The following is a 100,937-nucleotide window of genomic DNA, read 5'->3' on the forward strand; positions in this document are numbered from 1 at the left end:
TCAGCTCCCTCCACAGATTTTCTATGGGATTAAGGTCTGGAGACTGGCTAGGCCACTCCAGGACCTTAATGTGCTTCTTCTTGAGCCACTCCTTTGTTGCCTTGGCCGTGTGTTTTGGGTCATTGTCATGCTGGAATACCCATCCACGACCCATTTTCAATGCCCTGGCTGAGGGAAGGAGGTTCTCACCCAAGATTTGACGGTACATGGCCCCGTCCATCGTCCCTTTGATGCGGTGAAGTTGTCCTGTCCCCTTAGCAGAAAAACACCCCCAAAGCATAATGTTTCCACTTCCATGTTTGACGGTGGGGATGGTGTTCTTGGGGTCATAGGCAGCATTCTTCCTCCTCCAAACACGGCAAGTTGAGTTGATGCCAAAGAGCTCCATTTTGGTCTCATCTGACCACAACACTTTCACCCAGTTGTCCTCTGAATCATTCAGATGTTCATTGGCAAACTTCAGACGGGCATGTATATGTGCTTTCTTGAGCAGGGGGACCTTGCGGGCGCTGCAGGATTTCAGTCCTTCACGGCGTAGTGTGTTTTCTTGGTGACTATTGTCCCAGCTGCCTTGAGATCATTGACAAGATCCTCCCGTGTAGTTCTGGGCTGATTCCTCACCGTTGCCATGATCATTGCAACTCCACGAGGTGAGATCTTGCATGGAGCCCCAGGCCGAGGGAGATTGACAGTTCTTTTGTGTTTCTTCCATTTGCGAATAATCGCACCAACTGTTGTCACCTTCTCGCCAAGCTGCTTGGCAATGGTCTTGTAGCCCATTCCAGCCTTGGTGTAGGTCTACAATCTTGTCCCTGACATCCTTGGAGAGCTCTTTGGTCTTGGCCATGGTGGAGAGTTTGGAATCTGATTGATTGATTGCTTCTGTGAACAGGTGTCTTTTATACAGGTAAAAAGATGAGATTAGGAGCACTCCCTTTAAGAGTGTGCTCCTAATCTCAGCTCGTTACCTGTATAAAAGACACCTGGGAGCCAGAAATCTTTCTGTTTGAGAGGGGGTCAAATACTTATTTCCCTCATTAAAATGCAAATCAATTTATAACATTTTTGACATGCGTTTTTCTGGATTTTTTGTTGTTGTTATTCTGTCTCTCACCGTTCAAATAAACCTACCATTAAAATTATAGACTGATCATTTCTTTCTCAGTGTAACAACTGCCATGAGAGAGAGTGGACCAAAACGCAGCGGAGTTAGTGTTCATCATATTTAATTCTTTAACGGAACACTATACAATTACAAAACAAGAAACTGCCAGCCAAACAGTCCTGTCAGGTGAAACACAATGACAGAAACAATTACGGAAAAACATGCACTTATGTGTGACTCCCAATCAACAACAACGAACTTCAGCTGTGCCTGATTGGGAGCCACACACGGCCCAACACAAAAAAATACAAAAACATAGAAAAAGAACATAGAACGCCCACCCAATGTAACACCCTGGCCTAACCAAAATAAAGAACAAAAACCCCTCTCTATGGCCAGGGTGTTACAGTCAGTGGGCAAACGTACAAATTCAGCAGGGGATCAAATACTTTTTTCCCTCACTGTATGTATGTTAAAAGCACTGTGTGTGTGAGTATCCCTAACCTTGCATCAGACAAAAAGAGCTGTGATTGGATCAGTGGTTCACCTTGATGGGCTTGGCAACAGTAATAAGTTGTAAGGAATCTTCTCTTTTGGAGCATGTTTCTTTTGGACCATCAGGCAACGTCCTGATACACAGAAATGTTTTTGCAACGTTCCCATGAAACGTGTCTAGAGCATTAATATAGTATATTCTGAGAACACGGCAACCATGTTCTGTGAATATTTGGTGGGCAATGATGGAATATTCTCTTAACTCTCAGAAAACTGTACACATGAATGTTCTTGCAACGTCCCGTGAACTGTGTCTAGAACATTAATATTGTATATCCTGAGAACATTGTAACCACGTTCTAGATACAATAGGTTCTGCTTGGCATTAAGGGAATGTTCTCCTAACTTTAACACCAAAACACTCTAAAAAGGTTCACAGAAAGTTTTTGCTAACATACAGTAGATTGTGTTCCCCTAACAAAAACTGGACATTCAAACATTAGAAGAACATTACTGGTAACATTACAAAAATGTTCTCTCCCTACAATTGTTAGCTGGGGATTGCCAGTAACTATCCAAGTTTTAGAATCAAAATCTCAATGAAGCACTAGATGGAGAAGTGTAGTAATTGTGGGAGAGGTCTCTCAGTAATACAAACGATCCATTTAAATTACATGAGAGAGCAAACATTGTGCCTAAATATTACAGTGATTCATGTACGCTTTTCACATATCTCAGCAGGCAACCAAAGTCTGCCCTGAAATTTCAAGAATCTGAACCACCATTCTCCAGTCAGAACAGAGTTTGCTTCATACTGTGCATACCAAACCTGAGTGTCTTTCAGGTGCATAGAGCAGCGGTTCACGAAAACGCTTTTGGCTGCGTGACCCAGCTAAAGACTTTTGGGGTTTTCTTGTGTAACCCACTATGTAGACAAGCCAAAATCTAGCTAGTAAGTCCTGTGACCCTACACTTGGAAACACTAGTTCAGATATTTTGGCCATGAAATGAACTTCCTTGTCAGTTATAACTAAGTTACCGCTTTAACCTTTACTTAGGTACTAATCATCCTGCCAACAACTAAAATAGTCCAATACGATTTGAATAAGATAAATGATATGTATGTACTATTCAGTAGGGTACCTAACCTTTAAAAATTAAAGCCGCCCATCATCACACATAAATTAGGGCTCACTATCTCTCTTTCCCAGACGTGTCTGTCTGCAGATTGCTGAGGGAGCAATGTTAAAGGTGAACGCAACACCTTATCCATATTAATGAGGTCATCACCGGTTCCTGATGTGCTTTATTCTAAATGGCAACAGGAAGAAAGCAACACCTAACTGTTCCAAACCATCATACCAGTCCAGACATCTCCTGTAAAAGGAAATCCAGATTTATAATTCTATACATACCAGTTTGAAAATATGACACTTATATACAAACATAAGTTGTATGCTATGGGAAGGAGTTTACGCTGTATTTCATGCTTTGGGGTCTGATGAAGCTATGAGCACTTTGTAATTCCCTCAGGATCAGAGGGGACCGTTGGAAGCTCCATGTGCAATTAGGTCACACTTTCATCAAGCACTAACCACACTGTTAGGGTTATCATGCAGAAGTAACAGATGAAGATGCTGGCAATTCAATGCAACTCATCTTACTCCAAACATGTCAACGGCCGTGGGAGAGTAATGGAACTGTTATGACATGACCCCATTCCAACGAATCAGTTGCATTAGCCTCACTTGTCTTTTTCTTCATGGCACATTAGTGTAACTGGCAGTCAGTTACTGTAGCCTATAGTAGTAAATATGACAAAGGCATTGATTGCATTCATCTTTTATCTCTCAGATCTGCTGCCCAAGTATTGTAGGCGTACACACAATGTATGGAACAATGACTTCCTATTGAAGATGACAAGTGTAGTTTTTGCCAAACTGAAAGAAAGGCGCAACCTTCTTTGAGAGAGAAAATAGGGAGAGGCACGTGTCTGAATTACAGGCAGATAATATGTAAGTGTCAAAGTATGAAAAGAGGAAAGGACATCAAATTTGAGATTAGAATCTACTGAATGAAGTATACCTGAGGAAAAAAGACAGACAAACAAAATGACTCTCCAGCTCTGCCCCTCTCGGTCCCCCCAGATCCACGTGATGCTCCTGGCCAGCAGATGTCTAGCAGACCATTGTGGTCCTGCAGGAGATGATTCAACAGTGGGAGTCACTGATCTAATGAACACAGTCCTTCTCCTGGTGTCATGAACACTCCCACAGACGGTGTGGGACTATCCAGAGAGCAATAATGACCATCTTCACTCCTGGATTAATGTTGGGCTGAATGTAGTAATTAAAGGGCAATGGGATGTAACTCCAGATGAATAAAGCAAACAGAAAGGAACCTGTGTAGAGTGCTGGGTAAACCAGTTCACTTGCTTTGGCAATGTAAACATACGGGGCGGCAGGTAGCCTAGTGGTTAAAGCATTGGGCCAGTAACAGAAAGGTTGCTAGATTGAATCCCTGAGCTGACAAGGTAAAAATATGTTGTTCTGCCCCTGAACAAGGCAGTTAACCAACTGTTCCTAGGCTGTCATTGTAAATAAGAATTTGTTTTTAACTGACTTGCCTAGTCAAATATAAATTGAGAGAGGCTGAGCAGCAAATGAGCACACACATGCAGTTTTAGTTTTGCCTCTGGAAGGCAATTAATTGGCGTTACAGATAGTTCTGCTTATTGTTTCATCTGCCACACATATCACCTAGGGGCCCTTTAACCCTTGTCTTTCTGGCATGCTTATTATATTTAGACTATTCCCCCAATTACCATGGCAGTCTATGGATCCTTGGCCACCCACAAACACTATACAATACCTTGCATTGGAAAAGCTCCCTGGTCTTTATGGTTGAATCTGTTTGAAATTCACTGCTCAACTGTGGGGTTGAATAGGTATTGACTCAAGACAGCTTTAAATGTTTTATTAATTTGTAAACATTTCTAAAAACATAATTCCACTTTGACATTATAGGGTATTGTGTGTAGACCAGTGACACAAAATCTCAATTTAATTCATTTTAAATTCAGGCTGTAACACGCCAAAATGTGAAAAAAGTCAAGAGGTGTGAATGCTTTCTGAAGGCACTTTAGAGATAGGCATCTGGATTCACTGAAGTGAATTACCCCTCATATACCAGTAGGAGTCACTGTTAAGGCAGAAATCATTGGGACAGTGGCTTCAAAAATGTTTACCTCTTTATTTAGGTTGATAGCATGACGTTGAAACAATTATGTTGATTCAAACATACCTTTTTACTATTAACATAAAATATTTCTAATCAAATATGAAATTCAAAATAATTTCAAACCACTCAATTGAATATATGATGAAAAAGTTGTTACAATTCTATGTGGAATTTTCAAAACAATTTTAACATATACATAGTTCTAAAGATTATGTTGAAATTAGATTGACGTAACAACCTGTTAGAAAGGTTAAGTCAATGTATTTAAGTTGTAGTTTTACCCTAATTTCAATGTTTACAACGCTGGTTGAAATGAAGACAGTACTGGTTGATTACTTTATTTTTAATCCAATGTATTTTCCACGTTGACTCCACGTCACAATACGTTGACAAATTACATTGAAACAACGTTGTTTGCAAATGAAGCACAATTATTGCCAGGTGTTGTGAATGATGAGGCAGCTCTTCTAAAATTAGCTATCTAAGCCATGTATTTTCTTTGTGTTTCATCTTCAGAGGAGATTCAGAAATCAGATAACAAAATAAATCCTCAGTAAACCCACAATGGCATCGGCAACGGCCCTGGCAAAACAGCCCTGGTAATACACAACACACTTGAATGCCAAAATCCGCACATTTCCTGTTTGATTATTGAATAATCTGCCATATTTTATTGCTGATCGTAACATATACGGCAACCAATCATCTGTGTGCATGGGTGTGTGTGTGTTTGCACGTGCATGTGTGTGCCTCCTGACAGGTCTTGTGGGTAATTCTCAGACATCCCCTGACTGCAGAGGGAGGTGATCCAAAGCCCACAGAGGGATTTAGGACAGGTGAAAAGAATGAACTACGATGCTAATTTGACAGAAAAATCCTGCCCTTGACGCTCTCTGAACTCCATAATATGAGTAATATAATCTAGGTAATGATGCCACATCAAAACTTGAGCCTTGGTCACCTTGGTATTGGACATACTATCCTTTAACACTCACAAACCCTTACAGTCAAGAAAAGGTGGTTCTTTACTCTGTTAAATTACATCTATGGGGTTTATTCTATTGGGGTTTAAGGTCTGACAGTGGTACACAATGATTCCTTTCATTCACAATACATACATATTGTACTGTTCCCGTTAATTATTTTAACCTTAAACAGATTCACGTGTCCATTGATGTGGTCATCAATTGACATTGTCCGTTGGACAATCAGAGCAATCTGTAAAATGTTTTAGGATAAACTGCCAAATATTCTTGCATCTCAAGATTCCCTAAATACACAGTGGTGGAAAATGTACCTAATTGTCATACTTGAGTAGAGGTAAGGATACCTTTATAGAAAATGACTCAAGTAAAGGTGAAAGTCACCCATGAAAATACTTGAGTAAAAGTACAAAATAATTTCAAATGCCTTATATTAAGCAAACCCTATGGCACAATGTTCATTTTTTATTTATTTACGGATAGCCAGGGGCACACTCCAACACTCAAATATCATATACAAACCAAGCATGTGTTTAGTGAGTCTGCCAGATCAGAGGCAGTAGGGATGACCAGGGATGTTTTCTTGATAAGGCTATGAATCGTACCATTTTTCTGTCCTGCTAAGCATTCAAAATACAATGAGTACTTTTGGGTGTCAGGAAAAATGTATGGAGCAAAAAGTACATTATTTTCTTTAGGAATGTAGTGAAGTAAAAGTTGTCAAAAATATAAGTAGTAAAGTACAGATGTGCCCAAAAACAAATTTAAGTAATTGTCACATCCTGCCAAGTAATAGGGGTTATTTGTTATTGTAGTTTGGTCAGGACGTGGCAGAGGGTATTTGTTTTATGTGGTTCGGGGTGGTGGTTTGTTTAGAAGGGTGTTTGATTTATTATTTCCGGGTTTTGGATTATGTTCTATGTTCTTTCTAGTTTAGTATTTCTATGTTTAGGTATTGGGTGTTGGACTCTCAATTGGAGGCAGGTGTTTTCTAGTTGCCTCTGATTGAGAGTCCTATAATTAGGTATGTGTTTGTGTTTGGAGTTTGTGGGAGATTGTGCTAGGTATAGCTTAGTTGCCTTACCAGCCTGTTATGCGTCATTGTGTTTTGTGTACGTTTTTGTTTTTTTCCTTCTTTGTAATAAAGAAGATGAGTGCACATGATCCCGCTGCGTTTTGGTCCGACAATGATTTCTCTTTATCGTCTGGCGAAGAAGAGTGTGACAGTAGTACTTTTTTTACTTAAGTACTTTACACCACTGTGAATACATTGGTGCGGTTACATTGGCTTCTTTGTCACATAGATCAATCTGGAAATATCTCCCTGTAACTGTAGTTTTTTTTAGGAGATTTCCATCAACCCCAGCCCTCATGGAAAGCATGAAACAAAGGATAATGAGAGAAGGCAGAGAGGTAGATGACATGTCAATCACAACACACCATCAGCACCTTTCAACTTCAAGACCAAAGAGATCCCATACCCAAATCATTTCTACAGAGACCAGGAAATGGCATTGGGAGTCCTATTCCTATTCTATACCTGGTTGTATAAAGAGGTGGAAATGTAATATTTAACCCTCTAGTTCAACCCCCCCCCCCCCCCCCCCATTTCTCTCTCTTAACAAATAGTTTTATACAAATTGTAATCTATATGCAAACAGGTGAGCATACACATTTTATTATTGCATGGGATACATGCAATCATTTAACATGTTAAGTGATATGCTGATGTAAAGCAATCCATGAATATGACTGTAAAAATGATTAAATCCCCTTGGATTGATGAGGAATTGAAAAATTGTATGGTAGAGAAGGATGAGGCAAACGTACTGCAGCCCAACTGATTGGCAAACGTACTGCAAATTAAGAAATCATGTGACTAAGCTAAATAAAAGGTAATAAACTATACTATGAAACAAAGATAAATGATATAAAGAATGATAGTAAAAAGCTTTGGAGCACCCTAAATTACATTTTTGGGAAAAAAGCCAACTCAGCTCCATCATTCATTGAATCAGATGGCTCATTTATCACAAAACCCACTGATATTGCGAACTACTTTAATGACTTTTTCATTGGCAAGATAAACAAATTTAGGGATGACATGCCAGCATCAAACGCTGACACTACACATCCAAGTATATCGGACCAAATTAGGAAAGGCAAAAATTGTACTTTTGAATTCCATAAAGTCAGTGTGGAAGAGGTGAAAAGATTATTGTTGTTTATCAACAATGACAAGCCACCGGGGTCTGACAATTTGGATGGAAAATTACTGAGCATAATAGCGGACGATATTGCCACATCTTCAATTTAAGCCTACTAGAAAGCTGTGTGCCTTCAGGCCTGGATCAGGCCTTCAGGCCGACTTTCAGCACGGATATAGGGAAGGACACTCAACAGGTAGAGCACTTACACAAATGACTGAGGATTGGCTGAGTGAAATTTATGATAAAATGATTGTGGGGGCTGTCTTGTTAGACTTCAGTGCAGCTTTTGACATTATTGATCATAGTCTGATGCTGGAAAAACGTATGTTATGGCTTTACACCCCCTGCTATAATGTGGATAAAGAGTTACTTGTCTAACAAAACACAGAGGGTGTTATTTAATGGAAGCCTATCAAACATAATCCAGATAGAATCAGGAATTCCCCAGTGTAGCTGTTTAGGCCCCTTGCTTTTTTCAATCTTTACTAACGACATGCCACTGGCTTTGAGTAGGCCAGTGTGTCTATGTATGCGGATGACTCAACACTATACACGTCACCTACTACAGCAACTGAAATTACTGAAACACTTAACAAAGAGTTGCAGTTAGTTTCACAGTGGGTGGCAAGGAATAAGTTAGCCCTAAATATTTCCAAAACTTAAAGCCTTGTACTTGGGACAAATCCTTCACTAAACCCTAAATCTCAACTACATCTCGTAATGAATAATGTGGAAATTGAGCAAGCTGAGGTGACTAAACTGCTTGGAGTAACCCTGGACTGTAAACTGTCATGGTCAAAACATATTGATAGCTAAAATGGGGAGAAGTCTGTCCATAATAAAGCGCTGCTCTGCCTTCTTAACAGCACTATCAATGGGGCAGGTCCTACAGGCCTTGGTTTTGTCGCACCTGGACTACTGTTCAGTCGTGTGGTCAGGTGCCACAAAGAGGGACTTGGGAAAATTACAATTTGCTCAGAACAGGGCAGCACGGAGTACACAGATTGTGACTCAATCTCTCATAGCTCAAAGTGGAAGAGAGATTGACTTCCTCATTACTTGTTTTTGTAAGAGGTGTTAACAAGCTGAAGGTACCGAGCTGTCTGTTTAAAATACTAGCACACAGCTCGGACACCCATGCATACCCCACAAGACATGCCACCAGAGGACTCTTCAGTCTCCAAGTCCAGAACAGACAATGGGAGGCGCACAATTGTCTGGGTTAGGAGAGGGTTTGGCCGGCAGGGATGTCGTTGTCCCATTGTGCAGTAGCGACTCCTGTGGTGGGCTGGGTGCAGTGCACGCTGACACGGTCAACGGGTGTACAGTGTTTCCTCTGACACATTGGTGTGGCTGGCTTCTGGGTTAAGTGGGCATTGTGTCAAGAAGCAGTGCGGCTTGGTTGTGTTTTGGGGGACGCACGGCTCTCGACCTTCGCCTCTCCCGAGTCTGTATGGGAGTCGCAGTGATGAGACAAGACTAACTTCCAATTGGGTAAAAAAAAAAGAAGATATATAACATTTCCCTGTTGATCCCGAGTTTAAAGGTCACCATGTCCACCAAAAGGTGTTCTAATGCTTTAGATGTTTGATTTGTCTTTGCTGTAAATACTGTTCAGTCTGCCTGGTTAGAAATGATATTAGGCTGCCTAGCTGGCTCTGGCGTAGTAAATCTAAATGTGCCAGTGAGCCTGAGAAATGACAATGTTGGAAGAATTATTCTGCCGAGTGAAATGTAATAAAGCAATTTGAAGGACAGTAAACCACAGCGGACAACCCCTGGCATCTGGCACTGCATGTATTCTTCATGTTACATTTTATTGCTATCAATTCATCATAAACTTGTATTTATATGAATGTTGTTATTCTGAGCTGTCTCAGCTACCAAGTGTTTTTTTTTTTTACATTTATTTAACTAGGCAAGTCAAATAAGAACAAATTCTTATTTTACAATGACGTCCTACCCCGGCCAAACCCTCCCCTAACCTGGACGAATTGTGCGCCGCACTATGGGACTCCCGATCACGGCCGATTGTGATACAGCCCAGGATTGAACCAGTGTCTGTAGTGACACCTCTAGCACTGAGATGCATTGCCTTAGACCACTGCGCCACTCGGGAGCATTACCCTTGACTTACCAGTCATGTATTGATGTAATGGAACACTAAATCAGAGTTGCTCCTTAGTGGTCAGAAGGGGATGAGATGCTACAATAGATCTACATTTGGATGGCTTCCATCCATCTAAACCGGAATAAGACAAGATAATCTATAAGACAAACTATAAACCCAACCGTTTTGAGTGTGTTTGTTGTGTGTTTCACCTCCTTCCTATAGAACTTTGCAAAAGAAAGACAAATTATACTAGCAATCCCTCTTTGCCTTAATCAGTCGTTAATGCATTCTATTTAATTATTTGGGATTTGGAAGCTCTGAGAGTGGCTCCATCCCGTTAATGAGAGAAGAAGTCGTATCTAATGGGAGAGAAGGCGGCCATAGGGCAGACTGTAACAGGAAGGGGAAATGAGGCAGTTGGATGTGTCTGTGTGGCTGTCAAACGCCCCTAATTTGCTCCTGTGTGAATCTTGTGGAAAAGTCTCTTTCCCCACTCTTTAATTAAGAGTAAGTGGCCTTGCAGTGCTCTGTATTCACACTCCATGATTATGTAGTCTCTCAGAGTACAAACATCAACTCATGTTGCTCTGACCAGCTTTATTTAATCATGGGATTTTCACTGGTCTGCTTGACACTTATCCTGTGCGTTCAACTGTTGCACTGAAATCTCCACAAGTGAAGGGCTGCTGCTGGGACTTAGCTGAACAAAAATGGGAAATGTAATTATTTTTATTTCAGTAAGTTGGACCATATTTGTCCTTAGGGGGTTGAAGAGCCTACAGGCACACAGTCAGATAGCAAAATTGGGATTAACAAAGATTGTCTATAGATTTTCCAGGCCAGCCAAGAGGATGACTCTGTCCAAGGACTTCTAGATTGTATCTCCAGAATGAGAAGGACTACTTTTAGTTAAAGACGAGGACACCTGACAAGGCCTCTCCCTACGCAAGTCTAGTCCTGTTCAATATATCTTGTCAGAGCACTGCATCAAAATCCCTCTACATGTTTGCGTACATCCGATGCTCAGCCCATGTTGGACAGCACGATGAATGCAATGAATGGAAACTAACAGCGGAACTCCTTCGCAGTCTGGTTCAAGAAATCAACCTTTTAGAAAATGCATGTGTAAAAACAAACAATCAGATTATGCTATGGCTTGAATTTACTACCCTGCTTTCAGTCTCACATTCACTTGTGTCTGCCCATACTTCACTAAGCACTAGAGTTCCCATGATATATTGACTTTGACAGGCTAACTTCCTTTAATACGGCTAACTAATTAGAAAAACAAGAAGAGTGGTGGAATAATTTTAGCTCGAAATGGTGGGAATTACCTCTGGGAGAAAATTGTGATGGTCAGGTTATTACAAGGGGTTTTATATACTGTGTAGCCATGGCAACAGTGTTTTGAAACCAGAGTATGCTTGATGGATGTGAGATTGGATGCAGGATTTGACATGTTGAGAGCCTGGACACAGCTAGTTGCTATAGTACTTTTGACCACAAATGCAGTAACAATGCTGAGGAAAGGAAAAACACAATACTTAATATGTCAATCGACCAGGTCTAGAGAAACCCTTACTTTTCTATAACAGCAGTGGGGTTAGTAGAATTTACATTCTTTTTCATACATATAATAGTGTTCAGATGATTAAGGATAAAATTGTCATTGTGCAAAACAGTATGGAATTTTCCTAAAGTGCATCACTAATACATCAACGCCTCTGTACACATTAGGGCAGTTGATGAGTTTTGTATTGTTAAATGGGAGGATTATTTTCTAAAATAGAATATAAAAAGTCAAAATAGTCCTTTTCCTTGTTATATTTTGTCTGTAAGCCTCCAACTACAACTCGGGCATTTTAGACAATGGGATTCAAATTTAGGATGAATAATACAGATCCACACACAGACAGCAGATTCATCAAATAAGTCCTCACAGTAGATGGTGTGGTGTTCAAAAGGTTTCCCAACTGAGACACAGTTCACCTTGGGTAAGAGTTTATGAGTACCATAAGTAACGTGAAGTAAGGTTAGCACAGCATCCCACTGGGAAAAACTGGTTGAATCAACATTATTTCAACAACAACAAAATATATGTGATGACATTGAATCAATGTGGAAAAAATGATTGAATTTGCAAAAAGTCATAAACTTAAGGGATTTTGTCTTTTTTTCACCCAACTTTTAACCTAAATCCAGTGACATGGTGAAATGTTTTGTTGATTTCATATTAAATTCATGTTAATTGAAAACGGAATTAAATGTAAATCAAAACTAGACGTTGAACTGATGTCTGTGCCCAGTGTGATGTCACCAGCTTCATGAGGTAGTCACCTGGAATGCATTTCAATTAACAGGTGTGCCTGTATGTGTTTGAGCCAATCAGTTGTGTTGTGACAAGGTAGGAGTGGTATACAGAAGATAGCACTATTTGGTGACTACCTCATGAAGCTGGTTGAGAGAATGCCAAGAGTGTGCAAAGCTGTCATCAAGGCAAATGGTGGCTACTTTGAAGAATCTAAAATAAAATAAAAATATTTTGATTTGTTTAACACATTTTTGGATACTACGTGATTCCATATGTGTTATTTCACAGTTTTGATGTCTTCACTATGATTTTACAATGTAAAAACAAAGAAACCCTTGAATATATATATATAGCCCATTGGGGAGTTGCAGCAATGAGATATATATATTTTCTACCCCCTTTTTCGATCTTGTCTCATCGCTGCAACTCCCCAATGGGCTCGGGAGGCAATGGTCGAGTCACGAGTCCTCCGAAACATGACCGGCCAATTAACGCTTCTTAACACCCGCCCGCTTAACCCGGAAGCCAACCGCACCAATGTGTCGGAGGAAACACCATTCAACTGACGACCAAGGTCATCCTGCAGGCACTAGAGCGCAATGAGCAAAATAAAGCCCCCCTGGGCAAACCCTCTGCCAATTGTGCACTGCCCTATGGAACGAACCCGGGTCTGTAGTGACACCTCTAGCACTGCGATGCAGTATCTTAGAACACTGTGCCACACAGGAGGCCCATGTTTATATTTTTGGTCAGTATATTTAGGCTTGCCATAACAAAGGGGTTGAATACTTATTGATTCAAGACATTTCAGCTTTTCATTTTTAATTAATTGGTAAAAATGTCTAAACATAATTCCACTTTGGCCTTATGGGGTATTGTGTGTAGGCCAGTGACAAAAAGGCTCAATTTAATCAATTTTAAATTCAGGCTGTTGCACAACAAAATGTGGACAAAGTCAAGGGTTGTGAATACTTTCCGACGCCACTATCATTATAAGCTGAGATTCACAGATATGGGCTATATCTAAACAATAGTTGTAGTTGGTGCTTTCAAAGTTGGTTATATTATAAATCATTTAAAATGTAATTTCATGACCTTTCAAAAACACTTGTCAAACAAAGATTAAAATGTATCAAGGTTTGATTTTTTTTAATGCAATTTATACAGGTAAATATTTGTACCCTAGAGGTCAAAGGTCAAGGTTACTTTTACCTGAACATTCCAAAAATGTGCCTGAATTAAGCTTTCCAGTGATATATGATTAAAGTGTATACGTGAGCAATAACTTGTTGTATACTGACATAGAAAATGAATGGGATGGAGGATGAAAGAAAGAGTGATAACACAGAGAAAGCTGCCATTGCTACACTGCTGTCACACATTTACCAACTCTAGGGACTAGAGGTCGACCGATTATGATTTTTCAACACTGATACCGATTTTTGGAGGCACACAAAAAAAGCCGATACCGATTAATCAGGCGATTTATTTCTTTATTTTTTTGTTGTTGTAATAATGACAATTACAACAATACTGAATGAACACTTATTTTAACTTAATATAATACATGAATACTATCAATTTAGCCTCAAATAAATAATGAAACATGTTCGATTTGGTTTAAATAATGCAAAAACAAAGTGTTGGAGAAGAAAGTAAAAGTGCAATATGTGCCATGTAAAAAAGCTAACGTTTAAGTTCCTTGCTCAGAACATGAGAACATATGAAAGCTGGTGGTTCCTTTTAATATGAGTCTTCAATATTCCCAGGTAAGAAGTTTTAGGTTGTATTTATTATAGCAATTATAGGACTATTTCTCTCTATACGATTTGTATTTCATATACCTTTGACTATTGGATGTTCTTATAGGCACTTTAGTATTGCCAGTGTAACAGTATAGCTTCCGTCCCTCTCCTCGCTCGAACCAGGAACACATCGACAACAACCACCCTCGAAGCAGCGTTACCCATGTAGAGCAAGGGGAACAACTACTCCAAGTCTCAGAGCGAGTGACGTTTGAAACGCTATTAGCGTGCACCCGCTAACTAGCTAGCCATTTCACATCGGTTACACCAGCCTAATCTTGGGAGTTGATAGGCTTGAAGTCATAAACAGCGCAATGCTTGAAGAATTGTGAAGAGCTGCTGGCAAAACGCACGAAGGTGCTGTTTGAATGAATGCTTACGAGCCTGCTGCTGCCTACCATCACTCAGTCAGACTGCTCTATCAAATATCAAATCATAGACTTAATTATAACATAACACACAGAAATACGAGCCTTTGGTCATTAATATGGTCGAATACAGAAACTATCATTTCGAAAACGAAACGTTTATTATTTCAGTGAAATACGGAACCGTTCCGTATTTTATCTAACGGGTGGCATCCCTAAATCTAAATATTCCTGTTACATTGCACAACCTTCAATGTTATGTCATAATTATGTACAATTCTGGCAAATTAATTACGGCCTTCGTCAGGAATAAATGGACTTCTCACAGTCCGCAATGAGCCAGGCGGCCCAAACTGCTGTATATACCCTGACTGCTTGCACGGAACGCTAGAGAAGTGACACAAATTCATGTTAGCAGGCAATATTAACTAAATATGCAGGTTTAAAAATATATACTTGTGTATTGATTTTAAAGAAAGGCATTGATGTTTATGGTTAGGTACATTGGTGCAACGACAATGCTTTTTTCGCAAATGCGCTTGTTAAATCATCACCTGTTTGTCGAAGTAGGCTGTGATTCGATGAGAAATTAACAGGCACCACATCGATTATATGCAACGCAGGACACGTTAGATAAACTAGTAATATCATCAACCATGTGTAGTTAACTAGTGATTATGTTAAGATTGATAGTTTTTTATAAGATAAGTTTAATGCTAGCTAGCAACTTACCTTGGCTTCTTGCTGCCCTCGCGTAACAGGTCGTCAGCCTGCCATGCAGGCTCCTCGTGGAGTGCAATGTAAGGCAGGTGGTTAGAGCGTTGGACTAGTAACCGGAAGGTTGCAAAAACGAATTCCCGAATCGCCCCGAGACAAGGCAGTTAACCCCTGTTCCTAGGCCGTCATTGAAAATAAGAATGTGTTCTTAATCTGACTTGCCTAGTTAAATAAAGGTGTACAATTATTTAAAAAATGTAATCGCCAAATCGGTGGCCAAAAATACCGATTACCGATTGTTATGAAAACTTGAAATCGGCCCTGATTAAATCGGCCATTCCGATTAATCGGTCGACCTCTACTAGGGGCCTAGACCTTCATGAAAATCCCTATGAGACAACGTCGGCCCAAGTGAGCCCGACAGCCCCCCTGGCTCATGGACTAATAGATACCTTACTGGTCAAAGACAGCTCTGCTGGAGCATTGCTCCTATGTGTCCTTTGTGCTATCAGGCAACCAAGACCATGGATACATCCATGTCTATGTAAGGGAAGGGAAAGTCATAAAGCAGACAGGAACAGGTAGTAGGCAGCATGGACTTCAATGTTAATTTACTCTGTTCACCTGCCTCTCCAACTGAGGAATGGAATGACAGGTCGCACTTAACCCACACTCAGCCAATTGCTCTCGCAGCATGGAAATGATAACTGAGTACAGGGCATGCTACTGTCGGCAAGGTGTGTGAGTTCATCAATAAGTTGAGGTACTACATGTTGCACAAGCAGGAACCGTTGCAACCCCCATCATGCGACACTAGTCATTTGAAAGTGAAAATAAATGACTTTTTGTGCCTTCCAGGTCCCATTATCTCATTCCAAATCAAATGGGCAACAGATGTTTTCAGGGAAAGAGATATTTTTTGTCATGTTGTCAGTGGCCAATTAATAAATTCTAAATTGCAGTACCCATTGCTCAAGTTTACTCCGTGTCAAGTCCTTCACTCGAAGGAGTCGTATTAGCATCGACGAGTCATTTCCCACAGAGATGTTACTTGAGAGGGAGCAGAGAGCAAGTGTCTGCGGGGGAAAAAAGACTAAGAAATAACTTTTCCATAAAAGCCCCTCTGATCTGCTTTTCTTTTCTCTCAGATGGTTGGGGTTTATTTTTGGTCTCAATGTTTCTACTAGATATTTCCTTTGTACTTTATAGAATGATTGGGATCCAGAGTTTGGATCTCTGTGAGCTGAGGTTTTCTTGTTCTGTCTACTCAGTACATCCCCCTGGTATGTCTTTGTTTGACACAGGGAAGGAAGTGCTACATTACAGGGTGGAGGCTAGCTCATAGCCAGCTTTGGCTCTACTCTGACCCACAGGCAGCGGATGGACTGACAGTGACATGATAAGGAGGAAGGTATGTTTTAAGCCACAGAAGGGGGATGAAAGCAGATCATAGAACAAATAAGTCAGTTTGGCATGAGGCTAGTAAGAAGTGACTAAAAATGTGACTAGGTCAGTTTTACAGATATATTGATATGATCATAATAAGATATATCATAGCTAATGTGGAACTGACCATTGTGTGAAGTGCCCTTAAACATGTTTGCCATGTAAGTAAACTACAGTTTTCAGTACACCTTGTAGTTTTCTCAAGTCATTCAAGGTAAAGTATCTGCTCCAAAAGATTTAAAAAAATCATTCAATAAAATACCCTTCGGCCGACCTCAGACACAAAGGCTTTTTCTCTCTGCAATGCAAAGGAACTGTCTAGAACAAAACGTCTATAGATGGATTTCAGCACTAGTTGCTTTCAAGGGGACATTTTCCCATTACTACAATACAAAAGCCTGCTGTGACATGTCTGCTTTCATTTAAGTTTCTCTGTGAAGCATAATGCACTGGAGGGACTGAATGCTTTGGCTGCAGCAAATAGTTGTTCTATAGAGGAAATACATTGGTATACAGTTGACTTATATCACAGTTTCAGAGTTAATCCATCTACTGACTGACAGGAGAACCAGGAGGTAAGAGGGATGTACTGTATGTAGTATGTACACTGTGTATCATAAGTATTCACTCCCCCTTGGATTTCTTTACATTTTATTGTGTTAAAGTGGCACTAAAATGGATTTAAATGCTCTGTAATGTCAAAGTGGAAGAAAAATGCTAAACCTGTAATATACAGTTACATACACCAAATACATTTAAACTCAGTTTCACAATTCCTGACATTTAATCCTAGTAAAAATGCCCTGTCTTAGGTCAGTTAGGATCACCACTTTATTTTAAGAATGTGAAATTTCAGAATAATAGTAGAGAGAATGATTTATTTCAGCTTTTATTTCTTTCATCTCATTCCCAGTGGGTCAGAAGTTTACATGCACTCAATTAGTATTTGGTAGCATTGCCTTCAAATTGTTTAACTTGGGTCAAATGTTTTAGGTAGCCTTCCACAAGCTTCTCACAATAAGTTGGGTGAATTTTGGCCCATTCCTCCTGACAGAGCTGGTGTAACTGAGTCAGGTTTGTAGGCCTCCTTGCTCACACACGCTTTTCAGTTCTGCCCACAAATGTTCCATAGGATTGAGGTCAGGGCTTTGTGATGGCCACTCCAGTACCATGACTTTGTCCTTAAGCCATTTTGCCACAACTTTGGAAGTATACTTGGGGTCATTGTCCATTTGGAAGACCCATTTGCGACCAAGCTTTAACTTCCTGACTGATGTCTTGGGATGTTGCTTCAATATATCCACATAATTTTCCATCCTCATGATGCCATCTATTTTGTGAAGTGCACCAGTCCCTCCTGCAGCAAAGCACCGCCCACAAGATGATGCTGCCACCCCCGTGCTTCACTGTTGGGATGGTGTTCTTTGGCTTGCAAGCCTCCCCCTTTCCTCCAAACATAACGATGGTAATTTTTTCAGATTTTATTTTGATTTTCCCATGATGTCAAGCAAAGAGGGACTGTGTTTGAAGGTAGGCCTTGAAATACATCCACAGGAACACCTCCAATTGACTGCAATGATGTCAATTAGCCTATCAGAAGCTTCTAAAGCCATGGCATAATTTTATGGAATTTTCCAAGCTGTTTAAAGGCGCAGTCAACTTAGTGTATGTAAACTTCTGACCCACTGGAATTGTGATACAGTGAAATAATCTGTCTGTAAACAATTGTTGGAAAGATTACTTGTGTCATGCACAAAGTAGATGTCCTAACCGACTTGACAAAACTATAGTTTGCTAACAAGAAATTTGTGGAGTTGTTGAAAAACGATGTTTAATGACTCCAACCTAAGTGTATGCAAACTTCTGACTTCAACTGTACCTTGATTAGATAAGTTTTCACCCCCGAGTCAATACGTGTCGAAGATGTGGATGTCAATTTTAAGGCAGCCCCCCCGCACCTCTGATTCAGAGGGGTTGGGTTAAATGTGTTAGACACATTTCAGTTCAATGCATTCAGTTGTACAACTGACTAGATACTCCCTTTCCCGAGAAACACCTTTGGCAGCTGTTATTCTTCTTGGGTAAGTCTCTTTGCACACCTGGATTGTGCAATATTTGCATTATTATTTAAAAAATTCTTCAAGCTCTGTCAAGGTGTTGGGGATCATGGCTAGACAGCGGTTTTCAAGTCTTTCCATAGATTTAAAGGTCGACTCAGCAGAATGACATTGCTACGAGCAGCACCATATAACTTGTGATTTCTTAAGCCAAATTTAACACCTTAACTAATTTAGGCTTGCACAAAGGGGGTGAGTACTTATGCAACAATTATATCATTTGTAGAATTTTCTTTTCACTTTGACATTATGGAGTTTTGTATAGATACATTACAATACAATCTATTATAAATCCCATTTTGTAACTCTGTTATGATGTGCTGTCAATCCGATTCATAATTGGGCAAGTACCACGCACACACAACCAAGATTTAAATGATGTATGTTTTATTGGATGTCCTGTGGTTCTCCATTAAGGAGTATTCCTAGAGTGCAATATAATGAACAAATGGTGTGTTCTCTGCAAAATACTGTGCAGCTGATGAGGATAAACACCGCGCCATGAGTCACAGGGAACTGCTTCACAGCCAGAGCCACCTGAAAATTAAACAAAATGGTTGCCATCAAAGCCTATACGATCATTGATCTCCACCGGCTGCACGAAGGGGATCAATCTCAGACAGAACACTGGCGAAGCAAATGACTGCTTGTTTGTCAACACCAAAGTGGAAAGTGATGAGATGTGTTGAAGCTGCGGTGGACAAACTAGACTGCATCTGTGGTTTGTTGTCTTGTATTCTACTCAATTGTTATTAGACCAGGGTCACAATGAGCTGCTCCTGCTGGGGTAGTGACACTCCCCAGCTAGCACGTAACGTTCTGAGAACCATATGTTCCCTTTCAGTCAACTTCGGTACAACATACTATCGGGAGTCGCACTCCTCTGACTTCGGTAGAAGGAGCTACAATCACGCCTGAAAAGGCAAATGACGAACGTGCGGCTCGGATTAATTCCTTCAATTATTCCGAGGAACAATTCACGCTATGAAAACACACCATTGGAACATGAGACTGTTACGTTGCGCCAACTAAACTGTCCCTTAGTGGTAAAGCGTGCTCACCCCCTGGACGTTGTGGGCTGAATTTTGTATGGTACTCATAAGTTTCTTAATCACAAACAATTAGCTATTCTTAAATTGCTTGACCTTGCTATAGCAATTAGTTAGATGGCTATCAAATTGTATTTGTCACATGCATCATAAACAACTGGTTTAAACTAACAGTCAAATGCTTACTTACGGGCCCTTCCCAACAATGCAGAGAAATAAGACAAAGAATAAATACATGAGTAACAATAACTTGGCTATATACACGGGGTACAAGTACCAAGTCGATGTGCAGGGGTAAGAGGTAATTGAGGTAGGTATGTACATATAGGTAGGGGTATAGTGACTAGGCAACAGTATAGATAATAAACAGTAGCAGCAGTGTATGTGATGAGTCAATAGTTAGTGCAAAAGGAGGTCAATATAGATAGTCTGGGTAGCTATCTAGTTAGCTATCTAGTTAACTATATAGAAGTCTTATGGCTTGAGGGTAGAAGCTGTTCAGGGTCCTTGGTTTCAGACGGTGCATCGGTACCACTTGCCATGCGGTAGCAGAGAGAACAGTTTATGACTTGGGTGGCTGGAGTCTGACAATTTTTAGGGCCTTCCTCTGAAACCGCATGGTATAGTGGTACTGGATAGCATGGCGCGTGGCCGTATGCGCTACCCTCTGTAGTTCCTTGCATTCGGATGCCAAGCCGTTGCAATACCAAGCGGTGATGCAGCCAGTCAAGATGCTCTCAATGGTTCAGCTGTAGAACCTTTTGAGGATCAGAGGGCCCATGCCAAAAAAAATGTCAGCCTCCTGAGGGGGAAGAGGTGTTGTCGTGCCTTCTTCATAACTGTGGGGGTGTTTGTGTGTGTGGACCATTATATTTACATTTACGTCATTTAGCAGACGCTCTTATCCAGAGCGACTTACAAATTGGTGCATTCACCTTATGATATCCAGTGGAACAACCACTTGTTGGGAGGGTAGGGGGGAGGGTTAGAAGGATTACTTAATCCTATCCCAGGTATTCCTTAAAAGAGGTGGGGTTTCAGGTGTCTCCAGAAGGTGGTGATTGACTCCGCTGTCCTGGCATCGTGAGGGAGCTTGTTCCACCATTGGGGTGCCAGAGCAGCAAACAGTTTTGACTGGGCTGAGCGGGAACTGTGCTGAAGGGAACTTGGCGTTGTGACTATAACTACTGTTCCCTGAAGGAGGGAAACTGAGTACAACAGCTGTTTAGCCACGTGTCATCTGTTCATGGGCTCTGTAAAGAGCAGTATTGAATAGAGGGAATGAATCCGAGCCTCACGCTTATCACCTGTGAAAGGGGGGGCTTCCAGCGAGGCACGGATTTCATTGGCCTTGTCAGGCATGTTGTAGATCCTTCAACCAAAGTTGCGAGAGTGTGACTCCCCATAGTACGATGTACCTTGTTTCCCTCCTCCAGGGAATAGAGGTTGGGTGACAGCGGGGTTGTCCTATGGTTATTTTGCATGCTACCTTCCCACAATTTTCTGAGAATGGTACAGGATAGTTGCTTTGCTTTGGAACATTCTCTTAAGGAACTTGACGACAATTTTTTTTTTGTTGCCAAGTTCAAACATATTTTGATTTTGGTAATTTTCTAGGAACATTTTTGACATTGGGAATATTCTCATAGTTAAGAGAACGTTAAATAACATTCTTCTGTGGAAATGTCAGTACTTCAGCATAACGTTTCCTACAGGTTCCTCATGGTTCTATATAAAGTCATGTTCTCCAGTTGTTCCAAGAATGTTAAGAAACAACATGCAGTTGCTATTTCCTGGTTGGTACTAGAAGCCATTTTGATTTTCAGACAATTAGCCTGGTTTTGGAGGAGTACCTTGCCAGCAAGTTAACTTAGCTTGCTACTTTTTTAATCAAAGGAATTAGCTAAGTACTTCGATTTTTCAGAGCAAGAGGAGATTTACTTTGACGAATCCATGATGAATCCTGATTGACTATTTATTCAAGCTGCTCCTGATCGGTGACTCTGGCATCGGAAAGTCATGTCTTCTACTCCGATTCGCAGATGACACATGCACAATCGGAGTAATACGAACTACAGAATTAGACGGAAACACCATTCAACTTCAAATCTGGGACACAGCTGGGCAGGAGGTTTCGTACTATCACATCCAGCTACTACAGAGGAGGCCACGGCATCATCGTAGTCTAGACCAGGAGTCCTTCAACAATGTCAAGCAGTGGCTACAGGAAATCGACCGCTATGCCAGTGAAAATGTCAACAAGGTGGGGAACAAGTGACTTAACCACAAAGAAAGTGGTGGATTACACAACAGCAAAGGAGTTTGCAGATTCCCTGGGCATCCCGTTCTTGGAAACGAGTGCCAAGAGCGCCACCAATGTGGAGCAGGCCTTCATGACCATGGCTGCTGAGATCAAGAAGAGGATGGGCCACGTACTCAAGATCCAGGGCTGCAGCTGAGAGAGAACCCCACCAACACCTCTAGCCCCACCTCAAGCACCCCCTACTGGCCTGTCAGCCCCCTCCACCATGCCCCACCTACCTAGCCTAACAGAAACCTAACAGAGGGGGGAAAGTCTGAGAGATTGTGTGTGAGGGAAAACAAAATTAAGTTGCCTGAATTTGTACTGCAGCCGCACTACCAAAAAAAAAAATATCATTATCTCCCCTCCCTTATTGCTCTGGTAATTGATGATTAGTAGTACTGTCTAGGCCATCTGTTTGCAGTCAGATGGACTGCCCATCACTGGTCCCCTCCTAGAGGCTTTACCCCACACCTTTCCCTGGACCTCAGAGACAACTGATTTTGTTTGCTCTCTCACGCCTGCACTTAAATGCCCCCTCTGTGTACAGGTTTATGAGAATAATGTGTGTGTTTATGAGAATGATGTGTGTGTGTATCTCACTGCATTCCTACTTCAGGGTTGGTCTGTGGTCAAATTCAATTATGTTTTCTTTTCTTCTGTCCCCCTCTTTTTTTTCTCTTTGCTTTCCTTTCCTGTTGGTTTTATATGCAATTTTTTATCGGCATGTCTCTTTAAGGTGTTTATTCGCTCATATGTGTGTCAGCCAACTGCACAAGTCTCAGTCTTGCGAAAAAGGACTGAAAAATATACAGTACCAGTCAAGTACCAGTGGGAATTTCAGTACCTCAACATAACGTTTCCTACAGGTTTCCTCATGGTTCTATTTCAAGTCATGTTTTGAAATTGTTCAGAGAACATAAACAGAACTTTTGTCACTTTTTCAGAGAAAGTTAAACATATACATTCCATTCTCAGCATCAACAAAACTCTCTATCCTCTATCTTGTTAAGTGGGTTCAGGTGTGTTGGCCACACCTCATCTTAATGAGTGCTTGTTTCCTTTGAAATGGGGTCTGTTTGAATAGAATAAAATGAACAGATTTTTATGCATAAAAAACATGGCATGCAAGCTCCATCCCGGAACAGTGGACTAATTCCCTAGATAGAGAACGAACGATTAGTGTTTCTATGATTAATGCCTAAGTAAATTAATATAAATGTGTTCGGTGCTTGGAGTTCTAAAAAGTTAAACTGAGTGGTCTTACTGCTGGCAATGTAATAAGAATCCCCCCATAAAGGCCATAAATCATGCACTATGATTATAGTCCGAGTATGCAATGTAGGTCAAGTCACAAAAAGTGCAAACATTTGGTATGCATGGAAAGGATACACAACCTGATGGTCATTGTAAAGCAATGCATTTCCTTCTCCATCCGCATTACCTTGTATGCATCCTTCACATACGCCGTTGAATGGCATTCAATGAATGGCACCGGAGCTCCTGACCAGCTCCTGACCAATTGTGCTAATTTGTGTGGTTTATTTTTTGCACAATTGTAACTTTCTTTTTTCTACATGTTAGTGACATTGTTTCAAAAGAGCCTGTGGACATCAAGCTGCCCAGTGACGCAAGCCTACCAGACGAGCTAAATGCCTTCTATGCTCGCTTCGATGCAGGCAACACTGAACCATACATGAGAGCACCAGCTGTTCCAGACGGCAGTGTGATCACGCCCTCTGTAGCTGATATGAGTAAGACCTTTAAACAGGTTAACAAAGCCGCAGGGCCAGATGGATTACCGGGACACGTACTCCGAGCATGCGCTGACCAGCTGGCAAGTGTCTTCACTGACATTTTCAACCTCCTGACCCAGTCTGTAATACCTACATGTTTCAAGCAGACCACCATAGTCCCTGTTAGGGATGGATATTACTACTCTTACCGATACTGCTTATCAATCCGGCACTTTAACAGCATTCTTATCCGTTCTTTTTGTTTTTTAAGAAGAAAAACTAAAATTAAGAACAGAATTAACATTGCTTTATTTTATGAAATGTAAAATAAATACAATTTACAGCAAAAGAAACAGCAATGTTTTGAACAAATCACTATAGACTAATGTTGTGATGATGGAAATGTAAAACAAATTTAAATAACATTTCCTGCAAAAGAAAATAGTGGTGTAGAGCAAAACGAGTGGGGCATGCACGTAGGCTGCAAAAGGACTAGCAGTTCTTCTGGAAAAATATCAACATATTTGACTTCTCTGCCAGAAGTTGGGACCTCTCCTGGCTTATTGTGTTCCGTGCAGTCAAATACCCTCTCGCTAGGGGTGGAGGTTTGAGCGCAGAGGTAGCTTGTTGCAATGTTTGTAAGGGGCACTCTTCTCCCACCACCACATCACAGGATCTTTAGCCATGGGGATGGGAGGCAGGCCTTTGTAGAGCTCGACCTCTGGGCCAACACACTCGCTGAGGGTGAGGGACGAGGTGTCCTGTTGTATCGTCAACCTCAACTCCCTGTCCTCCTCTGAGAACAGCTCTTCCAAGGCACTCCTTGTTTTGTACAATGGAGGGACTGTCTCCTCCATTTCCTCTCCTTCAGACTCCTCCTCCTGTTACTGGTGCGCTGTGTCTGTCTGCTCCAGCTCCTCTGACAGCCCTGGTGTTGCTCCTGTTACATTGGCCTCAACAGTTGCCTTCCTCAGCCTGTCCCAGGTGGCGTCACTCACTGGCCTCTCTATAAATCTGGGGTCCATTGTGGCCTCATGCAGGAAGGCTTGAATGTCCTCATCCTGATAGCGCTCAGAGGTTCTCCCACACCTTCTCTTTGATGGTTGCCACAAACATATCTTCATGCATCACAGTGAAGTGCTCTTCCAGTTTTTGGAGAACGGGTATGATCTGTCCACAGGTGGCATTCTTTTCACATGACACACACAGTTTGGATGTATAGAGGATTCTCATGAGCTGGACAAACTCCTCAGCCTAATGAAAGTCCTTGTCCTTCAGACGGTCCAGGTTGTCCTTGGTCATTGCTTTTCGCTGCTGCTTGGATCGCTGGATTCTGCTCCATGAATCTCTCTATCATTAAGAGTGAGTTCCATTTGATATACGACCACTGCTCTGATTTGGGCTGCCCATTTATCAATGGAAGTAATTTTGCAGATTTTCTGCGCTGCCAGATTCAATGTGGTAGGGCACCACAATGCCTCAGGAGGCTGAAAAGATTTGGCATGGGACCTCAGATCTTAAAATTTCTGCAGCTGCACCATCGAGAGCATCCTGACTGGTTGGCTTAACCTGTTACATTAACTCATGGTATGGCAACTGCTTGGCATTCGACCGCAAGGCGCTACAGAGGGTAATGCGTACGGCCCAGTACGTCACTGGGGCCGAGCTTCCTGCCATCCAGGACTTCTATACCAGGCTGTGTCAGAAAGGCCCTGAAAATTATCAGACTGTTCTCACTGCTACCACATGGGTATCGGTACTCTGCATTGTTGGTTAAGGGCTCACGAGTAAGCATTTCACGGTAAGGTCTTCCTACACCTGTTGTATTCGATACATGTGGCATTTGATTTCATCACTCACTCATTTACAATAGGAAAAGTAGTTTGAAGTTTCTTCACCTGTCTGTGTCTTATTTTAATTAACAAATGTGATAACTTGAAAGGCCTGAGTACTATATTAAGATGTCAGGCTTGAAAATACTGTCAAAGATTTTCACCCAGTTACTCACTACCCAATCCAGACGCAACTGGTTTCAAGTGGTCTTGTGATCTGCTACTGCCATCTAGTGGACGAACTGGGAATCAGACAGGGGATATTTACATCAATGGATAGGTAGACTTCAGCTTTCTCATCATATGTATATCCTTTCTGTAAGAGGAAAAAATATTCCTGTAAGACAAAGTATTACGTTGCACAAGCCCTGCACTTTTAAAATGGAAAGACCTTTATCAGAATTCCACAGTTACCTTTCTAACAGTACTAATCATGTGTTTGTAGGACTTATAGGTAATTTGAGGACAGTATACAATATTATGCATTGTTTAAAAAATGCCACCAGAGGGTGTCAGAGTTGAACAGTTTAACCTAAAATAAACTAGATGTGTTATTAAAAGTCTTATTGAATCAGTTGAAGTTATTCAAAAACCTATAATTTAGGCTCGGAGACTGTTAAAACCTCCCAGGAAAACTTTCAAGGAACCAGAGTAAAACATTTTCAGAAACTCCCTGCAACCTAAAAATAAACATTCCCAGAAGAGGCAAAGTTTTCACTTCTGTTCAGAACATTTAAAAAAACATTCAGTTTAGGGCCTCCCGAGTGGCGCAGCGGTCTAAGGCACTGCATCGTAGTGCTAGAGGCATCACTACAGACCCAGGTTTGTTCCCAGGCTGTGTCCCATAGGGCGGCGCACAATTGGCCCAGCGTTGTCCGGGTTAGGGGAGGGTTTGGCCGGGGGGGCTTTACTTGGCTCATCGTGCTCTAGCGACTCCTTGTGGCAGGCCGGGCGCCTGCAGGCTGACACCGCTCATCAGTTGAACAGTGTTTCCTTCAACATATTGGTGCGGCTGGCTTCCAGGTTAAGCAGGCAGGTGTGAAGAAGCAGTTTGGTGAGTCATGTTTTGGAGGACGCACGACTCGACCATCGCCTCCGAGCTGCAGCGATGAGACAAGATCAAAATTGGGGAGAAAAAGGGGGTAAAATACCAACAACAAAAAAACATTCATTTTTTACCTGTTAGGAAACTTATGGCGTCATTCCCACAACCAACATGAAACCAAAAATATATGTTCCAAGGAACCAAATGTGATTGCTGGGTCACTGTTCACTGGACTGTTGCCTCCTTAGAGAACCCATCTTCCTCCCACCGTCTGGGAGTACACAGATAAACATCCTGAGAAGATTGGTCATTACTCCCCAACTACATCAGCTCACCTCGGTGAGACCAAGACCAACAAAAGTTAACTTAGATTTTGAGAAAGTAATTGATCACTCTGAACTACATGAGCACTGAGCAGATGTTAGTGTACTGCAACACTGAATTTGTAATGCATGTGTTCAAAACAATATCAGGCTGTTCAAGATTACAATGGACCAGTGACTGGTTAGTATTTGGCTAGTAGTGAATGATTCATTATCCTAACCATAAGGACTTTCATATCATTTTTGGAGGTATTGTTGTAGGGCAATATCCTGGATCAAACAGCAGCCGTTTGTTGTAATTTGATGTCTCATAACTTTCTATATTAGTGTATTGATTCAAAAAAATATCTATGGGAAAATAAATGTTTATCTATAACAGGCTGTCAAGTGGGACAAATACTTTACTTGTGATCTGTTGATTCACTTCTGAACTGGTTGGGAAAGCCAAGTTAAGCAAGATGTTATTGTCTAATTTTACTTGTACAGAAACTATCTGAGTAATGTGTTCTGTGTGCAATAGCTGCAGGGGGTAAATAATGTGTGACAAAGGTGAGAATTGAAATCCCATTCAGTTTTGGGTAAAGTACAGAATAAAAACTGCATCCTCTATCTCTAAGGGGGGTTCAGATAATGACATGTTGTATGTCCGTGTACTGGCAGTGAACCAACAATAATTCCTGGGAGGTTTTAAGGCTCTGAGAACATAAATTACACGTTATTTTAATGTAACTAAATAAACATTTTAGAACATTCTCTAAATGTTGTGAACATTTTGTTATGGTCATTATTGAAAGTTTTCTTAACTGTTCTTAGTGTTGAGGTTTTTCAATAACTTAACTTTTACTGAATAATTTTTTTTACCGTTATTTAACTAGGCAAGTCAGTTAAGAACAAATTCTTATTTTCAACAATGGCCTAAGAACAGTGCTTGTTCAGGGGCAGAACGACAGATTTTTACCTTGTCAGCTCAGGGATTCGATCTTACAACCTTTCGGTTACAAGTCCAAAGCTCTAACCACTAGGCTGCCTGCCGCCCCACTGAATGTTTCAGTAAGACTTTGAATAGCACCTCCAGAGCACCTTTACTCTGATAAGCTGGCTTTGTTTTCTTGGAAATGGATCATACAGTATAAATTGCCTTACATGACATGTGAATTGAAGCCCAAGTCAAAAAATCTCTGAGCCGGACCACATACCCTCTCGGCAATGGGGGTCGAGCCCCAGGTGTCTGTGCCCTTAAACGGGGGCTTAATTTCCTGATTTAGCCACGGTTTCAATTCTCCTCATTAGGAAATGTGACTGAACGAGATTTGGGCCTTGGAGGCGTGCTTTGATGTGGGTGTCTTTTGTGTGTGTTCAAACGTGGGAAGCGTTTGTACTTTCACTCTGCCAAAACAGTACACAGTTACAGTACAGTCACTCACCCTTCTAGATAACTTGAAATAGTCTAACCCGGTCTTGTGTCTGGAAATAGCCTAGCCTAGCTAGCAAGCTAGACAACTTATTTTGGCAATTAGCTTCAGCGAGCCAGTGTGCGACCGTGGCAAAGTTGGTTTGACTTTGGACTGTGGGGCTAGTGGTGACCGTCAATGCATTACACAATGTAAATTGATTGTCTCATTAAAGCTGCAATATGTAACCTTTTGGCTGATCCAAAATATGTCTAAGAAGCAGTAGACCTCTTCTATGTGCGCTATTTCTATGCTTCCCTTCTTAAGTTCAGTTTACTACTTTTACGCTTTTGTACACCAGATTCAAACAGCTGAAAATACAATATGTTTTGTTAAGGAAAATATATTTCAGTGGTTTAGATGGCACAATGATTCTCAACACTATACTTGTTTTGTAAAAATTAAATTAGGTGAATTATTAGAATTTTTGCAAATGTTGGAGAGATTTCTGCATAGTGCATCTTTTAAATGCTTTCAATATGTGTATATGCATTTGTAGATGGTTTGAGGTTAATTAATTGAAATTTGGAGCTATGGACATTTGTATTACCCCATGTAGATTGTGTAATTTTACTGATGGTCCCTAACAAGCCCTATAAGTATATAAAATATACTTTTTATATTGACAAGATGGTCAACTGACCATTAACAATGGAAATGCATGTCCTCAAATATGGAAGGCAGGCGAGGAGGCGAGCTCAAGTGAGACCATTCTAGCTAATGAGTGGGCAGATACGCGTGTGAACAGGCATAACTCCGATATAAAGTCATTTTTTTTCCAAAGTTCCTGAAATGATACGTGTCCACTTACAGTACCAGTCAAGTTTGGACACCTACTCATTCAAGAGAATGCCAAGAGTGTGCAAAGCTGTCATCAAGTGGCTACTTTGAAGAATCTCAAATATAAAACTTAATTTGTTTAACACTTTTTTGGGTTACTACATGATTCCATGTGTTATTTCATAGTTTTGATGTCTTCACTATTCTACAATGTATAAAATAGTAAAAATAAAGAAAAACCCTAAAATGAGTAGGTTTGTCCAAACTCTGGACTGGTACTAGATAGATATATGGTCACATGATCTGGATTTTCAGGGCTTGAACAGGCCTACAACTTGCCATCTACGACTGGACAGGTTATGGTACTACTTCTACACTGTCATAGGGAAACAGATGAGTAAACTGCATAAAAGGTACAAGGATAAAGAACCTTTATATCACTAAGTACACACATTTGACACTTCTCAATATAACTGACCACATACAATGCAATCAATTTAACATAATGAACCTTTGGTTTTCAGACATAAGAACATTTGAAATGCCTTGCTTGTAGTGCCTTTCACCTTTGTAAATCCACCCTTCTGCCTGCCTGCTCAAGATTATCCATATTTTCATAAAAACCAGGGTCAAAACTATCCTAAATCACCTTTTCAAAAACGCAAGACATTTAATCCTGATTTTAAAGTCTTACTCGTCTCCTTTTCACTTAATTTCTCATGATTTACTTAAGGCCAAGTGCAGTGAAACTTGACTTTCCTGTGCTTTATGAAGTTGGAATAATACTGTGAAATTTTGAAAATGATAATGCCCTTTTAGTGCAAGAGCTGTTTGAAAATGCTGCATGAAATTTCAGCCCGTTTTGGTGGGATTGAGTTAAACGTAAGCGTTCCAAACCTCTGCCAATAACATTCCCCACTCAGACCACTCCCAGACAGTCCTTTGCTAAGCTATTTTTTTTTTTTTTGACAATTTTAATTTCAAACAATCACAGTATGGTACTTAATTTTAACCCAGAAATTGATGTTAAGATAAAAACGGCTGCATTGGACCTTTTAAAAGACGAGATATGAGCATTCACCGCCATCTAGTGGAGTTGTTGGGAACTTGAATTATTCATATTTACCACCGCTCAAACGAGTCTGCCTGTCTATTCAGATGTTTGCAGTGGAAATCAACAATGAGCACATCAACCCTTGAAATCCCAAGCCTATTTTTCTGGGTTTTAAAGTCAATAGGAGAGCATCTTAAAGTCACACTCCAGTCCCCTTTTCACCTAATTTACTTAAGGCACATCTCAATAGGTGGTCCAGGTATCCTCATGACATGAGGGGTGGGCCTTTCCTCTTTTGTTCTCTATTCCTCCTCTATAGACAGGATGGCTGACATCACGAAAAATATGTGCACGCTTTGATGGGTCTGGAAGCTATGCTTTGTTATGATTCTAAATGGTCAGATAGCTAGCAACAATGACAAGAAGCTGCCATGTGGGGAATCGTAGGTGGCTCGTTTCAGTTTTATCTTGTTCTTGGATCCATGCATCTTGTTTTGATTTCATGTCAATGCTAATATGTCATTTGCTAGATAAACTACTAACAATGTATTTGAGGGAAGTGCTCATTGTGCAAATTAATTTGTTTTCAATAAACATTGAGATTAAATATAATTTACATGTCAACCCCTTCCGTTTTGCCCCATAGTTGCGCATGTGTTGGTTTTGTTGTTAAACCAACCGGTCTATTGTTCACGCAAGCAAAGGAGGACGCCGAAGGCAGAGGGCACCATCAGACCAACTCCTTGAATGGCTTACTACTTGAAGTTTGCAGTCTAAAAATACACTATTTTTCTCAAAACATTACTGTATTTATATGTGTAATGTTTTCAACAGGGAAACGTTTTTTTTTTTTTAAATAGCTGGAGTGCATCTTTAAAGGTGAGATTAGATTACCGAATCCCTATCCAGAGGATCAGAACAAAACATCTCAGTTTTGAAATACCCAATTGAGATTTAATCTGATCAGAACTTTTGAAAAACTGTGCCCAGGGCCAAGTTTTACAAAAACTTTCGACAATTGGATTGGAATAAATCTTAGAATTTGGTATAAAAAAAATACGATTCAAATCCTTCGGCATTTGGATTTGGTAATCCAGTTTGACTTTTAAATCAGGATTAAATGTTTTTACGTTTTCAAAACTCAAAAGGTAGTGATTACAATAGTTCCAAATCATAATAATCTTGATACCACTAGAAGGGTGGATTTATATTGAACAAAAATAAAACGCAACAATTTCAGGTTTGAGTTAGTTCATATAAGGAAATCAGTCAATTGAGAAATGAATTAGGCCCTAATCTATGGATTTCACATGAATGGGAATACAGATATCTTAAAAAAAGGTTGGGGCATGGATCAGAAAACCAGTCAGTATCTGGTGTGGTGAGTATACAGGCCATGGAAGAACTGGGACATTTTCAGCATCCAGGAATTGAGTACAGATCCTTGCGACATGGGGCCGTGCATTATTATGCTGAAACATGAGGTGATGGCGGCAGATGAATGGCACGACAATGGGCGTCAGGATCTCGTCACGGTGTCTCTGTGCATTCAAATTGCCATCGATAAAATGCAATTGTGTTTGTTGTCCATAGCTTATGCCTGCCCATACCATAACCCCACCATTACTGATTTTATTTTATTTATTTAACCTTCACAACAATGACATCCGCAAACCGCTCGCCCACACGACTCCATACACAAGCATGGTCTGCGTTTGTGAGGCAGGTTGGACAAACTGCCAAATTCTCTATAAACGAAGGAGGCGGCTTATGGTAGAGAAATGAACATTAAATTCTCTGGCAACAGCTCTGGTGGACATTCCTGCAGTCAGCATGGCAATTGCACACTCAAAACAAGGCCACTAAAATGTGCAGTTGTCACAACACAATGCCACAGATGTCTCAAGTTGGGGGAGTGTGCTATTGGCATGCTGACTGCAGGAATGTCCACCAGAGCTGTTGCCAGAGAATTTAATGTTCATTTATTTCTCTACCATAAGCCACCTCCGTCCTTTTAGAGTATTTGGCAGTCCAACTGGCCTCACAACCGCAGACCATGTGTAACCATGCCAGCCCATGACCTCCACATCCGGCTTCTTCACCTGCGGGATCGTCTGCGAACAGCCACCTGGGCAGCTGATGAAACTGAGGAGCATTTCTGTCTGTAATAAAGCACTTTTGTTGGGAAAAACTTGTACTGATTGGCTGGGCCTGGCGCACAAGTTGGTGGGCCTATGAATTTACAGGCCCACCCATGTGAAATCCATATATTAGGGCCTAATGAATTAATTTAAATTGATTGATTTCCTTAGATGAACAGTAACTCAGTAAAATCATTGAAATTGTTGCATGTTTATATTTCCAGTATAGTTTACTCCTCTCTGTTATCATGAGTGTAGAAGTAGTACCATAACCTGTCCAGTAGATGGCAAGGTGTAGACCTGTTCAAAACCCTGAAAATCCAGATTCTATGACCTTGAGATTGGGCAATCAGGATCAGAGTGATTTTTTTTTTTAAAAGCCAGATCGATCCAATCCTGGATTGCAAAAAAATACTATTACAGGATCCGGATAATTCTGATACAGATTAAAAACATTGACTACTTAGCATTGAGCTTCCTCCATTTTAAGGTCCATGCTAAAATGGGTTATATCCATCTAGAGCCCTCACTCTACCTCTATGGTCTATCCGCCTGTAATTCTGGGCCTATTCATAAAGGGTCTCAAACGTAGAAGTGCGATCTGGAATTCGTTTTGGATTTTAGATTAAAATGAATGGACAAGGGGGACCTCATCCTGGATCAGCACTCCTACTCAGATATACTTTATGAATATGAACCCTGGTGTTTGTTCTAAAAGGTACACCCACTCCAGTGTATGCTATATCTTGTGTAGTACACAGGGATGCAAACTGGTGAGGGCCCAAAAAGGTGACTTTTTTTTTTTACACTGAAACATGCAGAAAATCCCTGCTAGGGGGAAATGCAGGTTAACTAATTAAACAACAAAAGAATATGATCTACATGATCAGTCTCTGTGTGTAAAATGAAGTGGTTAATGTGAACCTAACTCGCAGCTAAAAAAATAAAGTAACCCAATGTTATTTGTTGCCTAGACTTTACTGCAAATGACACTCAAGTCTTGAGAAAAAAACACACTAATATTGCAGTTAGCCATGGCAGCCTTTATAATAGAATGCCTGTGACCACACACACCCCTAAATAATGCACTTGGGGGAGAAAAAACATCTTAAATAGAATGAAACAGGCATTCTATTTTTGCTCTATTATAGTGGCCACTATAGCAGACATCGATCAAGTGCACAAGAATGTGCGCAAAAATAATTCACTGAGTAAAAAAAATGTAATAACCCCCCCTCACACGTGTCAACACAACAAAAGCAATATCTTTTGGGCTACACTGCACATTATTCCTGTGGACATCTGTTCTACAATGTGCCAGCAGAGCATGATAGCTTTTGTTGGCATAACTGAACTCTTTCAGGCAGAGAGTACACCTGGCATACACCTTTTTATCCACTGTATAAACAAAAAGTGAGAGAGGGAAAGTGTGGTGTTCCTTTCACCTCTATAGTGGCATATAGTTTAAGCCAGGCCCAGCTCCAGCTCCACTTAACGGTTTAACAAGCAACGCCTCATTTTCACCTAATTCTCTCATTCTGAAAATTAACCACATACTGTGGAGGGAAAACATTAGTTCACATATAGTAGTTAGTTCGTTAGATAGTTAACTAGTTAACATTTCATTAAGATTGCCAGGGTCCAGTAAGCAACTAAAGCGTTATAACTTAAGGAACGGCAAGGAGTCGTATAACGTTACCAGTTAATACTATAGCGAATTGGTTAGGTTACTAACGTTAAGTTAGCTCATCTGATGTTTTAACGTTAGCTGTCTGACTTCATTAGCCAGCTAATTTTCACACCATAAACTAAATTATTTGATCAGTTAACTAGGCTAATGTTGCTCAACATTTCTCTGGCTAGCTAACGCGGATAATTCGACCCAGCTAGCAAGATACTTAACAATACTCGTTCCACCACACTTTCTCCCTCACCTCAAACTTTTCAAAATGCCAGTTTTTCGGATTCATGTCATTAAGTACACTTCATCACCTCACCTGGTCTCCGTGGTCAGGCTTCTCACCTACCTCTTCGTTATCGTTCAGGGGACACGCTGCTGTAAATGACCTGGTAAACTAGTTATTAGTCTTTGAGACACCCCAGTAAACTGCCTTTCCAGTCTTTCCAGAGCGTGCGCTGATGCTGTAACTAGCAAGTTGACTATCTTTTCTCTTCAGTCACGTGTTGCATTCTGTTATGTGAACGGTTGGCTGAGCCTTGGAAACAGCCAGCACTGCGCCAAATGCTCATCACTCGTTCGCATACAGCCAGTAGTCATCCAAAGCCCCCCGGCATTCGGAGCCTCTTTACTGTGTTGCCACCATGCTCGATGCTAGTGACAAGGACCGCTACTTCAATGCAGACAAGAAACAGGGTTTACGTGAAATGTTAGACACAGCTGGACAAGATGGAAACCGTTACAGGACGCACGGAGGAAATCCTGGTTGAGACTGAACAAATTATCAACGAAACAGCAAGTAAGTGAAAAATGTTTTGATTATGTTTTACTGGTAATGGGGACATATGTAAATGCAAACAAAATAACTTTTTGGTGTGTGTCTCAACTATTTAACTCTACTAGAACCCTTAAAAAAGGCCGCTACAATATCTGATATCGGTATCGCCAAAAAAAAGTGTCATATCGGTGCATCCCTACTAATAACAAGTTAGATCACTCTTTTCGTGTTTACAATGGGTCTGAGCAGCATCACCGAAGCGCATCAGCTGTAAACAAAACTGAAACATTGCATATTCATGGTAACTGACAAGTACCATACCACCAGCCTTGTCTAAAATGAGTCCACACCTGCCCCACTGTTACTGCCCAGCTGCTACAGTAGCTACTGTATGCCAAAACATTACTCCGCTAGCTACATCTGCTGAGAGTATTACCTTGATCAAGATGAAGTACTAACAATTTGTGGCATGCCAATGCTTTAAAAATGAAATCTGAAATGATTTCTGAAAGAAAAAAAAGCAGCCTTCGCAAATGGAGGATGGCTTTCACTTCAGCAGTAATACATTTATGAACTACTTTGAGGAAAAGATCATGATCATTAGAAAGCAAATTACAGACTCCTCTTTAAATCTGGGTATTCCTCCAAAGCTCCATTGTCCTGAGTCTACACAACTCTGCCAGGACCTAGGATCAAGGAAGATACTAAAGTGTTTTAGTACTATATCTCTTGACACAATGATGAAAATAATCATGGCCTCCAAACCCTCAAGCTGCATACTGGACCCTATTCCAACTAAACTACTGAAAGAGCTGCTTCCTGTGCTTGGCCCTCCTATGTTGAACATAATAAACGGCTCTCTATCCACCGGATGTGTACCAAGCTCACTAAAAGTGGCAGTAATAAAGCCTCTCTTGAAAAAGCCGAATCTTGATCCAGAAATTATAAAAAACTATCGGCCTATATCGAATCTTCCATTCCTCTCAAAAATTTTAGAAAAAGCTGTTGCACAGCAACTCACTGCCTTCCTGAAGACAAACAATGTATACGAAACGCTTCAGTCTGGTTTTAGACCCTATCATAGCACTGAGACTGCACTTGTGAAGGTGGTAAATGACCTTTTAATGACGTCAGACCGAGGCTCTGCATCTGTCCTCGTGCTCCTAGATCTTAGTGCCACTTTTGATACCATCGATCACCACATTCTTTTGGAGAGATTGGAAACCCAAATTGGTCTACATGGACAAGTTCTGGCCTGGTTTAGATCTTATCTGTCGGAAAGATATCAGTTTGTCTCTGTGAATGGTTTGTCCTCTGACAAATCAATTGTAAATTTCGGTGTTCCTCAAGGTTCCGTTTTAGGACCACTATTGTTTTCACTATATATTTTACCTCTTGGGGATGTCATTCGAAAACATAATGTTAAATTTCACTGCTATACGGACGACACACAGCTGTACATTTCAATGAAACATGGTGAAGCCCCAAAATTGCCCTCGCTAGAAGCCTGTGTTTCAGACATAAAGAAGTGGATGGCTGCAAACTTTCTACTTTTAAACTCGGACAAAACAGAGATGCTTGTTCTAGGTCCCAAGAAACAAAGAGATCTTCTGTTGAATCTGACAATTAATCTGGATGGTTGTACAGTCGTCTCAAATAAAACTGTGAAGGACCTCGGCGTTACTCTGGACCCTGATCTCTCTTTTGAAGAACATATCAAGACTGTTTCAAGGACCGCTTTTTTCCATCTACGTAACATTGCAAAAATCAGAAACTTTCTGTCCAAAAATGACGCAGAAAAATTAATCCATGCTTTTGTTACTTCTAGGCTGGACTACTGCAATGCTCTACTTTCCGGCTACCCGGATAAAGCACTAAATAAACTTCAGTTAGTGCTAAATACGGCTGCTAGAATCCTGACTAGAACCCAAAAATGTGATCATATTACTCCAGTGCTAGCCTCCCTACACTGGCTTCCTGTTAAGGCAAGGGCTGATTTCAAGGTTTTACTGCTAACCTACAAAGCATTACATGGGCTTGCTCTTACCTATCTTTCCGATTTGGTCCTGCCGTACATACCTACACGTACGCTACGGTCACAAGACGCAGGCCTCCTAATTGTCCCTAGAATTTCTAAGCAAACGGCTGGAGGTAGGGCTTTCTCCTATAGAGCTCCATTTTTATGGAATGGTCTGCCTACCAATGTGAGACTCAGACTCAGTCTCAACCTTTAAGTCTTTACTGAAGACTTATCTCTTCAGTAGGTCCTATGATTAAGTATAGTCTGGCCCAGGAGTGTGAAGGTGAACGGAAAGGCTGGAGCAACGAACCGCCCTTGCTGTCTCTGCCTTGCCGGTTCCCCTCTTTCCACTGGGATTCTCTGCCTCTAACCCATTTACAGGGGCTGAGTCACTGGCTTACTGGTGTTCTTCCATGCCGTCCATGGGAGGGGTGCGTCACTTGAGTGGGTTGAGTCACTGACGTGGTCTTCCTGTCTGGGTTGGCGACCCCCCCCCCCTTGGGTTGTGCCATGGCGGAGATCGTTGTGGGCTATACTCGGCCTTGTCTTAGGACGGTAAGTTGGTGGTTGGAGACATCCCTCTAGTGGTGTGGGGGCTGTGCTTTGGCAAAGTGGGTGGGGTTATATCCTGCCTGTTTGGCCCTGTCCGGGGGTATCATCGGATGGGGCCACAGTGTCTTCTGATCCCTCCTGTCTCAGCCTCCAGTATTTATGCTGCAGTAGTTTATGTGTCGGGGGGCTAGGGTCAGTCTGTTACATCTGGAGTATTTCTCTTGTCTTATCCGGTGTCCTGTGTGAATTTAAATATGCTCTCTCTAATTCTCTCTTTCTGTCTTTCTCTCAGAGGACCTGAGCCCTAGGACCATGCCTCAGGACTACCTGGTATGATGACTCCTTGCTGTCCCCAGTCCACCTGGCCGTGCTGCTGCTCCAGTTTCAACTGTTCTGCCTGCGGCTATGGAACCCTGACCTGTTCACCGGACGTGCTTGTTGCACCCTCGACAACTACTATGATTATTATTATTTGACCATGCTGGTCATTTATGAACATTTTAACATCTTGATCATGTTCTGTTATAATATCCACCCTGCACAGCCAGAAGAGGACTGGCCACCCCTCATAGCCTGGTTCCTCTCTAGGTTTCTTCCTAGGTTTTTGGCCTTTCTAGGGAGTTTTTCCTAGGGAGTTTTTCCTAGCCACCGTGCTTCTTTCACATGCTTTGCTTGCTGTTTGGGGTTTTAGGCTGGGTTTCTGTACAGCACTTTGAGATATCAGCTGATGTACGAAGGGCTATATAAAAATAAATTTGATTTGATTTGATATTGTGAATCCAACACAGGACCCACAGATCAATCACCAGCCATAAAAGCATGACTGACATCACCTGCTGTTTACATACGCATGCATAGACTATATGAGCTGATGAAAAGAAAGTCATTATTATTATTATAATACATGGTCCACTTTATTTTATACGTTTCACTTGATAACACAAGGTCAGTCTGTCTACAGAAGGCCTGGCCAGGAAGCAGGTATGGTAGCAATAAGAAAATAAAGTAAATGACAACAGTTCAAAAGAGAAAAGGGGTGCAGAGCAGTCAGTTAGGGGAAAAAACTCGTTGTAGAGAAATGAGAAGGGAAGGATGGAGAAGAGTTCAGTGGTCAAGAGAGAGATATTTAACACTGTTCAACAAGCATGACACAAGCATGACTTGAATTCAGGTGAGGGAGTGTCCAGTTGTTTAGCTTTGGGGAACAAGAGCCTAAAACTAGAGTCGGAAGAACATGTATATTGTACAGGTCTTTTGGGACAACTGTGGAATATCGGCCTGCCAAGTAACATCAAGCAGTTTAAATAGTGAGAACAAAGATGGTGTTCATTATTTTAAAAACTAAACATAACATGCAAGCGGTTTCCCCTGACCTAATTTCAAGCTTTGATTGTCCTCCAGTCAAAATAAGGTAGTGTCACTTCTTACAATAGGATTAGGTGGGCCTAAACAAATTGTCCATGCATCTGGAGAAAGCAGGGTGAAATACAAATGTATGGTCTGTGTGTGTGTGTGTGTGTGTGTGTATGCAACTCAACACTTCCAGCACCTGAACAAAAAAAATACTGTTTAAAAAAAGAAAAATCTGAATTGATGTCCTTTATTCCTACAGAACGTTCAATGGCTAAAAAATGTATTAGTACAAGGGTGCTCCTAAACAAGAGATGAGCAGTCTTCATTCAGTTTGGTTCCTTTAAGTTACAGGTTGGGGTGTTTAGCGTCGCCGTGTGTGGGCATGCGTGGGTGAAGGCTTGACGCAGTGCCCTGCCTCAGGGGTCAAAGATGGTCCCAATGCGTCACAGCACCAGCTTCCGGTCTGGGTGGTCAGCGCGGCCTGAGCGCTGGTGGCGCACCTCCAGGTGTTTGCTCTGGACCCGGTCAAAGTGCTGCAGCAGGTCATTGTAGTCCATGTGGGTGTAGGCCGGACGCTTGGTGCCAACAGGCTTAGACTCAATGTACTTTGACTCATCCCTGCAACATAAAAACATGCTTCCAGATAAATTATAACAATACATATGCATGGGGCACATCCGATGAGAAGTGTTAGGATGAATATTATAATGGCCATGGGAATAGAATTCTGCACTGTGGGCACACCACAAGAACACAGTGTTTAGTTCTACTCACACTGTCCTCATAAGCTCTGGGTTAGGCACACAGCGCAGGCGGTGGGAGAGAAGCTGGAAGGCCTGGCTCTGGGGCAGCAGCATCAGCAGGCCGTACAGGGCCTTGATCAGGTATGGATTGTTCTCCACATCCAGCAGTTGGAGACGCAAGTCTATAAAAACAAACAGTTGAGAGACCGGTAGGTTGGCTAGTGTGTATGTTTGTAGTGCGGTGCAATGTGTGGCTGAATCCCAAATCACTACCTTCCCCTTCCCCCTCCATTTGCACATTCATGCGTACATCTGCCATATGCACCAGTGTCCCAAAGCTGAGGGAGTGAAAATTGAGGTTGTAGGGGCTAATTACACCTTCCGATAGCCACTCGGCCAAGCCAACAAGGCTGCAGGCTCCAGGGCGAAGTGCTTTACCGATACACACAGCGATATGTTTGGAGAGGCGCGTTACGTCTGAGGCTTGACACGTAACAACAAATAATGGCCAAATTAAATGTTAACTGTTACTGAGGTTTATCTTGTAAAACGACAGAGGGAATTTGTTAATTTGAACTTCATGCTTGTTTTATTATTGAAATGTGGAACATGAATTGCATCATTCAAGTCACAAGTGTGTCCCAAAGTTGAAGGGTTGATCCCCCTCGCAACTCTAAGTTGCCCTCAAAAGTTCCATCAGAAACACGTGAAAACGGAGGGCCATCCGTTTGAGTTGGTAGGGGCGAGTGGGTGGTTTGGGATCCACTGTGTGTGTTCTGATCCAATATTGAGCTGTGGGACTCACAGGTAAAGATGGGGCTCTCGATCAACTGTACCAGCTTGTCAACTTCCATGAGGAAGTCTACAGTCACCTCCAAATCACCGCTAAATGGCTAACATTAAGGAAATATGGTATGCCATAATATACCAATAGGCATACACTACGAGGTGCAACAATGCTGATATGCAAAATGTATATCAAAGACAACCAGAAAGGATACAACTTCTGGATGAGGTCATAGGCATGGCGGTAGTTCTGGGTCAGGAAGCAGAGAGACACAGTGGCCACAGGGTTGTGACACCAGGAACGATACAGGCAGCAGAACAGGGCACAGCTCTCCTGCAGGGGGCACCAAACACAATTAACGTGAGGATACACACAGCAGGGAAAACTATACCTCATTGGGTCAACAGGGTTAGGTTCAATTCCATTACAATTCTGCCCGTTCAAGAAGTGAATTAAAATTCATGTTTAGCACATTTTTCAAAATTCTTTCATTTTTTTTATTGGAAATTTCATATATTCAAATGGAATTGGTGGTCAGCCATACAGAGGAATCCCATTTCTCAGGCATTACCTGTGTGCGCAGGTCCTTGAGCTGGTTGCGCAGCTGAAAGAGCTCTGCGGAGGTGAGCAGGATGGTGTTGAGCGTCTGCACCATGGTGGATGCAAACTTCAGGTCCTCTTCCTTCAACAGGATGTCTGCCATGGAGTGGAATATGTTCTCCGCGTGCAGAAGCAGACACAGCTGCCTGGGTGGGATGAGTGTAAGGAGAGTGAGGTGATGGGTAACTGAAACTACAAACAATCCCAGAGGGGCGGAGTAGGTTGAAAAATAAACAAATCCATGGTCTCTTGAGAAACTTGGGAGTTTCAGCAAAAAAAATTCACAGGAGCCTGTGAGTCTAACTCAATGTCGCAGCTCGTTGATGCACATATGTCACTACCTGATAATGAAGGCTCCTCTGTTCTCCAGCAGCTTTCTCTCCAGGCAGAAGCGCTTCAGCAGGTTGATCATGAACTTGTAGAAGTAAGAGTTCATGCTGGGGGTGGAGGGCGACGCGTCGCCTATTTTGGAACCAGGGTTACAGGACATTAGGTGGGTGAGAATTAATGCTCAATGCATCATTTACTTTTATGCATTATACTACTGTTCCGGAGCCATTTTCTACTCACCCACGACTGTCTGTGGGCCTGCCTTGGCCCCATCAGGAACCTGAAGCTCCAGTTTACTGTCAGAATTATCACAGGAGCCTGAGGAATCGGTCTGTCCTGCTGGGGAAGACGCAATCTCAGCCAGAACCTCCAGGTCCTTAAGAATGACCTGGATAATAGATGGGGTGAGGTTGGTTACTTTTGTAAAAACTTGTATTAAAAAGATAGTTCAGCCAAATTACAAATTGCTTACATCGTAAGGAAACCAGTCTATGGACAAGGCAAGTCGGCAATCAATGCTTTGGTTGTTAACATGGCCAATTGGATTTGCCACAAATGCTCAAAAGTAAGCAGTTGAAACAGTGGCCAAGTAAACAAAACCAAAAGCATGGATTGCTGTTCAACCTTGTCCATAGACTGCTTGGATTAAGTATACCTTTAACATTAGTGAGATACTGAACTGGGGGTGCATGTAGTACTCACCTCATCAGACTCATCTGAGAGCGTCTTCAGCAGCATGGGGAACAGACTGTCTGTGTGCCGGAACATCTACACGTCACATAGGCACACAAATAGACACAACAGATCAGTGTGCTGATATACATACTGTAAAACACTCTAAAGAAAGGAGCAGCATTGGTAATACGACCCACTTTGCGAGGTGTCTTGATGTAGAGGTGGTACAGCCACTTGAGCACGGCGATGCGGGTCATCATGCCGGTGGAGGAGTCATGCAGGTGGCGGTCCAGCACCTGAACTATCCCATCAAGGTCAAGGGTCACCTGTGACCGGTCAGCACTATCCAGGAGAGAGAAAACAGGTAAGAATGGAAGTACGCAAGACAAAGATATGGAAACACATACTCCAAAATATGTAACAGCAGATACTAAAAAGCCACAGGGGGAAACAGAAACAATACAGAGGAAGATCAAACACTGTAGAGGCCTTTGAGGCATGGTCGAGTATAACAGAAAACAGTAGACCCACATAAATGAGACATATGTGTCGGACTGCACGACAGATCTGGGCAATTCAGCAGCTTAGCAAGTTAACACTGCTCTAGACTCTAGAGGACACAATGCACAAGCTTTCAGATCTACTGCACAGCTAGGCCAGCAGGAACTATGGGAAATCTGGAGTTTATCTACAGTGCATTGAGAAAGTATTCAGACCCACTTTCCACTTGCTCTTCGCCACATTGTGTGCCCCCCCCCCTACCCCATTGCAGCGGGAGGCCCTTTTTAAAGTGTATTCAGACCCTGCACTCAGTACTTTGTTGAAGCACCTTTGGCAGCGATTACAGCCTCAAGTCTTCTTGGGTATGACGCTACAAGCTTGGCACACCTGTATTTGGAGAGTTTCTCCCATTCTTCTCTGCAGATCCTCTCAAGCTCTGTCAGGTTGGATGGGGAGCGTTGCTTCACAACTATTTTCAGGTCTCTCCAAAGATATTCGATCGGGTTCTGTCTGGGCTCTGGCTGGGCTGGGCCACTCATGGACATTCAGAGACTTGTCCAGAAGCCACTCCTGCGTTGTCTTGTCTGTGTGCGTAGGGTCATTGTCCTGTTGGAAGGTGAACCTTCGCCCCAGTCTGAGGTCCTGAGTACTCTGGAACAGGTTTTCATCAAGAATCTCTGTACTTTGCTCCGTTCATCTTTCCCTTGATCCTGACTAGTCTCCCTGTCCCTGCCACTGAATAACAAACCCCACAGCATGATGCTGCCACCACCATGCTTCACCGTAGGGATGGTGTGAGGTTTCCTCCAGATGTGATGGTTGGCATTCAGGTCAAAGAGTTCAATCTTGGTTTCATCAGAGCAGAGAATCTTGTTTCTCATGGTCAGAGTCCTTTAGGTGCCTTTTGACAAACTCCAAGTGGACTGTCATGTGCCTTTTACTAAAGAGTGGCTTCTGTCTGGCCACTCTACCACGAAGGCCTGATATCTAGAGTGCTGCAGAGATGGTTGTCCTTCTGGAAGGTTCTCCCATCTCCACAGAGGAACTCTGGAGCTCTGTCATTGACCATCGGGTTCGTGGTCTCCTCCCTGACCAAGACCCTTCTCCCCCGATTGCCCAGTTTTGCCAGATGGAACGCCCTATGAAGTGTCTTGGTGGTTCCAAACTTCTTCCATTTAAGAATGATGGAGGCCACTGTGTAATTGGGTACCTTCAATGCTGCAGAAATATTTTGGTACCCTTCCCCAGATCTATGCCTTGACACAATCCTGTCTCGGAGCTCTACGGACAATTCCTTCAACCTCATGGCTTGGTTTTTGCTCTGACATTCACTGTCAACTGTGGGACCTTATATAGACAGGTGTGTGCCTTTTGAAACGCATGTTGAATCAATTGAATTTACCACAGGTGGACTCCAATCAAGTTGTAGAAACATCTCAAGGATGATCAATGTTAACAGAATGCACCTGAGCTCAATTTCAGGTCTCATAGCAAAGGGTCTGAAAACGTATTTAAATAAGAGATTTAAATTAGATATATATATATATATATACACACACACACACACACACACATATAGTTGAAGTAGGAAGTTTACATAAACTAGTTTTAATGACTCCAACCTAAGTGTTTCAACCACTCCACAAATTTCTTGTTAACAAACTATAGTGTTGGCAAGTCAGTTAGGACATCTACTTTGCGCATAACACAAGTAATCTTTCCAACAATTGTTTACAGACAGATTATTTCACTGTATCACAATTCCAGTGGGTCAGAAGTTTACATACACTAAGTTGACTGTGCCTTTAAACAGCTTGGAAAATTCCAGAAAATGATGTCATGGCTTTAGAAGCTTCTGATAAATGATGTCAATTAGCCTGAGTCAATTGGAGGTGTACCTGTGGATGTATTTCAAGGCCTACCTTCAAACTCGGTGTCTCTTTGCTTGACATCATGGGAAAATCAAAAGAAATCAGCCAAGATCTCAGAAAAAAAGTTGTAGACCTCCACAAGTCTGGTTCATCCTTGGGCGCAATTTCCAAACGCCTGAAGATACCACTTTATCTGTACAAACAATAGTGCGCAAGTATAAACACCATGGGACCACACAGCCGTCATACCGCTCAGGAAAGAGACGCGTTCTGTCTCCTAGAGATGAACGTAATTTGGTGCAAAAAGTGCAAATCAATCCCAGAACAACAGCAAAGGACCTTGTGAAGATGCTGGAGGAAACAGGTACAAAAGTATCTATGTCCACAGTAAAACGAGTCCTATATCGACATAACCTGAAAGGCCGCTCAGCAAGGAAGAAGCCACTGCTCCAAAACCGCCATAAAAAAGCCAGACTACGGTTTGCAATTGCACATGGGGACAAAGATCATACTTTTTGCAGAAATGTCTTCTGGTCTGATGAAACAAAAATAGAACTGTTTGGCCATAATGACCGTTCCTATGTTTGGAGGAAAAAGGAGGATGCTTGCAAGCTGAAGAACACCATCCCAAACGTGAAGCACAGGGGAGGCAGCATCATGTTGTGGGGGTGCTTTGCTGCAGGAGGGACTGGTGCACTTCACAAAATAGATGGCATCATGAGGGAAGAAAATGATGTGGATATATTGAAGCAACATCTCAAGACATCAGTCAGGAAGTTAAAGCTTGGTCGCAAATTGGTCTTCCAAATGGACAATGACCCCAAGCATACTTCCAAAGTTGTGGCAAAATGGCAACAAAGTCAAGGTATTGGAGTGGCCATCACAAAGCCCTGACCTCAATCCTATAGAAAATTTGTGGGCAGAACTGAAAAAGTGTGTGCGAGCAAGGAGGCCTACAAACCTGACTCAGTTACAACAGCTCTGTCAGGAGGAATGGGTCAAAATTCACACAACTTATTGTGGGAAGCTTGTGGAAGGCTACCCGAAACGTTTGACCCAAGTTAAACAATTTAAAGGCAATGCTACCAAATACTAATTGAGTGTATGTAAACTTCTGACCCACTGGGAATAAGATTAAATAAATAAAAGCTGAAATAAATCACTCTCTCTACTTCTACATTCTATTCTGACATTTCACATTCTTAAAATAAAGTGGTGATCCTAACTGACCAAAGACAGGGAATTGTTACTAGGATTAAATGTCAAGAATTGTGAAAAACTGAGTTTAAATGCATTTGGCTAAATCTGTTTGCACTTTGTCATTATGCGTGTAGAAGGGAAAAGGGAAAAATACTTAAAATAAGGCTAATGTAACAAAATGTGGAGAAAGGGAAGGGGTCTGAACACTTTCCGAATGCACTGTATGTGTGTTCGAACTGGCTCCATGTAAATGAATGAGCAAACATTTATCGTGACAGATCCTCCTCAGTTCCCAACATTTATCTGAGCACAGACAAACATCTTCTAGCTTCTTTGCAGGTCTATTCGTTCATTCCACCAAACTTACGACTGCAGCTTTTCCACAATCCCTCCCCCCCTTCCAACCCTGCTGTGCCGTGGCATTCTTCTCTCCTTCAGAAACAGAGGGACCCTTTTCTTCACTGCTAAGCATTGGTGGTTGAGTGGTAGAATTCTCACGCTGCCAGGCCCGGGTTCGATTCCCAGCCAATGCATGCACAACCTTTTTGGAGCTTCTATACTGAACAAAAATATAAAACGCAACATGTAGTGTTGGTGCCATTTTTCATGCACTGAAATAAAAGATCCAAGAAATGTTCCATATGCAGAAATTCGTTTACATCCCTGTTAGTGAGCTTTTCTCTGTTGCCAAGATAATCCATCCAGGTGTACCCTGTGCTGGGGAAAATAAAAGGCCACTCTAAAATGTACAGTTTTGTCAAACAATACAATGCCACAGATGTCTCAAGTTGAAGGAGCGTGCAGTTGGCATGGTGACTGCTGGAATGTCCAACAGAGCTGTTACCAGAAAAATGTTATGTTTATTTCTCTACCATAAGCCGTCTGTCATTTTTAGACAATTTGGCAGCACGTCCAACCAGCCTCACAACCGCAGACGAATCACAAAAGCTTGAAGATTTTGCGAATACATGGCACCAGTCATGAGGCATGGCACAAGCATGACATGTCGTCTCCATGCAAAACAGAGACATCAGGTCTAATTAAAAACAAGGCTTCACTGTAAGTCCTGTGTGGCTCAGTTGGTAGAGCATGGTGTTTGCAACGTCAGGGTTGTGGGTTCGATTCCCACGGGGGACCAGTACGGGAAAAAAAATGTTTTATGAAATGTATGCATTCACTACTGTAAGTCGCTCTGGATAAGAGCGTCTGCTAAATGACTAAAATGTAAATGTAAGTAATCCAATAGCTTAGACAAACAGGTAGGGTTGAGTGGCTCAAAGTAAAGTTGTTGGCTACTGACTAGCATTGCGATTCTACAAGTAGAAACAGCAGGTTCATTGTGCAGCAGGTACAGCTTTTGTTCAAGCAAGAGAAGGAAAGCCTCCCACTGTGATAAGTACCTATCAGCAGTGAGATTCTCAATGCGTTTCATGCATAATAAGGGTTGCAAGGAGCAGTACGTCACTAAAGGTTGTACTCAGGGCTTTGCTGTAATCTAAGCATTGTATGGAGTAGGACACCACATTTTTAGAGGTTGAATGGGTTATACCACTAATCTAAAGGGTTATAATACAATAATATTCATAATAATAAATACAGTCAGGTCCATAATTATTGGCGCCCTTGAGAAAATAATTAAGACTTGGGACATTTTATAATTACATCAATGCTCAGACAAAGATATTTGGTTTAACAAGTAGTAATACATCTAAAAAAGATGGGGCAAAATTCTCACCATGATTTAATCCTCTAGCACCCTCCCCTTCTAAAATCTTTAATGAGATTGGAGAACACGTTGGGAGGGATCTTAGACCATTCCTCCATACAGAATCTTTCCAGATCCTTGATATCCTTCGTCTGCTCTTATGGACTTCCCTCTTCAATTCAAACCACTGGTTTTCAATGGGGTTCAAGTCCGGAGACAGATGGCCATTGCAAAATATTGATTGTGGTCAATTAACAATTTCTTTGAATTTTGATTAGGAGTTTGGGATTATTGTCTTGCTGGAAGATCCACAAGTGTCATCCTCCTGGCAGAGGCAACCAAGTTTTTGCCTAAAATGTCCTGATACTTGTTAAAGTTAATGATGTTGTTGACCTTAACAAGGGCCCCAGTACCAGTGAAAGTAAAATAGCCCAATAACAAAGATCCATCATCATATTTTACCGCTATAATGAGGTACTTTCTGCACATGCGAACGCCCGGTTCAATTCAGTCTTATGTAGCAAAATAAGATGTCATTTTTTTTAAAGTAGGTTCCTTTTCATACAGTTAAAGCAATCATTTAAAGAATTAATGCAGCAAAATGGACAATCAGTATGAGTTACCATTGAGAGCATTCTTTTCACGAAAGGCTGTTCCCAATATGTATAAGAAAGTGAGGGGAGAAATTCCCCAAGAACTCAAGACATATCCAATTTCTCTCACAACAGATATTTGGTCTAGCGTAAACATGACCCCATACATGAGCCTGACTGTTCACTACATATCCAGTGATTGGTCTCATGCCCCATTGTCTTGAGACAACCTATATGCCAGAGAACCATACTGCGGACAACCTGAGTGAAGCTCTCCAGTCCGTGTTGGCAGAATGGGCATTGGATGAGAAGAAAGTGTCCTGTGGCACAACTGACAACAGCGCAAACATTGTAGCCGCTGTGAGGCAGTTGGGTTGGCCATGGCTTAACTGCTTTGAACACAAACTGCATCTGGCAGTCACAGAAGGTGTTGCAAGTCAGAAAAAACACGCAACCCGGGCATTCGACAATGTAGAAAATGATAAAAATAAAGAATCCCTGAAATGAGTAGGTGTGTCCAAACTTTCGACTGGTACTGTATATGAAATTATGCCTATTGCATTCCATAAATGTTTGGCTATTTAAATCAAATAAAATTAGTCCTATTAATTGAATGATGTGCACATTTCATTCTATTAATTTTAGACTATTTAAATCAAATACATGCTACAATTTTTTGTTATCAAGATGTTGGTCCTTGATTAATAAATTGAATAAATCAAATTATATGAAATGCAAGGGAATAAATATTTTAATCCTGCAGGATTGTAAAACACATTGGGGGACCAAACAACAAATGGTCTAAAGAGTTATGGAGAAGGTCCTGGCCCTTCTTTGGACACTGTGTTAACTACCCTCCAGACGAGCTTCAATGCCATACAACTCTCCTTCTGTGGCCTCCAACTGCGCTTAAATACAAGTAAAACTAAATGCATGCTCTTCAACCGATCGCTGCCTGCACCTGCCCGCCTGTCCAGCATCACTACTCTGGACGGTTCTGACTTAGAATATGTGGACAACTACAAATACCTAGGTGTCTGGTTAGACTGTGAACTCTCCTTCCAGACTCACATTCAAACATCTCCAATCCAAAGTTAAATCTAGAATTGGCTTCCTATTTCGCAACAAAGCATCTTTTACTCATGCTGCCAAACATACCCTCGTAAAACTGACCATCCTACCGATCCTCGACGATGTCATTTACAAAATAGCCTCCAATACCCAACTCAAAAATTGGATGCAGTCTATCACAGTGCCATCTGTTTTGTCACCAAAGCCACATATACTACCCACCACTGCGACCTGTAAGCTCTCGTTGGCTGGCCCTCGCTTCATACTCGTCGCCAAACCCACTGGCTCCAGGTCATCTACAAAACCCTGCTAGGTAAAGTTCCCCCTTATCTCAGCTTGCTGGTCACCATAGCAGCACCCACCTGTAGCACGCGCTCCAGCAGGTATATCCCTCTGGTCACCCCCAAAGCCAATTCCTCCTTCGGCCGCCTCTCCTTCCAGTTCTCTGCTGCCAATGACTGGAACGAACTACAAAAATCTCTACAACTGGAAACACTTATCTCCCTCACTACCTTTAAGCACCAGCTGTCAGAGCAGCTCACAGACTACTGCACCTGTACATAGCCCATCTATAATTTAGCCCAAACAACCACCTCTTCCCCTACTGTATTTATTTAGCTCATTTGCACTCCATTATTTCTATTTTGCACTTTCTTCCACTGCAAATCTACCATTCCAGTGTTTTACTTGCTATATTGTATTTACTTCGCCACCATGGCCTTTTTTGCCTTTACCTCCCTTCTCACCTCATTTGCTCACTTTGTATATAGACTTATTTTTCTATATTATTGACTGTATGTTTGTTTTACTCCATGTGTAACTCTGTGTTGTTGTATGTGTCAAACTGCTTGCTTTATCTTGGCCAGGTCGCAATTGTAAATGAGAACTTGTTCTCAACTTGCCTACCTGGTTAACCTCTTATGGCTAGGGGGCAGTATTTTCACGGCTGGATAAAAAACGTACCCGATTTAATCTGGTTTCTAATCCTACCCAGTAACTAGAATATGCATATACTTATTATATATGGATAGAAAACACCCTAACGTTTCTAAAACTGTTTGAATGGTGTCTGTGAGTATAACAGAACTCAAATGGCAGGTCAAAACCTGAGAGATTCCTTTACAGGAAGTGGCCTGTCTGACCATTTCTGGAACTTCTTTGCCATCTCTATCTTTTACAAAGGATCTCTGCTCTAACGTGACACTTCCTACGTCGTCCATAGGCGCTCAGAGCCCGGGAAAAAACAGAATGTCGTCATCCCAGCCCCAGGCTGAAACACATTATCGCCTTTCTCAAGTGGCCGATCAAGGGACTGTGGGCTTAGGCGCGTGACCTGGCTGCCCCCGTCTTTGTGATTTTTTCCTCTGTTTGCCGAAAAGGAGATTCCCGGTCGGAATATTATCGCTTTTCTACGAGAAAAATGGCATAAAAATTGATTTTAAACATCGGTTTACATGCTTCGAAGTACGGTAATGGAATATTTAGAATTTTTTTGTCACGAATTGCGCCATGCGCACGACCCTTCGTTACCATTCGGATAGTGTCTGGGACGCACGAACAAAACGTCGCTATTCGGATATAACGATGGATTATTTTGGACCAAACCAACATTTGTTATTGAAGTGGCAGTCCTGGGAGTGCATTCTGACGAAGACAACAAAAGGTAATCAAACTTTTATAATAGTAAATCTGATATTGGTGAGTGCTAAACTTGCCGGGTGTCTAAATAGCTAGCCCGTGATGCCTGGGCTATGTACTTAGAATATTGCAAAATGTGCTTTCACCAAAAAGCTATTTTAAAATCGGACATATCGAGTGCATAGAGGAGTTCTGTATCTATAATTCTTAAAATAATTGTTATGCTTTTTGTGAACGTTTATCGTGAGTAATTTAGTAAATTGTTAGCAAATTCCTCCGGAAGTTTGCGGGGGGTATGCTAGTTCTGAACGTCACATGCTAATGTAAAAAGCTGTTTTTTGATATAAATATGAACTTGATTGAACAAAACATGCATGTATTGTATAACATAATGTCCTAGGTGTGTCATCTGATGAAGATCATCAAAAGTTAGTGCTGCATTTAGCTGTCTTCTGGGTTTTTGTGACATTATATGCTAGCTTGAAAAATGGGTGTCTGATTATTTCTGGCTTGGTACTCTGCTGACATAATCTAATGTTTTGCTTTCGCTGTAAAGCCTTTTTGAAATCGGACAGTGTGGTTAGATAAAGGAGAGTCTTGTCTTTAAAATGCTGTGAAATAGTCATATGTTTGAAAAATTGAAGTTTTTGTATTTTTGAGGAATTTGTAATTCGCGCCACGCCCATCATTGGATATTGGAGCAGGTGTTCCGCTAGCGGAACGTCTAGATGTAAGAGGTTAAATAAAAAGGTGAAATAAAAATAAAATAAAAAATATGACGGGTATTGATTGACGATCGAGACCACAAGCATTTAGATCAGTCATGGCAGGTCAATGTTCTGCAAACGGTCAATACAGCACTGTAGCCTGTGCCCAACTTCAATGATATCCAATCTGGGGAGAACTGTGTGACAGTGTCAGTCAAGCCCATTTTACAACTTTTAACAGGACACACGCAACGACTCAGAGCTATATAACATTTTTTAAAAGATGGGCAGTGTATTACAGGACAGTTAAGCTGCCCGTTGTCTATAACTGCTATTGTTTCAGTCCACTATCATAGGCTATAGCACTCGCCAAAGTTAAGCTATAAGGTTTTGAATAAGAAACACCATGTTTCTTAACCTCCCTGGGCAAGGTGGGACGCTTGCGTCCCACCTAGTCAACAGCCAGTGGAATTGCGTGGCGCGAAATACAAATACACCATAAATGCTATAACTTCAGTTTCTCAAACATATTACTATTTTACACCATTTTAAAGATAAGACTCTCGTTAATCTAACCACATTGTCCGATTTCAAAAAGGCTTTACAGCTGTGAGTGTGACAAAATAAAAGCAGGGCATTCTACTGGAGTATTTCAGAACTTGGACACTGTCTCGTTGGCATAACGTGATATCCTAATTTGAATTTGGTGCAGGTCATGTTCTTCACATTACAGTCTCTGGTAAACACACACTATAGCAAATAATATCTAAATTTGTCACATGCACAGGATACAGAAGGTGTAAACGGTACAGTGAAATGGTTAGTTGTGTAGTGGAGTCTTTGCTAGCTAGCTAAACAATTACCCATTATCCCAACTCATGTTACTACCATGCATTAATCTGCAGGTAGGTGAAGCTAACCAATTAGGTTCAATGTTAGCTAGCTAACATTGGGCTATATCTAGTAATGCAAATGGCTTTCTGAGATACGAACAATATTACTACACAGATCATACACGTAACGTTAGCTAGTGAGCCAGCCAGCTAACATTAGCTAGCTAACAGTACGCTTTAACTTCCAATGTTCGCTAGCTACTCTCTTACCCGTATACATGATGAACGCTTCTCCCTCTGTCACGGATGCCATGGTTGCCCTTAGTTTGAAGATGTAATCCAGTGTTTTTATGCAACAGCCTTCTGTGTGTTCTCCCTCATATTTGCAATCAAAACGCCAGAATTTTCTCCATCTCTACATATCATACTCTGCTTCCACTGGGCATTTCACCGATTTCAAAACTCGGTCCTCCAGAAAGTGGAGATTTGTAACACTTTTACAGTTCTTCGTGATATCTTTCAAAAAAGCATAATTAGAAAGGTTTACCTACACATACTGAGCAGCTAAATGTTAGACAGAAGCATGCTACATGGCACATGAAAAGTTAATGAAAGCCACCACTGGTGTGTGTGATCAAAAAGCTCATGTCATCTGACTTAATGTTCCACATGTTTTTAAGCATACAATATAGCTCAGTATTTCTATCATTTATTTTGTACAGCATTTTTTTTTCTCATCTTTATCAAGGGTGCCAATAATTATGGACCTGACTGAATATGTGATGGGTTGTATGGGATACATCCTAACGGTTTTATAGACTACATCCTAAGGGTTGTCTAAGTACTTGGATAGTTGGAGGTGGACTGTGGTACTCTTCAGGCCAAGGCGGTGTGTCACCGTGGACACAGTGGAGCAGAACAAGGGTCTTTGGAACTTCTTACGAGGTCTCATAGGGAAGAGAAAGCTAACTTGTGGTTAATCACATATGAATGCTAAATGCAGGCCAAGTGAGGGCACACCGAGCAAAGGGAAATCATTCCAGACGGTTGCCATGGCCACCAATACGTAAAATGCATGAATGCATGACAAAATCACTTCAGATTAAAGTGTCTGCTAAATGGCATATATTTCTATTAAGACCAGTCTGGATATATTTTATTTTCTAGGACATCTGCATTAATTCTGAACATGCGTCCAGTGAATATTGGGATGCCCACAGGGAAGATGTACATTTGAAATACAAATACATATTGTTAATTAAAATCTCACCATTTACAACTAATACAGCTGCGGAGGGCAGTCTGACAATCAAACAGCACTTTGAAATATAAATTGATGAAACTGATCAAATGTCTAATTACCAGAGGTGGGACTAAGTCACTATTATTCCAGTCACAAGCAAGTCTCAAGGTCCGAGTCTCCAGTCGAGTTCCAAGAAGAACAGGCTCGAGTCAAGTGCAAGTCGTGCATTCTAACAGCAAGTCAAGTAAAAAAAAAAAAACGATACATGCCATGACAAGTTCAACTACCAATCTTTATTTGAGGCTACCAGACAGAACTTTATGACTTTGTCTATAACACATTGATTGTAATAATTACATTTTAACAAATTCAAAAATGTCAGCTTCATAAGTGAATTTTCAATTTCGACATACCAAAAGACCAGTAGCTAAGCCTCTGCTAGTAATTGTTGCCTGATGCCCCATTGCTGGTAAGTTTGCAAAGTAAAGAGTTCATTTTTTGATTACCAAAATGTTTTGCCGCTGGATATTTATAGGAAATCAACTATCCCTACAATTTAACGTTGGCGCTGCACCTGATCCTATTGCTGTACAGCAAATCAGCACTCTGTTTGCTAGCTCAGTGGTTCTCAAACTTTGACCCGCGACCCCCAAAAAAAGCAGTGGTTCAAAGCTTGCGACCCCCCCCCCCCCCCCATATGCGCACACAATCACTTCTCAAAATGTAGCTGATCATTACAGCCATAAACGGTGAGGGATTTTCTAAACGTAAGATGCAGAAATAAACTGCGTTTTACACCTGCATTTGCAGTTGAAAGTCATTCATGTTAGCAGCCAACATCAACCATATGTCACTTCTCTGGAGTCCAGAGCAAGCAGAATCATGTGGCCTACCTGTATGCAGTGAAGGTGGCAGGATCAGATGGTAAGCATGGTCTGACTGAGCGCTATCACTTTGGAGGGCCACCTCCCTGCAGAATGCGTTTTGCAAACTGGGGAGCCCTTTTCTTCCTAGCTAATTCCGTAATTAGCCAGAATGTTATTCATCCCATAATATTGAAGGCAGCGCAATGTTACAGCCATCTTTACACATATTACTAGTAGTCACAAACTAGTCCCATCAGAAATATGAAAATGATCAACGAAATCACCAGGTAGCCTATTATTGTTCTGGCAAAGATGCCCCAGTAGTATAATATAAACGTAGGCCTACTCAGTTTTTGTCAGGCAAAACAGAGGAAATGAAGCAAGTGCTTTCTGGTCACTAATCTCTGGATATGCAAGCCCACCTTTGCTCACCAATGCTGATTACCTCTCATTGGTTAACAATCAAGATGCACAATTTTTGGATTCTGAAGCACAGGCATGCTTGAGACAAATTAGTACAATACTGAGAGGCTTATATTACAAACCCGATCAAATAAAATGTTGTGTCACATGCTTCTGCCTAGAAGGCAAGCATACCGGGGTCTCCTCTTCAATGTTGAGACTAGTGTTCTGCGGGTACTATTTAATGAAGCTGCCAGTTGAGGACTTGTGAGGAGTCTTTCTCAAACTAGACACTAATGTACTTGTCCTCTTGCTCAGTTGTGCACCAGGGCCTCCCACTCCTCTTTCTATTCTGGTTAGGGCCAGTTTGCACTGTTCTGTGGAGTAGTACACAGCGTTGTACAAGATCTTCAGTTTCTTGGCAATTTCTCGCATGGGATAGCCTTCATTTCTCAGAACATGAATAGACTGACGAGTTTCAGAAGAAAGTTCTTTGTTTCTGGCAATTTTGAGCCTGTAATCAAACCCACAAATGCTGATGTTACAGATACTCAACTAGTCTAAAGAAATTGTATTGCTTCTTTAAATCAGGACAACAGTTTTCAGCTGTGCTAACATAATTGCAAAAGGGTTTTCTAATGATCAATTTGCCTTTTAAAATGATAAACTTCCCTCTGTACGGCTATGTAGATATCCCATTCAAAACCAGCTGTTTCCAGCTACAATAGTCATTTACGACATTAACAATGTATACACTGTATCTCTGATCAATTTGATATTTTAAGTGCTTTTCTTTGAAAAACAAGGGAATTTCTAAGTGACCCCAAACTTTTGAACGGTAGTGTGTGTGTGTATAAACTCAGCAATAAAAGAAAACGTCCTCTCACGGTCAACTGCGTTTATTTTCAGCAAAAAGTAACAGTCAGTAAAAGTAACAGTCAGTAAAAGTAACAGTCAGTAAAAGTAACAGTCAGTATCTGGTGGCCACCAGCTGCATTAAGTACTGCAGTTTATCTCCTCCTTATGGACTGCACCAGATTTGCTAGTTCTTGCTGTGAGATGTTACCCCACTCTTCCACCAAGGCACCTGCAAGTTCCCGGAAATTTCTGGGGGGGGAATGGCCCTAGCCCTCACCCTCCGATCCAACAGGTCCCAGACGCGCTCAATGGGATTGAGAGCCGGGCTCTTCGCTGGCCATGGCAGAACACTGACATTCCTGTCTTGCAGGAAATCACGCACAGAACAAGCAGTATGGCTGGTGGCATTGTCATGCTGGAGGGTCATGTCAGAATGAGCCTGCAGGAAGGGTACCACATGAGGGAGGATGATGTCTTCCCTGTAATGCACAGCATTGCGATTGCCTGCAATGACAATAAGCTCAGTCCGATGATGCTGTGACACACCGCCCCAGACCATGACGGACCCTCCACCTCCAAATCGATCCCGCTCCAGAGTACAGGCCTCAGTGTAACACTCATTCCTTGGACGATAAACGCAAATCCGAAGATCACCCCTGGTGAGACAAAACCGCAACTCGTCAGTGAAGAGCACTTTTTGCCAGTCCTGTCTGGTCCAGCGACGGTGGGTTTGTGCCCATAGGCGACATTGTTGCCGGTGATGTCTGAGGACCTGCCTTACAACAGGCCTACAAGCCCTCAGTCCAGCCTCTCTCAGCCTATTGCGGACAGTCTGAGCACTGATGGAGGGATTGTGCATTCCTGGTGTAACTCGGGCAGTTGTTGTTGCCATCCTGTACCTGTCCCGCACGGTGTGATGTTTGGATGTACCAATCCCGTGCAGGTGTTGTTACATGTGGTCTGCCACTTGGAGGACGATCAGCTGTCCGTCCTGTCTCCCTGTAGCGCTGTCTTAGGCGTCTCACAGTACGGACATTGCAATTTATTGTCCTGGCCACATCTGCAGTCCTCATGCCTCCTTGCAGCATGCCTAAGGCACATTCACGCAGATGAGCAGGGCATCTTTCTTTTGGTATTTTTCAGAGTCAGTAGAAAGGCCTCTTTAGTGTCCTAAGTTTTCATAACTGTGACCTTAATTGCCTACCGTCTGTAAGCTGTTAGTGTCTTAACGACTGTTCCACAGGTGCATGTTCATTAATTGTTTATGGTTCATTGAACAAGCATGGGAAACAGTGTTTAAACCCTTTACAATGAAGATCTGTGAAGTTATTTGGATTTTTACAAATCATCTTTGAAAGGCAGGGTCCTGAAAAAGGGACGTTTCTTTTTTTGCTGAGTTTACACACACACACACGCGCAGGGGTACAAGGTATTTGAGGTAGATATGTACATAAAGGCAAGGTAAAGTGACTAGGCATTAGAACTTGGAGGGAAGTATAGAGTTGAACGCTGAGCTATAGTCTATGAACATTAGGACCGGGACCAGTATCGTGATACTCATTAGTATCATGGCAAGGAAACAAAACACGAAGCGGTTTTACCTTTAGGGAAAAAGCCTGAATGTTGGACAAACATTATGTTGCCATCCAGAGTCAGTTATTTATTTTCCATGCTATAGCACACAATATTTTACATACAGTAGGTTTTTAAAGGAGCCAAGAGTGTGGTTGCTTTGTGTTCACATTTTTTGAGGAAAAAAATATTGCGATACTGGTATTGTCCCAGCTCGAATGAACAGCACTCACAACTATTTCCCTTCTTGTCCAGGTGGGCGACGGCAGTGTGAAACGCAATTGAGATTGCATCATCTGTGGATTGTTGAGGTGGTATGCAAATTAGAGCGGGTCCAGGGTGTCTGGGATGATGATTGTGTGTGTGTGATGACCAGCCTTTCAAAGCACTTTATAATTATAGATGTAAGTGCTGCAGGGCAATAGTCATTTGCTCCCGAGTGGCGCAGCGGTCTAAGGCAATGCATCTCAGTGCAAGAGGCATCACTGCAGTCCCTGGTTCGAATCCAGGGTATATCACATCCGGCCATGATTGGTAGTCCCATAGGGTGGCGCACAATTGACCCAGCGTCGTCCGGATTTGGCCGGGGTAGGCCGTCATTGTAATTAAGAATTTGTTCTTAACTGACTTGAATAGTTAAATAAATAAGATTGAAAATGTCCGTGAAGACACTTACCAGCTGGTCTACGCATGCTCTGAGAGCGAGCCCTGGTATTCCGTCTGGCCCGGCGGCCTTGCGAGTGTTAACCTGTTTAAAAGCTTTACTCACATCGGGAACGGAGAGAGATCACACAGTCATCAGAACAGGGACTTTCATGCAGGACTGTTTTCCTTGAAGCGAGTATAAAAAGGCATTTAGCTCATTTGGGAGTTCTGAGTCACTGGGCATCTCACGGCTGGGTATCCCTTTGTAATCCATTATCTTCTGCAAGCCCTGACACAGAGGAGCGTAGGAGCCCGGTGTAATAGAATTCCACCTTGGCAGGTAGCCTAGCGGTTAAGAGAGTCGGGCCACTAACTGGAAGGTCGTTGGTTTGAATCTCCGAGCAGACTAGGTGAACAATCTGTCGATGTGCCATTGAGCAAGACACAGAGTGACTTACAGGAGCAATTAACCTGTTATGGATAGGGGGCAGTATTTTCACGGCCGGATAAAAAACGTACCCGATTTAATCTGATTATTACTCCTGCCCAGAAACTAGAATATGCATATAATTATTAGCTTTGGATAGAAAACACTCCAAAGTTTCTAAAACTGTTTGAATGGTGTCTGTGAGTATAACATAACTCATTTAGCAGGCCAAAACCTGAGAAGATTCCTTACAGGAAGTGCCCTCTCTGACCATTTCTTGGCCTTCTACACTCTCTTTATTGAAAACTGAGGATCTCTGCTGTAACGTGACACTTCCTACGGCTCCCATAGGCTCTCAGAAGGCGGCAAAACGGTGAATGAAGCCTTTGGAGCCCCTGGCTGAAAAACAGTAGCGCATTTGTATAGTGGTCGATCAGAGAACAATGAGACTGGAGGCGCGTGCACGAGCCGACACCATGTTTTTATTTTCTGTCTTTGAACGGAAACGACGACTCCCGGTCGGAATATTATCGCTTTTTTACGAGAAAAATCGCATAAAAATTGATTTTAAACAGCGGTTGACATGCTTCGAAGTACGGTAATGGAAAATTTTGAATTTTTTTGTCACGAAACGCGTCGGGCGCGTAACCCTTCGTCACCCTTCGGATAGTGTCTTGAACGCACAACAAAACGCCGCTATTTGGATATAACTATGGATTATTTGGAACCAAACCAACATTTGTTATTGAAGTAGAAGTCCCGGGAGTGCATGCTGACAGAGAACAGAAACGGTAATCCAATTTTTCTTATAGTAAATCTGACTTTGGTGAGGGCTAAACTTGGTGGGTGTCTAAATAGGTAGCCCGTGATGGCGAGCTATCTACTCAGAATATTGCAAAATGTGCTTTCACACATAAAATAATTATTATGTTTTTTGTGAACGTTTATCGTGAGTAATTTAGTAAATTCACCGGAAGTGTTCGGTGGGTATGCTAGTTCTGAACGTCACATGCTAATGTAAAAAGCTGTTTTTTGATATAAATATGAACTTGATTGAACAAAACATGCATGTATTGTATAACATAATGTCCTAGGAGTGTCATCTGATGAAGATCATCAAAGGTTAGTGCTGCATTTAGCTGTGGTTTTGTTTTTTTGACATAATATGCTACCTTGAAAAAATGGGTGTCTGATTATTTCTGGCTGGGTACTCTGCTGACATAATCTAATGTTTTGCTTTCGTTGTAAAGCCTTTTTGAAATCGGACAGTGTGGTTAGATAAAGGAGAGTCTTGTCTTTAAAATGGTGTAAAATAGTCATATGTTTGAAAAATTGAAGTTTTCGGATTTTCGAGGACTTTGTATTTCGCGCCACGCCCATCATTGGATATTGGAGCAGGTGTTCCGCTAGCGGAACGTCTAGATGTAAGAGGTTAAGGTTAACCTCTCTAGGGTCAGTGGGACGAAATCGTCGTAACAGCCAGTGGAATCCTGTGGCGCGTTATTCAAATACCTTAGAAATGCTATTACTTCAATTTCTCAAACATATGACTATTTTACAGCATTTTAAAGACAAGACTCTCGTTAATCTAACCACACTGTCCGATTTCAAAAAGGCTTTACAACGAAAGCAAAACATTAGATTATGTCAGCAGAGTACCCAGCCAGAAATAATCAGACACCCATTTTTCAAGCTAGCATATAATGTCACATAAACCCAAACCACAGCTAAATGCAGCACTAACCTTTGATGATCTTCATCAGATGACACACCTAAGACATTATGTTATACAATACATGCATGTTTTGTTCAATCAAGTTCATATTTATATCAAAAACCAGCTTTTTACATTAGCATGTGACATTCAGAACTAGTATACCCCCCCGCAAACTTCCGGTGAATTTACTAAATTATTCACGATAAACGTTCACAAAAAACATAAATTATTTTAAGAATTATAGATACAGAACTCCTCTATGCACTCGCTATGTCCGATTTTAAAATAGCTTTTCGGTGAAAGCACATTTTGCAATATTCTAAGTAGATAGCCCGGCATCACAGGGCTAGCTATTTAGACACCCACCAAGTTTAGCCCTCACCAAAGTCAGATTTACTATAAGAAAAATGTTATTACCTTTGCTGTTCTTTGTCAGAATGCACTCCCAGGACTTCTACTTAAATAACAAAATGTTGGTTTGGTTCAAAATAATCCATAGTTATGTTCAAATATCCTCTGTTTTGTTCGTGCGTTCAAGACACTATCCGAAGTGTAAAGAAGGGTGACGCGCACGACGCGTTTCGTGACAAAAAAATTCTAAATATTCCATTACCGTACTTCGAAGCATGTCAACCGCTGTTTAAAATACATTTTTATACCATTTTTCTCGTAAAAAAGCAATAATATTCCGACCGGGAAAGCGTGTTTACGTTCAAAGAGAGAGAAAATAAAAACATGGGATCCCCTCGTGCACGAGCCTCAGTCTGATGGTCCTCTGATCGACCACTTACCAAAGGCGCTAATGTGTTTCAGCCTGGGGCTGGAATTACATCATTCAGCTTTTTCCCGGGTTCTGAGAGCCTATGGGAGCCGTAGGAAGTGTCACGTTACAGCAAAGATCCTCAGTTTTCAATAAAGAGAGCCAAGAAGCCCAAGGAATGGTCAGAGGGCACTTCCTGTACAGAATCTTCAGGTTTTTGCCTGCCATATGAGTTCTGTTATACTCACAGACACCATTCAAACAGTTTTAGAAACTTTAGGGTGTTTTCTATCCAAAGCCAATAATTATATGCATATTCTAGTTACTGGGCAGGAGTAGTAACCAGATTAAATCGGGTACGTTTTTTATCCGGCCGTGCAAATACTGCCCCCTATCCCCAACAGGTTATAGAGTGTCTGCTAAATTACTAAAATGTATAGCGTCCTTTTGCATGTTTGATGTCTCGGAGGTCGTAAATAAATAGGCAAATATATAAAATACAAAATGGTAGGCTATATGTAGACTATTAAAAAAATACTTTTTCCCCCATTCAGTTTAAACCTCACTTTGAAAACTAGCTTGCACAATTTTGCACAATTGTTTTTTTGCAAGTCGATGCTGCGGCTGTCTCTGGCTGTGTGAGAGCCAAAATGAGTGACAAAACCTGGCCAGATAATTTCAAGTTGAGTCTTGAGGCTCCAAGTCAAGCCATTTTATTTATCAAGTCGAGCCTGAAGTCAAATTTGTGACCTTGAGTCCAAGTCATGTGACGAGTCCACACCTCTGCTAATTATTAACTGCACAATTCAAAATCACTTAGCACATACCTTGTGGGAGTGAAGAAGCAGATGTTGCTGAAACCCACAGACTCCTGTGACGCGTTGAGCATATCTGAAATCAGAGGTTGTTTAGAGTCAGAGCCATCAAAAAGCCCTTTCAAGCTAATGTGAATACTGGGTGCACCACTACGTGTAAATTATACATTGATTCTTGGCAGTGATCGCATTGAATGACCGAGAGCAATGTATTTACTGTAGCCTATAAATACTGTGCACTGGAAAACCATCAGAGGACAAGCTAAAAATAGACAATTCTGTGTGGAAATGCATTGTAACTTTAATTGAATATGTTCACGGTACAAGTCATAGCAATGCCAAATGTGTAACCCATTTATACAAATCCACTACCAGCGCAAAAGGAAATGCATGCATTGGCCGGGAATCGAACCCGGGCCTCCCGCGTGGCAGGCGAGAATTCTACCACTGAACCACCAATGCTTTACATGCTAGAGTTTCCCTGCGTATGGCTTAAAAAGGAACTGCATCCCACAAAATAATCCAGCCAGAGAGTGGCCACCAACCAGAGTGAAGGGGAGGAGCACAGCAAACAAGTGACTGAGCGCGTCTCAAAGCAGGACGGAGGACTTTCTCAACACAGAGACTCAGACTGAATGAGCATGTATAACAAAAGGTACATTGAGAACAGGCCGCTGGAGTCTCACGGACTTTATGAGTACCTTAAATACTCCTGCTGTTGAGCTGCTATTGGTCAGGGAGAGGGGTGAGTTACCAGTAGCCTAACGTGATAACCGGCTGATGGCTGCTCATGGCACATTCTTCATGTGCCACTCACCATAGCTGGCGGGCAGACCAACATGTGCAGGCGGGGGAGGGTACAGCTCAGAGCGCATTAGGAGAAGAATGACTCATCACCCTCCTTCCCTCACTGTTTCCCCTCGAGGCAGTACTCCCCTCTCCGGCCAACCCCTTAGTGACGTGGCTCTCGGCCTCGTTCAAAAGAGCAGGATACACCCTACCCCCATCTAAACATGGGTGGTTCAGTGGTAGAACTCTTGCCTGCTGTGCAGGAGCCGGGCGGTCCGGGTTCGTTTCCCAGCCAATGCATAATACCTTTTTTAAGAGCTTCCTCCTTCCGATAATACTGTATAAACCAAACATTGAAAAGGCACAGTTGTGAAATATTACATATTTATAAAAGCTATATTCTCTCCAAATGCTGTCAGTGATTTGTCAAATACAATTCTTATCAGGCTAAACAGAGGCACAATTTCGATAGCATAGCTCTGTACTACAGCTACGAGCAAGGATCCACTTGAGCCACAGATGTGGATATTATTGGGTGTATGTCTGAATATGATTAGCTCCAATCTATACAAAAAGCACTTTCAACCATTAACAGTTGGGCAAATAAATACAGAAAGACAGATATTGGTATGTATGTAAAGACACCAAATAACCAATATACCCAGATAAATAGGACAGGATATGTGACAGTATGTATGAGAGTCAGGCATACATAGAAATGCACATGGATAGTATTGGACTAGAGTTTGCTAGCTAATGCTGGCTAGCTAGCAAATGACGATACATCAGTCACGGGTCCACAAAATCATGCAAATGGTACTGAACTCAGTACCAAAATCATGTTTTGACATTGTAGTGGCTATTGGTGTTTTGCTTGTTTTTTTTGTTTTTTTAACTTAGCGACATTGCGAATATCATCGTTTTGGCATTTAACTCTGATCTAACTAGCTGCATCTAATCTGGTTTCGGCATGTTGACTGACGTCCCAAATTCCCACGAGATACCGCGAGAATTTGCACACTCACGGATACGGAGCCTCAAAAATAAAAGAAATCCGGGCATGGATTAGGAGCCACTCCCAATTTAAAACTAGATATTTCTTTCACTGGCCCACACACAACCATGTCAAAATGAAAAAAAGTCAATAAGTACTCAACCCCTTTGTAATGGCAAGGCACATGACTACCTCATCTCTGTACCACACACATACAACTATCTTGAAGGCCCTTCAGTCGAGCAGTGAATTTCAAAACAGATTCAACCAAAGACCAGGGAGGTTTTTCAATTACTTGCAAAGGGCACCTACTGGTAAATGGGAGAAAAAATAAATATATAATAAAAACAGACACTGAATATCCCTTTGAGCATGGTGAAGTTATTATATTTTGGATGGTGTATCAATACACGCAGTCACTACAATGACACAGGCATCCTTCCCAATTCAGTCGCCAGAGAGGAAGGAAACCGCACAGGGATTTCACTATGAGGCCAATGGTGACTATAAAACAGAATTTAATGGCTGTGATAGGAGAAAAATGAGGATGGCTCAACAATGTAGTTACTCCTCAATACTAACCTAAAATGACAGGGGGGAAAGGAAGCCTGTGCATAATATTCCAAAACATGCATCCTGTTTGCAATAAGGCAATAAAGTCAAACTGCAAATAAAGTGGCAAATATTTTTGAATACAAAGTGTTATGTTTGGGACAAATCCAACAAAACACATCACCGAGTACCACTCTTCATATTTTCAAGCGTGTGGTGGCTGCATCATGTTGTGTGTAAGCTTGTCATCAGTAAGGACTATGGAAGTTTTTTTAGGATAAACATTTTTCATAAAAATGAAGCGCTAAGCACAGGCAAAATCCTGGAAAACCTTGTTCAGTCTACTTAACAAATACTGGGAGACAAATGTACCCTTCAGCAGGACAATAACCTAAAACACAAGGCCAAATATACACTGGAGATCCTTACCAAGACAACACTGAATGCTGATGAAAGGCCTAGTTAAAGTTATTACTTAAATTGTCTTGAAAATCTATGGCAAGACTTAAATGGCTGTCTAGCAATGATCAACAATCCACTTGACAGAGCTTGAAGAATCTCAAAAAAAGAATAATGTGCAAATATTGAACAATCCAGGTGTGCAAAGCTCTTAGAGACTTACCCAGAAAAAATAAATCAACTGCAATCACTGCCAAAGTTAATTCTAACATGTATGGACTCAGGGGTGTGAATACTTAAGTAAATGAGAACTGTATTTAATTTTCAAAAATTTCTAAAAACATGGCATTAACTTTATCATTATGGCGTATTGTGTGGAGATGGGTGAGGAAAAACAATTTAATCCATTTTGAAACCAGGCTGTAACAAATTGTGGAATAAGGGGTATGAAAACTTTCTGAAAGCACTAAATGTCCCACAGCCCTCTGAGGTCAGAGCAAGGGACTACAATACTACGGGGTCTGGGGAGCAGTTGTAGTAGAGGGTTAAATGCCTTGCTCGAGGGAAAAACGGCAGAAGGCATCTAAGATTTTACAACAGGACCGTCACAACCCTAGTCAGTTCTCCTCCGGGTCTTTCTCACTTACAACCCCCGAGCGCCACCCCCTGCTATTAAAACAGCAGGGGGCGGCTCAACCACGCAGGAAAAAACCCCAGAACCAATCAACGCGTCGGCTCAATGTCTGAGTGAATACTGCATTTAAAAAAAAATATATTGTTGCACGGTATTTGAAACTTCAATACTTTTTCAATACTAGAACAATGACTACAAAATTGACAATGAGCAGGGTGATCAGAAGAGAAAAAGGTCAACATTTTGACACTGGCCCAGACCTAAGGCAAAAAAAAAACATCCCCTTTTTCGAATTGAGTCACAGCAAACTGCTGTAAACAATAACAGGATTTGGGAATAAAATTGCCTTGATTCAATTCTCCTCCCTGTTCACCTTGGACTTAACAACCATTCTTGTCATGCAGGCCAATTTGGACACAACTTAAAACGAAGCATCAAGTGGTAACTTACCGTTAGTGTCCCCCTCGGTCTTTGGCGGGCTGTCTTCTCTGGGTTGGCTGTCACTGCTTCCAGTTTCCTCTTCATCCTCATCATCTTCAGGGGTCACCAGCTTCATCAGGCTGTGGTTACAGGCACTGGCAGCTTCTTTGGTGCCTGGACAGGATCGGTGAAGGATACAAACCTCCCGAAACAGAGCTATGGTGCCATCTGGTGACCAGATTTGATATAAGCGAGCACTTGCTCATGCTACTCCTAGCATACAGTACAATACACAACCACGTTGATCTGTGATAAATGCCTAATAGTTACCATTCTTTGCTAACGCATCAAGTTACACATTCCATCTGACACCGTGGTGTTTCTATACTAAGCTTATGATGAAGGATACTCTTTTTGCGGTCGTCATAGGACAGGCAGGGCAGGACAGCAGTCAGGATGCCGGAGGAGTAGGGCAGGACCACCCTCCCTGCCAGCTGGATAAACTCCCTCATCCACGTCATGGCTGTCAACTGGATTAGGTCATTGGCTAGAAGGACAGAAAGAGAAAGTCATTCTGGGGTCAGGTGGGGACTTTGATAAGATAGAGAGAACTTGGAAATGGTTCTGTGATAACTTGTTAAACATTCAGGTGGATTTCAAATCATTCCTGAACTTTCAACCTTCATTCTGTTAGGGATAACTGTGACTAAGTCATATTGTTGTCTAATGGATAGGGAAAACAAGTTAACAGTCAATTTAAAAAGAGAAGATAGTTAAAGCAATGCAAGCTCTCCCTGCCATTGATATCAGATGTCATTGCAGCATTAGAGCAGATCAGTTCTCATTTCTTCATTGGCGAATGAGTCACACTATCCCTGTGATGGTTATAGTGTGATGAAAGCTCAATGCTGGGTTCCTCTTACACACACTAAGCCCAGCTACCATCTATGGTCCTGTTTATCGGTTTTCTGTAAAAACGCTAAGAAACAATTATAAAATTCCATGTCAATTTACAAAGCAGAATAATGGTCCTATTACGTATGCATGACGGCTTGGGGAGGGCAATTAAGTTAAGTTATCTACCGCAACCCTTTACAGACATAGAACACAGCTACAGTAACATGTCAATAGAGACAATTGATAACTTTTCAGACATAAGTGCCATATCAGGTCTGTAACTTTTCAGACAGTATAATTCTGCTCCAGCATAAAATGTTCTGTATTTTTTCCCTAACAATAAACATTGCTAATTGATTTGCTGCTGTGTTGTTTTATGGTATTGTAGCTAGATGTGTTTTATTTTACTAAAATGTCTTAGTAAGTCACGATATTTAAACATTAAAGTACTTTTTTTTAGTAGAGTGGTCAATGCTCAGGCAAGCAGGCTGCACGCAATAGCTCCCGATTATTTGATTGACAGCTCTGGTTGCCTAATGATCAATTGTACCATTTTGAAAACAGCATTCCTTTACAGACAAGTAAAATGTCAGTTCACATCACCAGATAAGGTTGTGTTTCTGCATTTTTTTTTAAAAACAACCTAGTACAGCCTACACTAACAGAAAAACATGCGGTTGGGCTTTCAAGGGGCCACATTCCATTATGTCTGAAAAGCATTATCGATACAGGCTACCGGTAGCCTGCTGTAATTTAATATTTGGCAAAAAAGAAGAGTAGGCTACGCCATGCTCGCAAGACTGGCCCGAAGACATCCGTGCAATGAATAGGCTAGGATATTCTACACGCAACAGACCAAAGACACACTTGAGTCATTAGCGAAGAGAGAGCAGGCAGAGCAGGCAGGCCAGTTAGGGAGAGGGGCAGAAGCATGCTCATATGCAGATTACCAAAACATCGAACAATGTCTCATCTTGCATGCCTTGCAAATTCACCAAGTAGCCCAAAGTGCAACTCTTCCTCTGGTTTTATTTGAATTACACAAATTCCCCAGGCCTTTATAGCCTATAACACAGAAAATATTATTTTGTGGTAACTGAACTGTGATTTTAATTAAGTGGGGGGGGGGACTAAAATAGTTTTTAGTTTAGGGATTTTTCTTAACATTAAGGATCCCAACTTCATTTTAACGTTTAAAAGTTCACACCCCTAGTTAGGCTACTGAAGTTGTCATCACTTGACCGCCTGTCTTGCTGACAGTGTGCCTTTGTGGCTGGGCTATTTTACTGTTATAAAAAGAAGCTGTTACCGTGTTCCAACACACATGCTTTCTGTTTCACGGTTGTAACAAAGGCACTCCACAAATAAGTGATTGAACACTTGAATTTGTGGTTGACATACAGCCTACAGTAACAAACTAATTAAAATGCTATTGTGTTATCTGAAATAAAAATCGTATTTTAATAATACCTAAGACCTTCATAAAAAACCCCAAATTGTTTTTTTTGCAATAGCATATATGAAATCTATTTATTATACTGTTAGAATGTCGTAGTCAGAATGACTGCTCATTAACTTGAAGTCCCTCGAGGCCCAGCAGTTATAGTGTTAAACCCTAACAATTGCTTACAGATCAATCTAATGACCTATTCCTGAAATTCCACTTTACCAGTTTAACTAAAAGATTTAATGGATAGATCCCAATGTGAAACTTACTGAGTTTGGACTCATCAGAAACCTGGCAATGGATGACCAGGATGTTGGCCATCTCTGCAAACTTGACACTAGAGGGAGTCTTCTTGATCTCCTTCAGGAACTCTCCCAAGACAACCTCACACCTGAAAGACAAGAAACAGTCACAGTTTCCTTCCTAGAGTACAGCAGACTGAGGAGGGGAGAACAGAGGGTTTGGACATGGGAAGAGGAATAAAGGGTTCTTACGTCCTTCGGATCTCTTTGCTGCTGTCCCCTAAGATCTGGAAGAGTCCATCAAGGATTTCTGGCAGGTAGTCCAGGAGGTTGATGTCCGGAACAGATTCCAGAACTAGTATCTGTAGCAGGGGAGAACCAGATTAACAACCACAGCTGCTATTAATACAACTACCAGTGTATAACATTTTTCATAACCCACTTTTAGGTGGACTATAGGATAGCCCAAAAAAAATCATTTTTAACAACCTTTAAATGGCTATTAAAGAATGGATATTAATTAACCTCTCTTGGGTTGGTGGCAGTATTTTCACGTCCGGATGAAAAGCGTGCCCAGAGTAAACTGCCTGCTACTCAGGCCCAGAAGCTAGGATATGCATATTATTAGTAGATTTGGATAGAAAACACTCTGAAGTTTCTAAAACTGTTTGAATGATGTCTGTGAGTATTACAGAACTCATATGGCAGGCAAAACCTGAGAAAAATCCAACCAGGAAGTGGGAAATCTGAGGTTTGTCGTTTTTCAAGGGATTGCCTATCCACTATACAGTGTCTGTGGGGTCATATTGCACTTCCTAAGGCTTCCACTAGATGTCAAAAGTCTTTAGAACCTTGTTTCGTGCTTCTACTGTGAATGGGGAGAGAATAAGAGCTCTAGGAGTCAGGTGTCCCAAAATAAGGCATGAGCTCAGTCACGCGCGGCCGAGCGAGCCGAGTTCCTTTTCATTTATGAAGACAATGGAATTGTCCGGTTGGAATATTAATGCAGATTTATGATTAAAAAAAACATCCTAAAGATTGATTCTATACATCGCTTGACATGTTTCTACAAACTGTAATGCAACTTTTTTGACTTTGTCTGGACCCAGTGCATCCGCTTACTGCATTTGGAATAGTGAACTGAACGCGCTAACAAAAAGGAGGCATTTGGACATAAATATGGACTTTATCGAAACAAAACGAACATTTATTGTGGAACTGGGATTCCTGGGAGTGCATTCCGATGAAGATCATCAAAGGTAAGTGAATATTTATAATGCTATTTGTGACTTCTGTTGACTCCAAAATGGCAGGTATCTGTATGGCTTGTTTTGATGTCTGAGCGCTGTACTCAGATTATTGCAAAGTTTGCTTTCGCCGTAAAGCTTTTTTGAAATCTGACACAGCTGTTGCATCAAGGAGAAGTGTATCTATAATTCTGTGCATAACACTTGTATCTTTTATCAAAGTTTATAATGAGTATTTCTGTAAATTGATGTGCTCATTCACCGGGAGTTTGAGGCAAAACATTTTTGAACATTACACACCAATGTAAAATGGGTTTTTTGGATATAAATACAAACTTTATCGAGCAAAACATACATGTATTGTGTAACATGAAGTCCTATGAGTGCCATCTGATGAAGATCATCAAAGGTTAGTGATTCATTTTAGCTGTATTTCTGTTTTTTGTGACGCCTCTCCGTGCTTGGAAAATGGCTGTGTGGTTTTTCTTGTCTAGGTGCTGTCCTAACATAATCTAATGCTATGCTTTCGCAGTAAAGCCTTTTTGAAATCGGACACTGTGGTTGGATTAACGAGAAGATTATCTTTGAAATGGTGTATAATACTTGTATGTGTGATAAATTTGAATTATGAGATTTGTTGTTTTTAATTTGGCGCTCTGCTATTTCACTGGCTGTTGGCGAGGTGGGACGCTACCGTCCCACATACCCCAGAGAGGTTAATAAAGAGTGATGAATAATGATATTGCTGTAAAAGTATAGAAACAGGTCTTATTCTGCTCATCAATAACGTAAGTTTTAATGTGACATGGCAATCGGTTGTAAAAGCCCTACTCACCCAGGATATGATGAATTGACGGGCATACTGGTTATTGGAGTAGATTCTCTCACGCAGCAGGGGGACAAACGCCACCAGGTCAAACTTGTTACTCTCCGTCACAATGTCCTGTGAAAGCAGAGAGGGGTCATTGTTTTATGAGTTCATGATCGAACTCGTCTCGTACCTTAGTTATACATGAACGGCAGCTGTTTGTTCCGTTTGTCACTTCAGCTATACTGAAAGCACAATCAATCATTAACCACCTCATCTAGTCAATGCCCATTCTAAACTGACATTAAACTTCCAGGAGACGTCTCAACATGTTTTTTTACTGGAATCTCACCTTCAACAGTCTGTCAAGGAGTTCAGAGCCACTCTTCACATTGGGGTCAGGATCTGCAGCAAGCTGGAGTAGAGAGCACACAACATCAGAGGTAGCCTAAAGACATGTCTTCTGAGAATTAAGACTCTGGTTACCTTGCTGAGGCCATCGAAGAGCACGTTGAAGTGGGGTAAGACAGCTCCCCTGGCCACTTTTACTATGTTGTAGAGCGCCTCACAGGCATAGTACCGCAGTCTGCTGTCTGAATCATTAAAGCAGGTGAGTACGGGCTCGATAAGCTCCTTCAGGTACAGCCCGGAGTCCTACAAGACACAACACACATTAGGGATGCAATCTCAACTTTAAAAAAATTACTTAAATGCAGTCTTCTCAAACATGTATATTAAGTAGATGCATTTACATGACATGTTGGCACGCTTACAAACGTGTAACTTGCTGGAATGGGGTTAACAAAAGCATTTAAAAAAATAAGGATGATATGCAAACAGCAAAACAACCCTGCGTAATGTACAATGTATTACAGATCTGTGTATGAGTGCCCAGAGGCTTTACCTTTCCCAGGGCAATGGAGCATGCTGCCAGGCCGATGAGGCCTCCTTTGCGGCTGTGAGGGTGCTGGGACAGGGCGAACTCCGAGGCCAGGATCTGGATAACATGTCTGATCTGGGTAGAGTTGTTCTGAGCCACAAACTCCCTCACCAGTCTGTGGATTAAGGCAACAGAGAAAGGTTATGTTCATGAACATACAGAAACAAATGTCTGGCAAGATAGGACACACGAAAATCAGAGTAGTGGTCAATCCTGGGGATACACATGGTGTACAATGCAGGCTTTGGCCCAACACATTAGCCTCCACTGACCAACTAGGCTTAATCATAAAAAAAGACATTGATGAGTTTAATCAAGAGTGTTATTACTTGGCTAGAACAAAGCCTGCCCACTGTCTGTCTCCAGCCATCAACTTATCATACAATGCAGCAACATAACCCAATCAGGGGCCTGTGGGAGGACCACCTAATGCTCCATAATCCTTTCCCATTTTAACTTTAGTGTCACGTGATGCATTTTACACGTCCCAATAATGGAAATACAAGAACAAGCCAGTATCATGTGCCTGAAAGAAAGTTGATTTCCTAATTTAATTTCACTTCAAGGCCTCAACTTTCAAAATCCAGAGTATTTGAAATGATAATTTGATGGCAGTGGGTCACATTTCACATGGTTTCTCAGGAGGTTACTTACCATGTGCAAACCCAGCTTACTTGAAATTATATGGCGTGTGTGAAGTGATGGTCACAATACCGTACAAACCCTTCCCACTAGCTGACTCGTACAAACTCTGCCAGTCTTGAGACAGACGAGTAGTCATTTTGGAAGGCAATATATTAACTCCTACAAATACAAAACAAAATACTTTCACCCGAATTATGTGCAAGAAGAACGACTCACTTTTCAATCTCTAGAGCAGCAACCTTCCTCTTCTCGTACAGTTTGTCGTTGAGTGCTCTGACAATATTTGGGGTCAAAGGCGAGAAGTCTTTCTCGGTGTTCATTTTCAGAGGCTTTAGCGGGGAACTTGACAGTTCGGTTAATGATAAGGGGAACGTTGTTTCATAAACTCGCCCTAAACTATTCCAATAACGACGCAAATCAATTGAAAAAAACAACCCCCGATACCAAACCTGGGAATAGCAGGCTTCGAAGCCTGGGATAACCTGGCACGACGGAGCGTGACAAGATGATCGTCGCAAAGATACCTATTGACAATATGCAGCGATCGATCCTAATAGACTTGTTCAATGTAGCCAAATTTCCTGGCTCACATGACTTCCTTGAAGGGCGGTTAGTCAAGCACCGATCTGAAGATCTGTTTTGAACGTCACGTGCAAATGAACGCGAGAGGTGGGGAGCTATAACATCAGGGCTGGGCTCAGCACGAAAAAACCGTAGTGGAACGTTCAATAAAACGGAAACGTGCTAAAGATCAGCTGAAAAACGGGGAAGGGTTGGGTTTGATTTAAAAGTGCACCGCTGCCATTTAAAAATGTCATTAGTTGCTTCAAGCTACACCCAAACGGAACAAAACGCACAATGTCTGTCAAGAACGTACAGAAGCGTTGTGGGGGAAATGTGTGGTTCAGTACAAACCTTTCGGGAACGTAGCAAACGTTCAACCGCAATGAATGCATCGCCAGAATGACGTCTACATAACGCACACGGTAATAAAAAAATGTCAATTTTTATATTTGAAATGGGACATCACTTGTGGGAAATAAATTATCACTGTTGCAGAAATGCGTAGGCTAGCTACTTTTAGCAATGCTAGTATTACATGCGCCGAATACAACAGGTGTAACCCTTACAGTGAACTGCTTACTGACAAGCCCTTAACCAACAATGCAGGTAAGAAAAAGTATTTACTAAAATCAACTGAAAATGAGAAAAAAAGTCAGTTCCTTTCTGCTTACCTCATGTTAAAATAAGTCCCCCACAAGTTCTTGCTTTTTTGTGCCGGTACGGCCCACATGCATAACTTTTTTGACATGAGGTATGCCGAGAGAAAAGTGTAATTGACGTTCTCAATTTGCCCCCTGCATAAGGAAACCTACGGACAAAACGATACAACCCTAATGTGCATAACGTTGATGCTCGCTTTTTTTTTTAAAACACACACAAACTGCAGAGAAAATGGTAATAAGGCACTTACAGTTTGAAGCGCAATTTACGATGGACAACAGCGTTTCAATACAAAAATAATGAGTTCTGCAGGAGGTTGGCTAACACCTTAAATGTTCATCAAAATGGAGGAAGGCATATGTCTGGGAAAGAGCCACTAGGGGGTGCTAGGAGGTAGGCCTATTCGCTCAGGTGACATTTAAACAGGTGTTTTTTCATCCAGGTGATCAGCTATAGGTCTGGTAATCACCGGTCTAGTCCTTTCCTTTAGTTGAGCATGTGATTGTTGACGATGCTACGTTTTCTTTGGTCTTCTTCAGACAGGAAAATGTTACTTTGACCTTTTTTTTTATAGTTAATTAAAACGAGATTGCAATAACCAATGGCTCTCAAATTCAACTTGTTGTGTTGACAATGTTATGCTTGTATTAACAAAATGACTAACTTTTACAACATACAACACTTGTGAATTAAATATGTTTAATGAACATTGTAAATGTTCTGAAGGTTAATGGATGTTACATTTTACTAGATATTTTTGGTCCTCATGGTCATTTTCTGCTGAGTGTACGATGGTGTCCTTGGGAAGATTATTATTTGCCTGAATTTTAACATGGGATTGTTATAGATGGGATCGTTGACAGTATTTACTCGATTGATGTCACACAGTGCAAGTGTTTGATATCCAGTGGTGTAAAGTACTTAAATAAAAATACTTTCCCTGACACCCTAAAGTAGTCATTACATTTTAAATGCTTAGTAGGACAGGAAAATGGTCCAATTCACACACTTATCAAGAGAACATCCCTGGTCATCTCTACTGCCTCTGATCTGGCTGATCGTGATCCCTGATCACAAACGATTTGTTTGTAAATGATGTCTGTTGGAATGTGCACCTGGGTATCCATAAAATAACAAGAAAATGGTGTCTGGTTAGCTTAATATAAGGAATTTTAAATAATTTATACTTTTGATACTTATATTGTAGCAATTACGTTTACTTTTGATACCCAAGTATATTTAAAACCAAATACTTTTATACTTTAACTCAATTGTATTTTACTGGGTGACTTTCACTTGAATCATTTTCTATTAAGGTATCTTTACTTTTACTCAAGTGTGACAATTGTGTACTTTATCCACCACTGTTGATATCCCCAGACAAACGCAGCTTCAAATGTGCTGTGGGCTACTATGGAGACCTGTGTGACAAATGTATGTTTTTTGCTGTCAGTAGACCAATAGAACTAGAATAGTTCTGTGTTGGAATTAATGTTCTTAATTGTATTAACCTATTTTTCTTTTAAAGCTGCAACCATATGTCATGTGTGGCAAAGCCATTACTATCATGTTGATTGACTACTATTAAGTACCTGTGGAATCTGTGCAATTGAAAAATGGGTCTTGCATTGGCCACAAGGATGCACCGTCTGGCCTCCTATACTAAGTGCATATATTAAAGGATCGGTACATTACCAGTGGCGGTAAACCCCCAGGAGGCAATGTTCCCTCTAAACTATCTTCCCCGGGACTGCCGTGCAGAAGAAATATCAATCCCACGTAGAGAAGCACGAGATTGAACTTCACTCAATTTTCTAGAATACTAACTATCAACGTTTCCCTTTACTGTTGGAATTGTGATCGAATCAACACGATATTAGCCGCTTTCAATGCAACATACAGAAACAAAACGAACTATGCAAGATTTAGTAGGCAAAACTAACTATGCAATAGGTTGTGTTGTAAGCATTACGCATCGTAGTATGATTCTAGTGCATTGACAGGCACGCACGACTCAGGCCCCGTACTCTACACAGACCACTGCGCCATAACCAATGCCTAAAAATATGCCTATATGCAAATAGACCATTGCCATACATGGATCAGAGACATTTATTTTGAACTGGACTGTTTACAGCATGAGCAGTTGTGAATAGATGTGCTTGTTTTGAGATCAAAGCCGTAGCGACGTGCACATTTGTACATATCCTTTGCTAATTAGTTACTTATTAACCTAGTTACATATCATTTGTAGTCAGCAATGGTGGATTCATTGCTTCCTGCAAGAACACAAAACAGGTGCATTTCTAGACATCTTTGAAAAGACAGTTAGATTAAGGTTTTTTTTGTCTTAAAGGGGCAGCATTGCGTTATGAGACTTGTGTTATGAGGCTTGAATAAGCTAAGTAGCCAATAGGCAGAGGGTAGCATAATTTGTCTGATTCTCTGTAATAATGGTATGGGAATAATTAGCATTTTATTTTGTAAAGTGGTTTCTTGAATCAAACATTTTCAGTCACCTTGTCTGAAGGACAAGTGGATAAATAAGTTAATGTCAAGCCCTACATGTTGTTGTTCTTTCAAAAGTCTCATGAAATGGTAAGATGGCGCCGACACAAGGCAGCTCTGCTTCTAGCTCCTAAGCAACTTTGCAATATTGAGTTTTTTTGTGTGTTATTTCTTACATTATTAGCCCAGAACGTTTTTTGTGTTATTACATACAGCCAGAAATAACTTTTGGATATCAGAGCGGCGGTAACTCACCAGCATTACGACCAAGAATACGACTTTCCCGAATTGGATACTTTGTTTGAACCCCCAGGGCAATTGAACTTATCCCAGAGGCTGCTCCAAGACGCCGCCGGCGGAGAAAAGGTATTCGGACTGGACTTCTAGTCCGACTGAGGAGGTGGGCACACCATCCACCACTTCGGAGTATATTACTCGCTAATGTTCAATCTCTGGACAATTAAAGTAGATGAGCTCAGGGCGAGGATCATATGGTCACCTGCTGTAAGCTACATATTATACATTACGTGTGAAACATTATATAAGAATTATATAGAGATTCAATCAATGTGGTGTGGGGGGAGATTCTCCATATAGTCAATAAAAGGTTGCCAAATTCTGTAAAATGTCTTTAACTTATTCCTCAAGCAGTAAGTGATTTTCTCCAGTGGGATACAACTATTAACTTCCGATAGCCACATTGCCACTGGTAGGGGGGAATCCGATTTCCATTTCAAGGCAATACATTTCTTGGCAATCGCCTACGAACCTGACTCCGTTACACCATCTTTGTCAGGAGGAATGGGCCAAAATTCTGTAAAATGTCTTTAACTTATTCCTCAAGCAGTAAGTGATTTTCTCCAGTGGGATACAACTATTAACTTCTGATAGCCACATTGCCACTGGTAGGGGGGAATCCGATTTCCATTTCAAGGCAATACATTTCTTGGCAATCGCTAGCAATATTTCTGTTAGCTTTATAGTATGACTTTGCCTAAGATTGGTGTTAGTATAGTTACCCAGTAGGCAGACCTCGGGGTCTAAAGGGAATGCAACCCCGTGGATTGAGGATATGGTATCGCATACCCCCTGCCAGAAACCATGTAGTTTTGAACACTGCCAAGTGGAATGGAGGAATGTTCCTTCATCTGAGCCACATCTAAAACATAGGGAGGAGATATCAGGATTGAACTTGTGCAGTCTAGATGGGGTGATATAGAGCCGATGGAGGAAATTAAACTGGATCAATCTGTATCTGGAGTTCAATGTGGATGTAACACCATCTCTGCATAGGTCACTCCATAGGCCCTCATCAAGATCAATACCCAGATCTTTTTCCCATCTAAGTCGGGGTTTATCTAGCTCAGGCAGTGTTAGTACTGACATTAGAGCATCGTAAACACGGGAAATGGTCTTGAGTAGTGGTTGGTCTGCATGGCAGAATTGTTCAATAGGTGACATCTTAGGTAGGTTCCATTGTCCCTTGAGAGTCACCCTAATAAAATCTCGTAGTTGTAGGTTGCTAAAGAAGTCCCTGTTAGACAAGTGGTATTTCTGTTTCAGCTGTTCAAAAGACATAAGAACTCCCTCCTCATAACAGTGTTCCAGAAGAGTGATCCCCTTATCAGACCATGGTCTAAAGTTACTATTCTGGAAAAACATAGGGATCAATCTATTGTTCCATAAAGGGGTTTTAGGGGAGAGAAATCCCCCTCGTCCGAACAGCTCATGCAGTTTACACCATGCCAGGACAGAATGTATGATTAAAGGGTTGTCTGTGATGGTTTTTATAGATTTTCTGTCCCATTTGTAAAACAATTCTGCCCCCGTGTCATCATTCATCTCAAGCTTTTCAATGTTCAACCATGAGGGGGAGGGACCATTGTCAAACCTCTGAGCCAGAAACCTAGACTGAGCAGCCCAGTAGTACATTCTAAAATTGGGGAGGTTTAAGCCCCCTTGACCGTAATCCAGGGTCAGTTTGTCCAGGCTAACCCTCGGGGTTTTGCCATGCCAGATAAACCGTCTGGTCAGCTTGTCAAGAGAGGAAAAGAATGCTGCGGGGATAGGGAGAGATTGAAACAAATATAGAAATCTGGGCAGGATATTCATTTTAATCACATTGATTCTACCCAGTAGGGTGAGAGGCAAGTCCATCCACCTACACAGGTCACCCTCCACCTTCTGCAACAAGCCGGCCAGATTGAGTTTATAGAGGTTGTTCAGGTTACCATCCACCATTATGCCCAAATATGTGAAGCCCAGAGGCGACCATCGAAAAGGAAACTTGTGCTTGATGGTATGATGGTCAAAGACAGACAGCGGTAAGATTTCGCTTTTATCGAAGTTAACCTTATATCCAGAGAAAGAGCTATAACACTGTAGTAGGATCTGCAAGTGAGAGAGGGAGTGTTCTGGGTTTGTTAGAAATAAGATAAGGTCGTCCGCAAAGAGTGATAGTTTATGGGTATGGGGGCCCACCTCAAAGCCATGTATGTCAGGGCACGATCTAATAGCCTCAGCCAACGGTTCGATGGCGAGGGCAAAGAGTTGGGGGCTAATTGGGCAACCTTGTCTGTTCCCCCTATAGAGAGGGAAAGAGGAGGAAGTAATCCCATTTGTAGCAATCCTAGCTTTAGGAGATTTGTAGAGTGATTTTATCAAATTTACAAAAACGGTACCTAAACCAAACTTTTCCAAGACGCGAAAGAGGTATGGCCATTCAACCCTATCAAAGCCCTTTTCAGCGTCGAGGGAGACTTGTTTTTGTTAGCAAGGTGAATTATATCAAAGAACCTTCTGAGATTATTGGAGGACAGTCTATTAATTATGAAGCCAGTCTGATCTGGGTTGACCAACAGGGGAAGACATGACTCCAGTCTCTTAGATAGCATCTTGGTGACCAGTTTACAATCTGTGTTAAGGAGAGAGATTGGTCTATAGGAGGCGCACTTTAGCGGGTTTTTCCCTTTCTCGTGGATTACAGTAATCACTGCTTGAGAGAGAGACTCTGGAAAGCAGTTGTCTTCCCCGGCTTTTTTAAGTACCTCCATGAGGTAGGGGACCAACAGCTCCCTAAATTCTTTATAGAACTCTGGAGGGAAGCCATCCTCCCCAGGAGATTTATTAGAAGGTAAGGATTTAATGGCTTCCACCAATTCAGGAACTGAGAAGTTTTCACTCAGGCGCTCTCTGTCTTCCTCTGACAGGCATGGGAGGTTGAGAGAGGAGAGAAAGGAGTCGATCTCCGACAGATCATCGCTTGATTGGGAAGTGTAGAGGTCTTCATAGTATTTCTTAAAGGTATAATTAATTTCGGTAGGGTCGAAAGATATCTCATTAGTAAGGGTTTCTATAGCATTAATTGTCCTCTTACTTTCCTCTGCTTTCAGTTGCCATGCCAGTACTTTGTGAGCTTTCTCTCCAAGCTCGTAATAACGCTGTTTTGATTTAGTGATGGCCCTCTCAGCTTGATATGTGTTCAGAATATTATATTTCAGTTTTTTATTTACCAAAAGCCTATATAGATCTTTAGTCGGGCCTCTTTGGTAGGTTTTCTCCAGCTCAGAGATTTCAGATTCAAGGACATTCAGTTCCACACCGTATTTTCTCTTCAACCCTTTAGTATAGGAAATGATCTGTCCCCTCAGATAGGCTTTCAATGTGTCCCAAAGAATGAAACTGTCAGGAGCGGAGGGTTTGTTTGTCAAAGTAAAAATATTGATCTGCTCTTTGATAAATGCAACATTTCACATTCTTAAAATTAAGTGGTGATCCTTAATTAACCTCTCTAGCGTAGGTGGGACGAAATCATCCCGCACTATTCAACAGCCAGTGACGCATCAGAGCGCCAAATTTAAAACCACAAAATGTCATAATTCAAAGTTCTCAAACATAGTACTATTTTACACCATTTGAAAGACAAGACTCTCGTTAATCTAACCACATTGTCCGATTTCAAAAAGGCTTTACAGCGAAAGCAAAACATTAGATTATGTTAGGAGAGTACATAGCCAGAAATAACCACACAGCCATTTTTCAAGCAAGCATATGTGTCACAAAAACCAAAAACACAGCTAAATGCAGCACTAACCTTTGATCTACATCAGATGACACTCCTAGGACATTATGTTATACAATACATGCATGTTTTGTTCAATAAAGTTCATATTTATATCAAAAACCAGCTTTTTACATTAGCATGTGATGTTCAAGAACTAGCAACTAGCATACACACCGCAAACTTCCGGTGAATTTACTTAATTACTCAGCATAAAACGTTCACAAAAAACATAACAATTATTTTAAGAATTATAGATACAGAACTCCTTTATGCAATCTCGGTGTCAGATTTTAAAATAGCTTTTCGGCAAAAGCACATTTTGCAATATTCTGAGTAGATATCACGGCTAGCTAATTTGACATCCACCAAATTCGGCCCTCACCAAACTCAGATTTACTATAAGAAAAATTGGATTACCTTTGCTGTTCCTCGTCAGAATGGACTCCCAGGACTTCTACTTCAACAACAAATGTTGTTTTGGTTAGAAATAATCCATAGTTATATTGAAATGGCTCCGTTTTGTTCGTGCGTTCAGGTCACAATCCGAAGGGTGATGCGCGAGCGCATTTCGTGACAAAAAATTCAAAATATTCCATTACCGTACTTCGAAGCATGTCAAACGCTGTTTAAAATCAATTTTTATGTGATTTTTCTCGTAAAATAGCGATAATATTCCAACCGGGCGACGTTGTATTCATTCAAAGACTTAAAGAACAAAATGGAGAATTCATATGAACGCACATCTCCAGTGTCACTGTCCCCAGGCAGGCCAGTAACAAACAGAGCTGCTGTACTTAGCCCAGAGACTGCAGACATCTCATTACACTTTCTGGCGCCTACTGAGAGCCAATGGAAGCCTTAGAAAATGTCACGTTACAGCCCAGATGCTGTATTTTCGATAGAGAGGCTACAGAAGGACAATAAATTGACAGACAGGGCACTTCCTGTATGGAATCTTATCAGGTTTTGGCCTGCCATATGAGTTCTGTTATACTCACAGACACCATTCAAACAGTTTTAGAAACTTTTGAGTGTTTTCTATCCAAATCTACTAATTATATGCATATTCTCATTTCTGGGAAAGAGTAGTAACCAGTTTAAATCGGGTACGTTTTTTATCCGGCCGTGCAAATACTGCCCCCTAGCCCCAACAGGTTAACAAGACAGGGAATTTTTACTAGGATTAAATGTTAGGAATTGTGAAACTGAGTTTACATACACCTTAGCCAAATACATTTAAACTTCCAACTTCAACTGTGTCCTGAGGCCGCATTTATTGTAGCTGGGGATTTTAACAAAGCAAATTTGAGGAAAACACTACCAAGTTCTATCAACACATTGACTGTAGTACCCCCGCTGGAAAACGTTCAACCACTGCTACGTCCCCTTCCGGGATGCCTACAAGGCCCTCCCCCGCCCTCCCTTCGGCAAATCGGATCACGACTCCATTTAATCTCTCCCTTTCTATAGGCAGAAACTCAAACAGGAAGTACCCATGCTAAGGTCTATTCAACGCTGGTCTGATCAATTGGAATCCATGCTTCAAGATTGTTTTGATCACCCGGACTGGGATATGTTCTGGGTAGCATCTAAGAATAACATTGACATGTGCACGGACACTGTGACTGAATTAATCAGGAAGTGTATAGGGGATGTTGTTCCCATTGTGACTATTAAAACCTACCCAAACCAGAAACTGTAGCTAGATGGCAGCATTCCCGCAAAACTGAAAGCGCAAACCACCACATTTAACCATGGCAAGGTGACTGGGAATATGGTTGAATACAAACAGCGTAGTTATTCCCTCCGTAAGGCAATCAAACAGACAAAAACTTCAGTAAAGCGACAAAGTGGAGTCGCAATTCAACGGCTCAGACATGAGACGTATGTGGCAGGGTCTACAGACAATCACGGATTACAAAGAGAAAACCAGCCAAGTCGCGGACACCAACGTCTTGCTCCCGGCCAAGCTGAACACCACCTTCGCCCGCTTTGAGGTTAACACAGTGCCACCAATGCAGTGCGCTCACAAGGACTGTGGGCTCTTGTTCTCCGTGGCCGACTAAGACATTTAAGCGTGTTAACCCTCGCAGGGCTGCCGGCCCAGATGACATCCCTAGCCGCGTCCTGGCTGGAGTGTTTATGGACATATTCAATCTCTCCCTATCCCAGTCTGCTGTCTCCACTTGCTTCAAGATGTCCACCATTGTTCCTGTACCCAAGAAAGCAAAGGTAACTCAACTAAATTACTTTTGCCCCGTAGCACTCACTTCTGTCATCATGAAGTGCTTTGATAGGCTTGTTAAGGATCATATCACCTCTACCTTAACCTGACACCTTAGACCCACTTCAATTTGCATACCAAATTGAGCCCCACCCTGTGCAACTGGGTCCTGGACTTCCTGACGGGCTGCTGCCAGGTGGTGAAGGTAGGAAGCAACTCCTCCACTTCACTGATCCTCAACACAGGGGCTCCACAAGGGTGTGCTCAGCCCCCTCCTGTACTCCCTGTTCACCCATGACTGCGTGGCCATGCACGCCTCCAGTTTGTGGACGACACAACAGTAGTAGGCTTGATTAACAACAATGGCAAGACAGCCTATAGGGAGGAGGTGAGGGCCCTGGCGGAGTGGTGCCAGGAAAATAACCTCTCCCTCAACATCAACACAACGAAGGAGCTGATCATGGACTTCAGGAAACAGCAGAGGGAGCACATCTCTATCCACATCAACTGGACTGCAGTGGAGAAGGTAGAAAGCTTCAAGTTCCTCGGTGTACACATCACTGACAATCTGAAATGGTCCAACCACACAGACAGTGTGGTGAAGAAGGCGCAACAGCGCCTCTTCAACCTTAGGAGGCTAAAGAAATTCGTCTTGGCCCCTAAGACCCTCACAAACTTTTGCAGATGCACAATTGAGAGCATCCTGTTAGGCTGTCGGGCTGGTACAGCAACTGCACCGCCGCAACTGCATGGCTCTCCAGAGGGTGGTGCATGCTATTTATATATTTCTTAATTCCATTATTTTACTTTTATATTTGTTGTGAATTGTTAGATACTACTGCACTGTTGGAATTAGGAACATAAGCATTTTGCTACACTCCAATAACATCTGCCAAATATGTGTATGTGACCAATAACATTTGATTTGATTTGAAATGTAGACCTACATTGAACACCACACATTGGCTGCTACTGTAGGCTGAACAATAACATATTTTTCCATGTTAAAATGTTATGGAATGCATTTTATCCATTGTTTTGATGGTAGGCCACTCTGGTAGGTCTACATTATGATCAAATAGCCACTGTTAAAACTAACTTAAAGTGGGTAAAGCCTCAGTGTTCACAGTAAACGAGTGCCAGAAGTTGCACAGAATTTTCACAACTTTTCAAGTTTGTGCTCAGCAGATCTGAAATTTGCTCAGTGACCCCAAAAGATTTGAGGGAACATTGCCTGGAGGTCACTGTAAGATTCATCCCATACTTCAAAACTTTGATCATCCTCTCACTCATCAAAAGCACGCTATCTCAACACTCAATACCCCTAGCCTAAATGTTTCGACTAGAGGCTCATTCTTCTTCCAAATCGAAATGATGCTAAGCCATAATGTTTGCACCGCGGAGCCGGAGCGGGATATAGTTAAACGTACCTCAATCCAGGGATTGAGGGGTCCTAACGATCCCATTATCTGAAATAACAAATCGAGATGATTTGAAATACTGCTAGTTTTTATTAAGCTGCCTTTTTCATCCTCATGCTAGGCTGAAATATCCTTTTGTTGTTCAGCGTGATATTCTACATGTCATTTCATTTCCTCCCTCTCTGCGGATGACTTCGTCAACCATTTTGAAAAGAAGGTTGACGATATCCGATCCTCGTTTGCTAAGTCAAACGACACCGCTGGTCCTGCTCACACTGCCCTACCCTGTGCTTTGACTTCTTTCTCCCCTCTCTCTCCAGATGAAATCTCGCGGCCGGCCGCCCAACAACCTGCCCACTTGACCCTATCCCCTCCTCTCTTCTCCAGACCATTTCCGGAGACCTTCTCCCCTTCCTCACCTCGCTCATCAACTCATCCTTGACCGCTGGCTACGTCCCTTCCGTCTTCAAGAGAGCGAGAGTTGCACCCCTTCTGAAAAAACCTACACTCGATCCCTCCGATGTCAACAACTACAGACCAGTATCCCTTCTTTCTTTTCTCTCCAAAACTCTTGAACGTGCCGTCCTTGGCCAGCTCTCCTGCTATCTCTCTCAGAATGACCTTCTTGATCCTAATCAGTCAGGTTTCAAGACTGGGCATTCAACTGAGACTGCTCTTCTCTGTGTCACGGAGGCTCTCCGCACTGCTAAAGCTAACTCTCTCTCCTCTGCTCTCATCCTTCTAGACCTATCTGCTGCCTTTGATACTGTGAACCATCAGATCCTCCTCTCCACCCTCTCTGAGTTGGGCATCTCCGGCGCGGCCCACGCTTGGATTGCGTCCTACCTGACAGGTCGCTCCTACCAGGTGGCGTGGCGAGAATCTGTCTCCGCACCATGCGCTCTCACCACTGGTGTCCCCCAGGGCTCTATTCTAGGCCCTCTCCTATTCTCGCTATACACCAAGTCACTTGGCTCTGTCATATCCTCACATGGTCTCTCCTATCATTGCTATGCAGACGACACACAATTAATCTTCTCCTTTCCCCCTTCTGATAACCAGGCGGCGAATCGCATCTCTGCATGTCTGTCAGACATATCAGTGTGGATGACGGATCACCAGCTCAAGCTGAACCTCGGCAAGACGGAGCTGCTCTTCCTCCCGGGGAAGGACTGCCCGTTCCATGATCTCGCCATCACGGTTGACAACTCCCTTGTGTCCTCCTCCCAGAGTGCTAAGAACCTTGGCGTGATCCTGGACAACACCCTGTCGTTCTCCACTAACATCAAGGCGGTGACCCGATCCTGTAGGTTCATGCTCTACAACATTCGCAGAGTACGACCCTGCCTCACACAGGAAGCGGCGCAGGTCCTAATCCAGGCACTTGTCATCTCCCGTCTGGATTACTGCAACTCGCTGTTGGCTTTGCTCCCTGCCTGTGCCATTAAACCCCTACAACTCATCCAGAACGCCGCAGCCCGTCTGGTGTTCAACCTTCCCAAGTTCTCTCACGTCACCCCGCTCCTCCGCTCTCTCCACTGGCTTCCAGTTGAAGCTCGCATCCGCTACAAGACCATGGTGATTGCCTACGGAGCTGTGAAGGGAACGGCACCTCCATACCTTCAGGCTCTGATCAGGCCCTACACCCAAACAAGGGCACTGCGTTCATCCACCACTGGCCTGCTGGCCCCCCTACCTCTGAGGAAGCACAGTTCCCGCTCAGCCCAGTCAAAACTGTTCGCTGCTCTGGCACCCCAATGGTGGAACAAGCTCCCTCACGACGCCAGGACAGCAGAGTCAATCACCACCTTCCGGAGACACCTGAAACCCCACCTCTTTAAGGAATACCTAGGATAGGATAAAGTAATCCTTCTAACCCCCCCCTCCCCTTAAAAGATTTAGATGCACTATTGTAAAGTGGTTGTTCCACTGGATATCATAAGGTGAATGCACCAATTTGTAAGTCGCTCTGGATAAGAGCGTCTGCTAAATGACTTAAATGTAATGTAATTTCACAGTGGCTGCTGTGACTTCTGCTACTTAGCATAACGAGAAAGGCAGTTTTATAAAAATAATTGAAATACTGCTCTTTTTTAAATCATCCCAATTTGTCAGTTCGGATAATGGAATAATTAGGAGTACAGCCACATCTTCCATCCCTGGATTGAGGTACAAATTGAGCTACTTTGAAAATGATGTAGCGGGTGAAAAATTGGTCACGTTTTTGGGATACTTCTAAGTTGCACTGTGGCCGCCATGGCGTTTCTCTTAAAAAATGATTTATATACAGTACTAGTCAAACGTTTGGACACCTACTCATTCGAGGGTCTTTCTCTTTTTTTTACTATTTTCTACATTGTAGAATAATAGTGAAGACAAACTATGAAGTAACACATATGGAGTGATGTAGTAACCAAAAAAAGTGTTAAATATATTTTAGATTCATCAAATTAGCCACCCTTTGCCTTGACAGCTTTGCACACTCTTGGCATTCTCTCAACCAGCTTCATGAGGTAGTCACATGGAATGCATTTCAATTAACAGGTGTGCTTTGTTAAAAGTCAATTTGTGGAATTTCTTACCTTAATGTGTTTGAGCCAATCAGTTGTGTTGTGACAAGGTACGGGTGGAATCCAGAAGATGGCCCTATTTGGTAAAATACCAAGTCCATATTATGGCAAGAACAGCTCAAATAAGCAAAGAGAGAAATCTATAAACGCAAAATATAAACGCAACATGCCACAATTTCAAAGATTTTACTAAGTGACAGTTCATATGAGGAAATCGGTCAATTTAAATAAATTATTAGGCCCTAATCTATGGATTTCACATGATTGGGAATACAGATATGCATCTGTTGGTCACAGATACTTTTTTTTTTAAATGGGCCTCAGGATCTCGTCACAATATTTTTGTGCATTCAAATTGCCAATCGATAAAATGCAATTGTGTTCATTGGTCGTAGCTTATGTCTGCCCATACCATAACCCCACCGCCATCATGGAGCACTCTGTTTACAACGTTGACATCAGCAAACTGCTCACCCACACAACGCCATACACATGGTCTGCGGTTGTGAGGCTGGTTGGAAGTACTGCCAAATGTTCTAAAATGACGTTGGAGACTGCATATCGTAGAGAAATTAACATTTAATTCTCTAGCAACAACTCTGGTGGACATTTCTGCAGTCAGCATGCCAATTGCACACTCCCTCAACTTGATGCATCTGTGGCATTGTGTTGTGTGACAAATGTACATTCATGGGTGGCCTTTTAGGTGCTCCTGTGTAATGATCATGCTGTTAAATCATCTTCTTGATATACCACACCTGTCAGGGGGATGGATTATCTTGGCAAAGAAGAAATGCTCACTAACAGGGATGTAAACAAATTCGTGCACAGAATTTGAGAGAAATCAGCTTTTTTGTGCATATGGAAAATTTCTGGGATCTTTTATTTCAGCTCATGAAACATGGGACCAGCACTTTACATGTTGTTTATATTTTTGTTCAGTGTTTATATTTTTGTTCAGTGTATTTACAGTTTATAAACCGAGTTTGAGCCCTGAATACTGATTGGCTGAAAGCCGTGGTATATCAGACCTTGTACCACGGTATGACAAAAAAAAAACATGTTTTAATGTTCTAATTATGTTAACCAGTATATAATAGCAGTAAGGCACCCCGGGGGGTTATGGTATATGGCCAATATATCCCCTGTATATAGCCTTGTTACTCTTATTTTATTGTTGCTCTTTAATTTGTTTTCGGTTTTCTTTTTTACTTCAGTTTATTTCAGGAAATACTTTCTTAACTGCATTGTTGGTTAAGGGCTTGTAAGTAAGCATTTCACTGTAAGGTCCACACCTGTTGTATCCGGCGCATGTGACAAAATAGGATTTTGATTTCACTAAACATCACGCCAACACAGAGCAGGGTAAGAAATGATAGGCTATATGTAATAAAGGCCGACCTGCACCTCTCCACCTAATTTTCCCCTCACAGTCCCTTCAGTATCCCTTAAATCCTGTTACTTTGGCAGCTCAGTCTACCTAATATATCGTGTGTGTGTGTGTGTGTGTGGTGACTATCAAGAGTACCGTGGTGGGCCTCAACATCATGTTCTAACCGGACAGCACTGTAGTGGGCAGAACCAAACCAAACCAATCAGTTACAAGTATATAGTGAGTGAGGGCATTCACAGCCAACCGTTTTTACATGGTCCTTCTAGCCGGATTTAGTGACCAATAGTTTTTTTTACATGGTCTACCATTTCTCCGGATTTAGCGACCAATAGTTTTACACTATAACATGAAACTGTATCTTAGGCCTATCAAACATGAAACCGAAATGTCTACATGTTGCAATAAACGGTACAGGATGAAATGATAGAAATGATTGTAGTATTAGATGGAATATAGATTTACCACATAAACGTGTGAAAGCAGCCGCAAACATTTCAATAAGAGAAAAAAAGCACTCCACTCTTAAGGTCAGTCTTCGCCACAGTAATAATTCATTTGAACAAATTCCAAATGCAAGCTTTATAAGTTAAATGATCAATTTCAATCCATTGTTACATACCAAAAGACCAGTAGGCCTACGATAGTAATTGTTGCCCTATTGCTGGTGAGCTTGAAAAGTAAACCGTTAAAATTCTTGATCACCAAACAATTTTTGGAGCTGCATATTTATTTATTATGGTAATCCTCTCTGCCTACAATTTGATGTTTGTGCTGCACCCGATCCTATGGCTGAAAATCAGCAATCTGTTCGATAGCTCACCCGACCTATGTTGACTGACAGTTTGTTGGTCCAATCAGAGTGCCGAGTGTGCGTTTCACTAAACAATCTGTTGCAGGTTTCTTTTTTTGCAAGGGCGATGCTGCAGCTACTGTCTCTGGATGCTTGTAAAGTGATAATCCTAGTAGACTCTGTGCCACAAAATGAGTGACAAAACATTTCAAACCTGGCCAGATAATTTGAAGTCAAAGTCGAGTCCCGAGTTTTGAAGCTCCAAGTCGTGTGTTAAGTTATTTTATTTTCTATCAAGTTTAGTCAAGTCATGAAATTTGTGACAGGACATGTTGACTAGACCAGGTGCGTACGTGATTTCATCCACCCACACCAGAGGGGATCAGGACACGTAGGTTGAAATATTAAAACGAACTCTGAAGCAACTATATTAATTTGGGGACAGGCCAAAAAGCATTAAACATTTGACGCCTTTTCACATGGAGATTTTATTTTTCAAAGGTCCGCAGTTTAAACTATATGATTGATGTTGGAGACAGATTTATAGCAGTGAATATAATCTATTAATTTACTGTTTTATAGTATTTGTAATAAGCAGCCATATCTACCAGGGAAACTAATTATTCTCACTTTATGATAGAACATTCAGATTTGTCTGCCTGACTGTGGCTCTCTTTACTTGAATTTTATGCTTTTTTTTGTGATCACACCAAAACTACTTATTTTGGTCAAATGGAGATTATATTGTGCTTTCTTAGAAAAAAATGGACCTGGCTGAGAATAGAACAATTTTTTTGAATATCTTGTGACCAGAACTCCACTAGAGATTTAAAAAGATGGGCCTGGCTGACGGACTTTTTCCTCACCTTATTCTCATTGTGGTTATCCATGGTTGTTGGTTATTTCCCAGGTAAAGAAGTGAAAACTATTGCTTCAGTCCTTGTTTAGACTCCTTATTTTACTCAAATACAGATTTAATTAAATGTTGTTTCTTTGAAAAGATGGACCTGGCTGACTTAAATACATTAAGGGGAAATGTTCCACAGACAGGCTGATTATCTTGCTGCTCATCTCTTTATTTACAATGCTGGCCACCATGGTTAACACATTGAATGCTACCTGAATTGACTCAGAAAAGTAACATAAGTAGGCCTACAGTATCACAGTGAGGTCAAGCAGGTGTGTGTGTGTTAGTCAGATTATCCATCGTCCACAGCAACACTTGATAACTCTCTACCCCCAGTGCATGTGGTGTACTATGGTCTTAGCCATGCTCTCACTAGCCCTCATCTTCTCTCTGTCTCCCTTTTCCCAGAGGGCCTGAGGCTCTTGGACCGTGACACCCTGGCCTGACCCCTGTACATGCCTGGCCCAATCCCACCTGGCCCCCCATCTACCTGCCTGTTACTTTAGTCTATAATTAACCTATACAGCTCTGGATCAATTGTCTTGCCTACAGTACTACTACATACCCTTTTTTACTAATGACTCAAAGATGTGTGGCCGTTAACATTGGCTGCATAACCATTGTCTTTCTCCCAAAGTGTGGACCTACACAATTCTTCTCATCTCAGGGATTTAACAATGGTGTAAAGTAGCTCAAGCCATTGCTTCCACCTATCCATTGCTTGCATATCCATGAGGAGAGGGATGGACAATTGGTATTCAGCCATTGATTTCAGGTGGCTTCACCAACAGATGTAATGTGTCCCAAATGGCACCCAATTCTGTATATTTAGTGCACTAATGCTGACCAGGGCCCATCGGGCTCTGGTCAAAAGTAGTGCATTATACAGGGAACAGTTATAGGGTATAGGGTGCCCTTTGGGACGCATTCCGCCTGTTGAGCCCTACTGCCTATTGTAAACCATTTCTACATCCCATTCCCCCAGTTAAGCAAACAGAGGATGGAAGCTGTGACTATAATTGATGTTGTAAATTACTTTCCCTGTCAATTGCTTTATTTTTTTTACTTGCTTTATTGTTTAGGAGTGTGTGCCTTTTTTTTTTTTTTGAAGGTTTAATAAAACCTTCACTCAGCCAATAAATCCATCTTTTCATTAATGGAATATTCAGACTGAACAGTCATCTACCAATGAGATTAATTAGTTGCATTGCAAAAGTGTGTGGTGTTGCCATTCAGCCATATCTAGCCTTGGTATGGAATAACTGATCACTGACTAAATACTTCAGCCTTAGGAAATCTTTGGGGAAAGAAGTCACACTTCCAGTTTGCACAAATCTTTATTTGACTTGCTGTAATACAGATATAAAGACCATATAAAAGCATGCGTTCAGTGTCTTCATTGTGTCTTAATTGAAAATGAAAGCATAGTCTTTATTTACCATTTCAATAAGCAAATACAAAGAGCAACACCAGTATAAATGGCCAGCAAACTCCGACAATATCCATATATTGTCGGAGTTTGGCTTTCCATAAAGACGTCATGGTAAGTAATGGTATTCAAGTTTTTGGGTGTGGGCAGTGAGTGACTTGAGGGGGAGAAAGAACCAGTGGCGGCAGCAACCGGCAGGTTGTTTGTTATATGGCTGTTACTTAGAAATACTATAACACCAAATGAATAGATGACATCCACTGCTATAAACCTGTGTCCATATTTAATCACATCATTTACACAGACTCACCGCGGACCTGAAAAGGCGTCACATGGTCCGTTTTGTGAACGAGTTCAATGTATTCCAAACACTGGTGGTATTCGAATGATCCCAATAATATGGGTAGTAATCGATGCCCCCTCTGCATATGTTCTATTGCGAACTGTCTGGGACTCGTTTTTTCCCAGTTCACTACTCAAAGATAAAATTAACTGAAATACACTGGTCTCAAATATTAGCATAACTAGGCTACACAGAACCACGGCGGACCCATAGTAAATTGAGAGACTTTTTACCATATTAAAATGTATCCAAGCGCAACATGCCTAGCTCTACCCACTGAAGCGTGGCTTACGGGGCGCTCTATTAAATAAGCGCTCGTATCATCATACCAACGGATCGAGTTCTCACCATACCGGCAACACTGTGCAAACTTTATGGTTTAGCATCGTTTCGACTTGAGAGGGAATAATGCGCCTCAAGTCTAAACATTTAGGCTACAACACCAGTTGTGTAACGTACTTAAGTAAAAATACTTGAAAGTAATACTTAAGTAGTTTTTTGGGGTACCACTACTTTAATATTTATATTTTTTACAACTTTTACTTCACTACATTTCTAAAGAAAAGAATGTACTTTTTACTCCATACATTTTCCCTGACACCAAAAAGTACTTAGCAGCACAAGAAAATGGTCTAATTCACACACTTATCTAAAGAACATCCCTGGTCATCCCTACCGCATCTGATCTGGCGGACTCACTAAACACATGCTTCGTTTGTAAATAATGTCTGAGTGATGGAGTGTGCCCCTGGCTATCCGTAAATAAATAAAAACCAAGAAAATGGTGCTGTATGTTTTGCTTAATATAAGGAATGTTAAATGAGTCATACTTTTAGCAATTCCATTTACTTTTGACACTTACGTATATTTAAAACCAAATACTTTAACTTTTACTCAAGTAGTATCTTTACTGGGTGACTTTCACTTTTACTCGAGTCATTTTCTATTAAGGTATCTTAACTTTTACTCAAGTATGATAATTGAGTACTTTTTCCACCACTGGGAGTTTATCGAGCACAAGTGAATATCTCGAAGGCAATCAGCCCAACTGTCATCAGTAATCTGCATACCAAGGTCTTCCTCCCAGGTTTCCTTCAAATGTTGTGTGGATACAGAGTAATATGCTGTGAAGTAATCTACAAATCTGGAAATCAAACTCTTGGAGTCAAGGGCGAGGTTCATGAAAATATACAGTTCGCGAGCTGGTGTAATCGCCTCAAAATGTGGTATATTTAAGCGAACGTCGGAGGAAATTCGATACCGGGAGTTTGTAAGCTTCCCTCAACTGTGCGAACGTGGCAAAAGTATTATTGATGTAAAGGTCTGCAATAGTAGTAATGCCCTTTCTCTTCCAGAATAGAAAAGTATTGTCATTTAGTGGGGGAGGGGGGCATGGTTATGGCAAATAGGCGTACGGTGGTTTTCCTTATTTGATACCAAAATTGTAATACATTTTTTGGCATAAAGTTATTGCCAGTAATACATGTAGGGGATTTAGTTGATGAAAAGAGAAGTGCTGGAAGAGGTGTTGTGTATATCTTCTTCAATAGCAAGCCATGAAGGTGGAGAGAGCTACATTACCACGCCAGGGTAGGGTATGCATCCTGCCAATAAACCAGTGCTCTAACATTTGCTGCCCAATAATAATGCTGTAAATTTGGCAAACTCAGGCCCCCTAATTCTTTGGGCTTGATTACATGTTTGGTTTTTTTCTCGAGATACGGTGTACTTTGTATCCCCACACAAATGGCAAGATGATATAATCCAATGATGTGACAAAAGCTTTAGTGAAAAATATAGGCAGATTCTGAAAGAGAACGTTAACACGGCCTATCATTGATAGAGGCAACACTCTCAATCTCAATGTTGCGCTTCAACTTCTCTATCATGTCTAGATAGTTGATTTATAAATTGAACTTAGGATCCTTGGGGATGACAGCACCAACATATTCAGTTTAGTCTCCTGAGATTTTAAAATGTATATTTTTAAGAAACTCTGGGTTTAAGTAGCCTTTAAGAGGCATGAATTCACTAAATATATATAAGTTAAATATATATAAATAACATAAGTGCGGTGATCAACCTTGCCCGTGTTTAAAGTAGCAATGACAGGATGGCTCCTCATACTAATAGCTCAGGGTTCCATAGAAATGGCGAATAGCAACGGACTCAAGGGGAACCCATGGCGGCTGGAACGCTAAAGTGAAAACGGAGGTGATTCATTGTAATTAGTGAGAACTGAAGCAGTCGGCCACACATATAGTATTTCAACCCAAGAGACAAAATTCTCGGCCTAACCAAACTCATTTACTACTGTAAGAATGAAGTTCCATTCCACTTGGTCAAATGCTTTTTGAGCGGCAAGTGCAATAATGGCAACTTTAGAATGTTTGTCATGTTTGGAATACATGACATTCATCAGTTGCCTAATGTTGGAAAATTAGAATCTGTCTGGGATAAAAACCATTTTGGTCAGGATGAATTATAATCAAAATGCATTTATTTAGTCTGTTTGCAAGTATTTTAGTAAACACCTTAAGGAGGGAAATAGGACGATATGAAAATGGATCTTCATCTTTATCTTTCTTTAATATTAGGGAGATATTGAGTATAAACACTCCGGGAGTATGCGTTTGTCACCGTTATAGTGCAATGAATATATTGTTTAGTGTTGTGTTGTGTAGCGGCTTCACTGGCATGCATCTAAAAAAATAAATGTTTGAGTTTGCCCCACCAAGATTTACATGCTAAAATTGCAACTGGTAGTCAATATGTCCCTATATTGAAACAGGGAACCCGGCCGGGTGCAGTCTTTACACATGTAGAACTATGACAGTGCTGTCATATCCAAAATCGGCGGGATAATCGGATTTACCTCTCCCGTGGGAACAGCTACTCCGGACGGCCCTACCGGTCGTAGGCGTCGGTGGCTATTGTAGTTATCCTGTCAATGAAAGACTCGGCATCCTGTGGTACCTTCTCTACCGTACCATGGGTAAGAATCAGACGAGCAGGGAAGAGGGGAAATTCCCAATCTCTAACAGTTTTGGTATGAGTTCTGCCACAAACTGAGTTGGTCTGCCCTTCTCAATTTCTTCTTCCAAGCCTGTAATTTTGAGATTCGAACGCCTTGAACGTCCCTCGACGTGAATTAGCTTGAGTTTCATAGCTTTGTTGGCTGCTGGTAGCTCTTCAATTTTGGCGATGCTTGTCTCGTGGTCACCAGCGTTTCCTTCCAGGTCAATAATGCGGGTTGTGTGGTTAGACAATGAGGTTTGCACTGATTGTAAGGATGAGTGCAGATGATTAAATCGAGTGTTCATGTCCTATTCCATGTTCTTGATAGCTGCTAATATGATAGTCGGTGAAGGCTCCGAGTCAGGGTTAGCCATGCTAGCCATTACGGCCTGGCTAACGCAAGTGTCGCCATCCTCGTCTTGTGCTGTGGTGGGTTCAGACAACCGTAGGGACTTTGCCGTCTCTCTTGCCGGTTATTTTTGGATTATTTCGTTTCCCCATGGCCGTGTTTCTCATAGTGTTTGCTCATTGTAGCAGTTTGGTCGGGCAAAAGTAGAATTTAAATAAAATGTAAGCAAGGGTGGGGAGGAGGTAGTCTGAGAAGCGTCTACTCCTTCTGGTGCTCACTATCGACCACCCTTAGGGATTCATCCCTGATGTTAAGGTCAACTCTATTAAGTGAACTGAACTGGGTCATTCTACGAAAATGGTGGCTTTCCTGTCCCGGCCTTATTCACCAGGAAAAACACTTAAAAGTGTGAGATAATGACACAAAAAATATAGTTTTTGTTTTAATTGAAGTGTTTTATTATTAATAAAACACGTAAGACAGTTATATTGCAAACCTTTATTTTTATATATTGTAGAGCAGGGTCAGTACAATGAAATTGGCTTGTCCCTCGGGTCAGGAGTCATGGTTTAGTGACATATTTTGAGTTTAAAAATATATTTTTCTCCCTCTTTAAATGTCATAATACAAAGGAAACTATTATAGTTATTTAGTGGACTACTTAAAAATAAAAATATCTAATAAATATTACAAATCATTTTCAAGTAATAGCTGTCCCTCAATTTCATGTAACTGGTGTTAAAATGTATAAAAACCACCACTTTGAAAAAATGCAACATCCTTGCCAAATTCTTCCTCTGTGAAAGGTTCATTGGAGATGGGACTGTTTTGAAAAGCACATGGTGAGTGTGCACTCTCTTTATATGTTAACAATTTGATGATTAACTTGGTAATTTTATGCGAGGACTTAAGATGCGTCACTGGTGTTACACAGTTTATAGTAAGGGGAAAGGAAATTGGATTAAAATGATTGATTAAATTGCATGATTAAGTGATTTATTTACAATTTAAGAAGTGTGGTTTGAGCTACAGTGGCCGCCATCTTAGAAATGCCATCTTGTCTGCAGATTTGTCACTGGTGTTATCGTCACTGGTGTTACCTGTTCTTGCTGGTAACACCAGTGACATGACGATAACGGCAGTGACAATCAATTACACCACAAACTTTTTTTCTCAATGTAACGTTTTTATAAAACCCTCAACTATTACAGTGACAAGAAAAAGCATTTGAACCCTTTGGAAATACCTGGATTTCTGCATAAAATTTGATCTGATCTTCATCTAGGTCACAACAATAGACAAACACAGTCTGCTTAAACGAATAACACACAAACAATTATACGTTTTCATGTCTTTATTGAACACACCGTGTAAACATTCACAGTGCAGGGTGGGAAAAGTATGTGAACCCTTGGATTTAATAACTGGTTGGCCCTCCTTTGGCAGCAATAACCTCAACCAAACGTTTTCTGTAGTTGCGGATCAGACCTGCACAACGGTCAGGAGGAATTTTGGACCATTCCTCTTTACAAAACTGTTTCAGTTCAGCAATATTCTTGGGAGGTCTGGTGTGAATTGCTCTCTTGAGGTCATGCCACAGCATCTCAATCGGGTTGAGTTCAGGACTCTGACTGGGCCACTCCAGAAGGCGTATTTTCTTCTGTTGAGGTCATTCTGTTGTTGATTTACTTCTGTGTTTTGGGTTGTCAACCAACTTCTGTTGTGCTTCAATAGGTGGACAGATGGCCAAACATTCTCCTGAAAAATGTCTTGATAAACTTGGGAATTCATTTTTCTGTCGATGATAGCAAGCTGTCCAGGCCCTGAGGTAGCAAAGCTGCAGCAAAGCAGCCCCAAACCGTGATGCTCCCTCCACCATACTTTACAGTTGGGATGAGGTTTTGATGTTGGTGTGCTGTACCTTTTTTTCTCCACACATAGTGTTGTGTGTTCCTTCCAAACAACTCAACTGTAGTTTCATCTGTCCACAGAATACTTTGCCAGTAGCGCTGTGGAACATCCAGGTGCACTTTTGCAAACTTCAGGCGTGCAGTAATGTTTTTTTTGGACAGCAGGGGCTTCTTCTGGGATGTCCTCACATGAACATCATTCTTGTTTAGTGTTTTACGTATCGTAGACTCGTCAACAGAGATTTTAGCACGTTCCAGAGATTTCTGTAAGTCTTTAGCTGTCACTCTAGGATTCTTCTTAACCTCATTGAGCATTCTGCGCTGTGATCTTGCAGTTATCTTTGCAGGACGGCCACTCCTAGGGAGAGTAGCAACAGTGCTGAACTTTCTCCATTTATAGACAATTTGTCTTACCGAGGACTGATGAACATCAAGACTTTTAGAGATACTTTTGTAACCCTTTCCAGCTTTATGCAAGTCAACAATTCTTAATCTTAGGTATTCTGAGATCTCTTTTGTTGGAGGCATGGTTCACATCAGGCAATGCTTCTTGTGAGTGTTTTTATAGGGCAGGGCAGCTTTAACCAACATCTCTAATCTTGTTTCATTGATTGGACTCCAGGTTAGCTGACTCCAATTAGCTTTTGGAGAAGTCATTAGCCTCGGGGTTCACATACGTTTTCCAACCTACACTGTGACTCTTTAAATGATGTATTCAATATAGACAAGAAAAATACAATAATTTGTGTGTTATTAGTTTAAGCACACTGTTTGTCTATTGTTGTGACTTAGATGAAGATCAGATCAAGTTTGATATCCAATTTATGCAGAAATCCAGTAATTCCAAAGGGTTCACCTACTTTTTCTTGCCACTGTATACTAAAAAAGACTTTATTAGCATTTTATTAGTTTCAGTATTGTAATCACATAATTTGACTTTCCTTTTGATAGCACCTGACTGTGTGAAAGTGGCAGATGTGAACTGGCTACTAGTGAAGAAGCCTTCAGTAGCTAGAAAGCAATGGAGATTGGCTCAGAGATGATAAGAGATGAACGTGACACAATAACATGGCAAAGAGAAACATATCTGAAGTAAAAGTGAAGAACGTAGGAAAAATTCCATGAACATGTTTTATTGCATACAAAATGTTCGTATCTGTTACGCTCGTCGTTTGAATGAGGAGACCAAGGTGCTGCGTGGTAGGCGAACATTTTACTTTAAAATGAACACCGACAAAAACAACAAAATACAAAACGAACGTAAAGTTCTGCAGGAATCACAGCACCTATGCAAAAACAAGATCCCACAATCTCAGGTGGGAAAAAGGGCTGCCTAAGTATGATCCCCAATCAGAGACAACGATAAACAGCTGCCTCTGATTGGGAACATACTAGGCCAACAAAGAAATATAAACAGATTTGCCCACCCAAGTCACACCCTGACCAAACCAAATAGAGAATAAAACAGACTCTCTAAGGTCAGGGCGTGACAGTACCCCCCCCCCCCCCAAAGGTGCGGACTCCGGCTGCAAACCTGAACCTATAGGGGAGGGTCCGGGTGGGCATCTCATCTCGGTGGAGGCTCCGGTGCGGGACGCAGACCCCGCTCCGCTTGGGGCTCCCCGCAGTTCGGTGGTGCCTCTAGTGCGGGGATTGTCGCCAGGGACTCCGGACCATAGATCGTCGTCGCGGACTGCGGACCATAGATCGTCGTCGCGGACTCCGGACCGTAGATCACTGCTGGAGGAACCGAACCACCAATCGTCGCCGGGGGCTCCGGCCTGAGAACCCTCGCTGGGGGTTCCGGGCCGGGGACCGTCGCTGGAGGCTCCGGGCCGGGGACCGTCGCTGGAGGCTTGGTGCGTGGAGCAGGCACAGGGCGTGCCGGGCTGGGGAGACGCACTGGAGACCGGGTGCGCGGCGCTGGCACAGGATATACTGGGCCGTGGAGGCGCACTGGAGGTCTGGAGCGTAGAGCTGGCATAACCCGTCCTGGCTGGATGCTCACTTTTGCCCGGCAAGTGCGTGGTGCTGGCACAGGATGCACTGGGCTGTGACTGTTACTGGAGGCTACGGGTCGGGGACCGTCGCTGGAGGCTCCGGGCCGCACACCGTCCCTGGAGGCTCCGTGCCATGGATCTTCCCTGGAGGCTTTCGGGCCATGGATCACCACTGGAGGCTTCGTGTCATGGATCATCACTGGAGGCTTGGTGCGTGGAGCAGGCACAGGGCGTACCGGGCTGGGGAGACGCACTGGAGACCGGGTGCGCGGAGCTGGCACAGGATATACTGGGCCGTGGAGGCGCACTGGAGGTCTGAAGCGTAGAGCTGGCACAACCCGTCCTGCCTGGATGCTCATATTAGCCCGGCAAGTGCAGGGGGCTGGCACAGGACACACTGGGCTGTGAAGGCGCACTGGCGACACAGTGCGTAGAACCGGCGCAGGATATCCTGGGACGTGGAGGCGCACTGGAGGTCTGGAGCTTAGAGCTGGCACAACCCGTCCTGGCTGGATGCTCACTTTAGCCCGGCAAGTGCGTGGTGCTGGCACAGGATGCACTGGGCTGTGAAGGCGCACTGGCGACACAGTGCGTAGGGCCGGTGCAGGATATCCTGGACCGAGGAGGCGTATTGGAGACCAGGAGCGTTGAGCCGGCACAACCCGTCCTGGCTGGATGCTCACTTTCGCACGGCAAGTGCGAGGAGCTGGCACAGAACGCACCGGGCTGTGGATGCGCACTGGAGACACATTGCGTATCTCCACAAAACATGGTACCTGAAGGGTCACATGCTCCTCAAAGCGACTGTCTTGCTCCAGACTCCAACCCCTCCAAGCTCTTTCGTCCCTCTCCACTGCCAACCACTCCTCGCTCAAACGATCCAAGAATTCCTCCTCGGTCTCGGACTCACCCCTCAGCACCGATGCCCACGTCATCTGCCCCCCCCCACAAAAAAAAATTGGGGGGCTGCCTTTTGGGTTTGTCCTCTCCTCCTGACCACGCTGCTTGGTCCGTTTGTGGTGGGATCTTCTGTTACGCTCGTCGTTTGAATGAGGAGACCAAGGTGCAGCGTGGTAGGCGAACATTTTACTTTATTTTAAAATGAACACCGACAAAAACAACAAAATGAGCGTAAAGTTCTGCAGGCAACACAGCACCTATGCAAAAACAAGATCCCACAATCTCAGGTGGGAAAAAGGGCTGCCTAAGTATGATCCCCAATCAGAGACAACGATAAACAGCTGCCTCTGATTGGGAAACATACTAGGCCAACAAAGAAATAGAAACATAGATTTGCCCACCCAAGTCACACCCTGACCTAACCAAATAGAGAATAAAACAGAATGTCTAAGGTCAGGGCGTGACAGTATCAGTGTGGTTAGGAAAACAGTTTTAGTTTATGTTCAATGTTAGTGTTTCTAATGTTCTAGTGGACATGTTTTATATGTTTGTATGACAATGTTGTGTTATGAAAGACACATTTTAGTAAATAGGCTTCATCATTTGGTCTTAATCTTTGACCAATAACCCTAATTTTATTGATCATATTAAATCAAACCATCTTATGAAATTTGAAATTATTTCTAATTACAAATATGACTAATAAATTGATCAAATTTGTTTGAAATAATCTTATGTTTGTCATTGGTGTCACTGGAATTACTGTATGGCATATTGGTGCTCTGGCATCAGAGTTGCCCAATTTAATTGAATATGGTTTTTGTATCTACCTAACTGTTGCTACATTCATTAGTAAACATTTTAAGGATATGATCATTCAATTTTAATGACTCAACCTGAATTATTTCTAATGTTACAAAAACAATAGTATAAATGGAAAAATGTCAGACAATAGAACTTTACACATACATGTTTAAAGTCAATTATTACTAATCCAAACAATTTCTTAGTATTATCATTAACCTTTTCTGTCTTTGATTATATATGCAAATTAAAGACTGAAATTGCATTCTATATTTTAGATGACAATTCAGGTAACACCAGGTAACACCAGTGACAAAAAGGCAGCACAAACATTTTTTTATATAATGTAGTAAAAATATTAAAATATATTAAGCTGTCGTTTATGTTGATTTTATAATGTTAAGGGGTTAACTATTATCTGACTAAGTTTTGTAGAAGTTTTGTAAAATGTGTAGAAGTTGGCTGTTCAAAAAGTCACCATTTTCATAGAATGACCCAACTCTCGTTTTATGGTGAAACTATTCCTTTTTAAATATTTTTTTCAAAAGAGACATTGAACATCTAATAGTCAAATCATAGCGTAAAAGCAGGTGAGCTGATTCTACTTTTTTGTACATTTTCTTGTGTTTTGTGGTGGAAAACTGAGTGGGTCGAGCAAAACAAGTCAACCCTGTTACCCATAAATAGGCAAAAAATGTTTTAACTTTTAAAAAATGTCTGAAGCTTGCATTCAATTGCCCCTCCCTGTTGCGCACAACACACAAGATGAAGTCCTCAACCCTGTTACGCTCGTCCCTGTTGCAGTCGACCCTGTTACTTTATTTGACACTGAATAGGTACTTACTATAGTCATTTTTTTATTCAACCTCTTGAGACGGAAACAAGTTATCCGTTTCCAGATCACGGAAGAGATAGGATGGAGAAGTCAAGGAGAGAACAGACGTTTATCATTTGGGCAATCTCTCCTTATGTATTACTGCCCCCCACCCCAGTTGAAAGAACCCCCCCCCCCCCCCCCCCGAAAAAAAACCACAACAAATTCTACAGCACATGGATACTAGCCTCCCACATTCTTCCTGTAGCTAAAACTAAAACTAATCACCCAAAACTAAATAAAAACAAGCCAATCAGGTCTGAAAACGAACAAACTGAACAGAATTTCAAATACAAATAGAAAACCCAATAGAAATAAAACTATGATAACCTTGATGTGCCGTTATTAAATAAAATCCATATTTTGCACCATGAAGTAATCTAACAGTGTTTTGCATGGCATACCAAGATGTATACTATTATAGATACAATACTGATAATCTACACCTCTCCATCCTTCCCACTGCTACAGGAGTGCAAATCTATAACCAAGAGGGTGGCAGTGCGTGGAGACCCAACTCGAGGCCTACTGTCATACGGACTAATCAGGGTTGACATACCAGACAGACCCCAATCTAGTTAGGATTTCTGGTTTCTGAAGATAGCCGAAAATACACTTCATTTTGTTTTGGTG

General features: G+C 41.7%; 1 protein-coding gene, 3 long non-coding RNA genes, 1 other non-coding gene and 1 pseudogene across 5 annotated transcripts; 3 read left to right on the forward strand and 3 right to left on the reverse strand.

Annotated features, from left to right (window-relative positions):
• Nucleotides 1–19,104: 19,104 nt before the first annotated feature.
• Nucleotides 19,105–34,935, reverse strand: LOC145861083 (uncharacterized). Its single transcript, XR_014380851.1, has 3 exons — nt 34,621–34,935; nt 26,006–26,929; nt 19,105–19,447 (listed from the first exon to the last, which is right to left on the reverse strand). It is a non-coding gene; the product is annotated as an uncharacterized LOC145861083 (long non-coding RNA).
• LOC106573219 (ras-related protein ORAB-1 pseudogene) lies at nt 21,916–22,592 on the forward strand (annotated as a pseudogene).
• LOC145861082 (uncharacterized) lies at nt 34,823–39,190 on the forward strand. The gene is made up of 2 exons (XR_014380850.1): nt 34,823–35,100; nt 37,944–39,190. It is a non-coding gene; the product is annotated as an uncharacterized LOC145861082 (long non-coding RNA).
• A 29-nt stretch (nt 39,191–39,219) lies between these two features.
• On the reverse strand, nt 39,220–72,206 carry vac14 (vac14 homolog (S. cerevisiae)). Its single transcript, XM_014148030.3, has 19 exons — nt 71,794–72,206; nt 70,897–71,047; nt 70,479–70,646; nt 70,345–70,407; nt 70,020–70,127; nt 68,190–68,299; nt 67,965–68,086; nt 65,761–65,898; nt 65,382–65,525; nt 61,576–61,639; nt 42,337–42,481; nt 42,167–42,232; nt 41,705–41,852; nt 41,476–41,596; nt 41,106–41,280; nt 40,749–40,867; nt 40,553–40,632; nt 39,779–39,929; nt 39,220–39,622 (listed from the first exon to the last, which is right to left on the reverse strand). Exons 1-19 carry the CDS (start codon nt 71,895–71,897, stop codon nt 39,448–39,450), a joined length of 2,352 nt encoding a protein of 783 aa, XP_014003505.1. The 5' UTR covers nt 71,898–72,206; the 3' UTR covers nt 39,220–39,447.
• trnag-gcc (transfer RNA glycine (anticodon GCC)) lies at nt 61,955–62,025 on the reverse strand. The gene has a single exon. It is a non-coding gene; the product is annotated as a tRNA-Gly (tRNA).
• Nucleotides 72,207–72,603: 397 nt separating the features above from the next.
• Nucleotides 72,604–90,057, forward strand: LOC145861081 (uncharacterized). The gene is made up of 2 exons (XR_014380849.1): nt 72,604–72,747; nt 89,086–90,057. It is a non-coding gene; the product is annotated as an uncharacterized LOC145861081 (long non-coding RNA).
• The last annotated feature ends 10,880 nt before the right edge of the window (nt 90,058–100,937 follow it).

This window comes from Salmo salar, chromosome 16, assembly GCF_965601325.2.
Source record: "Salmo salar chromosome 16, fSalSal1, whole genome shotgun sequence".
Classification (NCBI taxonomy): Eukaryota; Metazoa; Chordata; class Actinopteri; order Salmoniformes; family Salmonidae; genus Salmo; species Salmo salar.

Bases quoted from the DNA above. Each gene is read 5' to 3' on its own strand.
- vac14 (XM_014148030.3), bottom strand. From the start codon at position 71,897: ATGAACACCGAGAAAGACTTCTCGCCTTTGACCCCAAATATTGTCAGA. The intron at 65,899-67,964 runs GTAAGTTTCACA...CTGTCCTTCTAG, and splicing joins TTCTGATGAGTCCAAACTCA to CCAATGACCTAATCCAGTTG. The intron at 61,640-65,381 runs GTAAGTTACCAC...CTCTGATTTCAG, and splicing joins GACCGAGGGGGACACTAACG to ATATGCTCAACGCGTCACAG.